This window comes from Lactuca sativa, chromosome 9 (assembly GCF_002870075.4).
Source record: "Lactuca sativa cultivar Salinas chromosome 9, Lsat_Salinas_v11, whole genome shotgun sequence".
Taxonomy (NCBI): Eukaryota; Viridiplantae; Streptophyta; class Magnoliopsida; order Asterales; family Asteraceae; genus Lactuca; species Lactuca sativa.
Window position 1 is genome coordinate 65978162 of NC_056631.2, and position 144179 is coordinate 66122340.

The window sequence follows — 144179 nt, forward strand, 5'->3', positions numbered from 1 at the left end:
AAGCTTAGAGTCACAAATGTCACTCCTCTAATGGTTCACAAACACCAAGAGCAAGAGGATGAGGAGGAGAGAGGATGGAGGCTGCCCAAAACGTGTTCTAACCCTAGAAGAGAAGTCCCCCCCCCCCCCCCCCCAGTTTTTGAGTCTTAAGGGTTCTATATATAGTGAGGCTATTAGGGTTATCTAACAAGGAAACCCTAATTTGGATGCTTAATCCCTAAACAACCCATGGACTCCTTTAATTAAGGCCTTGGACGATTTCTAATGGGTTTCCCCATAGAATTCGTCCACTCCTTAATATAAGGCAATCTATAGCCCAATTGCAATTATCTTATAATTACAATTCCAGTCCCTTAAGTTTAATTAATCTCTTTTAGTCACAAAACTAATTACCAATTAATTATTGACTAATATTAATTAAACAATATGATTTCTTCTTTAATATATTATTCTCATAATATATTAATAAATCATATTTAATCCTTTCTCTCCATAATTCATCCTATCAAGTTGCTTTGGTGAAGGCATCCCAAAAGGACCATGCACTATCGGGTCAAGTACATACCAAAATAGTTATGGACTTAGACACTAATCCAACACCAGCAACGACAACACAACAACGCTACGACCGACGATCTTGTCTTCAATTTGGTGGTTGCACCCCCACCAGAAGAACGACCCCGAGGGCAATCGCTCCTGGCTTGGCTATTATTATCCGTCGGTATTCAGTATCCCGGACCATAGAGGGTGTCGTCGACACTCTTGGTTGGTTGGGATGGAAAGGATGGCGAACGGCAGCGGCTGGAGGGAGGTGGGGGAATTAGGTGGCAGTTGAATGTGTATCTTAGGGTCAAGGTTTTGCGTGGGATATCAAATAGTTAAATACCCGGCTCCATGCAAACTTATGGAGAAAATGACAAAACTGGTCCCTCCCATTCCAATCTCTTCAAACGAAGTCCAATAATTACCATTTAAACCCTGGCTCCTTAAAATTCTTTCAATTTTGATCCAATATTTTACCAAATGGCCCATCCATGACAATTTCTCTTCAGCTTAGGTCCAACACTTACTCTTTAGTCCCTGCTTCCACAAATCCTTACATATTAAATCCAAATAATACCAAACACCCCTTGCTTTACGTAAAACTTTACAAATTGAGTCCCAAAGTTACAATTTAACCCTTGGAGATTCAAATCTTGCCATTTGGTTTCCTGAAACCAACTCTCAGCTAGTTTTTATTTGATTTTTGGCTAAAATAACATATAATAATAATACAAATTGCTTCATGAGTTCCAAGTCTATTATTTAAATATTATATTTAAACGGGATGTTACAACACTCCCCCACTTAAACTTGATTTCATCCCCGAAATCGTTTCTTATCATTCCTTACACGCCAGCAACTTGAACTACAATCCCGAGCATAACCCTAGCCTTTTTCCAAGGCAACTGCAACCAACCCTCGCAGGGTTCTGAAACATGAAAATAAACGAATCCTTTGCAATATGATCACATTTTCTCGATCCGAAACCTGAAGTCTCGAGATGGTCTGGCTCCCTGACAGAACTCTCATACCAAATCATTATTGTTGAGTCCAACCCATTTGTCTTTCATCTAACTATTTATCTCCTGATATATGGGGGTTCCAACATCTAGATACATCTCATACACCTGAAAACCCAATTCATCAATACCGCCCTAAACACGAAAATTGTCTGAACACTGATCTTCCTAAAGCAGTATGCTGCCACATAGTTGCTTCCCCAAATCTACCGAGATCTCCCTGGTCTCAATTCGTTCACCAGTCATCATACATACTGGGTCCCGGCCCGGTCGCGGAACTAAAGGACTCACACATAGTTGCCTTACACGACTTACAGATGAAATCCTTCCCTAGAACTAGTTGCCACTAGTTATCATGTCACTGCGTCTCTAACAACCTCCAGATCCAACCGATCGGATCCCTGCGTCGAATCCCTTCGTTACCAAATCCAAGGCTAAAAGCGATTGTTACATGACCAATGGTAACCTTACAGCACAAACAACCTTAAGCAATCCATTGCTTCCTTGATCTCATAACTGTAGTGACGATCCTACAGGCTTATCACTGTCTCAACCAGATTTAATCCATCTAGGTAATTTCCGAAGCCCAATCCATGGATTTCCATATCCTCACTGTTGCACCTGAACTGGTGGGTACTATTGTCCCTTCCGCGTCCTAACAACGCGCTCATGCTATCCACCAACCTAGTGAATGTTGTAGCTACACCCACATACTTACATCACTCTAGCATTATTTGCTAACCTTGTAAATGCTATAGCTACACCCGCAGACTTACAACACTCCTCACACTATCTGATTGCTAGTGAATGCTACGGCTACCTCCCATAGTATTATATCACTCCCCATACCAGTTGAATACGAACTTGACCTAACACACAACTGAACTCAATTCTTGGCTAGAATCCCATCTTGATTTTCCCCAAGTTCTGTTATCAAGCACTGAGATGACGCGATTCACATGTTGGAGAGCTTTATCGAACTCCCAACTCACACAACACTCAAACCATGCAGCCACTAGGGTTTTCTTCATTCCTGAAAACGATGCGAAACTTATCCCGGTTTCAAAACCGATCCTGCTTCTACGTTCCAGGACGATTCTTGATATGGGCATATTTAGTTATAAAATTCATGCATGATCTTAATACTTTATGTTAATTTTATCTCAAATAATGAACCAAAGGTGCTTAATTAGCTTAAATATTTCATTTTCAGCACCAAAGACATGCTCGGATGGAAAAGGAAGCGGAACTAGCGATTGGAGGCTTGGAACTTGGATTTTGAAGAAAGAAGGATGTTGCTGGACAGCTTGACCCCTCGTCAGTGTTTTGGCCATATCTCATGAACCGTAACTCGATTGACGAGATTCAAAATGTTCTAAAAAGTAGACACAATTTCGGACGACTTTCGTGTTTCGAGAAAATGCTGATTTGAAACCTACTCGGTGAGTAGGGTCGATTACTCGGCGAGTTGTATCGAACTTTCGCGATTCTGGACGCACTGATTTGCCGTACACGGGTTTTAAGTGATGGACTCGCCGAGTAGGTCACTGGACTCACCGAGTAGCCCCTGTTTTGTGAAAATCTATATAAAGGGACTTTTAGATCGATACCCTAACATATAGATGAACCCTTGGAGGCCAATTGTCGACTAAAGGTGCTGTTGGAGCGTGGGAAGCAAGGGAATCAAGCCTACATTCAATTTTAAGGAGAATAAAGTCAAAATCAAGTTTACTCTTACCTAATCTCTTGTTTGAACTATGTTTTTACCAATTGATTTCGTTTTTGTGCTTATTTCTATTGTAATCATGAGCTAAAAACTCATAACTTATGTTTAGGTAGATGAATTTGTGAACATGGATTGATTATTTGATTAGGATTAATTTTAATTGGTGATTATGTTTTATTAAGCTTGTTAAAGAACCTTATGTGTTAACAATAACTATTCTTCTGTTAATAAATCAGTAATTAAGTTGTATGAACATCTCTTATGTAACGCCTGTGTTTCGGGCTTGCCATTTGTAGCAATGTAATAGTCTAGGTTAACCTCTGTAACCCGTTTTGAAATAATAAGATTGTATTATTTGAGTATTGTGTGTTTTGTGCTTAATTGCTTAATTATGTGGTTTGATTAATTAAGAATAAAAATAAGCGTCAAAATTTAAGTGTAAAATAAACTTAATATATTTGGTTAATGTTGTAGTAGTTGAAACGAGGTTTCCGAATATATATAGAACGCCCAAATCTGACTTCGTATGAGGAAGTTATGATTTATCGAAGTTCCGGCTTAGCGGTATACAGCCTGTTTTACTCGATTTGAGATCGAGCGGTTGTTAGCCGAAGCAATCTAAATGAGAATCGAAGATCTCATTGTTGGTATTGAAACGATAAAAAGTTAGGCGAGAACGGACGTCAAACGAAGAAGTTATGAATTTATAACGAAAGTTTCTGTCCCGGCCTATTAAAAATAATTAATAAAAATAAAGTCAAAATTAGCCGACGGAGTCTAAACGAAAGTCGTTGAGCGTGGTCTCACCTTTCCGTGGATATAAAGAACGTCGAAAACGGAGTTCGTATGAAGAAGTTATGAATTTCCGAAGTTTATTAATCATTTTATATTTATTTTTAAATCAAAATTGGAGGCATTATCCGAAGCCGAGTCACCCGTCTGATCCATGGTACGCCCCGCGTACGTGAGTACGCTATCGCGTACTCAGCTTAGTGTCGACACTTCGGATGACGCATGCAGTGACGATTTCGGACGCGTACGCGCTGCGTACGCCTGTACGCCCCGCGTACTCCGAGGCTCCAGCCTCTATAAAAGGAATCCGAAGGCAGCCGAGTCATTTGCTAATTTCCTCTCGTTTTTGTGCCGAAGCTCTGCGCGTAAACCCCCGAAGCTACCCCGAAGCCCCGGTATCATACTCTAGCCCCGAGGCAAGTCCCGAGATCCCGAAGATCCCGAGAAGCGCGGTTCCCGAGTCGAAGCTCTGCCCGCGAGAAGTTCGATTTTCGAGGAGATCTTCCAGATCTGCTGAGGAATACTACTTCTATAAGCCGTAGTGCTGTCCGATCATCTTCTGATCAAGTGAGTGTGTAGTTATTTCTTCTAATACAATAATACGAAGTATTTTATATAAAAATACGTGCTATGTGTATATATTTGGTTGTGTTATGTGTGAATGAGTATTCACTCTCTTCTATCTTATAGATCTGCTTATTTCTTTATGAGATATGTGTTATGTGTGTGTGTGCCTCATCTGTTATGTGATATATGTGTTGATTAAAGCATGCTATACAGGTTTTCTTTAAACTATGTATACAAATGTATATTTTTATCTACTAATATGTTGGGTAGAACATGGGTAGACAGTTGGTGTGTAATAAACAGATGAGAGGCCTCGTTGTTGGTTGATTGAGTCATCTAGCGGAGTTTAGATGACGACCACTGGCTATTCTAGACAGTCTTGTGGAAACATTAGCAGGTTCGCCACCTGTAGGTGTTAATGAACTTGGGTGTTCATTCGCTGTACTCCATCCCCCTCATGGTTGCCTTATTTGACTTATATTGCTGAGGTACCCCCGAAGCATGTGTTGTCGCCCCGATGAAATATTCTTAGACTAGGTCCCTTATGTTAGTTGTTTTAGGGACATTAAAGTGAGAATAACGGGAATGGGTAATTGGGTTATTGTTGGTTGGTGAAAATTAAATATGATATTTATTGTGGGTTGAAAACCCTATATGCTCACCAGGCTCCCAAGCCTGACCCACTCAGTTTTAAATTGTATTACAGGTAGTGGCGGAAGGGCATGAGATGGATGAACCATCAAGTTGTTTTGTTTACAAGTCTGCATATGTTTATATTTGTTATATGACTTGTAATGTATTCGTTTATGCTTATTGGTCTGTATCGGAACATGACACCCCGAGTTTTGATTATAATGAAAATACATTTCTTTTATGAAATGCTTCGGTAAACAATGTTATATCATGTTTTGTTTTTGGGAACAAATTCCGCAACTCTTTCAAATCAAAAGGATTTACTCTGAAAATATTTAAAAGCATAAATGAAAATCGGTCTTTTCTGGCCGAGATTTTGGGGATGTCACAGTTGGTATCAGAGCATTAGTTTAAGCGAACTAGGAATTTGTAGGATTTCTAGACTTAAACTTAGAATGCTAAGTGAAGTTTTGAGATGTGTGTCTGTTGTGATTTAGACACGAGCACTAGTTTATTTTAGGAAAGTTGCCTAAAATGCTTTATGTGCTAAATGTTATATGTTGCCATATATGATATTATTTGTTCGGATCTATGGTCTGTTGCCGACCGGATCTAGAAACCTTATGTGTGTAGGATTCTAAGCGTACGTCTACGATATTAGAACTAGCATGTAAACGTTTCGGAGTGATAAGGATGATTTGAATATCTATCATGATTGAGGATCTAATTTCACCTTATTTGGTGTAGATCAAAATGGTGAGAACAAGAAGTGGAGTTGGAAATGCTGACGAAAACAGGAATCAACCACCAGTGATTGAGCCAATACCTGTCGTAGCAGCAGCACCTGAGCCAATAACCATGGCTGGTGTGCAATTGATGATTCAGACGATGTTGGATCGTCAGATGGATGAAACTAGACGGTTGCTTCAACAAAATCGTGAAGAACTGTCGATTCGTGTGGAAGAGCCTGAACTGAATGAAGGGCACTCGGAAGGTGGAAACTTCAGTGGGTCTGTTGGTCCAGCCAACCCACCGATAGTTAGGCAAGATAACCATGATGGAAGGAATGATGGAATGGGATGCAAGTACAAGGACTTTTTGACTTGTAAACCATCGACCTTCAATGGAAAGGAGGATCCGATTGGGGTTATGGATTGGATCTCCGAAATGGAGTTAGCCTTTATGACATGTGGCTGTAGAGGCAAGTTGCAGACTATCTATGCCGTGCGACAATTCCGAGGTGGAGCCGTTCGTTGGTGGAACACTCTAGGGAAGACCTTAAGCCCTAGCGAGCCACTGCAATTGTCATGGGCAGAGTTCTTGGTGCAGTTTAAGCGTAAGTTCTGCTCGGCTCAAAATCTGTTGGAGTTGGAGAACAAGTTTCTGACATTGACGAAGGGTAGCATGTCAGTAGATGAATACACCAATAACTTCACCGATAAGATGGAGTTTGCCTTGCGTATCGTTCCAGATGAGCTGACAAAGGTGGATCGGTATGCGAAGGGACTTCCATGGGAGTATGAGGTGCCGGTACGTCAGGCACTTACTCTAGAGGCAGCTATCTGGGCTGCCAAGTCTGTGGAGAACATGATAAAGGGAAGAACCACCGACAAGGTTGAGGTTGGTGAGAAAAGGAAGTTTGAAGGAACATCTGGTTCCAGTAAGAAGAGTAAATTTTCGAAATTTGATTCGAAAAAGTTTGGAGGAAAAGGAGGCGAAGCGAAGTGGTGTGATAAGTGTAGGAAAAAGCACTTTGGGAAATGTAGCGAGGATGTAACCTGCTACAAGTGTGGAAAGGTTGGACATTTTGCCAATGAATGTCCGAACAACAAAAGGATGTGTTTTGGGTGTAATGAAGAGGGGCATATTTTGAAAGACTGTCCGAAGAAGAAGGAGGCAGCTAGGCCCAACATTCCACCAAAGCCGAAGGCGAGAGCCTTCCAGATGACACTTGAGGCTGCGAAAGATGAAGCTGATGTCGCTTCAGGTACCTTTCTCGTAAACGAATTACCTGCTCATATATTGTTTGATTCTGGAGCCAACTACTCCTTTATTTCGCATGAGTTTGGTAGAAAGCTAGCTTTGCCTGTTGATAGACTAAATAATGCTTTATTAGTCGAAGTAGCTAGTGGCAAGTTTGTACCTGTTAGCCATCGTATGAAAAACGTCTTGATCGACCTTAATGGGAATAAGTTTCTCGAGGAATTATTGCCTATCGAACTTAATGGTTTCGACATCGTCTTGGGAATGGATTGGCTTAGCGCCAATGATGCCGAAATTTTGTGCAAGAAGAAGATAGTTAAAGTAAACCCGCCTGGGAAAGATTCGTTTATGGTGTATGGGGACAAACGCAGAGTGAATTCTGGAATCATTTCCCTAATGAAAGCCAGAAAGTGTTTGACCAAGGGATGTACATCATATTTAGCATTCGTGATTGATGCTAAGAAGGAAAAGAAGGTGATGCAGAGCATTCCAGTGGTGTGTGATTATCCGGAAGTATTTCCCGAGGATCTTCCTGGATTACCACCTGATAGACAAGTGGAGTTCAGAATAGACTTGTTACCAGGAACCACGCCAATAGCAAAAGCACCTTATCGATTAGCACCGACGGAGATGAAGGAGCTGATGATGCAACTTCAGGAGTTATTGGACAAAGGTTTCATTAGACCTAGTTCATCGCCCTGGGGAGCTCCGGTGTTATTTGTAAAGAAGAAAGATGGAAGTATGAGAATGTGCATCGATTACAGAGAGCTGAACAAGGCAACAATAAAGAATAGATATCCGTTGCCGAGGATTGATGACCTGTTTGATCAATTGCAAGGTTCGAGCTATTTCTCGAAGATCGATCTTAGGTCAGGATATCATCAGCTGAAAGTAAGAGAGCAAGATATCGAGAAGACTGCATTCAGAACTAGATATGGACACTACGAGTTCTTGGTTATGTCGTTCGGACTAACCAATGCTCCAGCAGCGTTCATGGATTTGATGAATAGGGTTTGTAATCCTTTCCTTGATAAATCCGTGATAGTGTTCATAGACGACATTCTGATCTACTCGAAAAGCCAGGAGGAGCATGGCAGACACTTGCGAGAAGTGTTAGAAGTTTTGAAGAAGGAGAAGCTTTATGCGAAGTTCTCCAAATGTGATTTTTGGATTCGTGAGGTCCAATTCTTGGGTCACGTGGTCAACCAAGAAGGGATAATGGTTGATCCAGCGAAGATTGAAGCTGTGACGAAGTGGGAACAACCGAAAAGTCCCACGGAGATTCGAAGCTTTTTAGGATTAGCCGGATATTACCGAAGGTTTATCCAAGGCTTTTCTTCGATTGCTACTCCATTAACAGCTTTGACCCACAAAGGAGCTACTTATGCTTGGAGTGAGAAGCATAAAGAAGCATTCGAGAAGTTAAAGAAGAAGCTATGCGAGGCACCGATACTTTCTCTACCCGATGGATTCGAAGACTTCGCTGTTTATAGCGATGCGTCTGGTGTTGGATTGGGTTGTGTTTTGACCCAAAGAGAAAAGGTGATAGCATATGCGTCTCGACAGTTGAAAGAGCATGAAAAGAATTACCCGACTCATGATTTGGAGTTGGCAGCGGTAGTTTTCGCTCTGAAAATATGGAGGCATTACCTCTATGGCACGAAGTGCAAACTTTTCACTGATCATAAGAGTCTCCAATACCTCTTTAATCAGAAGGAATTGAATATGAGGCAACGACGCTGGCTAGAATTACTTAAAGACTACGACTGCGAGATACTTTACCACCCCGGTAAAGCTAATGTTGTTGCTGATGCTCTCAGTCGGAAAGTCAATCTTGAAAGGAAGAGGCCAAGAGCGTTGAAAATTGAAGTTGTCTCGACCATTGTGGAAAGTATAAAGAAAGCTCAAGAGGAAGCTTCTGAGAAAAATGACCGAAAGGAGGAACGTTTGGGTAAAACGTTGGTGTTTGGTACTAACGGTCATGGACTGAAGGTATTCCAAGATCGTATTTGGGTACCTAAGTCAGGAGGAATTAGGGATCTTCTGATGGAAGAAGCTCACAAGACCATGTACTCGATTCATCCGGGTAGCACTAAAATGTATAGGGACCTGAAACCCTACTACTGGTGGCCGACGATGAAGCTTGATGTTGCAAAGTATGTGGCCGAGTGTGTGACTTGTGCGAGAGTCAAGACACAACATCAGAAACCTTACGGGAGTTTAGAACCATTGCCTGTGCCTATGGGTAAGTGGGAAGACATTGCTATGGATTTTGTCACTAAACTGCCCAGAACAAAGAATGGTCACGACATGATTTGGGTGGTCGTTGATCGATTCACTAAGAGTGCGCATTTCATAGCGGCCAGGGAGAAATGGTCTATGGAGAAGCTTGCGAATTCTTACGTGAAGGAAATTGTGAGGCTTCACGGTGTTCCGTTAACGATTGTGTCGGATCGTGATAGCCGTTTCACATCGAGGTTTTGGAAAAGTCTACAAGAGGAATTGGGTACCAAGTTGTGTTTAAGTACAGCTTACCATCCGCAGACTGATGGTCAGAGCGAACGAACGATACAAACACTTGAAGATATGCTGAGAGCATGTACCTTGGAATTCCTAGGTAATTGGGATGAACATTTACCGTTGGTAGAGTTTTCCTATAATAATAGTTTTCACTCGAGCATTAAGATGGCACCTTACCAAGCTTTGTATGGACAGAAGTGTCGTACGCCGTCTTGTTGGCTTGAGGCTGGGGAAAAGCAGTTTATGGGACCGGAGTTGGTTCATCAAACTGCTGAAAAGTTGAAAATAATTAGGGAAAGAATGTTAGCAGCTCAAGATCGTCAAAAGAGCTATGCTGACAAGAAGCGAAGACCGATGACTTTTGAGGTTGGAGATTCGGTTTTGCTTAAAGTCTCGCCGTGGAAGGGACTTATAAGATTTGGTAAAAGGGGAAAGTTGAGTCCAAGGTTTATTGGACCGTTTAAAGTCCTTCAGAGGATTGGGAATCAAGCTTACAAGCTCGAATTACCCGAAGAACTGAATGGAATTCACAACACCTTTCATGTGTGTTATTTGAGGAAGTTCACGGGAGAAGTTCCCGATATAATTCCAATTTCTGAATTGAGAATTGATGAGAACAAAAGGTTGATTGAAGAACCAGAGGCAATTGTTGACCGAAAGACTAAGAAGTTGCGACGCAAAATGGTTGGGTTAGTGCTTGTCCGATGGAAACACACGAATGGGCCGAATCTCACCTGGGAGACGGAGAGTGACATGTTGAGTCGCTATCCGCATTTGTTTGTTGATGTGTGATTCCGGGGACGGAATCATTCTAAGGTGGAGAGAATTGTAACGCCTGTGTTTCGGGCTTGCCATTTGTAGCAATGTAATAGTCTAGGTTAACCTCTGTAACCCGTTTTGAAATAATAAGATTGTATTATTTGAGTATTGTGTGTTTTGTGCTTAATTGCTTAATTATGTGGTTTGATTAATTAAGAATAAAAATAAGCGTCAAAATTTAAGTGTAAAATAAACTTAATATATTTGGTTAATGTTGTAGTAGTTGAAACGAGGTTTCCGAATATATATAGAACGCCCAAATCTGACTTCGTATGAGGAAGTTATGATTTATCGAAGTTCCGGCTTAGCGGTATACAGCCTGTTTTACTCGATTTGAGATCGAGCGGTTGTTAGCCGAAGCAATCTAAATGAGAATCGAAGATCTCATTGTTGGTATTGAAACGATAAAAAGTTAGGCGAGAACGGACGTCAAACGAAGAAGTTATGAATTTATAACGAAAGTTTCTGTCCCGGCCTATTAAAAATAATTAATAAAAATAAAGTCAAAATTAGCCGACGGAGTCTAAACGAAAGTCGTTGAGCGTGGTCTCACCTTTCCGTGGATATAAAGAACGTCGAAAACGGAGTTCGTATGAAGAAGTTATGAATTTCCGAAGTTTATTAATCATTTTATATTTATTTTTAAATCAAAATTGGAGGCATTATCCGAAGCCGAGTCACCCGTCTGATCCATGGTACGCCCCGCGTACGTGAGTACGCTATCGCGTACTCAGCTTAGTGTCGACACTTCGGATGACGCATGCAGTGACGATTTCGGACGCGTACGCGCTGCGTACGCCTGTACGCCCCGCGTACTCCGAGGCTCCAGCCTCTATAAAAGGAATCCGAAGGCAGCCGAGTCATTTGCTAATTTCCTCTCGTTTTTGTGCCGAAGCTCTGCGCGTAAACCCCCGAAGCTACCCCGAAGCCCCGATATCATACTCTAGCCCCGAGGCAAGTCCCGAGATCCCGAAGATCCCGAGAAGCGCGGTTCCCGAGTCGAAGCTCTGCCCGCGAGAAGTTCGATTTTCGAGGAGATCTTCCAGATCTGCTGAGGAATACTACTTCTATAAGCCGTAGTGCTGTCCGATCATCTTCTGATCAAGTGAGTGTGTAGTTATTTCTTCTAATACAATAATACGAAGTATTTTATATAAAAATACGTGCTATGTGTATATATTTGGTTGTGTTATGTGTGAATGAGTATTCACTCTCTTCTATCTTATAGATCTGCTTATTTCTTTATGAGATATGTGTTATGTGTGTGTGTGCCTCATCTGTTATGTGATATATGTGTTGATTAAAGCATGCTATACAGGTTTTCTTTAAACTATGTATACAAATGTATATTTTTATCTACTAATATGTTGGGTAGAACATGGGTAGACAGTTGGTGTGTAATAAACAGATGAGAGGCCTCGTTGTTGGTTGATTGAGTCATCTAGCGGAGTTTAGATGACGACCACTGGCTATTCTAGACAGTCTTGTGGAAACATTAGCAGGTTCGCCACCTGTAGGTGTTAATGAACTTGGGTGTTCATTCGCTGTACTCCATCCCCCTCATGGTTGCCTTATTTGACTTATATTGCTGAGGTACCCCCGAAGCATGTGTTGTCGCCCCGATGAAATATTCTTAGACTAGGTCCCTTATGTTAGTTGTTTTAGGGACATTAAAGTGAGAATAACGGGAATGGGTAATTGGGTTATTGTTGGTTGGTGAAAATTAAATATGATATTTATTGTGGGTTGAAAACCCTATATGCTCACCAGGCTCCCAAGCCTGACCCACTCAGTTTTAAATTGTATTACAGGTAGTGGCGGAAGGGCATGAGATGGATGAACCATCAAGTTGTTTTGTTTACAAGTCTGCATATGTTTATATTTGTTATATGACTTGTAATGTATTCGTTTATGCTTATTGGTCTGTATCGGAACATGACACCCCGAGTTTTGATTATAATGAAAATACATTTCTTTTATGAAATGCTTCGGTAAACAATGTTATATCATGTTTTGTTTTTGGGAACAAATTCCGCAACTCTTTCAAATCAAAAGGATTTACTCTGAAAATATTTAAAAACATAAATGAAAATCGGTCTTTTCTGGCCGAGATTTTGGGGATGTCACATCTTAGTTGCTAATTTCATATGATTTACGTGACCACATAGTTGTATGTCTAGGAATAACGAATGTGAAACTAGAATTAACTTGAAGATAGGTAAGTTAATGTGAGAGCTTGTGTGATACACCATCAACAAGAGGTTAATTGAATCACCAATTTGATTAGCTAATTACAAGTCTTTCTAAACCCGAATCAACAAACTAGGAAATTCATTAATTTAGACAACTGGCCATTGCTTGAATTAATATGTTTTCTAAGGATTTGCTATAGCGAATGTGAATCTAATCACTTTAGTCGGTAACCAATGAAGAATTAATCCGATATATTTACCATAAAATCATCCATGGGAACAAATGATTTGAACCTAAACAGAAGGCCTTTTTAATCATTGAATTTAGTTGATCTTTGTTTTCTTAGCTATTAGTTGCTTAGTTTGCGTGGTAGTAAAGTATTTAACTTTCTAGTCTTGCAAAACTAGAGAAAACTCTTTTTTTTGTTTACTTGTTTTATTTAGATAATATTAGCATTTATTTTAATTGTTTACCGTTCCCTGTGTTCGATACCCTACTTGCTTGAACTATATTACTAATCGATAGGTACACTGCCTTTCGTGTGTTTATTTTGTGTCTAAGTTAGTAGGATTAAAACTAGTTCGTTTCACACACATCAAGTTTTTGGCGCCGTTGCCGGGGAATGGTTCAAATTGTTAATTTTATTTGCTAATTGTTATCATTTTTATTTTATTGATTAGTTTTTTTATTTTAATTTTAATTTTTATTTATTATGTATTTTCCAAATCTCGATGCTTTTGATGCTTTTCTTGAGGATGTAGTACAGGAAATTGAGCAAGAAGATGAGGAGTATGACTCAGATGAAGATTTGAAGAAATTTGGAAGATGGTTAGATAACATCTTGCCCAACACAGAAGGGACATCTGAGTTACAAGATGAAGAATTTAATCCAGAAAGGGACTTGGAGGAGCTGGAAAGATTGCTAGCAGAGAGGTCAGACGAAGAACATGAACAAGCTGAATTGCAGGAACCAAGCTGTGGTTTGACCATTACCACGACATGGCCCCCTGTATTTTCAGTTTGTGTTTCGAAGCGTGGGGTGATGACTCCAACTTTGGAGAAAGTTCTAAGGCACGATCCGTTTTTGATTAGTACCCAACCGGTTCCAACCGTTGTCAAGATTCTTGGGTTTTATGTATTCAAGCTTGTTTGGCCAATTTTAGAAGAAAAGAGCCAAATTTTACAAATTGGTCCAAAGAAAATATTCATTGCAACGGATGGATTGGCATTGAGTTTATTGGAAGTTTATTAAGTTGGGAGTCCAGCTAAAGACTTGCACAAAAAGAAGCGCTTGTGGGAGGCAACCCGTCATTAGAGTTTGCTTTTCTTTTTCTTTCTAAACTTCTAGTATTTAGGGATAATTTAGGATTTTTATTTTGATGTTTTTTTATTACTTGGTATTTGTTTTTGATCTTTTCAGTTTGAGTGTAAGGATGCACGCGAGAGTCTAGAGTCAAGGATAACCTAGGGAAAGAATCGAGTCTAGGCGAGAGAGAAAACAAAGTTTTGAGTCTAGTTACGAGTCCGGTGATGAAAGAGGTTATTAAGAGCTCATTTACTAAAGAAAAAAATGGGGAAAGTATCAATTTAATATTCCCCACACATATCAGAATCAGACCTGGAGCAGAAACATTTTCTTTATACAATGATGGACTCTGCGAGTGCACTTACCTACTCGACGAGTCCCAGTATAAAAACTCGACTTCTGCCAGTATTATGCTACAACTCGGCGAGCCACCCTATAGACTCGACGAGTTGATCCTTATTTTGTCTCTCAAGCTGATGATTTGATACGACAATTGGCTACACCTTTGAAGAACAGTTTCCGAGCGTTTCCGAGAGTTTTTTTCGTCTACATTTGGAGCTATACCACACGATACTTGACACCCAAGGCATGGAAGAGTTGTTCCTATGTCTAAAGTTAATTGAAGATGGAGCTTTACATGAAGAAGATTAACCTTGCGACTACTATCCCATGGGAGTTTGTTCCAATTCTCTCCTTATTTTTATTGTTCTTTATCATGCATGATATGCAATGGGGACATTGCATAAATTAAGTGTGGGGTAGGGGGTTGGTTATATTAGTTAAAATTTTAGTTAATTTTTGAAAATTTTGCATTAAAATTGCTAGGGCTAAATTAGAAAATTTTGGTAAAAGCAATTAGGGTTCATGCTAGTATTATATTTGATGATTCCACGAGGACCCAAATGTTTAGTTGAACCAATACATGTTATAATGCATTTGTGGCTTCCCTTATTCTAGTGAAATCATGGGAAAAAAACACAACCTCGCTTAGTTTGAGGATCGCTACATGTTTAGCATCGTGTACCAGAAATGTATCCAGGAAAGCTTAAGTAGTCATTGCACACTAGACTAATGCCTTTAACCAATAAAGGATGAAGTTAAATTCCATTGCTTAGCATATGTTTTTCTAGGTTTTTAGTTTTGAAAGGAAAAAGTGTGTTGAAAAAAAAAACAAAAAAAAAAGTTGAAAAAAGAGTGATGAAATGTTTGAATAAAGAATCTACAAAGCTATGAAGACAAAGAAGAATATCATGAAGAAAAGCTACAAAGTATAAAAGATTCAATCAAAAGTTGTATTTGTAATTTTCTTTTCTAGGTTATTTTATCGTATGTATGCTTGGGGATTTAACCAAAAATGACTTGAGGTTAAGAAAGTTTTTTGGGGATGGATTCGGAGGGATGCATAAAATGAGCGTTGTTCAAAAGAAGTGGGCGAGTGTTTATGAGGATTGTGAGTATTTAGAATTGATGGGAGTCCTTAGGAAAAATTTTAGACACAAATGCATGCATTGCGGTCTTGGCATAATGGCTGGGTTCTATTGGGATTGTCTTATGTAATATTAGTGTACTAAAATTCAGTTTTGCTTGGGGGCAAGCAAAAGTTAAGTGTGGGGTATTTTGATATGGGCATATTTAGTTATAAAATTCATGCATGATCTTAATACTTTATGTTAATTTTATCTCAAATAATGAACCAAAGGTGCTTAATTAGCTTATTTCATTTTCAGCACCAAAGACATGCTCGGATGGAAAAGGAAGCAGAACTAGCGATTGGAGGCTTGGAACTTGGATTTTGAAGAAAGAAGGATGTTGTTGGACAGCTTGACCCCTTGTCAGTGTTTTGGCCATATCTCATGAACTGTAACTCCGATTGACGAGATTCAAAATGTTCTAAAAAGTAGACACAACTTCGGACGACTTTCGTGTTTTGAGAAAATGCTGATTCGAAACGTACTCGGTGAGTAGGGTCGATTACTCAGCGAGCTGTATCGAACTTTCGCGATTCTGGACACGCTGACTTGCCGTACACGGGTTTTAAGTGATGGACTCGCCGAGTAGGTCACTGGACTCGCCGAGTAGCCCCTGTTTTGTGAAAATCTATATAAAGGGACTTTCAGATCGATACCCTAGCATATAGATGAACCCTTGGAGGCCAATTGTCGACTAAATGTGCTGCTGGAGCGTGGGAAGCAAGGGAATCAAGCCTACATTCATATTTAAGGAGAATCAAGTCAAAATCAAGTTTACTCTTACCTAATCTCTTGTTTGAACTATGTTTTTACCAATTAATTTCGTTTTTGTGCTTATTTCTGTTGTAATCATGAGCTAAAAACTCATAACTTCTGTTTAGGTAGATGAATTTGTGAACATGGATTGATTATTTGATTAGGATTAATTTTAATTGGTGATTATGTTTTATTAAGCTTGTTAAAGAACCTTATATGTTAACAATAACTATTCTTCTGTTAATAAATCAGTAATTAAGTTGTATGAACATCTCTTAGTTGCTAATTTCATATGATTTACGTGACCACATAGTTATATGTCTAGGAATAACAAATGTGAAACTAGAATTAACTTGAAGATAGGTAAGTTAATGTGTGAGCTTGTGTGATACACCATCAACAAGAGGTTAATTGAATCACCAATTTGATTAGCTAATTACAAGTCTTTCTAAACCCGAATCAACAAACTAGGAAATTCATTAATTTAGACAACTGGCCATTGCTTGAATTAATATGTTTTCTAAGGATTAGCTATAGCTAATGTGAATCTAATCACTTTAGTCGGTAACCAATGAAGAATTAATCCGATATATTTACCATATTCATCCATGGGAACAAATGATTCGAACCTAAACAGAAGGCCTTTTTAATCATTGAATTTAGTTGATCTTTGTTTTCTTAGCTATTAGTTGCTTAGTTTGCGTGTTAGAAAAGTATTTAAGTTTCTAGTCTTGCAAAACTAGAGAAAACTCTGTTTTTTTACTTGTTTTATTTAGATAATATTAGCATTTATTTTAATTGTTTACCGTTCCCTGTGTTCGATACCCTACTTGCTTGAACTATATTACTAATCGATAGGTACACTGCCTTTCGTGTGTTTATTTTGTGTCTAAGTTAGTAGGATTAAAACTAGTTTGTTTCACACACATCAATTCTCCCCCACTTAGATTTAACTAAGTCTTCACAATACATGGAAATTTGAGAATTCCCAATCCTTCTTACTTCCAACGATCGATATGATGACAATCAGACCTTTCCAATTAGTACTCCTTACTAGCCACCCCAAATGATGAAACGCTTCTAATAACTAAATGAACATTTCTTGAATCCCCAGGAAACCAATAGTCCATAAAGCTCGAATGATCCCACACACAAATATTGAAGTCCAAAAATATATGCTCCAACTAATGTCTCAACTACGAGCTACTTCCCTTGTTGCTTTCCCCCGCCAGTCAATAACGGTTACTAAAACCACTGAATCCTGATAATGTTGAATAACCATCCTGTGGGACCTTATCCGTAGACCTCCCATATAATAACCTTCTTCCCAAAGTGCTCTAACTAATCCTCCGCTCTCGGATGGAGAAATCATATCATTTAGGGTCTCGTTCCCTGACTCACTCACCAGCTCGATCATCCACAGCTGAACTGCAGTAGCTGAAACAACCTCTGCCCTAAACCGGCCACAAACTACTCCCAAGACATAGTGTCCAATCCCCATAAGTGCAATAGATTGCACAATCAATCCTTATAGTCAGATGCAAGAGATACAAGGTGAATCGGATCTTAGCTCTTATGGGTCGAAACGGTAATCGTGTACGCCTCACAAGATACTCATGCCACATAGACCCACCTGCGCTTACCAGCACTGAAATATTGTTGCCAACCCCTGCGACTAACTGACCCGAGCTGGAACACAACCTGATCCTGGGTCCCAAGTCTGCTTATTCCTTCGAGTTCGAAAACTGAAAGGGCATAATCCTTGCCCTATAAAACGACATTCCAATCCATCAATTAACCATTCTACTTCCAGCTGCAAAACTCCAGCTAGACATAATCATCATTCCTTTCCGTTGTCCCCGCGACTCGTATTTCGGCATCGAGCAAAACCCTCCAAGCCTCAATCTATAAACTATTGTGCTAGCATTTCCTGCTCAACCCGTGGAATGTATCGAGTACGGAACATCTTCCCGATCACAAATAACTGCAACCCTGTCCCTGTAACAAGTCCCGTTACTGGAAAGCTCACCCAGCTCCTCCCCCTATCGTTGTTACAGTTGTTATAGTTGCCGCGACAACCGTCTCGGCAATGGTTGCATAGCGCTTGTCGAAATACTCAACTATGGAGGTCTTAATAGACCCAAACATCTCCGGAAACTATCCCCGGACAACCCCGATCACCTCCTACCGGATGATCTCACTGACACGGTCCTCTGACTATACTGGCCTATCCTGGCTGCCAACTCCCGATCCTAACCTGGTTTCGGTCTCAAGATGTCTCGTAACCACCATTTTGGTAAGACACTAGAAAGATCTTTGATAATCGATATGATAACAGGGGACCTACTCCCAACCCAACCCTAGGGGTTGTGACTTTCTTGCTATGCATATGGGTCGTGTGCTTTCATTAGTACGGACCCATACTACCTTCGAAACTTACCCATATTTGTCTTAAGTATCACCACAACACCCTATCAATATAAATAAACATAGTGAACGCTCTATCCTCACCCCTGGAGGAATAAATATCTCATAATTGGCCTCCTGGCCTCTCACAACCCACCCATCCATGAAATTTCCACCAACCCTGTAGCCTTCGTGTATACTAACCGTACATAACGTTGGACCCTATAAACTTTCGGATACTCGGTCCGACTCTAAGTACCAGACAAGGAACAGGAAATAAAGCCAATCCAAACATTCTCAGGATATAAGATCTTAATTATGTACGGCTGTGATGCATACACTACGCAACTACAGTAATGATGTCAATTCCATATTATAAAAACCCTAGGCTATCAGGCATCATATAATTTTGCAATTCTATTATGCAATTCCCAAAGATCCCTAGCCTAGTAGTAGCATGTTGTTCTAACATATCACAATATCAAATAACCATATGGTATTTTGGGGTCTACTTACTGGCTTTGGCTTATCATACACCTTGCATCATCCTTTACTTATTTTGAAAGACATTTAGAAATCATTTTGAAAATCTTTCCTTGATTTGAGATTGGATTCACACGAGTGGTCCTCCAATTCACTCAAACAAAGGCTCTGATACCAACTTGTAACACCCATAAAATTCAAGCCAATTTAATACATTTAAAAACCATTAAGTTATTATAGTTTGGTTTCAAAATAGTTTAAACATCAGAGTATCCCCAGAATCAAATCATAAAACCCATGAAAATGAAGACTTTTATGATGACGCCTTCGCCATCCCGCGATCATCAGAAATACCTGAAACGGTAATCGATAAATGTAAGCTCGAATGCTTAGTGAGTTACCCCCACAATACCAATGACATACATATATAACCATATCATATAAACATATAAGCAACCAGCAAACAACATGCATAATGAGCCATCAGTCTAACTGGACCAAATTCCGATCCTCAGTCTATCTGGACTACTCTTCGAGCCCTCGGTACGTCTGAACCGCCCTCCTCGAGGACTTCAGCCTATCCGTACCACTCGCTGGGCCTTCGGTCTGACTTTGCCCGGACCGGACCTGCAGTCTATCTGGTCCACCCAGGGTGTCTTGGCCTACTGCACATAACAAGACCTGCCTCAACCCTTTCCCCATAACAACAACCATATGCACATAAATATCATATGCTAGCATGTAATAACAAATAGTCATACAAATCTAAAAGATTGCTAACATGAGAACCATCCTATAACCAGGATATCAATCTAACAGATTACTAGCATAACAACCATCCTAAACTAGGATGAAAGATCACATAGCAACCATCCTAAACCAGGATGTAATCTAACATAGCCACCATCCTAAACCAGGATGTAATCTAACATAGCCACCATCCTAAACCAGAATGTAATCTAACACAACAACAGTCCTGAACCAGGATGTAATCTAACATAACAACCATCCTGAACCAAGATGTAATCTAACATAGCAACCATCCTGAACCAGGATGTAAACATCAACATATCATGCAATAAACCCGGATGCAAATCTGATAAGGGTCGGCATTGGTGCCTTAGACCCGGTTGATATAGTGAGGATAACTCACCCGGCACTGCTGAAGTCCCGTAGCTAAAACTCCAATTGCTGGTTGACAGCTTCCCGAACTGTCAACATCAAACAATACCCAAATAATAATTGGTTCCAAGCCCAAAGTCCAACTCACACACCAAAGGCCCAAAAGTCAAATAATGGGCCAAAGCCCAACATATGGCCCAATTTTCCAAATTGGGCATAACCCTTCACATGGGCCTTACCTCAAGGCCCAACCACCTATTCTGGTCCAAATGCTTGGCATACCAATGGCCCAATATCTCATAATCATAAAGGCCTAAACTATGCCCCATCTATGGCCCAATTTTCCAAATTGGGCCCAAACCCCTTTCATGGGCCTTACCCTATGCCAAAAAAATTATTCTAGCCTAATTGTTTGTTCTTGGATGGCCCATTATTATCCCAATCATCAAAGCTCAAAAGAAAGGCCCAACTTAAGGCCCAAGTGAAATTAGGGTTTCACATAAAATGATGATTAGGGTTAAGTGTCCAAACTTAACCCATTAAGGACTTAATTCATTAAGTCCACTATTATCTTAAGTTAATTTTCCAATGATTATAGTTTAATAATTTAAGCTCGTTAAATAATTCTGATGTGTTCCCGATAAGTCCCAAATTAGGGTTTCATGGCATTAGGGTTTTCCAAACCCTAATTAGGGTTTCCAACTCATCTTAGCCGAATAGGCCCAAAACCAAGTTCTTAAGACCATTAGGGTTTCCTGGGCTCATTAGTGCTTCGTTGGGCCCATTAGGGTTTCAAGCATCCCAACTGAATCAAACATGACAAGGCAAAACACATCGCCACCGACACGGCGGCCGGTGGCGGCAGCCACCACCTAACGGTGGTGGTGACAAATTTTCTTTATTATCCCACTTTTGTTACAATTACAAAGTTGAAAACCAAAATAATGCACACACACTCACACACACCTAAATTCATAGCAAAAACACGCACACAGCCACTACCACGCGGCGGCTGGTGGTGGCAGAGAAATAAAGGTGGCGGTTACCACCATGGTTGGCAGCCATGGTGGTCTTCCTTGGTTTTGCGGCCAATCCAACACCATACACCACCTTGACTGGATCATACCCGAGGATATGCACATACACGTGCACGGAAACCAACACCAGCACCCACCAAGCGACTCACGACGGTGGCAGTGGCCGAGTTGGCGGCGGACGGAGCTGTAACGTCGCACCGGCGGAATGACGATGAAAGTGGCGATTTGTGAACGACAACAACGGCTCTAGCGACACAACGATGAATAGCAGCGGTGTTGAAGGCAACAACCACCATGGACGACTGCCTTGGTGGACCTTCACAGCTTTACCTGACGGAAAACCCACGCACACGAACGGACGTTGCCACCATCTAGTTGCCATGATCCAACAACGACAACACAACAACACTACGACCGACGATCTTGTCTTCAATGTGGTGGTTGCACCTCCACCAGAAGAATGACCCCGATGGCAATCGCTCCTTGCTTGGCTATTATTCTCCGTCGGTCTTCAGTATCCCCGACCATAGAGGGTGTTGTCGGCGGTCTTGGTTGGTCGGGATGGAAAGGGTGGCGGATGGCAGCAGCTGGAGGGAGGTGGGGGAATTAGGTGGCGGCTGAATGTGTATCTTATGGTTAGGGTTTTGCGTGGGATATCAAACAGTTAAATACCCGACTCCATGCAAACTTATGGAGAAAATGACAGAACTGGTCCCTCCCATTGCAATCTCTTTAAACGAAGTCCAATAATTACTATTTAAACCATGGCTCCTTAAAATCCTTTCAATTTTGATCCAATATTTTACCAATGGCCCCTCCATGACAATTTCTTTTCAGCTTAGGTACAACACTTACTCTTTAGTCCCTGCTTCCATAAATCCTTACATATTAAATCCAAATAATACCAAACACCCCTTGCCTTACGAAAATCTTTACAAATTGAGTCCCAAAGTTACACTTTAAACCCTGGAGATTCAAATCTTGCCATTTGGTTTCCCGAAACCAACTCTCAGCTAGTTGTTTTTGATTTTTGGCTAAAATAACATATAATAATAATAATACAAATTTCTTTGCGGGTTCCAAGCCTATTATTTAATTATTATATTTAAATGGGATGTTACATTAATACTTTAATCAATACTTGTAATAAAATCATGTTTTTCTTGCGACTAACTATTAGTCGGCCAATATTGTTTTTCTTGTATTATATAAGCGTTAAACAATTCTTTTCAACTACTATGTACACACAGGGGAAGACATTTTCCGACGTCCATTTTCTTTTGTCTTTTTATCATTGAACTCTTATTAACGAGATCTTCGATTCTCGTTTAGATTGTGTCGGCTAAAATTCGGTCGATCTAAAATTCGAACTCCGGGCTGCATATTGTTATGCCAAATCTTAAAAAAAATCATAACTTCCTCATACAAAGTCAGATTTGGACGTTCTTTTTATGCACGCTCTCGTTTTAACGTATACTATGACTTTATTTTAGATCCCTAAGGCTAAAAAGTAATTTATCAAAAATTCACAACACGGTGCCGTGCCGGTTTAGCCGTAAAACATCGACGGGTCATAACTTCTTCGTTATAATTTAGATTTCAACGTTCTTTATATGTACGGAACCCTTGAGACATATACTATAACTTGTTTAAGATTATTTATCCTAAATAATCTTCTACCAGAAAATAATTTTTAACGCTTATTGTCTCTTAATTGACCAGCCCGAATCTACGGGCGTTACAATTATCTCCCCCGTAGGATGATTACGTCCCGGAATCATCAACGAAACAGGCCTTGTATAATGATTCCATACGTTATCTCTTTATCCTAGGTAATAACCATTACTTCTATGTTCCTTCGAATGAGTATCTAACTCTTGGACTTCTTGACCGCAGGCGGTGCTCAATCATGCACCCGCTCTTTATCCTATGTTAGACTTTCAATTGTAACCTTCGAATTTGCAAAGTCGATACTTATTGGAGACTCATGATCCTTATTAAATAAACTTAATTTAAGATAATTTCTTTACTTAGATTATCATAACAGACCAATGGGTCATGTTCTAATAACCTCTCATCGTATGATGCAACTCTTAGATTCAGATCTTTTGAGTCATATTCCAGATTGGGACATACCTTCCTTCATGTTCTAATGTGTTATAATCATATTATAGCATGTAATACTTCTATCTACAAGCGTTTTACTTCCACGACAATCACGGTACTTCTATTGATCGCTTCGGTTATCTTTCACTTCAATCCTCTAGCTTAAGTCAGATGCTACATCGAACTCGGTTCTTTGAACCACGTAACATACTAATCTTAGTCAGACTCGAATTGATATGACCACTAGGGTCGGAATATCAATCATCTTCTTAGTCATTACCAAAATGATGGTAACGACAAAAATGAACAAAACAAAATCAATTACTAGCACCTTGGTAACCATGTGACTTTCATGATCCAAGTGTAAGTCTTGTGTTGTAACATCCATAAAAATCATGCGAAATTTAAACTTTTTAAAACATTTCAAAACCAATGTTTATTACAAAAGTTGTTTTCAAAATAGTATAATATCAGAGTATCCCAGAATCAAATCATAAAATCATGAATGATGAGCAGTTGTACGATCACGCATTCATCTTCCCGCGATCATCAAAAGTACCTGAAACAATAATCGATAAATGTAAGCTCGAAGGCTTAGTGAGTTACCCCCAAGATACCAACGCCATAAAACACATCAATAACATATAAGCAAACAACATGCATAATGAGCCATCAGCCTGACTGGACCGCCTCGTAGGCCTTCAGCCTATCTAGATCGCTCTCCGAGCCTTTGACATGTCTGGACCGCCTCGCAGGGCCTACAACCTATCTGGACTACTCGTTGGGCATTCAGTCTGACTAGCATGCCCTCCTGGGTCTGTAGCATACCCGGACCTCCCTAGGTATGTTGGCCTTCAACATAAAATAGGACCCCCTCAACCCAACCCCCAATCAAACAAACATGTACGCATAAATATCATACGTTAGCATATATAACAGTCAAACCGATCTAACAGATCATCAAACATAGAAACATCTTATGACCAGGATACAGACCTAACCGGTCACTAACATAACATCATCCTACATACCAGGATACCGACCTAACCAGGTCACTAAGCATGTAACCATCCCAACTACCAGGATCATAAGCATATCATTCAATAACCTGGATATAAATCCAAAAAAGGGCCAGCATTGGTGCCTTAGACCCGGTTGATATAGTGAGGAGAACTCACCTCACAAGTAGCTCAAAGTGATAAGGTCAAACTCCACCAAATGCAACTCCAAGTCCAACACCTACATCCACCGTTGATCCTTTTCCATAAATTCCCAATTTACCAAAATACCCCCAGAAGTCAAACTGGTCAACCCTTGGTCAAAATCAAAGTGAACGGTCAAAGTCGATAGTCCATGGTGACCTAACTCGTCGAGTGCAACTAGCAACTCGTCGAGTTCCTTAAGAACCGAGAAAGTCATAAAACCCTAACTGACTTGCTGAGTTTCCAACCAACTCATCGAGTCCATGCGTGTCCAGATATTGGGGAAAACCCTAACTGACTCGTCGAGTCCTCTTATTGACTCGCCGAGTTCATGCAAGGTCAAATACAACAAGCTTCGTCCGAATCGCCGATTCAGCTAAGTGACTCGTTGAGTTCATGCAGTCCTTTACTTAAACATATGTTTTTAAGCCACCCCAAAGCTCCATATTGCAGATCCAACCTCCTAGGGCATGGTTTCCATGTAAAGTTGCAAACTTTACGTACATGCATGGCCCTAAATGCGAAGACTAGACTAAGAGAAAGGTTAACTCAAATAGAAAGACCCAATCTTGCCAAATCTCACAACTTTATAGCTATAGGGACCAAGGGGAGTCCAGATCTGAAGTTACAACCTCAGATCTTGTTGTAATACTCGAAATGACTCCCAAATGTACTAATGATAGCCCTAAACCAAAATATGAAGAGATTTAGCTAAAGATAAGCCAAAGTATTGACTTGATACCTTCAAGCTGATGCCAAGCTAATTTAGAGTCAGATTCACAATCTCCTCTCTGCCCAAGTTTCTTATACTTCACACCTCCTTCACAAAACACACCAAAATCACTCTTTAAACCTCATACACACTCAAGAACACGGTAATATTGATTAGGGTTTCTCTTAGCCGTCGAGGGGGTGGTAAAGGACTGGAGGAAGGTACTTAAGGTCCTTTAAATTGGGTGTAAACCCTAAAAATTAGGGTTTCATCTCCCAGCTCCTACTCGTCGAGTCTGGGTCCTCCGACTCGTCGAGTAGGTCCAATAATCCAATGGGCTAACCCGCCTCTACACGAAGAGTTGGGGCAACCAACTCATCGAGTAGGTCCCTAAATATGTCATATAATTCTTAAAACTTGTACCTGGGAGTCAGGGTGTTATAAGTCTCCCCCACTTGAACTAGATTTTGTCCTCGAAGTATGTTGCGAAGAACAAGTCTGGGTAGTGCTCCCACATCTCTGCCTCCGGCTCCCATGTCCACTCAGATCCCCTCTTGTGATCCCATTATACCTTTACCAAAGGTACCTCCTTGTTCCGTAGGACCTTCATCTTCCTCTCTAGAACGGCCACTGGCCTCTCCACGTAATTCAGGTGCCCATCGACCTGTATATCGTCTAATGATACCACTGCCCCCTCATCTGCTATGCACTTTCGCAACTACGACACATGGAAAGTGTTGTGGACCTGAGATCTAGTCTATACGCCACCTTGCCAACCCTGGCAGTAATCCTGAATGGCCCAATATATCGAGGACCCAATTTTCCTCTCTTCCTGAAGCGAATCATACCCTTCCGGTGTGATACCTTCAGGAGTACCATGTCACCGACCTGAAACTCCAACTCAGATCGGCGTCAGTCGGCGTAGCTCTTTTGCCAATTCTATGCAGTCTGTAGTCTCTGTCTAATTTGCTAAATCATCTCGGTAGTTTGCAGGACTACCTCAGTGTAACCCATCACTCTGTGACCAACCTCGCCCCAACAGACTGGGGTGCAACATCTCCATCCATACAACAACTCATAAGGCAGAGCACCAATGCTAGAGTGAATGTTGTTGTTATAGGAGAAATCTACAAGGGGTAGGTAGGAGTCTCAACTATTGGATAAGGTGTCTAAATCCATAACTATTTCTGGTATGTACTTGACCCGGTTTGGCATGGTCCATTTGGGTTGCATGGCATCATGCATTTGGATAGACTAAATGATAGAAATAACACTTGTGGTTTATTAATATATTATAAGTTCTAATATATTAATATAATTATTTAATTAGTATTGATCAAGAATTAATTTAGAATTAATTAAGTGATCAAAAGATGACTAATTAAATATATGGGTTGATTATGTAAATCATCCATAACTTGTATAGTGGGCTAAAGGCTTCATGGATTATCAAGATGGGCTAAGACCCATAGGATGCTCCATGGAGGTTTAAACCAATGGGTCATGGAAATGAAGAGCCATGTTACATTAGGGTTTACATGGTGTAACGCTAAGTGTAACACACTATATAAAGAACATGACATCCACCAAAGTCGGCTAGATGAAGTTACAAGAGGGCTAGGCCGATTTTACAAGTGTTTTATATTCTTTCAAAGTCATTCCAAAGCACTTGGTGTTGTGTGAAACATTTGAGGCATCACACTTGGGGTGTTAGGCTCTCAAGGTTTTCAAGGAATCAAATCAACTACAAGGTATGTAAATCTAGCCATCTTTTATGTTAAAAGTTCCCCATGTATGCTAGATAGGATTATGAACGTTGGAAATCAAATTTTGCATGTATTTTATACAAACATAGATCCAAGGTTTTCTAGGGTTGCATGTAGACTTAGGAGTGTTAGAATGCTCATAACCCATCAGTGGTATCAGAGCCTAGGCTTGTTTGTTGATACTTGATGCAAAATAGTGTAAAAATCGAAATTTTAAGTTGTCTGCATAGGGGACTCGCTGAGTCCATGGGGGGACTCGACAAGTCCAAGCAAAACTTCAGTCAACTCGACGAGTCAGTTCTTGCAATCAATGACTTGGTCATGCAGAGTGCAGTTTTTCGATTTTTGCTGCTAGAAATGGACTAGAAACATTACCCTAAACTGTTTTGGTGTTTTAAAACTTGTTTTAGATGGTGTAATGGTTGTTCTAATCCATTTACAATGGCTAATATCAAAATTACATGATTATATGTGTTCATATGTTCTTGAAATTTTGATATAAATATTCATGTTCTTATGAGTTCTTGATAGATCATAGGAATTACTTGTTTAATGCTTAATTCATGATCTTTATGTGTTTTAATGGAGTCTATAACTTGTCCTCGAGTTATGGATAACCAAAAGTCACTTTATATTAAATCCATTAAAAGAATACATAAGTTACAAAAATGAAGAGTCTTCATTTTTATAACTCATAAATTATGAATTGAAGAGTTTTGTAAAATTACAAAACTTGCCCTCAAGTTTTGGAACATGTAAAGTTATCTTAATAAACTTTAATTCCAACCCCTAGATTTTTAAAAGTTAAAAATCAACCCTTATACTTTATAATATTATAAGTTAATAATATATATATATATATATATATATATATATATATATATATATATATATATATATATATGTATGTATAAGATCAAGTCGTCTTACCGTTAGTAGGTCTCATTCACGAAGCCGGCCTGCAAGGGGGTATAAGGTTGTTGCCTATAAAATGGCAGCTTAATGGGTGTCCACTCTCACCCACCGCTTCCTTGGTCGGTGGAGGGTCGTTTGTCGAATGGGTTGGACAAGGACTTATAAAATTCCCATTATAAGTATAATGATTATTATAAAGTAACTAAATGTTTTATTAAACTCCCAATCTTAGTTACTTTAGGAAAATGTGAATAAGGTGCTAATCCATGAAATTACACTTTACACTATTTTTAAGTCGTTAGTGGAGCGTGTGTGGTAAACCGGTACACTAACTTGGACTTAACAAGGTAGGTAAAGGGTGAGTTAAGGTTTATTATAGGTCGGTGGAGCGCATGTGGTTAACCGGCACATCGATTGAGTGATAAACATTAAGGGTACCAAGTAATTTGCATGGTTACTTCACATCTCGTTTTGTGATCCTCGACATCCCAGTCACAAAACTTGGAGGGCACCCTCGAGATTGAAACATGCCTTTGAACAGTTCATTAAATCTCAAAAGAATCTAGGAATTTCTAAAAAGCAATTAAAACCTAATATTTATATTTCGTTTTTTCATGGTGGAAATTGGTAAATCATCATTCACCTACCTTTCAAATATTTTATAGCTTAGATTACGACATCCCTCTTCTAAGTTATGATATATTGTGATTGGAACCTAGCCTTAATATTACATTTGGGTGTTTTATTAAGGACAATATTTATATCTAAACTAAAATTGTTCTCTTCTTTTTCAGATGTCTTCCAACAACACTGATTCTGGCTCAAACCCTACTGGCTCTTTTTCCCTCATGAACCTATGTGGGAGGGTCATCTTCGATGGTTCTAACTTTATGGATTGGATCCGGAACATCAGGATGGTGACTCGTTATGAGGACAAGGAATATGTTCTCGATAAGGAGATAAAGGAGATCGATGAGTCCACTGCTACTCCCTAGGAGATCGCTGACTTCCAGACTCATGAAAGAGATGCCACCAAAGTGGCATGCATCATGATGGCCACCATGACAGTTGAAATCCAGAAGTCCTATGAGGACTACTACCCTTTTGAGATGCACCAAGATATGATGGAAAGATACCATCAGAGTGCTCGTCAAGAGCGGTATGAAATAATCTCCTCCATGATAACTGTTGGATTAGTGTCTAAGTCCATAACTATTTTGGTATGTACTTGACCCGATTATGAGCATGGTCCTTTTGGGTTGCCTTCACCATAGCAATATGTAGGATGAATTAAGGAGAGAGAGGTTTAAATATGATTTATTAATATATTATGAGGATAATATATTAAAGGAGAAATCATATTGTTTAATTAATATTAGTCAAAAATTAATTGATAATTAATTTTGTGGCTAAAAGAGATTAATTAAACTTAGGGGACTGAAGTTGTAATTATAAGATAATTATAATTGGGCTATGGATCACCTAATAATATATAGGTTGGACGAATTCTATGGGAAGCCCATTAGAAATCGTCCAAGGGATATGTTTAAGGAGTCCATGGGCTGCTTAGGGCCTAAGCAGTCAAATTAGGGTTTCCTAGTTGTAAACCCTAATAGCCTACATGTATATAAAGGGCCCCTATGCCCCAAAAACGTGGACAAGTCTTCCATTAGGGTTTCCAGCCGTTTTTGGTGCCTCCCCTTTCTTCTCCTCTTCATCCAAGTTGTATATGGTGTTTGTGACTCCATTAGAGGTGCAACACTTGAGGCACTAAGCTTTCTAAGGCCAATTCAAGCAAGGAATTGATTGTTATTGCTATATAACAATCAAAGGTAATTCTCTAAACCCTAATTCAGTTCATAATATGTTAGATCTAAGTTTATTAGTCTTGGATTCAAAGCATGCACAATAGAGAAACCTAGATCCAAGCATTAGGGTTTGTATGAGCACATAGGATTGTTCTTATGCTTAAAACCCATCAGTGGTATCAGAGCCTTGATTGGTTTCGGTTGTATGTGATGCTTAACTGTTTTGTTTGCTTAAAATCGAGTTTTTTTTTTGCCTCTGCCCGACACAACTCGGCGAGTTAGTATCTGGACTCGGCGAGTTGGCCCTACTCGGCGAGTCCAGGTCTGACTCGGCGAGTCAGTGCGTCAGGCAGAGGGTATTTCGGGATTTAGCTGCGGTTTTGACTTGGATTTGATACCTAATTCGTTTTTTGAAGTTAAAATCCGATTTTTATCTTAAATTAGTGATTATCCTTGCCAAAACAATAGATAATTTCAAATCTTTTAAATATTGGTTGTTTATATGATAAATATGGATTATTTCAAATTATTTGGTAATTATCTAATGACTAAAATAAGATTAGGTCAAATATAGATAATGAATAAATTAATTGTTTAACTTATATTATTTGTTATTTGATCCTTGTGATGTGAAAAAGTCTCAATTGCACCCTTTAGGTTTTATAGTTTAAATTTGAACTTAAAAGTTTCGTTTATGAAATTTAAATAAGTTAAACCCTAATGTTTTGAAATGTTTCAAAACTTGCCCTCAAGTTTTGGAATTTTAAATTTGATTAAAAGTTTAATTTTGAAATGCTAAATTCTAAAACCCTAGTAATTTGAAAAGTTCAAATCACACCCTTATGGTTTTTATTAATTAATTAAAGTGTATAGTTAAAAGTGATTTAATAAACCCATAAAGTTTTTGGTTTACATTTAATTAAATTAAAAGTATAATTTACTAAATTAAACCACCTAGTATTTTAAAAATGTAAAATACACCCTATACTATATATAACATTAAAAGTCTAATAGTATATATATGTATGAGTAAACAGTCAGTCTTACCGTTAGTAGGCCTCATTCACGAAGCTGGTCTATAAGAGGTGTTTAAGGAAATTGCCTATAAAATGGCGATTGAATGGGTATCCACTCTTACCCACCGCACTCTTGACTAGTGGAGGGTCGTTAGCCGAACGGGTAGGATAGGACAGAAACCTTCCATTATAAGTATAATGAAGTACAAAGTAACTAAATGCTTTTACAAATTCCCAAATCATAGTTACTTTAGAAAAAAATGTGAAATTGTATGCTAACCCATGGAATTACACTTCGTACCCTTGTCAAACGTTAGTGGAGCGTGTGTGGTTAACCGGCACACTAATTTGGGGATGACATTGGTGGCGAAGGGTGGCTCGATGCTTATCATAGATCAATGGAGCGTGTGTGGCTAACCGGCACATTAATTAGGTGATTGTGACATTGGGTGCACCACGTGATTCGTATGGTTATTCACACCTTATTTGTGATCCTCGGCATCCCAGTCACAAATAGTAGGGCATAATCGAGATTAAACATGCCATTGAAAAGTTCAATGAATCTCAAAAGATCTAGGAGTTTCAATTCATTTAAAACTTAATCTTCCTTTTCGTTTTTCATGGTGGAAATTGGTAAATCGTCATTTACCTACCTTCAAATATTCTGCAACTAGATTACGGCATCCCTCTTCTAGGTTGTAGAGTATTGTGTTGGATCCTAGCTTGATGTTTCATTTGGGTGTTACATCAAGAATTCTAATCAACATAACTTGAATTTTCTCCCGTTTTGTAGATGACTACATCTTACAATGGTCTTCCCAAATCCTTTGGAACAAGCTTTCCAAATGAAGATGATGTTCCGAGATACGATCAAGGAAATGAGAGTCGTGCTTCACTTCCTCCACCTCCTCCAATTGTTCTCCCTGAACCACAAGTTCAAAGGCTTGAAAAGTTCAAGCTCACTCAAGCCCTTTTGGCAAGTAAACACGAAGATGGGAAACCCGTGTGTGCGCACATCTTAGAGATGAAGTCACACATTGATAGGTTAAACATGTTGGGTGTCAAGATTTCAAGTGAGTTGGCTGTTGACTTGGTTCTTCAGTCACTTCCTGAATCATATAGTGAGTTCGTTAGAGAGTACTATATGATGGACCACGACGTGACCCTAATTGATCTCACCTATTTGCTTATAGTTGCTGAATCCGCAATGATTTGGCGTGCTGGTCAAGCAAATTTGTCTGGTGAATCAAACTCCCAAACTTCAATGGACACTGGCAACATTGGAAGTCCAGAAAGAACTAAGTCTGTGATTGTCCGATGTGCTGTGCCAAAGGAGTCCATTTGCTTTTATTGCCAAGAGAAGGGGCATTGGAGATGAAGCTGCCCTAACTACCTGAAAGATCTAAGAGATGGGAGAGTCAAGATGTATGGCTCTACTCCAGGTAAAATCCATTACCTAACTCTTTTGAGTTCCTATTCTAGATTCTTAATACATGATGTGATAAGATTACATTTTGATGTTTTGTAGGATCGAAGAAAAGAGAGGAAGCTTGAGAAAAGAAGTGAGCTGAATCTAATCATGAAGAAATGGATTTCGATCGCATTACTTGAAGAATGGATTCTTGAGCTACTACTGGAGTTAGAATAGATTGTTAAGAAATATGTAATAACATAGTTTTCAATTGAATTGCATTGTAAGGACAAAATTTTTTCCGCAATAAAATGAATTTTGATTTGATCTTATTTATCCTTGCGATGGCATGTATGAAAAATTGATGTTTGAATGTTTCTATTATTAGCAATAATGGATTTGATTCTTAATTGTATTATTTGTGGAAATATTAAAAGTTTACCAAATAGGGAGAGTTTCTCATCGCCCAAGTTTCAATTGGACAGAAACTTGGAATCATGCAATGTGTATTGTATGATGAATGAAAAACTTTCACATTTGGGAAACTTAGACTAATTCTTTGACAAAGTGTCAATTGAAGAACTAGGAGATCGAGTACACTAGGTCGTACGTTGATCAAGTCTACCACAAGAGTGACAAAGATATTCGTCATGATTTACTAAAGTTTAGTAAATATGGTTATACTTATAAGATTGAGTATAATTCTGAGTTAACTGAAATAGTTTCAATCAATAGCAGAACGAATAAGAAGAATCAAGAAGGCAGAAAGATAAAAGTTTCTCCATTCTAAGAAGAAGGGAGAGTACCTTTTGTTGTGTTTTATGATGAAGTCTTAATGATTAAGAACCATATCTCAATTGATCCTCTAAGTGAGTCTTAGTGCATTTGCATGTCTAAGAAGAGGAATCAAGTATTGTAGAAATGGTTAAATCAATAAGTCAATCATACTTCGTTCCAATATCAAGTCTTAGAGTCAAGATTGTGACATTAAGTGAAAAGTCTTAAGTAGGTTTATAACACTCATCAAATGTGGAATTTGGAAAAAGTTTTCTTATTCTTGCACATTTGAAATTGGTAAGTTGTGCTGTCTTGGATAACACAAAGACCAACTAGGACCAATTGTGTGAAGTGTTTTGTCTTGATAAGAACTACACTAACTCTTGAATATTTGCTTTGTCAAGAAATGTTTCTTGACAAGAGAATCTTATATATCAAGGAGTCAGTGGGAGTCTTAATGGTCTTGAATGGTTTCAAGAACAAATCAAGAATAAACCTTATCGATCATCACTAGCACACGACTTGAGGTTTACAACCTATCGTGCTGACATTATTTTGTTTCTGTGCCATTCCAATTGAGTTAATTGTGTATATGAGTTCTATGAGTTCTCACTTGAATGCATACTAAAGCCTTAGTCGATGGAAAGTACATTGATATGTAAGGACAAGTTACTAAACTACTTGGAAGACATGGTGGGCACTCGTGTTACCATAAGGCAAGAAATCAAGATTAAGAAAGTTCAGTCCATATGAGTTTGGATTTGTCGCAAACCTTGGTTTTGGCAAATTCACATGGATAGGAATTCATACACCATAAAATCTAAGTGTCATAAGATTCCCTCCTTCATGAAAATGACTGTGAGGAAATGCTTTCACTAAGAGAGGTTTTAAGAAGATAGTGATTGTGAAAATTGTATTCTCAAATTCGATTATGGTTACGACATCCCTTTCCATAGTTCGAATTGTGAGATTTGGCAATTAGTTTGAACATTTGGAACTTAGTAACATAAATTCTAAATTGTTTAAACACACATATGAGATATTTAAGGCAAAGGTGTATAAGTTTAAGAAGCTTAGATAAAGGCTTATCGAAGTGTCTGGTATTAGAAATATGAATTTCAGAAATTCAATAGGCATTGTTTTCTAGAAGTTCATTTGTTTTCTGAATACATGTCAAAGCTAGTGGGAGCATAAGTATTATGCTTATATAATAATCATCATGATAGTGGGAGCATAAATGTTATGCTTGTATGATTATTATGGCGAGTATTGCAAGTTAGCAACATTAATTATAGAAAACAAGATTCAATTTGCAAAGTTGCATGGGTTGAAAGGTTGTTTTGCTATAATTAAGGGAGAGAATATTATACTTCATTTCAATATCTAAAGCTTAGATTGAGAAATTTTAATATTTTCAGTCAAAGGATACATTGTGTGTTCTCAAATTTCGATTATGATTACGGCATCCCTATTCATAGTTCGAATTGTGAGAATGTGACACATAAAATATTATGGCAGAAGATTGATAAAGTATCATATCTTTATGTAAGACATTATGCATCATGTCCCATACGCTTCGGGTATAGGATCGACTGCAAATGCTATGATATTTTACCATTCTAAAATTTTTCCAAATGTCTAGTGCATTAAGAGGGAAAAAGGACTAGAATTGGTTTTGACTAAAATAATTAAACAACTTTCAAAGGACGATCCAAAGTTCGCTGAGGATTGGTCGCTTGTGAGTAGTTGGAAGTATGGTATTGGATGGACCATATCGACATTATTATGAATAGATAAGATCCTATTAAGAAAGAGTTGTAATATGGCAAATGTGGAAATGTTTCCATATTGGGAGTTGGATATTGAGAGTCTATGCCTAGATTAGAAACTTTTATGCAAGAAGGATATTCAAAGGAATGTACTTTGAATGTGAGACTTCACGTCTAAGGAATTGTCTTGTAACAATTTCTGATAGAGTACTTTGTAGTTTCATTAGCCAAGTCCTAGTGACTTTTGTGTTATGACTTTACGAAAGGATCGTTGCGTAAAATGTTAGAATCTAGCATATTCTAGTAGTGGCGAGAACCTTGTGTTCTTACACTAACAATGGGGATTAAGGAATTGTGAAATGAGAATCATTGAAAAAGTTTTTCAATTGATCTATTTCACAAAGCATGGACCATAGGAAACAAAGTGTGCATGCTTAGAGCATGGGACAATTGTTGTTGTAATTCAAGTAATGAGTTGATTATCCAAAACATTAAATGATAAATAATGAATAATCAATATGGTGGATAAATAGAAGTGTTTTATTTACTCTCACAAGTTTGGGGCCATATAGGATTAAGTTTTATTGTTATGTTTCAATTTGCGTGTTTTGACTTCCAGAATAACTAGGTTATTCAAACATCCACAGTCGGTCATACGTTGGAAGTAAGTATTAAGGAAGATTGTCATGAAGAGTCTGTAGATTGTCTGAAAAGTTTAGACATAGCACAAGTTTGCTGCAGAGTTCATGAGTGCTTTGATAAGATTAGAGTATTGGATTAAACCCACGCTCACTTGGATCACTTCATAGTTTTATCACAAGTGATTAGTGAGACGATAATATTATATATTCTTGAAATCGAGACATGTGAGTTGTTATTTGTTGGTCGGTTGCACATTGATAATAAGTAAACGCACCAGTAACTTGGTGTTATAAAACTTATTGTTGTGTGTGATTTGATCAGTAAATGCAAGCGAGCATATGAGTCGAAGTTTATCCATTCCTTTTACCCAAAGTAGGATAAAAGTGATATCTGTGGGCCTCTCGATGATTTAGTGATGACACCTAAGCGCTTGGCCAAGCCGGGACTAAGTTGATGTGTTCAATTGTAGTCTATTGTCAGTCGTCATAAATCGGAAGTCGGGAAACAGTATAGAGAGAATGATTGAAATTCATGTCTTTTGTCTATACGATATCTTGAGAATGGAGGAATATATAATCCCTTATCTAGAGGACGCGCTATCTGATAAGATCAGAGTTGACAGCGGCTTTTGAAAGCTACGATTGCTGATCAGGTTCTGAAGTCATACGGAAAATAGTTATTAGACTTATCCAAGTGGGAGACTGTTGGATTAGTGTCTAAGTCCATAACTATTTTGGTATGTACTTGACCCGATTATGAGCATGGTCCTTTTGGGTTGCCTTCACCATAGCAATATGTAGGATGAATTAAGGAGAGAGAGGTTTAAATATGATTTATTAATATATTATGAGGATAATATATTAAAGGAGAAATCATATTGTTTAATTAATATTAGTCAAAAATTAATTGATAATTAATTTTGTGGCTAAAAGAGATTAATTAAACTTAGGGGACTGAAGTTGTAATTATAAGATAATTATAATTGGGCTATGGATCACCTAATAATATATAGGTTGGACGAATTCTATGGGAAGCCCATTAGAAATCGTCCAAGGGATATGTTTAAGGAGTCCATGGGCTGCTTAGGGCCTAAGCAGTCAAATTAGGGTTTCCTAGTTGTAAACCCTAATAGCCTACATGTATATAAAGGGCCCCTATGCCCCAAAAACGTGGACAAGTCTTCCATTAGGGTTTCCAGCCGTTTTTGGTGCCTCCCCTTTCTTCTCCTCTTCATCCAAGTTGTATACGGTGTTTGTGACTCCATTAGAGGTGCAGCACTTGAGGCACTAAGCTTTCTAAGGCCAATCCAAGCAAGGAATTGATTGTTATTGCTATATAACAATCAAAGGTAATTCTCTAAACCCTAATTCAGTTCATAATATGTTAGATCTAAGTTTATTAGTCTTGGATTCAAAGCATGTACAATAGAGAAACCTAGATCCAAGCATTAGGGTTTGTATGAGCACATAGGATTGTTCTTATGCTTAAAACCCATCAATAACAACCAGGATGAAGGATGGAGAATCCGTCACGGGCCACATGCAGAAAATGCAAAGGTATGTTGACCGTTTGCTGAAGCTTAATGTGAACTTCCCCGAGGAGCTAGCAATAGATATCATTTTGCACTCCTTACTCTCGTGTTATGATCAATTCCGCATGACATACCAAATGAATAAGGAAGAAGTCACACTCAACAAACTTCAAGGACTCATAAAGACCGCAGAAACATGTCTTAAAGGTAAGTCGGTTGTTAGCACTCCTACTCTTACTCCAAAATCCGCCCCTGTCCTGGCAATCGGGAAAGGTAGAGGGAAAAAGATGAAGAACCCTTCGAAGGGTACCAAGGGTAAGACCCTTGATGGATCCTCTTCAAGTGGAACCAAGAAAGGCTTCGTCACTCCTTCTTTTGATCCAAAATAGGTTGAATGCTTCTATTGCCATGAAAAGTCGCACTGGAAGCGGAACTACCCAAAGTACCAACAAGATGTGAAGGATGGGAAAGTCAAACCCAACCATGCAGGTATTTACATTATCTTATGTAATAACTCACCATATTCTATACCGGTTGTGGTATTCATATATGTTCTGATTTGCAGGGACTAAGAAGAAGTGAGAATGTGGAGCATGGAAAGATAAACTTGATATTGGGAATAGGAAAGCTTCACCTGTCACCAAGATTAGAGTTTATTCTTTGTTGCTAAGTAGTGGGTTTACATTAGATTTGAATAAATGTTGTTATTCACCTGAAATGGCAAGAAACATTATTTCCTTTCATGCTTTGTATAAACAAGGGGTTACCTTTTCTCTTGATAATGAAATTGGTGGAATAAATGCTTTCTTTAATAATGTTCTTTATTTAAAGCATTACCTTGTGATGGTGTGTATGAAGCTGTGTCTATTGTAGATAACCTAGGAAATAATGAGTTGTGTATTGATTCTTCTGATAATAATAACTTGCATAAAACATAATTATGGCATTGTCGTCTTAGACATGTGATCAAGAAACACATAGGCCAGCTCCAAAAGCATGGAGTCTTGGAGTCATTTGACCTAAAGTCAGATGATAGTTGTGAATTATGCTTACTTGAAAAAATAACAAAGTCACCTTTCACCGGTTCTTGTGCTAGGGGTGAAGGTTTGTTAGATTTGGTACACACAGATGTGTGTGGACCCTTGAAATCCGCCACAAGGGATGCTAATCGTTATTATTTGACTTTTACTGATGATTACAGTAGATATGGATATGTCTATTTAATCAAGCATAAGTCAGAGACTTTGGAAAGGTATAAAGGGTTTAAACAAGAAGTCTAGAATCAATTGGGCAGGAACATTAAGATGCTTCGATTCGATCGTGGTGGGGAGTATCTTAGTATAGATTTCCTCGACTATCTTAAGGAATGTGGGATTATATCACAATTGAAACCTCCCAGGACACCACAGTTGAATGGTGTGGCTGAGAGGCGTAATCGAACCTTATTGGATATGGTTCGTTCCATCATGAGTCGAGCTTCGCTACCAATCTTATTTTGGGGGTATGCCTTAGAGACTGCCGCCCATATCCTTAATTTGGTCCCTACAAAGAAAGTTTCCAAAACTCCTCATGAGATGTGGATTGGTAAAGTTCCTAAACTAGACCACATCAAGATTTGGGGTTGCGAGGCTTTCGTGAGGCGTGAGACTCATGATAAGCTCGAACCTCGAAGTGAGAGGTGTATTTTCATCAGCTACCCACAGAAATCCTTTGGTTACCTCTTCTATATACCTAGTGAGAATGTGGTCTTTATAGCAAGGAAAGGTGTCTTTCGAGAGAGAGAGTTCATAAGCCAAGGAAACAGTGGGAGGAAAATTGACCTTGAAGAAATTTAAGAGTCAAGTGGTGAAGGAACTTCAAACCCTAGCACTCAACATGAGGAGGAAACTCCTGTTGAGCCAATTGATGAGTCTATACCTATGAGGCGTTCCGCAAGAGTTTGGAATCCACCTAATCATTATTATGGCTTCCATATTACTACAGAAGGTGATACACTTACAAGTGATGAGACATTGGAAAGTCTGGATGAAACTAACAGCTATGTGGAAGCCATGGCAGGCCCCCAAGTTTGCTAAATGGCAAGAGGCAATGGACATCAAGATACAGTCCATGCATGACAATCAAGTTTGCAACTTGGTTGACAATGTACCATGTCGTAATACAGTTGGGTGCAAATGGATCTTCAAGAAGAAGACCGACATGGATGGTAATGTACACACTTATAAGGTGCAACTGGTTGCAAAGGGATTTTCTCAAACTCTGGGAGTTGATTATGATAAGACCTTTTCACCAGTAGCAAATATTAAGTCCGTTAGGGTCCTGTTAGCCATTGCTGCATTTCATGATTATGAAATATGGAAAATGGATGTCAAAACTACCTTCCTTAATGGAAGTTTGGCTGACGATGTTTACATGAGTCAGCCAGAGGGTTTTGTCAGTACAAAATACCCTAATAGACTGTGTAAGCTTGAGAAATCCATCTATGGATTGAAACAAGCACCTCGCATATGGAATATTCGTTTCAATGAGAAAGTCAAAGAGTTTGGATTTTCGAGGAGTGAAGATGAATCTTGTGTATATGTCAAGGCTAGTGGGAGTATAGTTAGCTTCTTGGTAATGTATGTGGATGACATACTACTCATAGGAAATGACATCCCAACCTTGCAGGAAGTGAAGTCCTGGCTTGGGAAGTGTTTCTCTATGAAAGACCTAGGAGAAGCTGCCTATATTCTAGGGATAAGGATTCTGAGAGATCGGAGTGAAAGACTAATTGGACTTAGTCAGAGTACCTACTTGGATAAGGTGCTGAAAAGGTTCAACATGCAGGACTCCAAGAAAGGAGAGTTACCAATTCAGAGTAACGCCAGATTGAGTAAAACCCAAAGCTCGAGTACAGAGACAGAGATAGCAGAAATGAGTCGAGTACCTTATGCTTCCACTGTAGGATCGATCATGTATGCTACGACTTGTACTCGTCCTGATGTAGCCTTTGCTTTGAGCATGGTTAGCATATATCAGGGGAACCCTAGAAAGGCTCAATGGACTGCGGTAAAGAATATCCTCAAGTACCTGCGGAGGACTAAGGACTGGGTCCCAACCCTCGGTGGGAGTGATGACTTGAGAGTTGTAGGCTATAATGATGCTAGCTTTCAGACTGATAGGGATAATTTCCGCTCTCAGTCAGGTTGGGTCTTTACCTTAAACAGAGGAGCAATTACTTGGAAGAGTTCCAAGTATGAGATAGTGGCTGATTCAACTTGCGAATCAGAGTATATAGCAGTAAGCGAGGCAGCAAAGGAGGCGATATGGCTGAAGAACTTCATTGGAGACCTTGGAGTAGTACCAACTATAAAGGAGCCTATGGAAATATTCTGTGATAGTGAAGTGTAGTTGCCTTAGCCAAGGAACCAAAGGATCACGGGAGATCCAGACACATTGAACGAAAATATCATTTCATCAGACATCGCATAGAAGAAGGACTCCTTGTGGAAAAGAGGGTATCATCGGATGAGAACCCAGCAGATCCCCTCGCGAAGAGACTGAGTCGGGTTAAGCATCTCTAGCATGCTCGGAGCATATGGCTGAAGGATGATATTAGTTTTAGTAGTTAGATAATTTTGAAATTTGTAAAGTGTAATTGACATTTGATGATGAATAAAAGTTGTGTTTATTTATGAGTAAAGTGTTGCTATCTTTTGTCAATCGTTTACTATATTTCTTTTGCATGTTTTGACTTCCAGAATAATTATGTTTGGTATATCATATTATTCGAATTCTCCACAGTCGGTCATATGTTGGAAGTAGGTATGTATCAAGACTGTCATGAGTTGGTTGCATATGTCTAAGTTGTTGGACATGGCTACAACACTCATGAGTGCTCATAAGTTCTGAGTATTGGATTCAACCCATGCTCACTGGTATCACTTCATGGAATTTATATCGAGTGATCGTGAGACGGTAATATCATATAAGTCTTCAAACCTAGAGATATGACTTGTTTCCTATGAGTTGGTTATACATTGATTGTACGAAAACGCATTGGTAACTCGATGTTATAAAACCTGCTTTTGTGTGTGATTCAACAAGTAGTAGAACAAGCATATGAGTCAAAGTTTATCTGTTCCTTCTTGGATTAGAAATGATATATGGGCCCCTCGATGATTTTGTTTTGACCTATGTTCCGGGCCCGATCAGAACTATGTTGATGTGTTCAAATAAGTTCTTTGTCAAACAAATCAGAAATCGAGAAACAAACTGCTGGACAATAAGTAAGACATTGTTCCCTGTATTTTTCTGGATGATATCTAGAACGTAGGATTATATGATCACTTATTTTAAATGGCATATCATCATCTTCTTAGTTCCGAGAGACCTTGAAAGAGCTACGATTGCTGATCAGTTCCTGAAGTCATACTTGCAGTTATAGTTATTAGACTTATCCAAGTAGGAGACTGTTGGATAATGTGTCTAAGTCCATAACTATTTCTGGTATGTACTTGACCCAGTTTGGCATGGTCCATTTGGGTTGCATGGCATCATGCATTTGGATAGACTAAATGATAGAAATAACACTTGTGGTTTATTAATATATTATAAGTTCTAATATATTAATATAATTATTTAATTAGTATTGATCAAGAATTAATTTAGAATTAATTAAGTGATCAAAAGATGACTAATTAAATATATGGGTTGATTATATAAATCATCCATAACTTGTATAGTGGGCTAAAGGCTTCATGGGTTATCAAGATAGGCTAAGACCCATAGGATGCTCCATGGAGGTTTAAACCCATGGGTCATGGAAATGAAGAGCCATGTTACATTAGGGTTTACATGGTGTAACCCTAAGTTTAACACACTATATAAAGAACATGACATCCACCAAAGTCGGCTAGATGAAGTTACAAGAGTGCTAGGGCGATTTTACAAGTGTTCTATATTCTCTCAAAGTCATTCCAAAGCACTTGGTGTTGTGTGAAACATTTGAGGCATCACACTTGGGGTGCTAGAATCTCAAGGTTTTCAAGGAATCAAATCAACTACAAGGTATGTAATTCTAGCCATCTTTTATGTTAAAAGTTCCTCATGTATGCTGGATAGGATTATGAACCTTGGAAATCAAATTTTGCATGTATTTTAGACAAACATAGATCCAAGGTTTTCTAAGGTTGCATGTACACTTAGGAGTGTTAGAATTCTCATAACCCATCACCAACTCCCAACAAAGTCAATAACGCAGGCTCTTAGCATATCCTCGAGAGTCTGTATGGTCCGCTCACTCTGGTCGTCTATCTGCAGATGGTAGGCTGTACTGAAATGCAGTCGCGTGCCCAGTTCCTCGTGGAACTTCTACCAGAAACGGGAGGTAAACCGAACATGACAGTCTGAAATGATAGAGATCGACACCTCATGGCGAGCAACGATCTCGCGAATATATACCTCGGCCAACTTGTCGGCTGATGAACCCTCCCGTATCACTAGAAAGTGAGCGGTCTTGTTTAGTCGATCCACGGTGACCCAAATAGCGTTTTAGCCCTTCGCCGTCTTCGGCAGTTTGGTGATAAAATCTATCATGATCTACTCCCATTTCCGCATGGGAACCTCGAGAGGCCGCAACTTGCCATGCGGCCTCTAGTTCTCGGCCTTGACCATCCTGCAGGTCAGGCACCTCTCCACGTACCAAGCGATTTCTCGCTTCATGCACGGCCACTAATAGCTCAATCGCAAGTCCCGATACATCTTGGTGGCCCTGGGGTGAATAGAGAAGCGATACTTATGAGCCTCCTCCAGAACAATTTGTATGACCCCACTAGACATCTGAACCCAGACCTGACCGCAACAAGTCAATAATCCTCGACTATCCTGCACAAACCGGGTGTTCTCACCCCTAATCCTCTCAAGCTTCCAGTTCTCTTGACGCATAACCTCTGCCTGAGCTTCCCTGATCAAGCTCACAAGTGGGGAATCCACTGATATCCTCATACATGTCACTAGGGTAGAAGATCCAGCTGACTTGCGGCTCAGAGCGTTCGTAACCGTGTTCACTTTACCAAGGTGGTAAAGGATCACACAGTCGTAGTCCTTGACTACATCCAGCCACCTGTGCTGTCTCATGTTTAGGTTCGGCTGATCCATGATGTGTCTCAGGCTCTTGTGGTTTGTGTATATGGTACAACAGACCCCATAGAGGTGATGTCTCCAAATCTTGAGAGCGAATACCATCGCCCCCAACTCCATATCATGATTAAGGTATCTCGTCTCGTGCGGCTTCAGCTACCGAGACACGTAGGCTATCACCCGTCCTCTCTGCATGCGGACCGCTCCCAGTCTAGTGATGGATGCATCACAAAACACAACAAAATCGTCAACTCCCTCCAGAAGAGTCAAGACTGGAGCCTCGTACAGTTGTTGTCTGAGGGTCTCAAACGCCCTCTGCTGCTCGGGGCCCCACTTGAAATCCACCCCTTCCTTATTAGACGAGTGAGGGGTACTACAATCTTGGAGAAATCATGTATGAACCTCCGGTAGTACCCTACCAATCCCAAGAAGCTCTTGATGTCTGAGGGAGATTTCGGAACCTCCCACTGCATAACCGCCTCAATTTTGGCTGGATCGACCAAAATCCCCGCCTAGTTAATGAGGTGTCCAAGGAATTGAACCTCTCGTAACCAAAACTTGCACTTCGAGAACTTAGCATACAGTCGCTCTCGCCTCAAAAATCCCAATAGCTCCCGAAGATGCTCCTTATGCTGCTCTCGGGTCTTGGAGTACACCAAGATATCATTCATGAACACGATGGCTGAACGATCGAGCATCGTTCTGCAGACTCAATTCATCAGGTCCATAAATACTGTTGGCGTGTTGGTGATCCTAAGCGGCATCACCATGAACTGATAGTGTCCATAATGAATCCGGAACACAGTCTTCTCTAGATCCTCCTCCCTAATTCTGACATGATGGTACTCAGACCTCAGGTCTATCTTGGAGAACCAAGATGCTCCATGAAACCGATTGAGAAGATCATCTATCCTTAGGAGTGGATAATGATTCTTCACCGTCAACTTGTTAAACTCCCAGTAATCAATGCACATCCGGTGTGAACCATCCTTCTTCCTGACGAAGAGAATCGACTCTCCCCATGGAGAACTGCTCAGACAAATGAACTGCTTACCCAGCAGTTCCTGTAACTGTGACGACAACTCCTGCATCTCTGGTTGTGCCAACCGGTGTGACAACTTGGTGATAGGGGCCGCACCTGGCACTAGGTTGATCCTAAACTCGACCTGTTTCTCTGGAGACACTCCGGGTAACTCCTCCGGAAACACGTCAGCAAACTCTCTGACCACTGGAACCTCTGATATTGAACCCTAATCCCTGACCTACGTATCCACCACGTACACTAGATAACCCGCACACCCATGTTGAATGTATTGTAGAGCCTTGGCAGCCAAAGAAATCCTTGATCCCAATCTGGTGCCCTCTCCGTAGACAATCAGTTCTCCCCCACTTCAGGTTCGAACCACCACCCGCTAACCCTCACAGTCGATCATGGAACCGAAGCAACTAAGCCAATCCATCCCCATAATCACACATACGTCACCCATGGGAATCAGGATCAGGTCTATCGGAAAAGATACCCCAAAGATCTCCAATATGCAACCCCGATAGACCGAAGAAGCGGAAACCCCGTGTTCGTTGGTGATAGAGACTATCAACGGACACACTAGCTCTCCTACTGGCAACCCGAAGTCCCTACTGAATGACTGAGAAACAAATGACCGACTCGTCCCCGAGTCAAATAATACCAAGGCAGGTAATGAGTTCAGTAAAAACGTACCTAATCACAGGCACAAACAGATAAGCGTAAAACCGATATAATCAATAAGATAAGGGATAGAAACATACTGGAAACCACTTCTGGTGCTGCCATGGCCTCCTCTGTTGTAACCTAGAAGGCATGTCGCTGAGCCCTCAAGGGAGTTGATCGACCTTGACTCCCATCAGTAATCATCAGTGTAGCCGGTGCTGGAGCCTACGCCAACCTAGCCGCAAGCTATGGATAGTTGGTCTTCATGTGACCAACCTGATGACAGTGGTAGCAGATCCTCATATGCTGAACTGGGGCTGTTTGGCGACAATCCTTCGCATAATGCCCCTCCTTGCCGCATTTGCGGCACGCACTGCTGAATATGCATGCTGTCCCCCAGACTTTGAATCAACGGTCTTAGACCGCTTTGGAGTCGGCTTTGACTGTGTCGGGGCTTGCCGCTGCTCCCTCACCTGTAGCTCAATCTCCAACTCACGCCGTCTAGCGGCCTCATGTAACTCCAGAAGCGTATCACAACGCAGATTCGCCACGAATTGTCAAATGTCCGTCTTGAGCATTCTCAGATAACGTGTCATCTGAGCCTACCCCGAAGGAAATTCCAGGCAAAACATCGCTCTCTCTATGGACATACGGGTGATCTTCGTCACCGTCTCACCATCCTGTCTCAAATCCAAAAACTCCTGAGCTAGCCCCTCTCGCTCGACCCATGGAATGTAGCGAGCGCGGAACATATCCTGGAACTTCTCTTAAGTAACTGCAGCTCTCTAGTTGTCAGAATATGATCCACTCATCAGTCTATACCGGTCCTTTGCCCCAAACCTCAGCAGGTTCAACGCATATCTAACCTTCTACTCAGTAGGGCATGAACACGTGAAGAAACACCCTTCCACGTCAGATAACCACCTCATGGCTTTGTTGGGGTTTTGAGTCCCATCAAAAGTAGGGGGCTTCATGTTGTCGAAGTCCAATACTGAAAAGCTCGACTGGCTCCTACTCCTGCTGTCGTTACAGTCGTTGTAGCTACTATAGAAGCCGCCTTAGTGAGAGCTACATAGCGATCATCGAAATACTCCACCATGGCGGTTTTGAAAGACCCAAACATCTCCAGTAACTGAGCCCGGAACATTGCAGCCACCTCATCATGCATGATCTCCCAGATCCTATCGTCCATCTCGTATGGCCCCATCTGGCCGATAGTCTCGGGCGTTGTGGGTGCCTCTTGTCCGCTATCTCCTGATCCTGACTTGGATCCAGTCACAAATCGTCGAGTAACCACCATGCTGAAAAATATACCAGGAAGATATTAGATATTCCATATAACAAACCGGGAACCAACTCCCAACAAAACCCTAGGGGTTGGGACTTCTTTGCTACGCGTATAGGTCTTGTGCTTTTAGTAGTACAGGCCCATACTATCTTCCACACCTACCCATATTTGTCTCAAGTATCATCACAACGCCCTAAAACTATATGTAAGCATGGCATGCACTCAATCCTCACTTGTAGAGGAGGACTAAATATCTCATAACTGGAGGACTCATCCCAATAACCCATCCATGAAACTTCCACCAACCCTGCAACACTCGTGTATGCTAACCATACGTAACGCTGGACCCTATAGACTTTCGAATACCTGATCCTACCCTAAGAACTTCATCAAACAAGAACATGAAATAAGGCCAAACCAAACATTCTCAGGCTATAAGATCTTAATTATGTACGACCATGATGAATACACTAAGCAACTACAATAATGATGTCAATTTCATATACGGAAAATCCCTAGGCTATCAGGCATCATATAATCAGGAAATTCTATCATGTAATTCCTGAAGATCCCTAGCCTAATGCAAGCATGTTTTTCTAACATATCACCTAAATCAAATATTCTGTAAGGTATTTTGGGGTCTATCCGCGAGCTCGGCTGATCGTACACTTGCATCCCCCTTTATTATTTTGAAAACATTTTAAGAAAATCGTTTTAAAATCTTGTCCTCAGTTTGAGACTGGAGATACACGAGTTCTTCCTCCAATTCACTCAAACCAAGGCTCTGATACCAACTTGTAACATCCATAAAAATCATGCAAAATTAAAACTTTTTAAAACATTTCAAAACCAATGTTTATTACAAAGCTTGTTTTCAAAATAGTATAATATCTGAGTATCCCAGAATCAAATCATAAAATCATGAAAGATGAGCAGTTGTACGATCACGCCTTCGTCTTCCCGCAATCATTAGAAGTACCTGAAACAATAATCAATAACTATAAGCTCGAAGGCTTAGTGAGTTACCCCCAAAATACCAACGCCATAAAACACATCAATAACATATAAGCAAACAACATGCATAATGAGCCTTCATCCTGACTGGACCGCCTCGTAGGCCTTCAGCCTATCTGGACCGCTCTTCGAGCCTTCGGCACGTCTAGACCGCCTCACAGGGCCTACAACCTATTCGGACCGCTCGTCGGGCCTTCGATCTGACTAGCATCCCCTCCTGGGCCTATAGACTATCCGGACTGCCCTGGGTATGTTGGTCTTCAGCACAAAGCAGAACCGCCTCAACCCAACCCCCAATCAAACAAACATGTGCAACATAAATATCATACACTAGCATATATAACAATCAAACCGTTCTAACAAATCATCTAACATAGCAACATCCTATAACCAGGATACAGACCTAATCGGTCACTAACATAGCATCATCCTACATACCAGGATACCGACCTACTCAGGTCACTAAGCATGTCACCATCCCAACTACCAGGATGTAAATCAATAAGCATATAATGCAATAACCCGGATACAAATCCGAAAAGGGACGAAATTGGTTCCTTAGACCCAGTTGATATAGCGAGGAGAACTCACCTCACAAGTAGCTCGAAGTGATAAGGTCAAACTCCACCAAATGCAACTCCAAGTACAGCACCAACATCCAACGATGATCCTTTTCCATAAATTCCCAATTTATCAAAATACCCTAGAAGTCAAACAGGTCAACTCTTGGTCAAAATCAAAGTCAACGTTCAAAGTCAATAGTCCATGTTGACCCAACTCGTCGAGTGCAGCTAGCAAGTCGTTGAGTTCCTTAAGAACCCAGAAAGTCATAAAACCCCAACTGACTCATCGAGTTTCCAACCAACTCATCAAGTCCATACATGTCAAGATATCGGGGAAAACCCTAACTGACTCGTCGAGTCCTCTTACTGTCTCGCCGAGTTCATGCAGAGTCAAATACGGCAACCGTCATCCGACTCAAGCGACTCATCAAGTTCATGCAGCCCTTTACTTAAACATATGTTTTAAGCCACCCTAAAGCTCCATATTGCAGATCCAACCTCCTAGGGCATGGTTTCCATGTAAAGTTGGAAACTTTACATACATGCATGGCCCTAAATGCCAACACTAAACTAAGGGAAAGGTTAACTCATAGGGAAAGACCCAAGCTTGCCAAATCTCACAACTTTAAAGCTATAGGGACAAAGGGGGGTCCAGATCTGAAGTTACAACCTCAGATCTTTCCCCAATACCCGAAATGACTCCCAAATGTACGAAAGATATCCCTAAACCCAAATATGAAGAGATTTAGCTATAGATAAGACAAGGTCTTGACTTGATACCTTCAAAATGCTTCCAAGCTGAAGTAGAGTCAGATCCACATGCTCTTCTCTACCCCAAGCTTCTTATACTTCACACATTCACAAAACACACCAAAATACTCTTTAAACCTCTCAAACACTCAAGAATAAGGCAATATCGATTAGAGTTTCTCTCAGCCGTTAAGGGGGTGGTAAAGTACTGGAGGAAGGGACTTAAGGTCCTTTAAATAAGGTGTAAACCTAAACATTAGGATTTCATTTCCCAGCTCCTACTTGTCGAGTCCAGGTCCTTCGAATTGTCGAGTAGGTCCAATAATCCACGCGGGCTAACGCGCCTATGCACGACGAGTTGGGGCAACCAACTCGTCAAGTAGCTACATAAATATGTCATATAATGCTTAAAACTTGTATCTGGGAGTCGAGGTGTTACATGTGCTTCCGGTTGTATGAGCCTCTACTACCATTCGGCTCTCACCAGACCCTTTTCCCATATCTGGGTCTCTACATCCTTGGTTTCCCAGACAACGACTTTCAAGGTGGTCTCTTGCGTAACCATCAGACCAAAGTCTGTTGGCAATCCATTAGCAAACTTGTTGACCTTGGAGAGTTCATTTGGAACTAAATAAGGAACAAGCTTCATCGTCTCCGTAAAACTTGCAACATGCTCGGTGACGCTCATTCTTCCCTTCTTTAGGTTCTGAAATTCGTTGTTGATCTCCAGTAGATCTTGCTCAGAGCAATATTGCATTTTCAGTTGCACCAAAAAGTATTCCCAAGACATCTTACTTGCTTATCCCTTGGGCATAGTACCAAGGAGTAGCTTCCACCAGCTTAATACCCCCGACTTCAACAGTGTAACCACAAGGGTGGTCTTCAGTTTGTTACTGCAATCATAACTCTCAAACATCATCTCCATCTCGCAGATCCAATCAATGACTTCCACCGGTGTCGGGCTTCCAAAAAGACTTGGTGGTTTGGCGTCTAAGCCCAGAAAGACTTATCCAAGTGGGAGACTGTTGGATTAGTCGTCTAAGCCCATAACTATAATTGGTATGTACTTGATCTGATAGTAGCATGGTCGTTTTGGGTTACCTTCTCTATAACAACTTGACATGATGACTTTTGGAGGAAGAGATTATTAAATGATTTATTAATACATTATATGAATAATATATTAATTGAGAAATCATATTATTTAATTAGTATTAATCATAAATTAATTTGGAATTAATTTTGGGATTAAAGGAACTGATTAAAAGTAAGGGGACTGCTTGTGCAAATCACTGATAATTGGAATATTGGGCTGATGGACTCCTTAAGGAAGGAGTAGACGAAATCTATGGGAAGCCCATAGAGATTTCGTCCAAGGCCTTCTAAAAGGTATCCATGGACTGCTTAAGGCTTAAGCAATCAGATTAGGGTTTCCACCTTGAAACCCTAGCAGCCACAAGTATATAAAGACCCCTCTACATGTTGAAATCGTGCATATGCTTCTAAGAGAAACCCTATATGATTTTTGATGCCTTACCTCCACATTCTCCTTCATCCTTTGCTAGTGGTTTTTTTAGTCCATTAGAGGTGCAACGCTTGGGGCATTAAGCTTTCAGAAGTCAAGATCAAGCAAGGAATATTTGTTATTACTAGATAACAAGAAAGGTAATTCTTAAACCCTAGTTTTCATATAGATCTCGATTTTGTATGCTAGTATTAGGGTTGTTTCTTTGGAAATTATTGTTTGCATGTATAACTAGAGAAAAACTTAGATCCAAAGCATTAGGGTTGCATGATCACATAGGAATGTAGTTATGCTCAAAACCCATTAGTGGTATCAGAGCCTAGGATGTTTTTCTGTTATATTTGATGTAATAATGATTTGTTCAAAGCTGAAGAAAACCAGAATTCGTAATCTGTTTGACCAAATCGACGAGTTCACTGATGAACTCGAAGAGTTGCGTGAACTCAACGAGTCCAAGCCTGACTCGACGAGTTGACTCGTCTGACAGCTCATTTTTTGATTTCCTTATCTTGTTTGGTTTGGGATAATTACCATAGTTCGCTTTTATCACCATATATTGAATATTTTGAATGGTAGTCTGATTTCCTTACGAAATAAGATGGATTAGGTCAAATTTTAAGATAATGAAAAAATTATGTGATTAATTTAATTATTTAAACTTTGATCTAATAATTTTTGAAAAAGTTTCAAAATTTTACCCTTGAGTTTTGGAATTTAAAATTTAATTAAAAGTTTAATTTTGAAATATCAAATTCTAAAATCCTAGTATTTTAAAAGTGTAAAGTAAACCCTTATACTATGATAATATTAAAAGTTTAATTTGTATATATGTATGAGATGAGTTAGTCTTACCGTTAGTAGGCCTCATTCACGAAGTCGATCTATAGGGGGGTATAAGGAAACTGCCTATAAAATGGCGGTTGAATGGGTGTCCACTCTCACCCACCACTCCCTTGATTTGTGGAGGGTCGTTAGCCGAACGGGTATGATAAGATATTAATTCTCTTTTTAATAAGTATAATGATAATTATAAAGTAACTAAATCTTTTATAAATTCCCAATCTTAGTTACTTTAGGAAAATGTGAAAATGATGCTAGTCCATGAAATTGCACTTTGCACCTTGCCAAGTCGTTAGTGGAACGTGTGTGGTTAACCGACACACTAACTTGGACTAACAAGGGTGGCAAAGGGTTGCTCTTAAATTATCATAGATCAATGGAGCGTGTGTGGTTAACCAACACACTTATTAGGTGGTAAATGACATCGAGAGTGCCAACCTAATTTGCATGGTTATTCACACCTTGTTTGTCATCCTCGGTATCCCAATCACAACTTGAAGGGAATAATCAAGCTTAAAAAGTCCATTGAAATGTTCAATGAATCTCAAAGATCTAGGAATTTCATTTAATAAAACTTAATTTATTTTTTGTTTTTCATGGTGGAATTGGTAAATTGTCATTTACCTACCTTCAAATAATTTACAATTAGATTACGGCATCCCTCTTCTGAATTGTGAATTATTGTGTTGGGTCATAGCCTTAATATTTCATTTGAGTGTTATATTAAGTATTTCATTTCTTTCATTTCAAATCGAAAAGTTATCTTTCTTCTTTTCAGATGTCTAGCTCAAACAACGCTTCAGGCTCAAACTCCTCCTCCAACAACAACAACAACTCCTCAAACCCACTCTCTCTCTTGGGCATTTGTGGGAGGGTCACTTTCGATTGATCTAATTTCAATGATTGGATTCACAACATTCGAATGGACCTACGATACGAGGAAAAGGAAGAAATTCTCGACAAGGAACTCATCGATATTGATGAAACTACTGCTACTCCCGAAGAAATATTCGAGTATACGACAAGTGCAAGGAAGCGACAAAGGTTTTGTGCATTATGTGTAAAGCCGAAAATTTCAAAACAATTTTTCATTTAAAATAATCGTTTAATTCTTAAAAACACTTTGTTTAAAATCTCATTCATAATCGAATTACAAAACATAACTCCATTTCCACTTGTATGATAAACCAGGATCCTCAAAACATGACTCTTTCTCTGGTGTGTACAATCGAGTCGGTGCCTTCCCGTGATACTGTAATAACCTGAAACACACAACACAAAACACTGTAAGCACGAAACTTAGTGAGTTCCCCAAAATACCACATACAACACACATTAGCCACTCGAGGCTATAACTCTGTTTGACCCTCTGGTCAATGTGTCTCAATGGGACCCTCCAGTCCCTCAACTCTGTGGACCCTCTGGTCCTAAGCTCGTTGGACCCTCCGGTCCGGTCTGCTTGTGCCTTCCGGCTCATGAATCGTTGGACCCTCCGGTCCGGTCTGTAAACTCCGCATAGCATAAATCACAAAGACATAATGCATAGCATGTCACATACAATAGGATAACATAATACTCAATGTAAGCACATACGACCTTCCGGTCACACATAACGTATAGTGAGAAGACTCACCTCACGTATCTCGATAACTCGCAAATCCCGGAAATCACTTGCGCTCGATCCTTCGAGCTATAATCGTCCTATAACACCATAGATCTCTAATTAATACTTTCTCAACTAAGGTTGACTACCCCTATCAAGTCAACACTGGTCAACGGTTGACCCGACTCGCCGAGTCTGGCGTGGACTCGCCGAGTCCCTACGGGAACCCGATCCCTCTGAATCTCTTCCGAATCACCGAGTCACTCACCCGACTCGGTTACTCCACCCCTGGTTCGTAATCACTGAACAACCCGCACCAACTCGCCGAGTCTGGGAATGGACTCGGCGAGTGCATTCCATGCACAACCCCAAAACGACCTTCTGAGGTCAGATCCGCTTCACTAACTTATAGATCCAGTCTCCTTAAGCTTATTGACCACGTAAAGGTCAAGTCTTGATGCTCATCAAGCATTGAATAGCTCATGAATGGTGTTTTAGCCTCAAATACATTGATCCCAAGCCAATACCTCCCTGGATGCATATAAAGCTTTGGTAAAGAGGTGCTCTGGACCTCTATGGGTCCAGATCCAGGACCTTAACTCGCTAAGGGACCATGAGGACACTAGATCTAGCCACAAATGGGTTCAAAAGCCCTAAATCTTCATGAACATCACAATAACAGAGAATGATTCAAGATTGTACCTCATTTGTGATGTTCTGGACCTCAAATCTTCAAGAATCCACCCCTCTCTTGCTTCCTCTTGGCTAGATCTCCTCTTTCCTTGCTAGACAACAACTCCAAGATCAATAATGGCTCCTTCCCTCACTTGAATCACTCATTTGCTCTAGGGTTTCACTCTGGGGACTGATGAGTGCAAATGACGGCCATAAGGCCCTTTAAATATGCCTCAAACCCGAGAAATTAGGGTTTCATTAAACAGCATGGACTCGCCGAGTCCGGACGCGAACCCGCGCCTAAATCGCGATCATACTCGGCGAGTCTGAGCTCCAACTCGCCGAGTCCCCTCACAAATCACCAAAAATTATAAGAATAGCTAATACCTGGGAATCCGCGTTGTTACAATTCTCCCCCACTAGAACTAGACTTTGCCCTCGAAGTCTCGCTCTGCAAATAACTCCGGATGTTGCTCGCGCATCTCTCGCTCCGGCTCCCAAGTCATCTCGGACCCCTTACGATGCCGCTACTGAACCAAAACCCAGGGTATCTCCTTTTTCCTCAGAACCTTGATTTTCCGATCTCTGATTGCCACTGGTCTCTTAGCATAATTCAGGCTCGCATCCACCTGAATATCCTCTAATGGAACCACTTGCCGACTCATCGGCTATACATTTCCTCAGTTGCGACACATGAAAAGTGTCGTGAATCTGCCCCAATTCTGCTGGCAAATCCAAACGATAGGCCACCCGACCTACCCTCGCGATCACTCAGAATGTACCAATATATCGGGGCCCCAACTTGCCCCTCTTCCTGAATCGAATCACTCCTTTCCAGGGAGAGACCTTCAGGAGTACAAGGCCACGACCAAAAATTCGAGCTCGGACTGGCGCCTGTCCGCATAACTCTTTTGGCGACTCTGAGCGGTCAACAACCTCTGCCTGACCTGCTGTATCTGCTCTGACGTCTGAAGCACAATCTCTGTACTTCCCATCACACGTTGCTCTACCTCTCCCCAGCAAATGGGGTCCAATACCCCCTTCTCTACAACAGCTCAAAGGGCGGCATACTGATGCACTAATGATGGTTGTTGTTGTAGGAAACTCTGCCAAGGGCAATTACGGGCCACAATTTCCCCCTGAAATCTAATACATATGCCCAAAACATACCCTCGAGCGTCTGAGTCGCTCGCTCTCTCTGAAGTGTCCACATACATCACTATGGTAAACTCTAGCTCGTTTCTCATATTCATCTTCGATACCGAGCACCAGGTCAGCTTTTGGCCCCACAGCTGAATCCCCAAAGGTCACACATAACATGATCCAAAACATCTCACTAACTTCCTCCCCGTGACCACTATCACGGCCCAGTGACACGGAAGTCACGAAATTCCCTATTCCTCATGAAGAAATACAATCCAATCAAAGATCGACTCAGCTCTAACCTCTGGCGTCTGCTGCGCATATTCTCCCACGCGCCTCGCTGACCCTCCCGATAGAGACAGAGACCCCAGTCTCGCCCCGGTTTTAACCACCATGCTCCAAAAACTCGACACTAGGGCTACTCAAGCCTAAAACTCTTCTGCATCATGCACTTACCGGAGAACACTCCATCATCACACTCTCTTGCCATCTAGTGGGTACTATGGCTTCCCACACACTACAACAGCCTCTGACTAGTGAGTACTACGGCTCCCCGTAGTATCACCACGCCAACTAACTCGTGAGTACTACGGCTCCCCGTAGTACCACGACTCCCTCCCTCTGACTTGTGAGTACTACGGCTCCCCGTAGCATCACAACACCCTCTGACTGGTGAATACTACGGCTCCCCGTAGCATCACGACTCTCTCTCTCTCTCTGACTTGTGAGTACTACGGCTCCCCGTAGCATCACAGCACCTCTGACTGGTGAATACTACGACTCCCCATAGTCTTCACCCTATACTCTCATTCTCATTACAACGCCACACTATGTTCACTAACTCATGCACCGAAGACTATCATAGATAGCTACACACACACTTGCCCCAATATGCATTACGGACTCTGGCGGCAACCGCCATAACACAGAACCTCCCTCTGCGGAGATCCACTTCCTTAAATAATCCCTCTTGATGACAATACACGAAGGGCTCCCACTGGAACCGCGGATACATGATACATCACTGGTCATCTTAAGCCCAAGACTCTAAATAACTCTGAAATCGGGACGCTATACGTGGAAACCACAGAACACCCTAACAGAGCATCACGATGTCCTGTCTCTACCACTGATTCCCTTACTCCCAGCACCATACACATACAACAATACATTTCCTCTAAATCCCATAACAATTTCCTATATCACTCGATGCGCAACTTCAGTGCATCCAAACACTCAATTGGAATACAAGGAAGGCGCTAACCCTTCAGAACACACTGATGATCTTCCGAAACCCTTTCCACTACTGCTCAAAATCCAAGCAAGAATACACATCCCAACCCGGGAGTTAGCTACTCGACAATCTTCTACCCATTTTTCAACCCAGAAGTTCTCAACTGCCCATACCATCATTACGAGCCTTCCACTTGAGACGACTCTTACCACCACCAGATTCCTGATCATTGACCACCCGCCGTGGAGACACCCATCCTTCTCTCAGACATATACCACATGCATTATCTCTCCATGCACCTTTCCTTGATCACCAATGACCCTGATCTCATGAATTCAAGCCGCTGGTTTCTGCATCCAACCCCTAACCGCTCTTGCACAAATCTTCGGGTCTCTCAATAAACCACCCGGTTCTCCCCCACTTAGGGTTCGAACCATCACTATCTGACACATCAACAACCTCACGAACTATTTTCACCAGCAACAACGCACCTGCCCCTGGAAAGTGCTATGCAACGCCCGATAATCCCCTTTAAGGAAATCAATCGATCTCATAACTCTAAACCTCAAGTGAAATCCTCAAGAACTTCTCGTCACAACTGCCTCTAGTCGTTCCAAGTCTCGTACCAATCCAATACCAAGCAACTCAACTATCCAATAACATCACTAACTCATAAACTGGACCACAAAATCATCATATTCCCCCACCTCGACTCATCAACTGACGTTCCAACACATGGATCATCCCAAGAACAGGGACCCACTCCCATATTCAATACCCAACATAAATAGGAAAACCACTGCACTGATTAACTCGACTGGACTCCCCCATTGATACCTCTACAATACGCCTTACTATACTCAAATAGGTGTAACGTGGTCCTCGACTATCTCAGTCCCATCTGACTATCTGCTCATGGTAAATCACTGTCTCGCAGCACACATGCTACCTGATACTCTGATGGAAAACCATCATCAATGACAACCTGCAGGGTTTTACCCCCAAACCCGAAACTTAAACATCAGGCCTCTCATGTTTCGCACACGAACATAAACAGCACCACTCAGGTCATAGAAGGTGACATCTCCTCTATCGACTGATTGCTCAACTCAGACTGAAATTCGCCCCTCCCTCTAACTCCTTACCAAAAATACTCTGATAGGCTCTCGACCACCCTCTCAAGGGACGCCTCTTCAAACTCAATCATGGCCTACATGCCTAAAACCCATAGTGTCCAATCTCCACCTCATCAATCGTGACCGGATAACCGGAGAACCATAAGCATCATTCACTACGAACCATGGTACTCATCCCATCACATCTCTTCTCAATATGCTCCGGTGTATGGTACTCGAATCATAACATCAATCCTCCATCTGTTCCGATGCATGGTACTCGAACCATAACATCATTCCTTCATCCGCTCCGATTTAGGGTACTCGAACCATAACTTCACTCCTCAATCCGCTCCGATATATGGTACTCGAACCATAACATCACTCCTCAATCCGCTCCGATGTATGGTACTCGATCCATAACATCACTCCTCAACCTGCTCCGATGTATGGTACTCGAACCATAACATCACTTCTCAGTACACTCCGATTTATGGTACTCGAACCATAACATCACTCCTCAATACGCTCCGATGTATGGTATTCGAACCATAACATCACTCCTCAACCTGCTCCGATGTATGGTACTCGAACCTAACATCACTTCTCAATACGCTCCGATGTATGGTACTCGAACCATAACATCACTCCTCAATCCGCTCATTAGAACCTTCAGAATACTCCCTGTATTAAGTATGCGTCCTCTGCTTTCAGTAGTACGGGCCCATACTACCTGCCACATCTACCCATACTTTCCACACGGACTATCCCGGAGCTCCTAAGTAGCTGCTCGACCTTCTCGTTCACCAATTCCGTCGCGCGCTCGCTCCCCAGTGAAATTCTCTACTCTGCCAGCGCACTCATCTGGCTAAGGTTACTCCCTAGGCTCTTCCTAGATTCCCACACTTCTCTGCCATCAGCTGCTGAAGAGCTCCTAATGATGCCAGCCATCTACCTCCTGAATATCGTCATATTCTCTTGGTAGCTGACTCCCATCATCGAGAGTTCCACAAAGCACGAAGCAAGCAGCATTCGAGCATCGAAGAATATATATGACTCACTCTGGGTGATAACTCCGCTTGCTCTGCTCATCCTCGAAAGTACCACCGAACTCTGCAACTCTTCCCCTCGCGGGTTCTAACTATTCTTTCTCTAAGTACCATGGTACTTATCTAGGTATCTCCCCTAGATTACTCCTCTACTCAAAACCCCTAAAGGATTCCAACTAAATATTCTCACTCATCACATACTCAAAAGCACATCGCATATAACAGCAATCCCTAGGCTAAGGCATCACAAATCAGGCCACTCTAGTCCTAAGATATGAAATACCTAGCCTGTCTCTAGCATGCAATAATATCTCATAAAGTGCATCATAAATATCTCATGACACAAAAGTAAGGGTATTTTGGGAAATCACCGTTCGGGCTCTGGCTGATTGTACACACTGCTCTTTCTCGCTTTCTCTTTGAACTCTTATTCGCTTTAGAAAATTATTTCTTTGAAAAAATTTCTTACTTCCTCAGTTTGAGTCCAGATTTACCCGATGGCGCATCCGAATCCATCAAACCAAGGCTTTGATACCAACTTGTAACACCGAAAATTTCAAAACAAATTTTCATTTAAAATAATCGTTTAATTCTTAAAAACACTTTGTTTAAAATCTCATTCATAATCGAATTACAAAACATAACTCCATTTCCACTTGTATGATAAACCAGGATCCTCAAAACATGACTCTTTCTCTGGTGTGTACAATCGAGCCAGTGCCTTCCCGTGATACTGTAATAACCTGAAACACACAACACAAAACACTGTAAGCATGAAGCTTAGTGAGTTCCCCAAAATACCACATACAACACACATTAGCCACTCGAGGCTATAACTCTGTTTGACCCTCTGGTCAATGTGTCTCAATGGGACCCTCCAGTCCCTCAACTCTGTGGACCCTCTGGTCCTAAGCTCGTTGGACCCTCCGGTCCAGTCTGCTTGTACCTTCCGGCTCATGAATCGTTGGACCCTCCGGTCCGGTCTGTAAACTCCGCATAGCATAAATCATAAAGACATAATGCATAGCATGTCACATACAATAGGATAACATAATACTCAATGTAAGCACATACGACCTTCCGGTCACACATAACGTATAGTGAGAAGACTCACCTCGCGTATCTCGATAACTCGCAAATCCCGGAAATCACTCGCGCTCGATCCTCCGAGCTATAATCCTCCTATAACACCATAGATCTCTAATTAACACTTTCTCAACTAAGGTTGACTACCCCTATCAAGTCAACACTGGTCAACTCTGGTCAACGGTCAACGATTGACCCGACTCGCTGAGTCTGGCGTGGACTCGCCGAGTCCCTACGGGAACCTGATCCCTCTGAATCTCTTTCGACTCATCGAGTCACTCACCCGACTCGGTTACTCCACCCCTGGTTCGTAATCGCTGAACAACCCGCACCAACTCGCCGAGTCTGGGAATGGACTCGGCGAGCGCATTCCATGCACAACCCCAAACGACCTTCTGAGGTCAGATCCGCTTCACTAACTTATAGATCCAGTCTCCTTAAGCTTATTGACCACGTAAAGTTCAAGTCTTGATGCTCATCAAGCATTGAATAGCTCATGAATGGTGTTTTAGCCTCAAATACATTGATCCCAAGCCAATACCTCCATGGATGCATATAAAGCTTTGGTAAATAGGTGCTCTGGACCTTAACTCGCTAAGGGACCATGAGGACACTAGATCTAGCCACAAATGGGTTCAAAAGCCCTAAATCTTCATGAACATCACAATAATAGAGAATGATTCGAGATTATACCTCATTTGTGATGTTCTGGACCTCACATCTTCAAGAATCCACCCCTCTCTTGCTTCCTCTTGGCTACATCTCCTCTTTCCTTGCTAGACAACAACTCCAAGATCAATAATGGCTCCTTCCCTCACTTGAATCACTCATTTGCTCTAGGGTTTCACTCTGGGGACTGATGAGTGCAAATGACGGCCATAAGGCCCTTTAAATATGCCTTAAACCCAAGAAATTAGGGTTTCATTAAACAGCGTGGACTCGCCGAGTCCACTCTTGGACTCGCCGAGTCCGGACGTGAACTCACGCCCAAATCGCGATCATACTCGGCGAGTCTGAGCTCCAACTCGCCGAGTCCCCTCACAAATCACCAAAAATTATAAGAATAGCTAATACCTGGGAATCCGGGCTGTTACATTATGTTGGCCACTATGACTCCCAACTGCAATGGTTCTATGTGGACTTATGGCCTTACGAGATGTGCCATGAATTGATGGAAAAGTACCATCAAAGAGCACGTCAATAGAGGTACGGGATTTGCACCTCATTCATTACTACCAAGATGAAGGATGGAGAGTCCATCACAATCCACTTGCAAAGGATGCAAAGGTATGTGGATCGTCTGCTCAAGTTGAATGTCAGCTTTGATGAGAAGCGGCCTATAGATATAGTCTTGCACTCCTTACCTCCCTGCTATGATCAGTTCAAGATGACTTATCATCTGAGCAAGGAGGAAGTCTCATTGAGCAAGCTTCAAGGGCTACTGAGAACTGTTGAAAGTGGAATGAAAGGCAAAGCTGTTGAATCCACTCCTGCTGCTGCCCCAATCTTGGCCATTGGACATGGGAAAGGACAGAAGAGGAAAGCTCCCTCTAATAACCATAAGGGAAAGTCACATGATGGATCTTCTTCGAGTGGATCCAAAGTAAAAACCGGTTCTGCCACTCCCTCTTCCGATCCGAAAGAAGCAATGTGCTTCTACTGCCATGAGAAAGAGCACTGGAAACGAAGCTTCCCGAAATACTTGCAGGACATCAAGGATGGGAAGATAAAACCCACCTTCGTAGGTATTTATACTATTCTATCTAATAACTCATCACATGCTAGTTCTTGGGTCCTTGATACAGGATGTGGTTTTCACATTTGTTCTGATTTGCAGGGGCTAAGAATAAGTAGGTATGCGGAGCATGAGAAGATGAACTTGATAATGAGGAATAGGATATCATCGCTTGTCACCAAGATCGGAGTTTATTCTTTAGTTCTTAGTAAAGTGTTAGGGCTAGATTTGAATGATTGTTGCTACTCTTTAGAAATGATGAGGAATATTATTTCTTTTCATGGTTTGTATAGACAAGGTTTTAGATATTCATTCAATAATGAAAATGGTTCTATTAATGCTTATTATAATGGTACTTTTTATTTTGAAGCATTGCCTTGTAATGGTATATATGAAACTCTGATGGTTGTAGACAGCTTAGGAAATAGTATGTTGCATATTCATTCATCTAATGGTTTAGACAAGGAATGCTTGTGGCATTTTTGTCTTGGACATGTTAACAAGAAGCGCATAGCCCAACTCCAAAAGGATGGAGTGTTGGAGTGATTTGACCTAAAGTCAGATGATATGTGCGAGTCTTGTTTACATGGAAAGATGATTGAATCACCCCTCACTGGTTCTTGTGAAAAAGGTGAAAGTTTGTTGGATCTCATACACACAAATGTGTGCGGGCCCTTTAGATCCACCACAAGGGATGCAAATCGCTTCTATGTGAATTTTACTGATGATTATAGCAGATATGGATATATCTACTTAATCAAGCATAAGTTAGAAACCTATGAAAGTTCAAAGAGTTTAAACAAGAAGTGGAGAATCAATTGGGCAGAAAGATAAAGATGCTTAGATCTGATAGAGGTGGTGAGTATCTTAGTATTGAGTTCTACGAATATCTTAAGGAATGTGGAATTGTTTCACAGTTGACGCCACCTAGGACACCACAACTTAATGGTGTGGCTGAGAGGCGTAATAGGACCTTATTGGACATGATTAGTTCCAAGATGAGTCAAGCTTCGTTACCTATCTCATTCTGGGGGTATGCCTTAGATATTGCCGCCCATATCCTTAATCTAGTCCCAACAAAGAAGGTTGCCAAAACACCTCATGAGATGTGGACAGGGAAGGTTCCTGCGTTGGCACAAATCATGGTTTGGGGTTGTGAATCTTTCGTAAGATGAGAGACTCACGACAAGCTTGAATGTCATAGTGAGAGATGTATTTTCGTCAGCTACCCACATAAATTCTTTGGATATTTTTTCTATAGACCTAGTGAGAACGTGGTCTTTGTAGCATGGAGATGAGTCTTTCATGAGAGAGAGCTCATATGCCAAGAGGATAGTGGGAAGAAAATTGATCTTGAATAGCTTCAAGAATCAAGCAGTGAAGGAACCTCAAACACTAGCACTCAACCTGAGGAAGAGACTCCTGTTGAACCAGTTGATGAGTCGTTACCTCTTAGGTGTTCCAGTAGAGTTACCGTTCCACCTGTATTATATGGTTTCCATATAACTGCACAAGGTGATACATTTATCAGGGATAGTACACTGATGAATTTGGATGAACCTGTTAACTATAAGGAAGCCATGGCGGGCCCTGAGCCTTCCAAGTGGAAAGAGGCAATGGACAGCGAGATCCAGTCCATGTATGACAAACAAGTTTGGAACTTGGTTGACAATGTAGCAGGTCCTTAGACGGTCGGGTGCAAGTGGATCTTCAAGAATAAGACACACGTGGATGGAAAGGTGCACACGTTTAAGGAACGTCTGTTTGCGAAGGGCTTTACTCAAACCCCAAGGGTTGACTATGATGAGACCTTCTTACCAGTGGCCAAGATCAAGTCTATTAGGGTTATGTTAGCTATCATTGCGTTTCATGATTATGAAATCTGGCAGATGGATGTCAAAACCTCTTTCCTTAATGGGAAGCTGGCTGAAGATGTTTACATGTGTCAGCCAGAGGGTTTTGAGGATTCTAAATACCCCAATAAAGTGTGCAAGCTTGAGAAATCCATATATGGATTGAAGCAAGGGTCTCGCAGATGGAATCTTTGCTTCGATGAAATGTCAAAGAGTTTGGTTTCTCTAGGAGTGAGGATGAGTCTTGTGTGTATGTCAAAGGTAGTGGGAGTATAGTTAGCTTTCTAGTTTTGTATGTCGATGACATACTACTCATAGGAAACGACGTTCCAACCTTACAGGAGGTTAAGTCCTGGCTTGGGAAGTATTTTGCTATGAAGGATCTAGGAGAATTTGCTTATATTCTAGGGATAATGATATTGAGAAATAGAAGTAGAAGACTAATAAGACTTAGTTAAAGTACTTACTTGGACAAGGTGTTGAAACACTTCAGCATGAAGAATTCCAAGAAAGGGGAGTTACCCATCCAGAGCAATACCAAACTGAGTAACACTCAGAGTCCAAGTACTGATGTAAAGATAGCAGAAATGAGTTGAGTGCCATACGCTTCCGTCATTGGCTCGATCATGTACGCTATGACATGTACTCACCTTGATGTGGCTTTTGCATTGAGCATGGTAAGTCGATATCAAGGGAACCCTGGTAGAGCTCACTAGATAGCAGTTAAGAACATTCTTAAGTATCTACAAAGGACTAAGGACTGGGTCCTTGTACTTGGTCGAAGTGATGACTTAAGAGTGACAGGGTATAGTAATGCCAACTTTCAGACCGACATAGATAAGTTCCGCTCTCATTCGGGCTGGGTATTTACCCTAAATAGAGGATCAGTGACTTGGAAAAGTTCCAAGCAGGAGACTGTGGCTGATTCAATGTGAGAATCAGAGTATATAGAAGTGAGCGAAGCGTCGAAGGGGGAAATATAGTTGAAGAACTTCATCGGAGACCTTGGAGTTGTACCATCCATAAAGGAGCCCATGAAAATTTTCTATGATAACGAAGGAGCGGTTGCCTTAAGCAAGGAACCAAGGGATCATGGTAGATCCAGACACATCGATAGAAAATACCACATCATTAGACATCAGGTAGAATGACTCCTCTTCGTCAAAAGGGAATCGTCAGAGGAGAATCCTGCAGATCCCCTCACAAAGGGTCTGAGTAGGATTAAGCACATTCAGCATGCGAGGAGCATTGGCCTGAAGGACGATATTAGTTTTAGTGATTAGATAGTTAGTTAGAAACTTGTAACATTATAAATGTAATTGACATTTGATGATTAAGTAATGGAATATTTATTTATGAGTCATGTTTACTATCTTTTGTCAGTTGTTTATTTTGTGTTTCATTTTGCATGTTTTACTTCCTGAATAATAGGATTATTCGAATAATCTATAGTCGATCATACTTTGGAAGTAAGTAATGAATGAAGATTGTCATGAATTGGTTTGTAGATTATCTAAGCATTTATACATAACAAAAGTTTGTTGCAACGTTCATGAGTGCTCCTGAAATAAGATTTGAGTATTGGATTGAACCCATGCTCACATGAATCACTTCATGGCATTTATCACGAGTGATTGTGAGACGTTAATATCGTATAATCTTTAAACTGAGATATATGAGTTGTTGTTTACGATTTGGTTGTGCATTGATAATGTGTAAATGCATCAGTAACTTTGCAACATCCAAAAATACGACCCAAATTTTTTTGTTTTAATAATACTAAAAATCACACCATCGATGACATACCAACAAAAACTGTGGAACAAGTATCCCAAAGATCATAACAAATTTAACATAACAATTGTATCAAAACATATCACAGTTTCTAATGAAAACTCCCAGGATAAGAAAACTGAAGCTGTGGTGTGTATAATGCTATCATCCCGAGCTCTTCCCCTTACTAGCGGAAGTACCTAAAACCAAAAACTGAAACTGTAAGCACGAAGCTTAGTGAGCTCCCCCAAACAACCACATACCATACAATAACACATAAACAACTATTGGGCCTTGCCCACTGCATCAGACCGAAGTCCAGAAACTGCATCGAACCGAAGTCCGGAACTAACAAGGGCCTTGCCCTCTGCTTCATACCGAAGTCCGGAAACTGCATCGGACCGAAGTCCGGAACTAACTGGGACCCCATCCCCTGCATCAGACCGAACTCCGGAACTAACTGCATCGGATCGAAGTCCGGAACTGTCTGGGACCCCGTCCCCTGTATTGGACTGAAGTCCGGAAACTAGCTAAACATAGCATAGCATAAACATATCAACTAGCATAAGCACATATACTACATACTGCATCGGAAAGAAGTCGGGAACACATAGCACAAAAACATGCTTGAATCACAAAGACATCAAGCACACTAAACTACTGCATCGGACCAAAGTTCGGATCTACTGCTAACTGGACAGGTTGGCATTGTGGCTGTAGACCTGTTCCTACTAGAAGGAAACTCAACTCGTAACTCTAACTGCTGAAATGCTCAATCCAAAGCTGGATGACTGCTGCTCCGGAATTCTTCGACTAAAATTTCCATAAACACTCAATCAGATACCGATAACTGAACTGAGGGTATAATGACCATTTTACCCCTGATCAAAGTCAAAGTCCTTAGTCAAGGCCAACAGTCCATGTTGACCTTAACTCGCTGAGTACCCGAGGCTACTCGCCAAGTTCTTTGAAACTCCTTCCCACTTGCCGAGTCACTGGGGTGACTCGCTGAGTTCTCATGATTCTCGATCAAAACCTTAAGGCTACTCGTCGGGTTTCCCTCTAGCAACACGATGGATACACACGCATTCATAACTTGGGGAAAACTCATCGGACTCGTCGAGTTGTTCATACAACTCGTCGAGTCTATGGCAATCTTCATCAGACTCGCCGAGTTGCTCATCCTACTCGTCGAGTCCACGACTATCTTCATATGACTCGCCGAGTCCAATCAGTCCTTTTTCTATACATACTTGATTTGAGCCATGCAGCAGCTCCAAATCACAGATCCAAGCTTCTAGGGCATACTTTTCATGTAAAGTTGCAAACTTTATGTGCATGCATAGCTATTAAGGCTCTAAATGCCTATTTTAAGTTCTTCATGGAGCTTCATGCTCAAGAGGGACCTCAATCAAGACCAAGACTGCAACTTTATGCTTCTAGAACCCAAGGAGGGTCCTGATCTAAAGTTACAACTTCAGATATAGCCCATAGATCATCTTACCAACTTAACATCTCATAAAGAAACCCTAGCACTCAACCAATAGAAGAGATCTACAAGGAAATGGCGATTTAGGTACCTCTAGAAGATGATAGCTGAGGTAAATGTTGATTCCCACACTCTACTTGCTCCAATCTCCTTCTCCTCCAAGCCTTCTCCCTCCAAAGATCCTCTTTTCAAGATTCAACACACAAAGGATCAGACACACACATTGATTAGGGTCTTACAGAGCTCTCTAAGAATGTAAAGAGGCACAAAGGGGGCTGAGGTTCCTTTAAATAGGGTGTAAAACCCCCAGATTTAGGGTTTCATCTTGTTGAAATTAAAATACTAACTTTTAATCTATAAAGATCGATTAGATCGTGAACAGGTATATGAATATAAAACTGCAAGAACACAATATAAATAACAATGCAGAACACAATAAAAGGAACAAACAGCTTGAATCAAACGTGTTGAATGATTAAACAAAATCCTTAGAAGAGCTCGATTAAGAACATCAACTGTAAAGGATTGGAAGATTACAAGAGAACAAAATCGTTAACTCTGAAACGCTCAAACAGAAATCTTGAATCTAAAAAATTAACCTAATATGCATGCAAGCGATAACATATATACTGTACATAAAATGCTCTCGGTTGGACAGGCCCAAACCGGAGAATACTAGGCTAATCTACGAGCCCAAAAGACGCAATACAAAATAGAACTTCAGCCCAACAATCTCCCCCTTTGCGTCAATTTGGAGCGAGACCATTACTTCGTACTTGGGCCAGCAGTTGAAGCTGGTACCTTCTTCTTCACGGTACTAAACAGACACTTGGTTATTGAAAGGATGGTCTGTCTAAACCGGATGTACCAGTTGATCATATCTTCAAAATATTTGATGTCATCAGCCGAATTATCCTTACACCGCTTGACGATAGATAGAACGTGTTCCAAGCAGGGAGTGGTGTAGAGGTGCTTGTCTGCTAACGCGAACAGACATTTCTGTCCTTCGGCTCTGGTGAACATCACAGAGTTTCGCCTCGAATCAATCTTGCCCATTTTCATCGTGTTTAGATCACTGGCCGATCCCACAGGCTTGACTTTCGGTTTCTTCTTAAACACTGTGGCAACCTCCTGATCCATTAGGGCCACCTCCATGATGTAGCATGCCAGCATCCTTTTGACATGGTCTAAGATGGGACCATATTCAGCTTCGTTTGTCAGCAAGATGTTGTACAAGACTATCCAATCATGAGGATTCAGATTGGGCAGATCCGCCAGAGAGATCATGTGGGCAGTTCTTGCAGATCCTCGGATTAGCTTGAACTTGACGTTGGTGAATCTCCCCACGGCAAACGGTTTCATCACCCGAACACTGACAATCTTCTGGGCGCTCCATGTAAGGAATTGAGGGCGAGCGGCCTCCAGATAAAAGTCAATGAGCTCCCTGTCAAGCTCATCGTTCGGATGCGGGACTTCAAAAATGTTGGAGAAGGCGTGGAAGATGAACGCCTTTCGAGTCAGCGGCATATCAAATTGCGAATCGACCGAGTTGATGCAGTCGAATGATATCACCGGCTCGAGCCATAGTATACTAGGGGTCTCTATGGCCTCCTTTATCAGTCGATCCCTGGTCCAGGCAGGGAAGAGCAGCTTTCGGCTCTCAAGGAGATCGTTGGCTTCTTTTTGTTTACGTTCGGCTTCTTCAGCTTCACGTGCCACACGACTGACATCGTCATCAGTATTGCGACTGTTTTTCCTCTTTAACATGTCCGCAATAGTCTCCTTGTCTTCATCTTCATCTTCATCTCCACCCTCTGCAATGTTTTTGCCCTTGTCCTTCACACCCGAACCCGAGGCATGACCAGTTGGGGTTGGTTCGGTTGTGTGAGTTGCATTTGAGGAAGGAGGTGGTTTCGATCCTTTCTTCTCATCTCCCCCTTGTTTCGGAATGGACACGAAACTGGGTAGGCCTTCAATCTTACTCAATAGAGCCATAGCCGGAGAGAGTTTCTCAGCAAGGGTACGTCTTACCGAGTGGTTCAGAATGGGATCATGTGCTTCCAGGATGTTTGACAGAGCAGCGTGGACATCCGAAACACATGTCTTGATTATTTCCCTTTCGGATCGAAGAGCCTCCAATTGTTGTTCGGAGTTGGAAAGTTGGGTGCTCTTGACCTTGAGGGCAGTAGTCTTACTCGCCAGGACGTCCATCAATTTATTTTCAGCCGCAAGATCCTCTTGTAGCTTTGCCAAGCGGGCTTCAATGGAGGCACGGAGTGCCGAGTTGTCGTCGCTAATGTTTTGTCTGAGGGTAGCGAACGAGGATAACTCCGTCTTCACAAACTGGGCCAATTGATTAACAAGTGGTTCCAGTGTTGTTTTGGTTGCGTTGGCGCTTTCCTGCATGGACTGCAGCAGGATAGCAGCGTCATGGAATAGTTTATCGACTTTTTCGGTCGCTGCCTCACAAGCTCGGGTCGAGGCGTCTATTGCAGCAGTAGCAGAGGCCACTGAGTCATGTTGAGCCCTAGAGAAGGCATCAACTATCCTCTGAAGGGCAGCTTCAGATAAGGATGACTGCTGATTGGAAGAGGAGGCGAGAAGTTGATCAACCTTCTCGTTCAGCTCGCGGAGATGCTTTTTGGTTACTGGGGCATCATCCTCCTCGTCACTTTGAACTTGAAACGGACTATAGTAGACCGAATCAAAGTTCAGGTGGTCACCACCAAGATATTGATCATCGCCATCGGAGGCGGCTTCTGGAGATGGAGGTGGTGGTGAAACCGGGGGTGTTAAGGGTTTGGTTGGTTCAGGTTGAGTAGGTGGGGGGTTAGTTTCGGGTGGTGGTTGTGTATGAGTTTTGGTTTGTGGAGGTTCGGTTACGGGAGGGGTTTCGGTTACAGGTGGTGTTTCGGTTGAGGTGGTGAATATGGGTGGTGGTATAGGGAAGGAGGTTGGTGGTATAGTAGGGGTTATGGTGGGAATGGAAATAGGGATTGTGGGTGGAGGGGAAGGAATTGGGGATTGGTGAAGTTCCATCTCCGGGGTTGGGGACCGAGGGGGTGTGTTGCCTCTTTGTGGAGATTCGTCTCCTTGTGACTCCTCAGAGTCCGAACTCCTACCTTCGGATTCACTGGAGGATGACGAAACGACGAGCTTCCGTTTCGGTTGGGTTTTCCTCCTTTTTGGTTTTGGAGAGGAAGCAGCCTTCGGTTGTTTACGTTTCTTGGGAGTGGGTTTTGGGGCTTTTGATGGTTTCTTCCCCTTGTCTGCTTTCTTTCCCCTTGCCACCAGTTTGTCAGCATCATGAATTGATCGCAGCATGTCCGGTGTCAGTTCCTTCGGACCAGATGGCCCTAACTCCTTGATCGCCTTGATGAAACTGCTCTCTGATGGCACACTACCATACATCGACTCCGGGATAGAGCCAATGAAGGAGAATTTTGATGCAGCAGATACGATGATCTTGGTGGTGTGGAACGTACCAACCGAAGACATCGGTGCACCGTCAGCAGTTTGGACGTCAAATCTGTCCATGGCCCATCTTGTGATCAAGATCCAGAACCGGGCCAGCGACACTTCAGAGTGTCGAGAAGTGGAAGAGAGGCTCTGAATCAGCTGTTGCCAAAGGACAAACCCGTAGTCGAGGTTGATCCCGTTGTAGACCCCATACATGATTGACAGGAAAAGACGACTGGCCCCGTCTGATCCTGAGCTTCGTTCTGACAGTCCCTTGAAGAGAACTGTGAATAATCCATTCCATTGGGGCGGTAGGCCTGACTTCTTGAATCTGGCAACGGAGGTGAGAACTTCCGTGTAGCCCATGTTGTAGAACATGCTGTAGAGCATACCAACCGGAATTGTTTCCGGGTGAACACGCGATGGGTCAGCAGCAAACCCAAGCATGTTGCAGAAGCGGGAACGAGAAATTGACGTCTTGTGTTCCGCCACTTCGAAAAAGATCCTGTCGACGCCCTTGTCGTAGTAGGCCGTGGCATAGACCTGAGAAAGAGCCACCATTGGCACCGTTTTAATCTTGGACAATGCCGGAGCAAGTTGGGAGTACTTGAGGCATTCAATAATCGGCGACATGTAGGGATCATAGGCTTCTGGGTTCAGATCAATGACAAGGCATTGTTGAGGTCTGATGGGGAGAATCTGAGAAGTAGCATGGACGGAAGAGGATTCAACCATTGTTGCAGGTGTGGAGAAGAAGATGACCGGGAGAGAGTTTGGAATGTTTTTGCTTTGGAAATTATGGGGGCAGTAAAGAGGTAAAAGGTGGTCTGGATGGGTTTTTTATAGTAGGTGATAGGAGAGAGAAAGATCGATTCAAATCTTTTATGGGAATATGGACGGGTATTTGAGTGACTGATTGGTGACAGTTGGGACGTGCGATGATCACGTAGGAGAGAGAGTGTCAGATTCCTAGGATCACGCCGCCCAATAAGCGCCGGTTTAGAGAGATGAACCGTTTCCATTTCCACACGCGCCATTAATGCCTGATGGATGACGCTTCAGTATTGTACACGCGTCCAATAGTGTCAGAAAAAGCGCGGCCTCTTCAAATTCACGCGCCCGTCTTTTTACCGTCGTTTGAATTTCTATCCTTTGAACTTCCGCCGCGTCAGCATCTTTTGTCTTTTCCCCTTTTTATCCTGCTGTCTTTTGAATAGAACGCCCACGTGGATTATTGGTAACCACAACTTCATTAAGAACCATCCATTATTTATCCAGCCTGTAAAATGATTAGTAACAGAATTTTTGAAAATCAAGGATTTTCGTGCTAAGAGTGTAAAAGATAAGGAAATAAAGCAACTCTTTTTGGAATAATCTGTGATGTCAATTATGACACGAAACTGATGATCCCGGGCACGAATCTCTTCCTTCAAGATCAAGAGAGACCTCAAAGTGCTAGTGTGGAATCCCGTTGAATTACGATCAAACATTTATTAATAAATGTTGAAAGGCTTCTTTTAATAAGATAAAATAAGGGTGGTTTCGCTTTGAGTCAACAATTCAATTCTTGATATAAGAACGAATGGGAACAAAGTACTTGTGAGACCAGTGTAGCCTGTTGAACAAGTAGGTTGGAATTGTTTATTAAGTGACTTGGATAAGTATAAAATCTCAGATAAAAAATTAAAACTGGATCCCTTGGGAAGAAATGTTATGGTGTATAACAATTTCATTGGAACCACGTAAAAAGAAAAGAAACTGAGATGTCATGAAGGTACATTCGTCAATTCATTGGTAAAAAACTTGATCAAAGTAATTTGTCACCGTCAATTCTTTGGTGTTGAATTTTGGGTTTCACTCAGCTCGTAGTTGCACGAAACTAAGATCATAAACACAGATGTTGCATAACCATAAACCTCAGTGGTAGTTTCTGAGAGTCTCTAGGGTTACAGTGATGAAACGAATGTTATGGAGAAGAGTAATGGGGATGGTGAAAGAAGACATAGTACCTCTGCTGTGAAAGAAAGGACCAAGCAGGAGACTCTTAACTCATGTGAGAAGAGTGTGAGGTAGCTCACGATTAGAATAAATAAGTTAGCCTTATTGGGAAGACAGGGTTTGTGTATACCAAGTCGTGAAGGCAATTATTCAAAATCTTATGAGGCTTGGGACACATACAGCAGCATGCTTCTAGGGACACTTAAGTAATTCAGCAAATATATCCCCATAAGTAAACGAACATAAAAAAAACATATTTTGTAGTGTTTGAAATTTATATAAGAAAATAAAATTAAAAAAATAGAAAAGATTTAAAATAAGACAAGAAAGAAAAAAAAACTTAAAAAAACTTTTGATAAGAAAACCGAACCCGAACCTTCGTTTGGTTTCGGTTCTTGAAAATTTTGAAAAACCGAACCCGAACCTTCTGGAGGTTTCGGTTTTTGGAAAAATTTAAGAAAACAAATTTTGCACAAGAAATTTACAACTTAGAAAAACTACCTTTGAATTAATGAGCGAGTGAAATGGTTGAACCGAACCCGAACGTTCGGTTGGTTTCGCTCCTTACGTTTGAGATTGAGAGGTAGTGTGAGGTACTGACTCTGATTCCATCATACCTAGTCCTTGCAAGATTTTATTGAATGAGGCTTCTGGAAGAGCTTTGGTGAAGACGTCAGCCAGTTGATCAGTGGTTCTTACGAAGTGAACTTCGACATTTCCATCTTCCACATGATCTTTGATGAAGTGATACCTCAGTGCTATGTGTTTGGTTTTAGAGTGTTGCACCGGGTTATGACAGATCCTAATTGCACTTTCAGAGTCGCAATATAGAGGGATCTTCTTCATATTGAGTCCATAGTCTCGAAGTTGACTCTGGATCCAAATCACTTGTGATGTGCAGGATGCAGCGGCAATGTATTCCGCTTCAGCAGTAGACAGCGACACACATGTTTGTTTCTTGGATTGCCAACTGACCAACTACCCATCTAGAAATTGACAGCCACCGGTTGTACTTTTGCGGTCGAGTCCACATCCTCCAAGGTCTGCATCAGAATAGGCTTGAACGAAGAAGCCAGAGTTGGATGGATACCATAGACCCAAGGAGGCGGTTCGCTTGAGATAGCGTAGGATGTTCTTCACTGCCAGAATGTGAGGTTCGCGTGGGTTAGCCTGAAATCGAGCACAATAACATACTGAAAACATGATATCAGGCCTGCTAGCAGTTAGATACATCAGTGAGCCTATCATTTGACGATAGAGCGTGATGTCAATAGCCGGTTTATCCAGTGAAGAGGTAAGTTTGGTGCCGAATGCCATAGGGACTTTGACTTTTGAGTCTCCCATCATGCCAAACTTTGCTAGGAGAGTCTTTGTGTAAGCTTCCTGATTGATAAAGATGCCTTCGGGTCCCTGTCTTATATTTAAACCAAGGAAAAAATTAATAGGACCCATTGAGCTCATTTCAAACTTAGTCTCCATCAACTTTCTGAATTCAGCTGTTAAGCTGGGATTCGTAGAGCCAAAGATGATGTCATCGACATAAATTTGAACGATCATAAGGTGGTTACCTTCCTTTTTGCGAAAGAAGGTTGGGTCAACCGAACCTTGTTTGAATTTGGACATCTTTAAAAATTTTGTAAGCGTTTCATACCAGGCTCTCGGAGCTTGTTTGAGGCCGTACACAGCTTTATCCAGAATGTAGCAATGATTTGGATATTTTTCATTCACGAACCCAGGAGGTTGCTCCACATACACCGTTTCTTCAAGTTCTCCATTGAGAAATGCGCACTTGACGTCCATTTGGAAGACCTCAAAGTTTTTGTGAGCAGCATAGGCCAGAAATATTCTAACCGATTCTAGCCTAGCTACTGGAGCGAACGTCTCTTCGTAATCTATCCCTTCCTCCTGACAGTATCCCTTGACAACCAGGCGAGCCTTGTTCCTTACGACATTACCTTCCTTGTCCATTTTGTTTCTGAAGACCCATTTAAGACCAACAACCGAAGCATCTGGAGGAGTTGGAATGAGGCGCCAGACTTTGTTCCTTTCAAACTCATTCAGTTCGTCTTGCATCGCTTGAACCCAATCAGAGTGATCGAGTGCAGTGTTCACTGTCTTCGGTTCAACTTTTGATACAAATGAGTTAAACATACAGAACTCAACTTTTGAGAATAAGGATGTCTGTTTTGCCTTCAGTTGAGATCGGGTCAAAACCTTTTCAGATACATCACCAACTACTTGAGAGATAGGATGATCTCTGGTCCATTTTGTAAGAGGAGGGTAATTTGGATCAAAGGATGGATCTAGTTCAGCGTTGATCATCTCTTCAGGTTCAGATTGGCTATCAAAATCAAGCGTCATATCATCATGCTCCCCCTCAATTGATGAGTCTTGAGAAACATGAGGTTCAGGGGTTTCTTGCGGTGCTGGACTTTCAGGCATTGAAGCATCTTCGTTTGGAGGGGCACCTTCGGTTGGTGAAGGACCTTCGGTTGAAGTAGTAGAGCTTGGCTCCCCCTGGACTTGTGAGCTAGGCTCCCCCTCGACAAGAGAATTTGGCTCCCCCTCGACTGAAGCATTGTTGGTTGGAGATTCATCAGTAGGCGATTCTCCTTCATGCATTCTTCTTGCAGCATCTTCGACAATCTGCTTCATATGATCTATTTTGTTGTCGGCTGCCCCTGCTTCTGAGAGAGAAGCTTTTTCCGGTTCATCAAAGAGTTCCAGAAAATTCTCGTACAAATTGGCGATGGAGACTGTGACTTGGCCAGTTTGAGGAAATATTTCCACGGCAGTGTCATCTATGGCCTGTAGCTTCTTGACATAGTTATCGTCGAAGGTCACATAGTATGTCTCTTCAATCCTTCTTGAGCGTTTGTTCAGGACCCTGTACGCCTTGGATGTGAGTGAGTAACCCAGAAAGATTCCCTCGTCAGCTTTGACATCAAACTTGTTGCGGTGTTCTTTAGAATTAAAGATGAAACACCTTGAGCCAAACACATGGAAAAATTTCACGTTGGGTTTTCTGTTATTTATTATCTCATATGGTGTGAGCTTGAATCGCTTATTGAGATAGGATCTGTTCTGTGTATAACAAGCAGCAGAAATAGCGTCAGCCCAAAAATAAAGAGGTAAGGAAGCGAAACTTAACATAGTTCGGGCAGCTTCACATAAGGATCGGTTTCGTCTTTCGACTATTCCGTTCTGTTGTGGTGTGTAGGGAGCTGAGAAATTGTGACTAATTCCCTTTTCTGCAAGAAACTCTTCAAACTCTTTGTTTTTGAATTCGAGACCATTGTCGCTCCTGATGTTTCGAACGACCTTCTTGAGCTGGACTTCAATCTGCTTGATAAACACTTTTAGCTTTTGAGTCGCTTCTGATTTGAGCTTTAGAAAGAACACCCATGTAAATCTAGAGAAGTCATCAACGACAACAAGAATGTACTTGCTACTACCGATGCTTTCAATAGATGAAGGACCACATAAATCGATATGAAGCAATTCGAGTGGTTCAACAACTTTTGTGTTAACAATGGATGGGTGACTTTGACGACTCTGCTTTCCCATTTCACATGCAGCACATAAATGCTCTCTGTCAAACTTGAGCAATGGAAGACCCCTAACATGACCTCCAGTGACAAGTCGATTAATATCTTTGAAATTGAGATGAGAGAGTCTTCTGTGCCACAACCAGCTTTCGTCGGATTGAGCTTTTGATAGCAGACATATAGCTGGGTTTCCTTTGATGGGTTTCATGTTTAAAGGAAACATTTCACCCTTTCGCTCTGACTTCAGAATCACTTTCTTTGTTGTTTTCTCTATGATTTCAGAACCTTCATCATCGAATGAAACTTTGAGACCTGTACCTCCAACAAGCTGAGACACACTGATGAGGTTGTGCTGAAGTCCTTCCACATAAGCTACTTTTCTTATGGTAAAGTCACCATTCGTTATCATCCCATATCCTTTTATGGTGCCGAAAGAGTTATTTCCAAACTTAACGTTGCCACCATTTGCAAGAGATCTGTATTCCCTGAGTTCCTCCTTCCTCCCTGTCATGTGACGCGAGCAGCCACTGTCAATGTACCATTCTTCGTCAAACTGCTCGTCACTTATAACCTGCAAAGATTAAGCAGATTTAGGAACCCAAAGTTTCTTGGGTCCATGTGAGGTTTTCATGGGAACAGGAATAGTTAGAGAGATATCAACAAGATATGTTCTTTTAATTAAAGTTGTTTCATCTTTCTTTTTAATGGTGAAGACTTTTATTTTGTTAGGATTGGTTGTGTTCGCTTTAGATTCAGGTTTGAATTTACCGACTTTCTGCTTGTCCTTCTTTTCAGCATATGGACGTGGTTTTTGAGAACCCATGGAATTAGAGTTAGAACAAGAAGGAGATGAACAAGAAGAATTAGGAAGAGAGGATTTGGATTTGGATGGAGGTGTCTTCCTTGCTGATGACTCTAGGTGACCCTTTTGCTTTTGATCGTGGGTGGATTTAACCTTTGAGTCTTGTTCTCTTCTGACTTCAGAACCGAACCTCTGCGTTCGGTTGGAGTTGTTCTTGGAACCGAACCTTTGGTTTCGGTTGAACTCCTTTTCAGAACCGAACCTTGGCTTTCGGTTGTTGGAATTATCATTATTTTCAAACCTCAGATTCTTGTCCTTGTGTGAATAGTATGCATTTTGGGCGTGCCAGAATTGTTTCCTTTCAGAAAGGTTTTTCCTGTATCTTAGGTTCCTTTCTATCTTTTTATCCCTCATCTGTTTAGGTTGATGATGAACGTTCGCTTTCGCTTTTGATGTAACCTTTGCTGATTCCTTTTGAACTTTAGGAGATTTTCTTTGAATCGAGGGAGCAGAGGGAATATCTGAAGAAGATTCAGTTTGTCCTGAGGAAGTGGAAGGAGTATCTGATGAAGTTTCACTTCGAGCTGTTGGCGTTGAAGGAATGTCTTCTTTTACTGAATGATCAACCTCTTGAGGAGTGTCTTTGGTACCACTTATGCTTGGTTCACTGAAATTATCAGGCTTGTTCAAGGGTTCAGGTATGTATCTCCCTTTCTTCATCCAAGAGGTTCTTTCAGATAGGCCAACTGTTTCGTTTCCATTGTCAATAGGAGCTTCCCAGAAGAACTCATCACAGCCATCAGCATTGTCTTCGTTAACAATAGCCGTGAGTTCAGCTGTCTGATGTTCGGTCACTCCTGTCACTCTGTATACCTGATTCGGAGTGGTTCTGACCTTTTGATAGACAACAGCCTTTTCTACTAATTTCGGGGACTTTTGTTGGGACAATCTAGCGAATTCCACAGAATTTTCAGAAATAAGATTTTTGTGGTTTTCAGTTTCGCTTTTCACAAATTCTGAGCAGTCAACCGTATCCTCTACAGAAATTTCACTCAAGTTTTCATCCTCGTTAAGCTCAGATGCGTTTTCAACATCAATTTTATTTTCTGAGCTTACTTTGGCATTTAGAGAGTCAAATTTTTGTATGGTTTCGGTTCTCAGTTTAAGTCTATCATTTTCGTCCAACAGATTTTTGAGCATGTCTTTATGGTCTTTGGATTTAATGAAGGACTCAATTTTGTCCAGTCCGATTTGATAAGTTGGGTTGACATCATCAGACGAAATCACACTCTCACAATTGTAAGCTTCGGCATCGATTTCATCCTCCTTAAATTCTAGGAATGGTAAAATCATACGGTGAATCTTTTTGCCTATCTCACAGTCCAAATGCAGTTGAGTAATATTGGAATATAAACGTTTAGCTATTAAACAAAAAACATTTCGTTGTTTTAACAATTTCAAATTGTCTCTCTGCAAATAAATGTTTTCGTCTTTGACTTTAATTAATTCCGACTCTTTTAACTCAATCCACATACGCCGCTCCTCACTCTTCGACGCCACCCTGCTTAATTGATCAGTCAGGTTAGAATTGGTGACTCTAGTTTGAGTTAAGCTACTATCTAAATGAGAAATTCTTGTGTTAACGTTTTTTAGATCTTTCTCATATGAGGATGATGGTACTTTAGATGAAATAAAAACAGATTGTACCTTCTTTATCAGTTCATCAAGCTCATTGAATTGTTGGCTGAGTGGTTTGGCTGTGAAGCACATATCTTCTTGCGCTTTCGGTCCATTGCTTCCTCCATCGGTATTATATCCCCTCATTTGGGATGCGCTTGACACCATGAAGCACTTTCCACCACTGCTTTCCTCCTTAGCCAAATAAGCCTTTCCATGAGTAGGCTTCCTCACTTCTTCGTCTTCTAAGTCAGTAGACCAAACTTCGGTGCTACCGAACTCATCATTATTAACCGAACCCTGCACAATAAGAGCATTAATAGAAGGGTTAGCGGTAGACTTTTTCTTCCTCAACTCATCCAATCTCTTCTGCAGCACAGCTTCCTCATCCTTTCCATCGTCTTTTTCAGCCATCTTCTTAAGAACACAGTCCTTTGCATAGTGGTTCTTGCCACCACAGTAGAAGCAGCTTACTCCGGAATCGCCATCTGCCTTCGGTTCCTTCTTGGACTCCTCAGCCTTCGGTTCATTATTTGCCTTTTCAGAGCTATAACTCCCCTGCCAGTTTCGGTTTTTGTTGCTGGGGAATCTCTTCTTTATGAACCTCTTAGGATTGGATACCATCATGGCATAATCCTCAGTTGTGAGGTCATATTCTTCCAAGTTGAGCTCTTCATCCTCCATCACAGCTTTACTTTTAGAGAGGAGAGCCAACGAACCAAGATTGGACACCACATTCTTCTCTTGAACAACAATCTTCTCTTGGGACTTTAGAATACCCACCAGTTTCGCCAAAGAGTATGATTTAAACTGTTCATGGGCTTTGACTGTAGACACCACTGCTCTCCATTCCGATCTCAGTCCGTTCAAGAAAGTAACCTTTTGTTCGATGAGCTTCCTTTCAATATCGTGTTTGATCATCTTGCTGAGAAGATGATTGAAGCGATCAAACGTCTGGGTCACGGTTTCTTCGGCCCCTTGCCTGAATTCTCCAAACTCAGATAGAAGCAAGGTTTGGATGGAGTGTTCAAGATCTTCGTCTGTTGAATACAGTTCGCGAAGTCTATCCCACACTTCCTTCGCCGTAGTGCATGAGCTGACTAGTCTGAATGTGTCGGACTGAAGGGCGAATCGGATCAACCTTAGTGCCTTAATATTGCACTGGAATTTATCTTTCTCATCCTGCGCAATATTCGTCACGTCCTTGAGCAAATCGTTGTAATCTTTTTGCGTCTTAATAACTCTGGATGTCGCGGAATGAGAAAACGGCCCATTGATAATGGCTTCCCATATGAGAAAACCATTGTCCTCCGATCCAATCACGTAATCTTCAAAATGATGTGCCCATACTTCATAGTCATGGGTGTATAAGATTGGAATCTTTGTCGTCGAACCAATGCTGTTGGAGATGTTAATGGGGTTTGATTGCGTTGCGTCCATAATGATCGAAATAACCTGTTCAAAGATCAGACTTGTAATAAAGCAGATTAGGGCAAAACAATAAATACTAAGATACGTCAATTAAGATGACGGCTCAATAAATATCGATGATTGCGGAAAACCCTAATGATAATCTTTTTCACAGAAAAGAAGTGTATAGATTACACAGCCTCCTGCTCTGATACCAATTGTTGAAATTAAAATACTAACTTTTAATCTATAAAGATCGATTAGATCGTGAACAGGTATATGAATATAAAACTGCAAGAACACAATATAAATAACAATGCAGAACACAATAAAAGGAACAAACAGCTTGAATCAAACGTGTTGAATGATTAAACAAAATCCTTAGAAGAGCTCGATTAAGAACATCAACTGTAAAGGATTGGAAGATTACAAGAGAACAAAATCGTTAACTCTGAAACGCTCAAACAGAAATCTTGAATCTAAAAAATTAACCTAATATGCATGCAAGCGATAACATATATACTGTACATAAAATGCTCTCGGTTGGACAGGCCCAAACCGGAGAATACTAGGCTAATCTACGAGCCCAAAAGACGCAATACAAAATAGAACTTCAGCCCAACACATCTGCCAGCTCCTACTCGCCGAATCCTAATATGGACTCGTCGAGTAAGTCACTTATCACGCGATCCTACCCCGATGTTACTCGACGAGTAGGGCAACCAACTCATTGAGTAGGCCTTAACCCAAGAAATCTTATTTAAACCATACTTGAGGATCGGGGCGTTACAACTCTCCCCCACTTAACTTAGACTTCGTTCTCGAAGTTTGCTGCTGCTGAAAATGAAAACAACTCTGGATAGTGCTCCCTCATCTCTTCTTCAGTCTCCCACGTCCACTCGGAACCCTTCTGGTGCTGCCACTGGACCTTCACTAACTGAACCACCTTGTTCCTCAAGCTCTTCGCCTTCCGATCTAAGATCGCAACTGTCCTCTCAATATAATTCAGGCTACTATCAACCTGAATATCCTCTAAGGGTACAACTGCTGACTCGTCCACTAAACACTTCCTCAACTGAGAAACATGGAAAGTGTTGTGGATCTGGCTAAGCGCTGTCGGAAGATCGAACCGATACGTAACCCGACCCACCCGGGCCAAAACCCTAAAAGGACCAATGAACCTGGGGCCCAGTTTGCCCCTCTTCCGGAACCTGATAACACCCTTCCTGGGTGATACCTTCAGGAGGACCGTATCGCCCACCTAAAACTCCAAGTTTGAATGCCTCCTGTCGGCGTAACTCTTTTTTCGACTCCGCACCGTCTGCAGTCTGCTACGAACCTGTTGGATCAACTCTGTGGTCTTGAGCACCACCTCAGTGCTCCCGATGACTTGTTGACCGACCTCGCCCCAACAAATCGGGGTCCTACACTTTCTCCCGTAGAGCATATCGAAAGGAGGGCGGTCAATACTAGCGTGGTAACTGTTGTTATACGAAAATTCCGCTAACGGAAGATACATATCCCAACTGCCCCCGAAATCTAAAACACATGCCCAAAGCATGTCCGCGAGAGTCTGAATCGTCTGCTCACTTTGTCCATCCGTCTGAGGGTGGAAAGCGGTGCTAAAATGAAGACGAGTCCCCATCTCTTCATGAAACTGCTTCCAAAACCTGGAAGTGAACCGGACGTCTCGATCTGACACTACTGATACTGGCACTCCATTCCGTGCTACTACCTCGCGCACATAGATATCGGCTAGCTTCTCAGCCGATATGCTCTCTTGGATCAGTATAAAATGGGCACTCTTTGTCAACCAATCCACAATAACCCAAATCGAATCCACCCCACATGTAGTCCTGGGAAGCTTAGTGATAAAATCCATAGTGATGTCCTCCCATTTCCATATGGGAATGTCTAACGGCTGCATCTTGCCGTGGGGTCTCTGGTGCTCTGCCTAGACGTTCCTGCAGGTCAGGCATCTCTCCACATACTAGGAAACATCCCGCTTCATGCAGGGCCACCCATAGTCGGGTCGAAGATCTCTATACATCTTCGTCGCCCCTGGGTGGATGGAAAATCAAGACTTATGGGCCTCGTCCATCAACACCTGTCGTACTCTACCCCAATACAGTACCCAAACTCTCCCATAAAGAGTCAACAATCCCCGTCTGTCATAATCAAAGGAAGCTACTCGGTCCACGATCCTCTCACACTTTTGTCTCTCCTCCTTGAGGCCCTCGACCTATGCCTCCCTGATCTGCTCCAACAATGGAGTAATCATTGTCATTTGGATGCATATATCCCTGATCGGGGTCGTTGCCGCCTTGCGGCTCAGAGCATCGGCCACTACGTTGGCCTTCCCTGGGTGATAAAGGACCTCACACTCGTAGTCCTTCACCACGTCTAACCACCGCCGCTGCCTCATGTTCAGATTCGGCTGGTCCATGAGGTACCTCAGACCCTTGTGATCCGTGTAAATGGTACAACGGATCCCATAGAGGTAACGTCTCCAAATCTTGAGGGCAAACACCACTTCCCCTAGCTCTAAATCGTGCGTCGGATAGTTAGCCTTGTGAAGCTTCAACTGTCTAGAGGCATAAGCTATCACATGCCCCCGCTACATCAACACTGCTCTCATCCCTGTGATTGAAGCATCACAATAGACTACAAAGTCATCCACTCCTTCTGGCAGGGTAAGAATGGGTGCCTCGCACAATCGCTGTCTGAGGGTCTCAAATGTTGTCTGCTGCTCAGGCCCCCAGCGAAATACCACTGACTTCCTAGTCAGTCGGGTAAGTGGAACTGCTATCTTGGAGAAGTTCTGGATGAATCTACTGTAGTACCCTGCCAACCCTAGGAAGCTCCAAATCTCAGATGGAGACTTCGGGACCTCCCACTGCATCACGGCCTCTATCTTGGCCGGGTCCACCAATATCCCCTTCTGGTTGACGAGGTGTCCAAGGAACTGCACCCCGCGCAACCAGAACTTGCACTTGGAGAACTTCACGAAAAGTCTCTCCCTCCTCAAAGTCTCTAGCACCTCCCTCAAGTGCTCCTCATGCTGCTCCTGAGTCTTGGAATAAACCAAGATATCGTCAATGAACACTATCACAAACCGATCCAACATCGGCCTACATACGCGGTTCATGAGGTCCATGAACATGGCTGGAGCATTGGTGAGCCCAAACGGCATCACGGCAAACTCATAATGACCATAACAGGTCCTAAAAGTTGTCTTCTAAACATCCTCACCTCTGACCCGCATCTGATGATAACTGGAGCGCAGATCAATCTTGGAAAACCAAGATGCTCCCTGAAGCTGATCGAACAAGTCATCAATCCTCGGGAGTGGGTAACGGTTCTTCACCGTTACCTTATTCAACTCCCAGTAATCGATGCACATACGGTGCGACCCATCCTTCTTCTTCACAAACAGGATCGGGGCTCCCCATGGTGAACTACTCGGTCTGATGAAGCCCTTGTCTAGCAGCTCCTGCAGCTACATAGACAACTCCTGCATCTCTGGAGGAGCCAATCGATACGGTGCCTTGGCTATCGGAGCCGCACCAGGAACCAGGTCAATCCAAAACTCAACCTGTCTCTCCGGAGGTATCCCAGGCAAATCCTCCAGGAATACATCCGGGTAGTCTCGCACTACCAGTACATCATCAACAGTCGCCTTGCCCTTCTCCCAGGCATCCAAAACGTAGGTGATGTACCCCACACAACCCTGATGGAAGTAGCGTCGAGCTCTCGCTGCTGAGCAAAGAATCGGTCCGCGTTGTGGCCTCTCACCCTGAATCACTAACTCTCCCCCACCATGGGTGCGGACCCTCACTAACTGAAGCTCACAATCAATCACTTCCCCATTGGGGCTCAACCAATCCATACCTACTATAACCTTATTCCCTCGCAGGGGAATGGGAACCAAGTCCACTGAAAACTGCTCATCAAATAACTGCAACGAACAAGCCCTATGTACTCTCGCGACCCTGACGGTCCTGTCATCAGCTATCTCAACCTCAAGTGGACAATCCAGCTCCCTCGGAGCTCTGCTGAACCTGTTGCTAAGCGCAAGTGAAACAAAAGATTGGGAAGCCCCCGAATCAAACAATATTGTAGCTGATATGTCGTTCACTAAGAACGACCCTATATAAAAACATATAACCATAAGAAACAATCAAAATTAATAAAGAGATGAAGGGAAGATACATACCCGTCACCACCTCAGGAATCGCTCGCGCCTCCTTTGCTGTCATCTGAAAAGCTCTACTCTTCGCCACTGGCGGCTCACTTCGGCCCTGATGGCCGTCTGTAATCCTCAATGTTGCAGGGGCAGGTGCTGCCACCTTCCCTGCCGTTGTTGCTGCTGGCAAACTTGGACACTGGGACTTTTTATGTCCCCTCTGATTGCAATGGAAGCAAATCATATCAGATGTTGCGGTAACAGTGGGAGTAGCTGTCAAATCTATGTTCATATGCCCGGTCTGGCCGCACTTGTAGCAACCGGGACTCCCCGCCTTGCACGCCCCATCGTGCAATCTCCCATACTTGCCACACCGACTGTGGCTCTACTTTCCTCTAGATCTGTGATCTGATACATTGGGCTTTTTGCCCGAACTCCCTGTGCCAGATATTGTCTCTGGCTTCCTCTTCTTCTCCATCTCTAAATCAATCTCTCTCTCACGAGCCCTAGGAATCATGTCATCCAGTGTTTTATAGCTGGACCGGATCACAAACTGGCGGATATCACTCCGCAACATCTCATGATAACGAGCTTTCGTCATTTCCTCGTTAGCTGCATACTGAGGGATAAGAAGAGCTCTCTCCCTGAACTTGGCGGTAATCTCCGCCACTATCTCTGTAGTCTGAGTAAGATCCTAAAACTCCCTGGCTAACTGTTGCACCTCAATAACCGGTGCAAACTCGGCTCTGAACCTGGTAGTAAAATCAGCCCAAGTCATCGCATCAAGTGTTGTGTCATCCCCGATGACATGCCCGATCTCCTCCCACCAATCTCGTGCCCTGTCCTTCAGAAGACAGGATGCTAGTCTAACCTTGTCCCCCTCGGAACATCTGCTGGTGCGGAAAGCATTTGCGACATCCGCCAACCACTTGGTGCTCGCTATGGGGTCCCGCGCCCCATGGTAGTTAGGAGCTCCACAGGCTCTGAACTCCCTGAAAGTGAGTGTGCATGACCCCATCATGGTCGCCACCTCAGCACGAAAGGTGCTCAACCTCTCATCCATCAGCTCCAAAATACCCTCCTTGATCGAACCAAAGATCACAGGAGTCTGCTCGAGTATGATGCGAGTAATCTCTGAAGAGAGAAACTCCCTAGTCTGATCATCCAAATGCTCGGCTCCCGAGCCTGGTCCTGATCCCTCACTGGTACCTGAACTGCCGGCTGCTGGTCTCGGGCGCAAAACCACCATTCTGAAACACATAACGACCACGTCAGAAATACTGATATATCTCAAGGGATCACTATTACTACAAGTTTCCTGGTTTCGCCTTGGCCTTCCCTGATTCAAGTACAGATCCTCTGCTTTCAGTAGTATGGGCCCCTACTACCTTCCACATCTATCTGTACCTTCCTCAAGAACTGCCTCGACTCCACCAAGTCCCTTCTACTACCACTGCTGATCTCATGCTAATCTCGATGACATACCAACAAAAACTGTGGAACAAGTATCCCAAAGATCATAACAAATGTAACATAACAACTGTATCAAAACATATCACAGTTTCTAATGAAAACTCCCAGGATAAGAAAATTGAAGCTGTGGTGTGTGCGATGCTATCATCCCAAGCTCTTCCCCTTACTAGCGGAAGTACCTGAAACCAAAAACTGAAACTGTAAGCACAAAACTTAGTGAGCTCCCCCAAACTACCATATACCATACAATAACACATAAACAACTATTGGGCCTTGACCACTACATCAGACCAAAGTCCGGAAACTGCATCGGACCGAAGTCCGAACTAACCTGGCCTTGCCCTCTGCTTCGGACCGAAGTCCGGAACTGACTGGGACCCCGTCCCCTGCATCGGACCGAAGTTTGGAACTAACTACATCGGACCGAAGTCCACAACTGACTAGGACCCCGTCCCCTGCATCGGACCGAAGTCTAGAAACTGGCTGAACATAGCATAGCATAAGCATATCAACTAGCATAAGCACATATACTACATACTGCATCGGACCGAAGTCCGGAACACATAGCACAAAAACATGCTTGAATCACAAAGACATCAAGCACACTGAACTAGTGCATCGGACCAAAGTCCAGATCTACTGCTAACTGGACGGGTCGGCATTGTGGCCGTAGACCCGTTCCTACTGGAAGGAAACTCACCTCGTAACTCTAACTGCTGAGATGCTAAATCCGAAGATGGATGACTGTTGCTCCGGAATTCTCCGGCTACAATTTTCATAAACACTCAATTAGATACCGGTAACTGAACTGAGGGCATAATGACCAGTTTACCCCTGATCAAAGTCAAAGTCCTTAGTCAACGTCAACAGTCCATGTTGACCTTAACTCGCCGAGTACCCAAGGCTACTCGCCGATTTCCTTGAAACTCCTTCCCACTCGCCGAGTCACCGGGGTGACTCGCCGAGTTCTCACGATTCTCGATCAAAACCATAAGGCTACTCACCGGGTTTCCCTCTAGCAACACGAAGGATACACACGCATTCATAACTTGGGGAAAACTCATCCGACTCGCCGAGTTGTTCATACAACTCGTCGAGTCTATGGCAATTTTCATCGGACTCGCCGAGTTGCTCATCCTACTCGTCGAGTCCACGACTATTTTCATATGACTCGCCGAGTCAACCTTGCGACTCATCGAGTCCAATCAGTCCTTTTTCTATACAGACTTCATTTGAGCCATGCAATGGCTCCAAATTACAGATCCAAGCTTCTAAGGCATACTTTTCACGTAAAGTTGCAAACTGTACCTGCATGCATAGCTATTAAGGCTCTAAATGCCTATTTTAAGTTCTTCATGGAGCTTCATGCTCAAGAGGAACCTCAATCAAGACCAAGACTGCAACTTTATGCTTCTAGAACCCAAGGAGGGTCCAGATCTGAAGTTACAACTTCAGATCTAGCCCATAGCTCATCTTACCAACTTAACATCTCATAAGGAAACCCAAGAACTCAACCAATAGAAGAGATCCACAAGGAAATGGCGGTTTGGGTACCTCTAGAATATGATAGCTGAGGTAAATGTTGATTCCTACACTCTACTTGCCCTAATATCCTTCTCCTCGAAGCCTTCTCCCTCTAAAGATCCTCTTTTCAAGCTTCAACACACAAAGGAGCACACACACACACACACAGAGATTTGGGTCTCACAGAGCTCTCTAGGACTGTAAAGAGGCACAAAGGGGGCTGAGGTTCCTTTAAATAGGGTGTAAAATCCTGAGATTTAGGGTTTCATCTGCCAGCTCCTACTCACCGAGTCCCAATATGGACTCCTCGAGTAAGTCACTTATCACGCGATCCCACCCCGATGCTACTCGACGAGTAGGGCAACCAACTTGTCGAGTAGGCCTTAACCCAAGAAATATTATTTAAACCATACCTGAGGATCGGGGCGTTACAAACATGGTGTTATAAAGCGTATTGTTGTGTACGATTTGATAAATAAATAGTACAAGCATACTAGTCAAAGTTTATCTGTTCATTTTACCTTAAGGAGTAAAAGCAATATATTGGGCCCCTCGATGATTTTGTGTTGACTTATATGCCAGGCTTGGTCATGAATGAATCTATGTGTTCAATTAAGCTCATTGTCAAACAAATCAGAAATCGGGAAATAAACTATTAGGCACTGAGAATGATTATGTTCCATGTCTTTGTCCACATTATATCTTGTAGAATGAAGGATTATATGATCCTGTTGGATTAATGTCTAAGTCCATAACTGTAATTAGTAAGACTTGACCCGACCCGACATGGTCCATTTGGGTTGCATCGCATCGAGACAATTGGATTGACAAGATGAGGAAAAAGGATACTAGTGATTTATATTAATATATTATAAGTTCTAATATATTAATATATAATCATATTATTTAATTAGTATTGATACGGAATTAATTTATAATTAATTAAGTGATCAAAAGGAACTGATTAAGTATGGACTCTTAGATATATATGTGTGGTGGGCCAAGTTCATTTAGGTTGGGCTAAGCTTCATGGATAGTCCATGGAGTGTTTAACCCATGGATCATATGAAATTAAAGGTCATGGGTTTAAACCTAATCTCCACACTATATAAAGATGTCCTTGGTTGGTGAAATTGGCACTGGTGTGTGTACACAAAAGGGTAATGCCGATTTCACTAGAGAGAACCAAAGCATCCTTATTGTCATGGTTAATCCAAGTGTTCATGATGTTGTGTGAACCATTTGAGGTGTCACACTTAGGTCACTAGGCTCTCAAGCTTCATGAAGACAAGTTACATAAAAAAAATGGTATGTATTCTATCTATTTTATTACCCAAGTATATGATATTTGTATGCTAGTATAGGGTAATATCTTGGAAACTTCATATTTGCATGTATAATAGAGAAAACATAGATCCAAGGTATTTAGGGTTGTATGTGCACCATAGGATGTTGTAGTATACTAAAACCCAACAGTGGTATCAGAGCCATGGGTTGTTTTCTGTTATATTGATGCAAATGTTTTATTTTTAAAGTTGAAAAAAAAAACATGACGTTTGTCAAATTTTAAGATAATTACTTGTTTTTTGTGAAAAACTAATTATTTGTAAAATTTGAATCATTTGCTATATGAGTTAAATTAGGTCAAATTTAGTAAAAGATAAAATGATATGATTATTTTATTAGTTTTAAAAGTTTGATCTAAAGAGTTTTTTGAAACCTCCATAAGTTATGGATATGAAAAGGTTTAAAAAAAATTTGATTCAAAGTTTTTTTATGGAGTTACAAAAATTGGTGTTAATGTTTTAAAGAATTCCATAACTTGTTCTTAAGTTATGGAACATGAAAGGTTTCATCATTAAACAAACACATTAAACTCTATAAGTTATGGAATCCAAAAGTTTTTTTTTGAATTATCTTGATCTTATGAGTTGATTTAGATTAATAGAAAATTATGTGATAATATGTTTTCAATCCATTTTAATCTAAGAGTTGATTCTAAAATGTGTTTTTGTAACTTGTCCTTAAGTTACATGAAAAGTCACATTTAAGTTTCTTACAACTCATAAAAGTTGTCATAGGTTACAAAATGAAGAGTCTTGTCCTCATTAAATGGTTTTATGACTCCATAACTTGTCCTCAAGTTATGGAGGTTCAAGAGTCTCTTCAATAAATAATAAAAAATTGTGTAACCTTAATTAAATCCATAAGTTATGAATAAGAAAGAGTCACATTCTTTAATGGTTAAAGTCTTCCATAACTTGTCCTCAAGTTATGGAACTTGAAGAGTTTTTTAGTTAAAACTACTTTAAACACATAAGTTATGGAATTAAATAGTTTTGAATAGTTTCAAAACTTTCCCTCAAGTTTTGGAATTTGTAAAGTTTTCCCATGAATACTTCAATTCCAAGTTAAGCCCTTAGAATTTTAAAATTTAAAATCCAACCCTTATACTTTATAATATTATAAGTTAATAATATTTATATATATATATATATATATATATGTGTATATATATATGTATGTATGTATAAGAGTAAAGTTAATCTTACTGTTAGTAGGCCTCATTCACGAAGCTGGTCTATAAAGGGGTATAAGGTTACTGCCTATAAAATGGCAGTTTAATAGGTGTCCACTCTCACCCACCGCTTCCTTGACCGGTGGAGGGTCGTTAGCCGAACGGGTAGGACAAGGACTAGAATTCTCCCTTCATTAAAAGTATTAATGATAAATACTAAGTAACTAAACTCTTAATAATACCCAATCTTAGATACTTAGGAAAATGTGAATAAGGTGCTAATCCATGAAATTACACTTTGCACTTTGTTTAAGTCGTTAGTGGAGCGTGTGTGGTTAACCGACACACTAACCTGGACTTAACAAGGAAGGAAAAGGTTAACTTAATATTTATCATAGTATCGGTGGAGCGTGTGTGGTTAACCGGCACATCGATTAAGGGGTAAATATTAAGGGTACCAAGTATATTTGTATGGTTACTTCACACCTTGTTTTGTGATCCTCGGCATCCCAGTCACAAAACCTGAAGGGCACACTCGAGATTGAAACATGCCATTGAACAGTTCAATGAATCTCAAAAGAATCTAGGAGTTTCAAAACCTATTAAAAACTAATAATACATTTCGTTTATCTTGGTGGAAATTGGTGAATCGTCATTCACCTACCTTCAAATATTTTATAGCTTGGATTACGGTATCCCTCTTCCGAGTTATAAAATAGTTTGTAGGGTCCTAGACTTAATATCTCATATTGGGTGTTATATTAAGGACTTTTAATCAACTATCTTGAATATCTCCCAAAATATGTCTAGTTCAGACATCTATGATCCTCCCAAATCTCTTGGAACTTCACTTCCTCCACCTCCTCCAATTATTCTCCTTATCCCACAAGTTCAAGGTCACTCAAGCCCTATTGGCAAGCAAAGGTCTAGGTGTGCTCACATCTTGGAGATGAAGTCAAATATTGACAAGCCGGGAGAGTTGGGTGTCAAAGACTTGAGAAAGTTGGTGGTTCAATCACTTTCTAAGTCACATAGTGAGTTCCTTTGGGACTCCTATGAACTTCCTAAAACTTCCTAAAACTTTATGGACATTGACAATGAAGACACTGGAAATCCAGAAAAATCATTCTCTTCCCAATGGAAAGGGATCGACCATAGTCAACTCGGTTGACCAAATGGTAGAGAGAAAAGCTAAGTCTGTGATAGTATCGGTACCATTACCAAAGGGTCCATATGTTTATATTGCCAAAGGAAGGGGCATTAGTTGCGAAGCTGCCAAATTTACCTAAGGATGTTAAAGTCAATAAGTTTGACCATACTTCAAGTAAAATCCAATATCTAACTCTGCTAAGTTTCTATACTAAGATTCTTGATACATGATGTGACTGGGTCACATATTGATGTTTGTAAAAATCAAAGAAAAGTGAAGAAACTTAAAGAAAGAATATGTTGAATCTGATCGCGTAGATAGATTTCTATCGCATAGTTTGAAGATTGGATTCTTGAGCTACTTCTTAGGAGTTATGGTATATTGCTTAGGAATAGATAACAACAAAGTTTTCATGCTCTTTTGCATTGTAAGGATAGTTTTTCCGCAAAGTTTTTAAAATAAAAGGAAATGATGATTTTATTTATTTTAAAATATACTTACAATGGCATTTGAGGAAAAAAAATTGTTGCTTATATGATTCCATTAATAGCAAGAGTGGAAATATGAAATTGATTCTTTCATTTGTGGTAATGTCTAAATTTACCAAATAAGGAAAGATCCTCATCACCCAAGTTTCAATTGGACTGAAACTTGGAATCATGCAAGTTGTATAGCATGATGAATAAGAATTTTTCATCTTTGGAAAATTAAGACTAGTTCCTTGTTCACATGTATATGTGAGTCAAGTGAAGGACTAAGGGATCGAGTACACATTCTTGTGCACTGACCAAAGTCCACCACAAAAGATCGATAAGATTATTCTTCATAATTTACTAAAGCTCAGTAAATATGGTTATACTTACAAGCCTAAGTGTAATTCTGAGACATTGGAAAAGGTTCCAATGTATGGCAGAGCGAATAAGAAGAATCAAATTAGGCAGAAGGATAAAAGTTTCTCAAATTTGAAAAGATGGGAGAGTACTTTAGTATCATGTCATATGATCATCTTAATGATTAAGAGACCTTATCGCAATTCATCCTCTAAGTGCATTCTAATAGCTAAGAAGAGGAGCTATGAATTGTTGAAGTGGTTAAATCAAGAAGATGAGTCATATTTCATTCCAAAACAATTCTTAGATTCATACTCCGAGAGTGTAACTTGAGTGACATGTAACGTCCCAAAATTCAAGACTAAAAATTTCATTTATTAAAACATTACGTTAAGCAAATTCATCGTTTTTAAACATAAACAAAGTGTTAGTTTCCAAAATACATATTCGTTATCAGAGTAAACATTCCCAGGCTGTCTAAGCTATGGTGTGTGCCATACGATCATCCTGAGCTCCTTCATCCGCTACCGGAGGTACCTGAAACCAAAACTGAAAACTGTAAGCACGAAGTTTAGTGAGTTCCCCACCCTACCACATACCATGCATAACCACATACTGCACATACTGGGCCGTGCCCGCTATCCTGGGCCTCGCCCCCTACCTCGGGCCTTGCCCTCTACAACGGCCCCGCCGCTCCAGGCCCCGCCTGGCTTCGAGCCCCGCTCGGATACAGATATGTTTCACGTAGGCCTCGCCTGTCACAAGGCCTCGCCCACTAACATATAATAACACATAAACATCTCACATAAGCTAAACACATACTAACGGATCTTGTCCTAAGGCCTCGCCTATCTCTGGGCCCCGCCCCTGACCTGCTACTGATGAGTCACGGAACCCCATCCATGCTCCTACTGGTAGTGAGATACAGGCCCAGCCCACACTCACTCCTTTCCTGACTTGGGCCTCTCCCCTGCTTTGCTGCTACTAAGATGTGGAACACCATCCACACTCTGCTATTGGTGAGATACGGGACCTCGCCCACACTCACCTCCCTACTAGGCACATACAAGTATCACACAGACAACAAGTATAAACTATCACATAAACCATTCCTTGGGCACCCGCCCGCTAACATTGGACCTCGTCCTGAACAACATACTAGCATACGATGCCTAGGGCTAACCCCCGGGTCTTCTACTCATGTCTACATGGGCCGGCATTGTGGCCGTAGACCCATTCACACAAAGGGAAACTCACCTAATACTGCTGAACTGCTGCTGCTAATCCCTTTGACCGCTACCTGACCACTGACTCCGAACTGCTGCTCCACTAGCTCCCCGAGCTACCAATATCAACATAACACTTAGTCTAACTGACCTTCAAAGGTCAACCAAGTCAACTCTTGCCAAAGTCAAAGTCCTGGTCAAAGTCAACCTTCCAGGTCAACCTTACTCGCCGAGTCCACTTACTGACTCGCCGAGTCCCTATGCTCAAAGTCCTTCCAATCACGACTTGACTCGCCGAGTCTACAGATTCCCGAATCCTGTCCTGTCCAACTCACTAAGTCCTTGCTCGACTCCCTGACTCGAGTCTTAACTCGAAGGGTTTGGGACTACGCGACCTGACTCGCCGAGTCTAAGAACAAACTCGCCGAGCACAAGGCAATCTTCATCCAACTCGCCGAGTTCATGCCCATCTTCATCAGACTCGACGAGCTGTTCATCCCACTCGTCGAGTTCCTCCTTATCTTCATGCTACTCGCCGAGTCCACTCGAAGGACTCGCCGAGTCCATTCAGATCTACATACATGCAGAGGACTTTCGAGTCATGCATGGACTCCAAACTGTAGATCTACCCTTCCCAAGCCTATCCCCCACGTAAAGTTGCAAACTTTACGTGTAGAGAGGGAGATCTAGACAAAAAGCACCATAAACTAAGGTTTTAGGCCAAGGGGCTTAAAAATCGACTCAAGAGCTGATACTTTATGCTTCTCCAGTCCATAACACACTTGGATCTGAAGTAGCAACTCCAGATCCGGCTCCTAACTCAAAATAATATCATTATGGCTAAAGAGCCCCAACAACCACACATAAATCTAGATGCAAAAAGGGTCCAGGAACTAGTTTATACCTCCCAAAAGCTCAGAAATGTCTTCCCAATCCCGGATCTACAGCCCCCTTCTTGCACTCTCAAGATTCTTCTTCTTTCTCCAAGCTTAATGCACTCTTGAAGGCAATAAATGGCTCAAATAGAGGATATGGCGGCTAGGGTTTGATATCCAGGGCTTAAGAGGCAGTAAGGAATCCTAGGAAGAATATTAAGACGTTTATATAGGCTCCAAGTCCCAAATTTAGGGTTTTCCACGCACAGACCAGACTCGCCGAGTCACCTTGGCCGACTCGCCGAGTCGGTCACTTACTCCTCGACTCGGATCCCCCTCGGACTCGTCGAGTCCCTCCTTGGACTCGCCGAGTCGACCCCTAAACTTAGGGTTTTCTTTCCTTTCTTGGCCTTCAAAACTTTGGGTGTTACAACTCTCCCCCACTTAAATTAAACTTCGTCCTCGAAGTTTGCCATGGCCCACCGCCTGCGATCCGCCTCTAATACCCACCAATTATCCCAACACCAGCCACCTACCTGCGCTGGTCTTCCACCTGGTCATTCTGACTAACATAAACCTTGCGGTTAAACCTCGGGTCAAACCTGACCCTGAACAACTTAGAAACAGAACTTACTCAACCGACAATCCTTCTGGTACTCACCGAGTACTGCACTGAACCCATAGGGGTTCTCCACTTCCTTCCTTGTGCGATTTCCTTGCCTCCCCAAGGCAATGCTCCATAACCAACTATTCCCTTTGCCACTACGAAGACCCTGTCTTCACCGATTTTATTAGTCCCGCTACTTCCACTATGGGTCATTATCGCCAATATCCACTGGGCATTTCTTTCTACTACAATTTAGTGTCGAGAACCACATGATCAACTAACTGAATTCCACCATATGCTGCATACTCACACTGCCACTCACTGGCAATTCTGTTATTCCTCGTCTGACTTCCTGATGAACTGAGACCACCTTGGTCCCTACCAACCTATCAATGACTGGATTACCGGCTCCCACCGGTAGCTAGTCCCAACACCACCACTAGTCGCTCCCAGCGACTTCCAAAGAACTTCGATCACCTATAACTGCTCAATCTACTCTGCCATTCAGGCACTACAAACCTGGGATTCTCAATCCCCTAACTTGACACTAAGGTCCCTACCAGGTCCCACCTGTGCTGCTAAAACTCACGGGCCTCGCCCACGGGTCCCACCCGCATCTATCCTTCTATTCCCACTAGTCTAATCACTCTCGCTCGGGCCTCGCCCACGGGTCTCACCCAACCATACTATTGAGCAACCCTGCTCCCAGGTCTCATCTACACTGCTAATCTCATACGGGCCTTGCCCACGGGTCTCACCCAACTATATCCTGGAGCGGCCTCTCCCAAGGTCTCACCTCTCTAGGGCTATACAGGCAAACTCCATATCATTCTCGTCCACTACCCATTCCTGATCCCTATCTGATCACTAGGAGATAAGGGCCTCGCCCCAACTCCGCTAACAAAACTACTAAGGAATGCTACGGCTTACTCGTAGTCTTACATCACCATCCATTGCTGACTGCTAGAACGAAGGCACCCATGTGCCATTAGCCCTCAAGATCCTCATTCCGACTCCCCCGAGTCCTACGGGCGATCCACAACCTGAATTCTCAACCATAACTAACCATTACCGACACACGCACTAGCTGATGGGGAGTTTCTCAAACTCCCAACCCTGAAATCCTCAATCCATCAAACGTTGAACTACTTCTCTTCCTTCTCGGAGGTTACGTACTCATTCTGGGTCTGCGTGCTCCTCTCTGGGCACACCCGGAGGATTCTCCCCCACTTTGATCTTGTTTACCCCTTGCTGCACAATACTCAAAAGAGATACCGATCTTTGCTACCATCCCATAACCCATCTACTGAGGAACCCAAGCCCGCCATAGCTAGGGATTTAGCCAATCCATCACAATCGCTGTACCACTCCGAACTTAGCGAGACGTACCAAATCTCTCCCAAGCATGCTATAGTTACTGCATCCTTCGAAACCTTCTTCAATAGAGCACATCCCCTGACTACCATACAAATATCCAAGGTATGCAGATGGCATATAACTCGATCACAATCAACCACCCAAAATAAAATACTTTTACCGATAATGATGCAGAACCATAACAATAAAATCATGCACAAATAAAAGAACTGAAAATGGGAAATTGCATACCTGCAACATCCGGCGTTGCTCGCGTCTCCAAGGTCATCATCTGAAAAGCCCTGATCCCTGCCGCAGGTGCCTCTACTCGGCCCTGACGGCCATCTGTGATCCTCAAAGTTGCAAGGGCGGGTGCCATTACCCTTCCTGCAGAAAAAAAACTGGGACACTGGGCCTTCTTGTGGCCCCGTTGGTTGCAATGAAAACATAACAGGTCTGATCCCTGAGAGGTGGTAACAGTACAATCCCTGCTGAAATGACCAGTCCGACCGCACTTGAAACAGCCAGACTCACCACCGCTACCACTCCTGCACGCACCCCCGTGCGCCCTGCCACACTTCTCGCACCGACTGCGGTCCTGATAATCCCTCGATCTCGAATCCGATCCCTTGGGCCTTTTGCCCGAACCCGCAGCTACCTAAACCTCATCCGGCTTCCTCTTCCAGATTTGCTCCAAATCAATTTCCCTTTCTCTAGCCCGAGAAATCATATCTTCCAGCGTCTTACAGCTGGATCTGCTCACGAACTCCCTGATGTCATCCCTCAACATCGCATGGTACCGAGCCTTCTTCATCTCCTCAACTGCGACATACTGCGGCACAAGAAGAGCCCTCTCCCTGAACTTGGCGGTGATCTCCGCCACAGTCTCAGTAGTCTGCGTTAAATCCTGAAACTCTCGTGCCAGCTGCTGCACCTCAATAATCGGCGAAAACTCCGCCCTGAACCTGGCCGAGAAATCGCTCCAAGTCATCGCGTCCAACGCGGCATCATCCCCCAAAGCATGACCAATCTCCTCCCACCAATCCCTCGCTCTGTCCTTCAGAAGACAGGAGGCAAGCCTAACCTTGTCCCCCTCGGGACACTTGCTCGTACGAAAAGAGTTGGCAACATCAGCCAACCATTTGCTGCTAGCAATGGGGTCCCTAGCCCCATGATAATCTGGTGCCCCGCAAGCCCTGAACTCTCGAAATATCAAGGTACGCGCTCCCAACAACGCCATCATCTCGGTACGGAAGGCTCCCAGCCTCTCATCCAAGATCTCCAGTATACCCTCCTTGACCGTGCCAAAGATCACAGGAGTCTGAGCTAGGATACTGCACGTAACCTTAGCTGATATCAACTCTCTCATCCGCTCCTCGAGCTGCTCGGCCCCTGAACCCGAGCCTGATCCCTCTCCGGCGCTTGATCCGCCCGCTGGTCTCTCTCGCAACGTCACCATGCTGAAACATATAACACAACCACTATCAGAAAACTCATCACTGCTGCGAGACCAAACACACCCCCTACTAGGTTCCCGGTCTTGTCTTGGCCCTTCCCGAATCAAGTACGGATCCTCTGCTTTCAGTAGTATGTGCCCATACTACCTTCCACATCTATCCGTACTTTCCTCAGGAATTGCTTTGACTCCACCAGGTCCCTTATCCACTACTATTGCTCCCAGCACTATCTCTTCCTAGGCTTACCCTAGGGAAACCTCTGACTCAACTCAAACAGTCCTCAGCTACTGAAGGTCTCCTTGTGATGCCAATTAGCCATCACCTGGATACCATCACATGTGACGAGGCTCAGATAATCCTTCAAGTAAAAGACTCGTCCCTACAACGGTTGGACTCAAACAAGAGCTGCGCAATAGGGCCAAATCCAGCACTCTGAGATTATTCAACCCTGATCACATGTGATGTGACGTATCCACCTAATGGCTAACTCCCATCACTCAAAATCCCACAATGCACAAAGCAAGCAGCATTCGGACAAGGGGAAAATCTAACCACAACATACTTAAGCAATCATATCCAAACAACAAGAATCTGAACTAACATGCAACACAAACTCATAAACTCAGGCATAACCTAAACAGGCTATCCTACTACTGTCTAATCAGCACTATCATGCAGCTCAAACACATATAATAGGCACATAAGGCATCATTCCTAGATCCTTAGTCCTAATCTAGCATACTGTTCTATCAACCGATAATCCTAACATAAACTGGTATGGGTATTTTGGGGTACTTACTTGAGCTCGGCTGATTGCATGCACCACACCCTTTTCTCTTTTCAAAGTTCTTTTCTTTCTGAATTATTTTTTTGCCTTTCTAAAACTGTTTTGTTTCCCAAAACTCTCTTTTTACAAAACTGTCTTTTCATTTTGAAAACTTCTATACCAATCCCTCAGTTTAAGTTCAGACACGCTCGAGAGCATGTCCGAATCCCTCAAACCAAGGCTCTGATACCAACTTGTAACGTCCCAAAATTCAAGACTAAAAATTTCATTTAATAAAACATTACGTTAAGCAAATTCATCGTTTTTAAACATAAACAAAGTGTTAGTTTCCAAAATACATATTCGTTATCAGAGTAAACATTCCCAGGCTGTCTAAGCTATGGTGTGTGCCATGCGATCATCCCGAGCTCCATCATCCGCTACCGGAGGTACCTGAAACCAAAACTGAAAACCATAAGCACGAAGCTTAGTGAGTTCCCCACCCTACCACATACCATGCATAACCATATACTGCACATATTGGACCGCGCCCGCTATCCTGGGCCTCGCCCGCTACAACGGCCCCGCCTGGCTTCGAGCCCCGCTCGGATACAGATCTGTTTCACGTAGGCCTCGCCTGTCACAGGGCCTCGCCCACTAACATATAATAGCACATAAACATCTCACATAAGCTAAACACATACTAACGGATCTTGTCCTAAGGCCTCGCCTATCTGTGGGCCCCGCCCCTGACCTGCTACTGATGAGTCACGGAACCCCGTCCATGCTCCTACTGGTAGTGACTCACTCCTTTCTTGACTTGGGCCTCGCCCCTGCTTTGCTGCTACTGAGATGTGGAACACCATCCACACTCTGCTATTGGTGAGATACGGGACCTCGCCCACACTCACCTCCCTACCAGGCACATACAAGTATCACACAGACAACAAGTATAAACTATCACATAAACCATTCCTTGGGCACCCGCCCGCAAACATTGGACCTCGTCCTAAACAACATACTAGCATACGATGCCTAGGGCTAACCCCCAGGTCTTCTACTCATGTCTACATGGGCCGACATTGTGGCCGTAGACCCATTCACACAAAGGGAAACTCACCTGATACTGCTGAACTACTGCTGCTAATCCCTTTGACCGCTACCTGACCACTGACTCCGAACTGCTGCTCCACTAGCTCCCCGAGCTACCAATATCAACATAACACTTAGTCTAACTGACCTTCAAAGGTCAACCAAGTCAACTCTTGCCAAAGTCAAAGTCCTGGTCAAAGTCAACCTTCCAGGTCAACCCTACTCGCCGAGTCCACTTACTGACTCGTTGAGTCCCTATGCTCAAAGTCCTTCCAATCACGACTTGTCTCGCCGAGTCAGTCCTCGACTCGCCGAGTCTACTAATTCCCGAATCCTGTCCTGTCCAACTCACTGAGTCCTTGCTCGACTCGCTGACTCGAGTCTTAACTCGAAGGGTTTGGGACTACGCGACCTGACTCGCCGAGTCTAAGAATAGACTCGCCGAGCACAAGGCAATCTTCATCCAACTCGCCGAGTTGTTCATCCAACTCGCCGAGTTCATGCCCATCTTCATCAGACTCGACGAGCTGTTCATCCCACTCGTCGAGTTCCTCCTTATCTTCATGCTACTCGCCGAGTCCACTCGAAGGACTCGCCGAGTCCATTCAGATCTACATACATGCAGAGGACTTTCGAGTCATGCATGGACTCCAAACTGTAGATCTACCCTTCCCAAGCCTATCCCCCACGTAAAGTTGCAAACTTTACGTGTAGAGAGGGAGATCTAGACAAAAAGCACCATAAACTAGGGTTTTAGGCCAAGGGGCTTAAAAATCGACTCAAGGGCTGATACTTTATGCTTCTCCAGTCCATAACACACTTGGATCTGAAGTAGCAACTCCAAATCCGGCTCCTAACTCAAAATAATATCATTATGGCTAAAGAGCCCCAACAACCACACATAAATCTAGATGCAAAAAGGGTCCAGGAACTAGTTTATACCTCCCAAAAGCTCAAAAATGTCTTCCCAATCCCGGATCTACAGCCCCCTTCTTACACTCTCAAGATTCTTCTTCTTTCTCCAAGCTTAATGCACTCTTGAAGGCAATAAATGGCTCAAATAGAGGATATGGCGGCTAGGGTTTGATATCCAGGGCTTAAGAGGCAGTAAGGAACCCTAGGAAGAAGATTAAGACGTTTATATAGGCTCCAAGTCCCGAATTTAGGGTTTTCCACGCACAGACCAGACTCGCCGAGTCACCTTGGCCGACTTGCCGAGTCGGTCACTTACTCCTCGACTCGGATCCCGCTCGGACTCGCCGAGTCCCTCCTTGGACTCGTCGAGTCGACCCTTAAACTTAGGGTTTTCTTTCCTTTCTTGGCCTTCAAAACTTTGGGTGTTACATGACATGTCTTAAAGAAGGTTTAAAACACTTGTCAAATGTAAGAATAAAAGTTTTCTACTCTTGTACATTTGAAATTGGTAAGTTGTGATGTTTTGGACAAAACAAAGGCCAACTAAGGTTAATTGTGTGAATTGTTTGTCTTGATTAGAATCTGCACTATCTCTTGAATATCTGACAAGAAAGTCTTATATGTCAAGAGGAAAGTGGGAGTCTTAAAGGTCTTGAAAGTCTCAAGAACTAATCAAGAATAAAACCTGAAGTTCTTCACTAGCACACAACTTGAGGTTTATAACCTATCATGTTGACATATTTTGTGCCCATTCCAATTAAAGTTGGCTTTTCATATGAGTTCTTAGAGTTATCAATTGGTTGCACAACAACTTGGAAGCAATGGCAGGCCCTTGAGCTGCCAGATGGCAAGAAATGAAGATTAAGTTCAGTCCATATGAGTTTGGATTTGTCATTATCCTTGTCTTGTGACTATGGTTTTGAAAATTCATATGGATAAGAACACATACACCATTAAATATAAGTTTCATAAGGTTTCTCTCCGATTCATGAAAATGATGGTGAGGAAACACTTTCACTAAGTAGATTTTAACTAGATAGAAATTGTGATATTTACATTCTCAAAGTCGTTAGTGGAACGTGTGTGGTTAACCGGCACACTAACCTGGACTTGTGAGAAGTGGCAAAGGTCTAAACAATTGAGACTATGATTACGGCATCCCTTTTCATAGTTCTTAAATTGTTTAGACACACCTGTGAGCTATCTAATGAAAGGTGTATGATTTTGATAAAGTCTTATCAAAGCAATCTAGTATCAGAAATCTGAACTTTGGTAAGAATGTCAACAAAGTATTTATTTCTAGAAGTCCAGCTGATTTCTGAGTACATGTCAAAGCTAGTGGGAGCAGAAGTGTTATGCTAATAATCATCATGTTAGTGGGAGCATGATAATTATGATAAGTATTGCAAGTTATCAATGTTAATTATAGAAAACAAAAGTTTCAATTCGTTGAAAAAAGGTGTTTTGCTATAATTAAGGGAGAGGAAATTATACTTCATTTCAGTTCTAAAAGCTTAGATTGAGATTTAATCAAATTTAGTCAAGAATATATATGAATTTCATAAGGAAATTCTATATATGGGTTCATTATTTGCGTTCTAAAATTCGATTATGATTATGGCATCCCTTTTCATAATCTGAATTATGAGAACTTGGCAAATAGAAATGGAAATATTATAGCAAAAGATTGGTTTAGTCTTTATGTGAGACATCATGAATCGTGTCCCATATGCTTCGGATATAGGATCGATTACATGTGCTATATTCATCCTTTCTAAAATTTTCCAAATGCCTGGGGCATTAAGAAGGGAAAAGGTCTAGAACTAGATATGACTAAAACAATTAAGCAATTGTTGAGGACAATCTAAGGTTTACCAAAGATTGGTTGCTCAGGGACAGTTGGAAGTATAGTGTTAAACAAGAGGACCATATTGACATAGTTTAAAAAGAGGCAACACTTGTTCAGAAGTAGTAGTCAAAATGGGAATACGGAGTTGTCTTTATAGGTGGAAGTTATCTGTGTGAGATTAGAAAAACTTAATGCAAGAAGCATGTTCAAATCTATGTACTTTGAATATGAGAGTTAATTTCCATGAAGTTGATCTTCATTGGAATGCCCTCTAATGTTTGTTGTCAAGTCTTTGTGACTTTGTGCATAATCATTACAAGAGAATCATTGAATATAAGTTTAGAATCTAACAAATTTCGGTAAAATGGCATGAATTTTGAATTCCTACATTTGCCATAAGAATTCGGGAGTGTGAAATTAGAATCATTGAAAGTTTGGTCAATTGGTTTATTTCACAAAGTAAGGATCATAGACAAACATAGAGTGCATACTTGGTGTATGGCAAAGCTATTGTTTAGAAAAACATAGTGTACATGCTTGGAGCATGGGACAACTTTTGTTTTAATTCAAGAATAAAGTTGATGGTTGAAACAGTATGCAATGAATAATGTGTAATCATATGTTGATAAATAAAAGGTGTTTTATTTATGATCATAGGTTTTGATACCATATTAGATTCAATTATTCTTGTGTTTCATTTTGCATGTTTTGACCTCCAGAATAAACTAGGTTATTCTTCCGGAATGACTAAGTTATTCAAACTATCCACAGTCGGTCATATGTTGGAAGTAGATATGAATCAAGACTGTCATGGGTTGGCTTGTAGAGGTCCAATTTGGTGGACAAAGTTGTGCTACAACACTCATGAGTGCTCATAAGTTCTGAGTATTGGATTCAACCCGCGCTCATTGGAATCACTTCATGGATTTTATCACGAGTGATCATGAGACGATAATATCTTATATTCTTCAAACCTAGAGATATGAGTTGTTACTATGAGTTGGTTGTACATTGATTGCACAAGAACGCATTCGGTAACTCGATGTTATAAAACGTGCATTTGTGTATGATTCAACAAGTAGTAGAACAATCCATATGAGTCGAAGTTTATCCATTCCTTTTACCTTCGGGATAAAAGTGATATCTGTGGGCCCCTCGATGATTTAGCGATGACACATGTGAGTGCTTGGCCAAGCCAAGACTGATTTGATTTGTTCAATTAGTCAGTCATCATAAATAGAAAATCAGGAAACAATAAATGGACAGAGAGAATGATTATAATCCATGTCTCAGTCCATATGATATCTAGAATGGAGGAATATATGATCCCTTATCTAATGGATAAGTCATTGACAAAGGTCAAAGTTCATCGACAAGGTCAGAGTTCGACAGAAGCTCTTGAGAGCTACGATTGCCAGTCGGTTCTTGAAGTCATACACGATAATAGTTTTAGACTTATCCAAGTGGGAGACTGTTGGATTAATGTCTAAGTCCATAACTGTAATTAGTAAGACTTGACCCGACCCGACATGGTCCATTTGGGTTGCATGGCATCGGGACAATTGGATTGACAAGATGAGGAAAAAGGATACTAGTGATTTATATTAATATATTATAAGTTCTAATATATTAATATATAATCATATTATTTAATAAGTATTGATCAAGAATTAATTTATAATTAATTAAGTGCTCAAAAGGAACTAATTAAGTATGGACTCTTAGATATATATGTGTGGTGGGCCAAGTTCATTTAGGTTGGGCTAAGCTTCATGGATAGTCCATGGAGTGCTTAACCCATGGATCATATGAAATGAAAGGTCATGGGTTTAAACCTAATCTCCACACTATATAAAGATGTCCTTGGTTGGTGAAATTGGCACTAGTGTGTGTACACAAAAGGGCAATGCCGATTTCACTAGAGAGAACCAAAGTATCCTTATTGTCATGGTTATTCCAACTGTTCATGATGTTGTGTGAACCATTTGAGGTGTCACACTTGGGGCACTAGGCTCTCAAGCTTCATGAAGAGAAGTTACATAAAAAAAAGGTATGTATTCTATCTATTTTATTACCCAAGTATATGATATTTGTATGCTAGTATAGGGTAATATCTTGGAAACTTCATATTTGCATGTATAATAGAGAAAACATAGATCCAAGGTATTTAGGGTTGTATGTGCACCATAGGATGTTGTAGTATACTAAAACCCAACAAATCCCTTATCTAAAGGATGCGTCATTGACCAGGTCAGAGTTCGACATCGGATTTTGAAAGCTATGATTGCTCATCAGATTTTGAAGTCATACTTGCAATTTTAGTTATTAGACTTATCCAAGTGGGAGACTGTTGGATTAGGCGTCTAAGACCATAACTATAATTGGTCAGTACTTGATCTAATAGTAGCATGGTCGTTTTGGGTAGCCTTCACCATAACAACTTGACGTGATGACTTTTGGAGGAAGAGGTTATTAAATGATATATTAATATATTATATGAATAATATATTAATTGAGAAATCATATTATTTAATTAGTATTAATCATAAGTTAATATGGAATTATTTTGGGATTAAAGGAACTGATTAAAAGTAAGGGGACTGATTGTGCAAATCACTGGTAGTTGCAATATTGGGCTGATGGACTCCTTAAGGAAAGAGTGGACGAAATCTATGGGAAGCCCATAGAGATTTTGTCAAAGTCTTTCTAGAAGGTATCCATGGACCGCTTAAGGCTTAAACAATTAGATTAGGGTTTCCACCTTGAAACCCAAGCAACCACAAGTATATAAAGACCCCTCTACATGTTGAAATCGTCCCTATGCTTCTAAGATAAACCCTGGACGATTTCCGGTGCCTTACCTCCTTCTCCTTCATCCTTTTCTAGTGGTGTATGTGACTCCATTAGAGGTGCAACGCTTGGGGCACTATGATTTCAGAAGTCAAGATCAAGCAAGGAATACTTGTTATTACTAGATAACAAGAAAGGTAATTACTAAACCCTATTTTTCATATAGATCTCAATTTTGTATGCTAGTATTAGGGTTGTTGCTTTGGAAATTCTTGTTTGCATGTATAATTAGAGAAAAACTCATATCCAAAGCATTAGGGTTGCATGATCACATAGGAATGTAGTTATGTTCAAAATCCATCAGTTTGGATGCCATGAAATGTCCATCATTTCCTCCATTGGGTTGGTTTCTTCTAACCACACGTGGCTCAGCTTGACTAACAGTACGACTGTAATTCACCTATCTGACAACACTTCATTCAGTTCGGGCTACACAACAGGCACTGTAGGTTCATCCATATTATCGAGCAACATTTGTCTCATCTCTTCCTTCTGTTCGGCCGTCACAGCCCGAATCATCGCTTGGACTCATACCATCGTGATTGGCTCAGGTGCAGCCGCTGCCTCTGGTGCACGCTCAATCACTCGTGCTGTTGGTTTCTATTAGCACTTCCCAATCCGCTTCGAGTTCTCACCATGTTGATCTATACACCAAATTAGACGTTCAGTGTGTAGTGACGAGAATTAAGATAAGAAAGCTTTTATAGGTTTGTACATCTCTTTTTTCTTTACTCTGAAAAGTTACATGCCATATCTAATACCATAATTAAACGTTTAGAAATCTGAACACATAAAATTTCCAAATCCGGTTGGCAATAGGCTATAGATCCGATCAAACGATATCATCATAAAGCATATAAGATAGCTTATAGAATAAATCATTTAGAACATAAAATAAATTCCGGCATCTTCCTAAATAAACTAGTGCTCGTGTCTATTCAGGCATACATCCTAAATATAGCAGACATACACCTCACAATCATTGCTTAGCATTCTTAGTATAAGTCTAGAAATCCTCAAATATTCCTAGTTCGCTTAAACTAATGCTCTAATACCAACTGTGACATCCCCAAATTCACGGTCATTTTAAAAATTATATTTATGCTTATTTAAAAATAAGAGTATCCATTTTAAAGAATGATATTGCGGAATTTGTTCTCAGAAAAATGATAAAGATATTATCAAAGCATTTCCGAAGAAATGTATTTATATTAAAACTTTGGGATGTCATCATCGATACAGAAACATAAACATAAACAGACCTTATATTTATTTATACTAGTGATTTACATATCCTTTAATCTCTCAGTGTAATGTACCTTCGTATCGATACCTGTGATACAAATAAACTGAGTGGGTCAGGTTGGGAATCCTGGTGAGTACATAGGGATTTCAATCCTCCAATGTTATATCATATATATATATATATATATATATATATATATATATATATATTAGAACTCACAATATATACAATTTCACCACATATAAACAATTTTACCCCACCCCATTGATCCTCACAACGACACGATCCATACTCTCCGATCTAAAATTAATAGCTTTACCTAATCCATACTCACAGATCAGAAATGAACGGCTTTACCTAATCAATACTCCCGGATCAAAAAAGAACGACTATGTCTAATCCATAATCTCGAATCAATGATAAATGTCTGTTCCCAATCCATAATCTCAGACCAGGGACGAATGAATATGTCTAATCCATGCTCTCATATTAATGGCAATTTTGGATTTCTACCCTCCGTTTATATCTCACTCGTACTCATAATAAGATGCTACCCGATATTCATCTCAATTGATTTAGGTTTACTTTGTATCCTAAACCATCATATATTATCGTATTTGCTCTTTACACGTATTTCAGGCAATAACAAATATTTCACACACAAACATATATTTAATATTTAATCAATACTTGTATTAAAATCATGTTCATGAAATGGACTGTGCACTCACTTGTTCAAGTGATGAATCCAAACTCGGACAACGCTTTGCTTCTAACAATTTTATTTTCCTTCGACGAAACCTAATATCATTATTACTTGATTTTAGTCTAATATTTATTGTGACTAACTATTAGTCGATCAGTATTGTTTTTCTTGTATTATATAAGCGTTAAACAATGATTTTCAACTACTATGTACAGACAGGGCCAGACATGAAACACCGGAGGGCAGGACCATTTTGATATTATAGCACTTCTGAAATCCAACAACCAAGGCGGCCCTTCAAACCGGATTCTCTGTACCGCGAGTAGTTAAAAGATATTATAATAACACTTTTTATATCATATTTTATAATATATATTATTTGTAAGTTCCTAATAATGATTATAAATTTAAACATAAGCTATACTTGAAGTAGGGTAAGCATATCTCACTTACCGAGGGGTTTGCTAGAAACTGGGCTCTGCAGGGGCAGAAATTCCGAGTCGAAAATCTCTTCTTTTCGAAGCCTTCTGGCGCTCCGGGGATTTCCTCTAGCACTTAGAAGTTACTAGGTCTTTGGGAGAGGTTTAGAGAGAGGTTAAAGAGAGAGAGAGAGAAGGGTTATGGTGTGAAGAATGAAGGAAACCCTCGCATGCTATTTATAGAGGGGTTGGTCCTCGGTGCGCAGGGGGTTCCTCGGATGTACATTTTGCGTACCAGTACACTGTGCGTACAAGGTCTACGCCCCGTGTACGAGGGGAAACCTGTCTTCATCTGAAGTGCTGACCGTAAGGAGCAAGCAAAGGTCCAGATCATGCCACGTCACCCATCCTCGCACCAGCCCATCTCGTCTCCTAAATTTCATAACTTTCGCATAAAAGTTCCGTTTTAGACATTCTTTATATCCACGCGTAGGGGTGACGTACTCTACAACTTTCGTTTACTCTTCGTCGGCTAGTTTTTGACTTAATTTTTAAAGTTATATTTTAACAGGTCTGAATAGATAAAGTCCGTTAAAAATTCATAACTTTGTTATCTAACATCCGTTTTCGTCTGTCTTTTTATCTTTGAACTCTTGTTAACGAGATCTTCGATTATCATTTAGATTGTGTCAGCTAAAAGTCGGTCAATCTAAAATTCGAACTCCGGCTTGCATACTGTTATGCCAAATCTTAGAAAAATCATAACTTCCTCATATGAAGTCAGATTTGGACGTTCTTTTTATGCACGCTCTCGGTTTAACTTATACTACGACTTTAGCTAGTTTAGACCCCTAAGGCTAAAAAGTAGTTTATCAAAATTTCACTTTTTACGTTAGCCGGTGCCGTGCCGGTTTAGCCGTAAAACTTCGACGAGTCATAACATCTTCGTTATAACTCAGATTTCAGCGTTCTTTATATGTATGAAACCCTTGCGACATATACTATAACTTGGTTAATAATATTTATGCTAAATAATCTTCTATAAAAAAAAGCCATTTTTAACGCTTATTGTCTCTAAATTGACTAGCCCGAATCTGCGGGTGTTACATCCTTTGACTAGGTGTGAAGGACTAGTGGAGCCTGCTGACCGGTTCCTATACTCCTGATCAGAGGACTACTATTACATGGGAGTGGTTCTCGGAGATGTTCTACACAAGGTATGTTCCCTTGGTGGAGGGGGAGAGATTGGCTCAGGAGTACCTGGATTTGAGACAGACGACGGAGACAGTGATAAAGATCACCAAGATGTTCACCGATAGGGATTTATTCTGTCCCAAGTTTGTTGCTTCTAAGCATGCCTAGATGACTTGATACTTAAGCATTCTTAATACTGATATTCGATAGTTTATGCCTACCTAGTACTACAGTACCCTCTCCGAGCTTCCAGATGTCGTGCGGAAATGGGAGATTGAGATCGAGACTTCACCGAGGGAGCGGAGGCAGGATCTGGTTTTGTCATATCCTGCAGCAAAGCGATTCAATCCCACTGATTCACGATCTGGGGGATAGAGGGGTCGTACTTGTGGCAAGTGTAACACCTTGTTTCGAGTCGTTTCATAATTCAGGGTCGTGACTCAAATATCAAGTATCATAAGGCTTCGGGCTTTGGGAAAGAGAGGTTTAGACCCATTCGGATGTGGGTAATGTAGATTATGTGATCCAAGAGTTTGGTTTATGCTTTGGAGTCAAAGGGTAAAATGGTAAAAGTAGTGTTTCAGACTTCATTTATGAATTATGGATTTTAGTTCGATGTGTTTTAAGTAAAAAGTATATAGATAAGGTTGTAGAGCTCCTCAATACTTTTTCGTTGATATAAATATCATCGAAATCAGAGTTAACGAAGAAGTTATGATCGTTTGAAGTTAGGACGGTTACGGGGTTAAGCCGCATACGCTAGGCGTACGGGGAAGTACGTTGGGCATACTAGGGTATCACTGAGTATGCTAGGTGTACCAAGAGTAAGATGGGCATATGCGATCAGTTCCTAAACCCTATTTTCATGGTTTAAGCCCTATTTAAGCTCCTTAACTTCCCCAAACCCATTCCATTCTCAACCTCCACCTCTCCAACAGCCTCCCATGAAAACCCTAACCCTAGTTTGAGCCTTTTGAGCAAAAGAATGTGATCTTGAGTGCTTTGGCGTGTTCTTAGTGCATCTTGGAGAAGAATGAGCTCTTTGGAGAAGTGTTGGTTGCATTGGAGCTTGTAGATCCAGACTTTGTTCACCTTGATCTTTCTTCTAGAGATTCGCGGGGTCAAGCAGTGTAGAAAAGGGGTCATATCGTAGTGTTTTGGAGTTCTTTGTTTCAAGTGAGTTTCCTCCATCTTACTCATAGGTCGAAGGCACCAATTTCAAACCACTAAATGATGTTAATAGAACGATAGTTGTCTCTGTGATAATTCCATGTTATGTATGTTTATGTTTGTTGTCTTCATGATTTTTGCTGATATGATTGTATGCTTAGTGGTAGGGGTAGAATAGACCTAATACAGGTTGAAAGATACCGAAGGGGGTGAAATAGACTCAGTACCGGTTGAAAGATACCGAAGGTGGTGAAATAGACCAAGTACCAGTTGAAAGATACCGCGGGGGGTGAAATAGACCCAGTACCGGTTGAAAGATACCGAAGGGGGTGAAATAGACCCGATACCGGTTGAAAAATACTAAAGGGGGTGAAATAGACCCAGTAATGTTTTGACTATTATGTATGTATGGTGTGTGGTATTGTGAGGGAGATCACTAATCTTAGTGCTTACAGTTTTTAGTTTATGTTTCATGTACTTCCAGCTCGAAAGGGAAGGACCGGAATTGATTGCACCGCATCCACTCATGTTTTCCGCATTATGTGATTTTTGGAATTGTAATTGTAACATTCAGAAAATTTTTGAAAATTTTAAACTTTTTAAAACAACCACGGCCATCATTCATTACATTTTATTTTCAAAATAAGTTTCACATCAGATTTTTCCCAAAAATCATAACACAAAACACGATGTAACGCCCGCAGATTCGGGCTAGTCAATTTAGAGACAATAAGCATAAAAAAATGAGTTTTTGATGGAAGATTATTTAGAAGGATTAATCTTAACCAATTTGTATTATATGTTACAAGGGTTCCGTACATATAAAGAACGCCGGAATCCGAGTTATAACGAAGAAGTTATGGCCCGTCGAAGTTTCGCGGCAAAACCGACACAACACTTAGGAGCGTAAAAAGTGAATTTACAATAGATCAATTTTTATCCTTAGCAATATAAACGAAAGTCGTATAATATGTTAAACCAAGAGCTTCCATAAAAAGAACGCCCAAATCTGACTTCGTATGAGGAAGTTATGAATTTTCTAAGATTTGTCTTAACAGTGCACAACCCGAAATTCGAACTTTAGATCGAGCGGTTTTTGGCCAACGCGACCTAAATGAGAATTGAATATCTCATTAATAGGAACTCAAAGACAAAAAGATAGACAAAAATGGAGTCCGTATGTAGAAGTTATGAATTTTACGCCATCATTTAACAGTATAATAACCTCATACTGTTAAATTTAAAATCAGTCGAGAATTAGCCGACGGAGTAAAAATAAAACTTGTATATCTTGTTTTTACCTACACGTGGATATATAGAACATCGAAAACGGAGCTCTTATGCGAAAGATATGGACGAGGATGAAGCTTAGTCTTTACTTTTCGAGCGTGGCGAATTCGATACAGTTTTATAAATCCGAGATAAAATGAGAATTAGCCAACGAGGTCTAAATGAAAGTTGTAGTACTCGTAAATACCAACACGTGGATATAAATAACATCGAAAATGGAGCTCGTATGCAAAAGATATGGACGAAGCTTAGTCTCTACTCTTCGAGCGCGATAAATACGATACAGTTTTTGTAAATCTGAGATAGAATGAGAATTAGCCGACAGGGTCTAAATGAAAGTTGTAGTACTCGTAAATACCAATGTGTGGATATAAAGAATGTGGAAAACGGAGCTCGTACGCGGAAGATACGGATGAAACTTAGGGACTACTCTATGATAAAACTCCTATAAATAAGAGATAAACTCTTCATAATTTCTTCACACCATAAGCCTTTCTTTCTCTCTCTAACTTCTCTCTAGCCTCCATAATCACATACCAAGTCTAGGGAACCTCCCTAGCACGAGAAGGAAGCCCCGGAGCGCCCGAAAGCTCCGAGAAGAAAAGCTTTCGACTCGGAAACGCTGCTCCAACGAAGCCCGGTTTTTTAATAAAAGTCTGTTGTAAGTGAGCTACGCCTACACTATTTCTAATATACATTTTATTTAAATATACTAATGTTATCAGGACCTTATAATAGTTATTTGGGCTATTATTATGAGTTATATAAGTGTCGTTATAATATATCTTTAACCACTCGTGATACGGGGAATCTGGTTTAAAGGGTTGCATAAGGTTGTTGGATTTCAGAAGTGCTATATGCCAAAATGGTCCTGCCCTCTGGTGTTTTATGTCTGGCCCTGTCTGTACATAGTCGGTGAAGAGTATTGTTTAACGCTTATATAATAGTAATAATAGCTAGACTATTAATTAGTCTCGGTGAATATTAGACTAAACCCTAGTGGTAATAATACTACGTTTTGTCGAAGGAAATTGTTTTAAGAGTAACAAAGCGCTGTCTGAGTTCGGAATCACCACCTTACCAGGTGAGTGCATAGTTACTTTCATCTTACACATAGATATGAAGTACTTTATATAAAATATGTACTATGTTCGCATATTATCTGCATACTTGCTATCTATGTTGGATGAATGATGTTATACATGTTTTAAATGATTTAAATTGTATATGTATTTTATATCTACAAAATGTGTTGGGTAAAACATGGGTAAATGTAATAGTTGTTGTGTGATAAAATAAAATAATGAGAGGCCTCGATGTTATTGATGATCCAGTCATCTAGCGGAGTATAGATGGCGACCACGGACTATTCTAGACAGTCTAGTGGAACGCTAACAGGCTCGCAACATGTAGGTGTTTATTTGAACTGTGTGCTCACTAGCACTACTCCATCCCCCACATGGTTACCATATTTGACATGAATTGTTGAGGAACCCCCAAAGCATGTGTTTTCGCCTCAATGAAAATCCTTAGGCTAGGTCCCTTGTGTTAGATGTTTTAGGGACGTAAAGTGAGGATAACGAGAACGGGTAATCGGGTTTGTTTGGTTGATGAAAATAATAAACTTATTTATTGTGGGTTGAAAACCCTATATGCTCACCAGGCTCCCAAGCCTGACCCACTCAGTTTCTTGTATTATAGGTAGTGACGTACGGGCATAGATATGATGTTTGGGATGAGAGATTACGGATATAGGCCTGTAGATATGAATAAATGTAGTAAGGCTTATATTGTACTGTTTATGCTTTTGATCTGTATCGAACATGGCATCCCGAGGTTTTTAATGAAATACATTTCTTTAGAAATGCTTTGATAAATCTTTATCATATTTTATTTTGGGAACAAATTTCGCAACAGTTTTATTTAAAATGTTACTCTGATTTTCAAAAAAATCATAAACAAAATCGGTCTTTTATGGCCATGAAAAATGGGGATGTCACACACGAGGAAGTGCACGATCAAGCTTTCGCCTTCCCACGATCATATGAGGTACCTGAAACATAATCAAAACTGTAAGCCAACAACTTAGTGAGTCTTCCCCAAAATACCACCACAATAGATGATCATAACTATCACATAACAACATGCATACATAACTTTCAGGATGTCTGGACCGCCTCACTAGGCCTTCAGCCTGTCTGGACCGTTCTTCAGGCCTTCGGCCTGACTGGTCCACCTCGCATGCCTTTAGTCTATTGGGGCCGCCCTGGGTCTGTTGGCCTTCAGCACAAAGAAGGACCGCCTCAACCTAACCACAAACATGTCGACATATACATAACTATAAACATATAATCAATCAACAAGCAAGCACAAATCATACAAATCAATAAACATAACATCATCCTGATCTACCAGGACACAGATCTAATAGGTCACTACAATACTCAATCATACGACAATCAGAATAACAATCCAAAGGGTCGGCCTTGGTTCCTTAGACCCTTGAGTACAGTGAGGAAAACTCACCTCACAAGTAGTGCAGAACTGATAAGGTCTAACTCCAAATCTCAGCTCCTGAATCAATTCCTACAACCATCATGATCAAAACCCATAAAAATCCAAAAATACCCAAAATGCCCTCAAAAGTCCAACTTGGTCAACCATGGTCAAAGTCAAAGTCAACGGTTAAGGTCAACAATCCATGTTGACCCAACTTGTCGAGTGCACCTCTTGGACTCGTCTAGTTCTACAGTACTCAGAAAGTCAGGGAAAACCTTAGCCAACTCGCCGAGTTGGCTGGAAGACACACCGACTTTTCCCCAGTTTAACACATTTGGGTGATTCTTCGATTTTAGGGACTCTAAGGCTCAGATCTACACTCCAAATGAGTCTTAAAGGATAAAGTTGGACTACTCCATAAGCTCAAAAACCCTTCCATAAGGCTTAAAAACCCAAAGGCTTAACCATTAAGCATAAAATCCTTGAGATCTGGAACCCAACCCTGCCAGAAGAGTTTCTAGTCTCAAAAACGTCCCCAGAGGTTGGTGCTTTATAGACATGCATGTCCACATGGTACCAAAACTTGGCAAGGGACTAGATCTAATCCACTCTAAGGTCATCTTGACCTAGAGATTCATAAAGTTGCAAACTTTATGAAGTCCATCCATTGCAACACCCAAGAATAAGGAGAAAAAGGGACAAAACTCAAGATCTAGCCACATAGATAGATAAAAATCGGATCTTGAACACTTATAATAGTCCAAAAGAGTGTCAAACTGAAGATAAGAGCTTTGCTTGCTAGATCCTTGCCACATTCTCTCAAACTTCTCCTTCTTTTGCTCCAAAATGCCACACTAACTCAAAATATGAGATGGAATGAAGATTAGGGTTCACAAGGCCGATCTTTAGGGTTTGGAGGCTGATAAAAGATCAGCCTCAAGGACTTAAGGAGGTTATATAGGGTGCAAACCCTAAAACTTAGGGTTTCACAAACAGCCTCCAACTCGTCGAGTGTCCCCCCTCTAACTTGTCGATTTGGTCCGAAAGATACACGACCCAAAGCTTTTCAACACGTCGAGTTGAGGCCATCAACTCGACGAGTTCCAAGGGAATTTCATCTTTGAACAAAATCCCATACATAGGAATCGAGATGTTACAGTACAATTATATTATTTCACTATTGTACACTATTGGTTGTTTTTACATAATTATTAGATGTTTTGGAATGAATTAAAAATGAATTTTTTGTCTAAATTTTTTGGGTGTTACAAGTTGGTATTAGAGACTTGGTTTGAGGTATTCGGGCATACCCTCGGATGTGTCTGAACTCAAACTGAGAATTTGGTAATTTTTTCATAAAAAGAAATGGTTTTCTAAAAAGTTTTCTAATAAACTAAAGGGTTGTGATGCTTGAACCCGAAACATTAGTTTTTTTTCTTCTATCGTAGTTTGGGGTTTGATTGTCGGAATACATTTTTTTGAAGAAAGTAGAGATAAATTAATAGAAGGAGGTGTGAGTTTGAAGGTTAAATTGTGTGGGTATTTATAGATATGGTAATATATATATATATATATATATATATATATATATATATATATATATATATATATATATATATATATATATATATATATATATATATATATATATTCTAGCCTTTGAGTAAAAAAATGATTTTTCAATTTATTACTATTTTTTAACGGTTACAAGGGACAAAAAATAGGAAAAAAAATCGTTGGCCAATAAGACAAAGAGAGAGACTGTCGCAACACCTTCCTTCACCTCCTCCTCACACCACCGTTCCCGCAGTCCAGGTGCGATGTTCCGGTGGGCGGGAATGGCTCCCGCACTTAGTTCCTTCAGCACATCGTCCGGTCTAACTATATTCCATTTAAACGTCTAGCCCGAATTCAAAAGTGTTACGATGTTGGATACGTTGTAGGAGCTAGCCGACTTCCTGATTTCTTGTCTCTGTTTTGTACTCCGATGCACACATATGTCTTTACTTCTGGATTTTCACCACCATCCTGATTCTTGAAGGTTGTGTCTTTTCATCTCCTAAAGCCTATCGTTGCAAGAATAAATACATGATTACCCATAGTGGTGGATCCATAGTCAAAGTAAAAGGATATCATAAACCAATGGATCCGGTTTCTCGGTTTTTCAGTTTTCCAAACTCGATTTTGTGTTCAAACTCAAACTTATTTGAAGGTTTAACTTGTTTAGAATTGAGAAACTTGTGTTGCTTATATAATAGATGTATAGGAGGTTTAACATACTGAGAATTGAGAAACATGTGTTGCTTATATAATAGATGTATAAGAGTTATGTCTTTATGATATGGCCGAAATAGGACAATTTTAGATTTATAAGAAATAAGAAACATGTTGAAGGGATATACGATGAAAACTCAAACAAAAAAAAGAAAATACATCAATGTCAAGGCCTAGATTCAAACTCGCAGCCTTCAATAAAACACCCTATTGTCATAACTGGAAAATTTTATATATGAAATTTTTTTGAGGGCCATCTCAAATAACTCGGGATTGAATGTAGATCCACCCATGATTACCCATATTTGAGTATTTGACCTTATCCTTATTTTGTTCTTGCTAAAGACTTAATACGGTGTAGATTACCTTTTTAAAAGACGTGCATGCGTGGATGGTTACATAAACGGTCATATTCAACGACGAGGGAATCTAGTACCTTTATAGACCAGAATTTGGAATTTAATTCCGTTGCAAGGGACAAAACTATACCTTTTACAAGTAAAATAGTCACAAAAAATTACCAAAACGTTTAATATTTCCTAGAATAATAGAGTAACTACACGTCTATTTAAATTAAAGTAATATAATGTTCTTTTCAAGACCCATTCCACACTAGATAACAAATGTGGCGGTATTTGATCACATTTATTTAATAATCTTTGAATGTTAGATTTTTTTTTAAATAAAAGTCTTTTTATTAAACGAAGACCGAGAAATGGGAGTCCACCAATAATAAACAAATAAATCGAATATCAACTTTAAGGTTAATTAATCTCTTAATTTATCATGTCAAGAATCTACAATAGATTGTGTAAGACATGGTTAGATTGTTGATATGTATATAATAATTAAATGTATGGTGGATTCGCATATCTTTAAGCACGGGCATTGTTTGATTATTGCTATCTTTTATAATAATATATATACAATTTTGACATATTCCTTTTCTTGATTGGTTAAAAGGTATAAGTGATATGGTCATATTAAACTCATAATCTTGTCTATAAAAGGGAGAAAGGTCCATCATTAGAAATCATCGAAAACCACTTATCCATTATAGATGAGAAGCTCGACATCAAAGTCCCATAACACAGAAATAGACACGACGTGGTATTGGTACGGTTCATCAACTTTAACTACTTTGTATGTCACGAAGTATATCACTTGAGGTGAGCCGAACCAATATCACTCTTGTGTGTTTCTTTGAAGAAAGTGTACTTGGTTCTTTAAGTATATAGTATAAAGAAGGATCATGATTCATGAAGTTCTTTACGAAATATTTTATCATGTTTTCAGTAATAACAAACATGTATATGTACCTTCGTCGTTTTCTTGTATATCACGAGTAGTATAGAGTTTGCTTTTCACACCTCAGAAGAGTTTACAACAACTAAATTCGGGTAAGTATACATACGAGTCAAAAGTGTCTCCAGTTTTAGAAATATATTATGGGTTCAACAAGTTTCTTGTTTATATAAGTATATAGGAATGATAACATATTGAGAGTTATAATGCTTAGTTTCAAATCGAATAAATATAAGATAACAAAACTAAGGCATAGTCGGTCTCAGGGAACTTTTGAATCCATTATAGATTCTAGATGATGTTGGTACATAACAAAAATGTATTTTTTAACCGAAAAACCGAACCAGAACTAGAACCGGTTGGAATCGACTAATGATATTGGTACTTTTTCCTCAATTTATCATCTTCAGTTTTCGATTCTTTCAATTTCGGCACCGAACACCTTCTTAGATAGCATACCTCATAGTAAAACCGAATAGAAACTAGAACCGGCTAGAACCTATTAATGGGATTTGACCAGGTTCTCAGTTTCCCGTTCATTTCTAATAAGCTTGTGATTCTTTCAATTCCAAACCGATTTACATTGCTAGTACATAACGATATAAGCACTCTAGACGAGGTCAGCATTTAGCTTTTAGCAATTTGTGAAAGTTACAAGGTGTATGAGAATTTTTTTTCTAAGTTGGTTTTTTCTTACTTTCCTTTTCTTTACAAAAAAGATAAGAAATAGCCACATTTCACTACTTTTCAATACATTTTATTTTTTAAAAAAAATATATATTTTATGCATATATTATGTTCATTCTGGAATTAAATACATGAATTTTGATATATTTTATATAATTTTTTAATAGATGTATAATTTAATAAATATTACAAAAAGTAAATAAAAAAAAAAACCCTAACCAATCATACGAGAAGAGAAAGTAAGGGTTAGGCTCCTCTTACTATTTTCTCACTCATATTCCCTATACTGTTGGAGGGTGAGAGAAATGTTTCCTTGTTCCTTTCCCACTTCATACCCACCAACTTTAAAAAAAACCAACAAATTAAAAATAATGTTTATCATAACAAAATAACATTTTTAAAAGGATTTCTCCGTGCTACTAATAAAGAGTTTTCAAAAAAGACTCCCTCCTAAACTCTTAGAAACGTTTTATAATTTTTGGAGATAAACAATTATACAACCCTTAATGAACCTTATATTCTATTTTCCTTCAATTTTCTTTTTTCATCCTTTTTATGATCATTTTACAATAATGAATACTTTTGCCAAACATTAAAAAAATTGGCTTTAACGTATAGCTTTCTCTCATGATCCAAGCAGTTTTTTCAGGAAAATTTAATTTGAAAAATAAGCAACTGATGAAAATATTATACATGAAAGAGAGTTAGAACTGTTTTTTTGGTTTATGCCACAAAAGTCATTACATATAAATATTGTTATATTTTAGCCTTAATTTTGTTTTTTTTTCCTTATTTGCTATTATATTTTAGAAAACGTTACATTTTCAGACTCTTGCCGGTCACCAATAGATTATGACGTGTCGGTTTGATATATATTTTTTTTCAGTTTGTATTTATCCGAACATTTACGTATGAGTTTGCATTTAGTACAATATTTTTTCTATTTCCCATTTTCCAATTTCCATTATTTTTTAGAAAACTTTTTGTTTTAGTCATTGTTCAGTCACAGATAGATATTTTAAAACGTAATAACTTAAAATGAAAAATAAAAAGACGAAGACAATAGTCAAAACTGCAACTTCTTTTTGAGGGGCGTGGTTGTGTTAGCTAGTAAGTCTTTTTTTTTGTATTATCAATATTTATTGTATTTACTGTACACATATAATTTTAAAATGAAGGAAAAATACTTAATGTAAGTCTTGAGTCGGTGACATCTAATAAATAATATGATATACTAATCTTTGAATCAATCAAAACTATTAAATGGTTTGTAACTCATCTAAGAAACAATTTGTTATTTTTAATTACATATTTGTTGAGAAACCGGATATTTCTAATAACATATTTGTTGAGAAACCAAAGAAATGACAATTTTAATTGGCTTAAAAATTATCATGTCATATCGTTTATTAGATGTTTCGGACTCAAGACTTATACTAAATTTTTTTTTCTTCATTTTAAAAATACATATGTACATTAAATACAACAAATATTGATAATACAAAAAATAGAATCATTCACTTGCTAGCTAACATATCCCGCTCTTAAGAAGAAGTCGCAATTTAAACTCTTGCCTTTATTTTTTTTCTTTTTCATTTTAAATTATTACATTTTAAAATATCTATTCATGACTAACCAATGACTAAAATGAAAAATTTTCTATAAAATAATGGCAAACGGGGAACAAAAAAATGTCGGGACTAAATACAAACTCATACGTAAATGTTGAGGCTAAATGCAAACCGAGAAAAATGTCAAATAGACACGTCATCATGACATGTCGGTGACCGGCCAAGGGCTCAAAAGTGAAACGTTTCTAAAATGTAATGACAAATAAGGAACAAAAAATAATGTTGGTGCTAAAATAGAACAAAATTGTATATATAATGATTTTTGTAGCATAAACTCTTGTTTTTTGAACCATAAACTGAAAAAATAAGGAATTTTGAATTTTGTACCGATTTCCAAAAAGATTAAAATACTTCAAAATTACATTTTTATATGTTCAATATATATCTATACCTATCTATAATGTATAACATATTCTATATTATATAAAAAAACATCCAAAATGACGTGATTAGAGATAGAGGTGCAAACGAGCCAAACTGCTCGTAAGCTACTTGGGGACCGACTCGTTAAAAGATTGACGTGAGACCGATTTAAATGAACATGAGCCGAGCTCGGGCCTAATTTTAGGGTCGTTTATAAAATGAGCTCAAGCTCAAGCCTATATCACTAAGCTCGATTAGACTTACTATCCTTAATGAACAATTTGTTATTATTTTTATATGTTAAAATAAAAACATATTTCAGGAATTAGGGATTAAGGGTACTTAGTCAATGAGCTTCTTAACGAGCTCAAACCAAACTTAAGCTTATTTAGACTCTCCATACAAAAATCAGGCTGAACTTAAGCCAAACTCAAGCTTGTATGATTCTTCTTGAGCTTGAGTCAAGCTGTTTACTATAAAGCTCGAATCAAGCTTGGCTCAAGCTGGAGCCTCTTATAACTTAAACGAGCCAAACTGAGCTTCGCTAGGCTCGACTCGTTTGCACCTATATATATATATATATATATATATATATATATATATATATATATATATATATATATATATATATATATATATATATATATAAGGCTGGGTTATAATACGGATGGACAATTATTGTGCGGACGTGTAGACAGTGTTATTCTATAAGACATATTAAGAGAAAAAGTTTTTTAGTAATGTGAATACGTTTAACCTCACACAAATATCGTCATTTTCATGCATTCTCACTAATTCTTATTCATTTTTGTTCTCACACATCGTTTTTCACTCATTTTCATTTTTACAGAATACGACTCAATAAATATTCTGACAGAATGAGAATAATAATTAAAAGTCTATAATAACCTTCTCGACAATTTGATTGGTGAAAATATATAATAATGACAATAGTTATGTAAGATTGAACGTATTCATATTATCAAACAACATATTTTCTTTGTCATTCTCACATAATAGTATTGTCCACACGTCCGCGCAATAGATGTCAATCCACATTTGAACCTAGTTTAATATATATATATATATATATATATATATATATATATACACACACACACACACACACTAGGCGAATGCCCACGCGTTGCACAGAAACACCTATATAGTTGAAAATTTTACAAATATATATTTTTTAAATATAACAATAACGTAGTTGTTAAATTTGATATAATAATTTGTATACTAAATTGATATAATATATTGATTATTTTGAATTATATGATAATATATATATATATATATATATATATATATATATATATATATTATAACTGTATAATCTCAACCGTTTGAATAACTTCTACCCGCGAGTTACTCATAAATAAAATTAAATATAATATATGGCTTAATTGTCACACCCCAAAACCAGAATGGCGGAAACGTTCTGGGGTGGAGGACGTCATGTATAGCATCACAACCAATGTATAATAGCAATCATAACAACGCAACCATTACAATGAATACTTAAATAAAAATGTTTACATCAATTTGGAAATTGTCTGAAACTTGTTTGGATTTCATCATACAACATATATGTAGAATATAAACATTAAACTATTATTGCTCCAACTCCTCAAAAACCCAGCAGGTACATGTCTACTAATTTCCTGATAATACAAGCAGTTTAAAAATATCAGCATAACATTGGTGAGTTCATAAGCAGTAGTTTGTAATGAAACTTGTTGATGAGCTAGCAAAAATGTTTGTATAGTTTTAAGAAAATCCGATATTTTCTTTAATGAAAATGTAGTGTTATCAGTTCTGTAGTACACCATGAATATCTGTATGTTTCCAAGAAAATCCGATATTTTCTTTAGTGAAAATCTAGCGTTATCAATTCCGTATAAAACCATGAATGTTCGTTACTGAAAACTGTAGTGATATGCGAAAATACTACCTCATGTGACTAGCCTAAGCCAATCATGAAGTATAAGTATTTTGTACGTGAAGCCATTGTATAATTGGTTCTGTTTGAAAACCCTGGATTTGGCCAGTATACGTAGTGTGTTTTAGTTTTATTTAGTATAAATAAAACAATTGAAGAGTGTCGGGTTGTAAACTAAAGATGATGTATACATAATGTGAGTCATATAACCATACTTGATATGACTAGAGACCTTCCCAATGTTCTTCAGGCGTCGAGTTAAATGACATTTGTCACCCTGGGCATGCCTGCCCAACTGTAGCTAGCAGTTCGGATGTGGGATTGTCAGTCCCGAATAGATCTATTAACAAATCTCACGCTCTCCCTCCAGGAGACTCTGGTTATACTATGATAGGATTTATCCCTGTACACCTAAGGGTACAGTAGTGAAGTAGCGCCTCACAGTATCGTACAATCTAGTTTACATGTAGTGTAGTAGCGTTCTACCGTAGTAAAAATCCAAATGTATACCGTTCGTAGAGATAATTACAGTTATGAAAAACGTGATAGAGTAGTGGTGCAAACTGTAAACTATTCTCGTTCTTAGTGCATACGTTTAGTAGTGAAAATATCTATACTCGTTATGTTTAGAAAAATACCAAACTATACCGATTAGAGTTTACATGAGTAACGCAGTGAATAGCGAATCCGGAAAACTATGAAATTTCAGTGAAAAACGACCCTTATGCTCAACACAGTACAAAAGGGTTAAAGTATGAGAATTTCATGAGTTTTGAAAACATTTATGTTTAGCTTGTATCCCCCCCCCCCCTCTGAAAACATTACGAATATGGAAAAATGTAGGGGTATGAACTCACCTTGGGTAAGTGGTTTGATTGAAGGATCGATACGAAGAGCCGGGTGTTCAAGTGAAGCCTTGAACACGATTTGATCCTAATTAACATGCAATGGCATATAAACGAGTCAAATGAAGGTATTTCACTACTAAATACCATTGGAATTCACTATAGGGACTTGTAATTACTTGCACTAAGCGATAGGACCTTGTAGAATTGAGTATAGGGGGTGTATGGACACTTGTAGTGTGTGTGTGGCCATGGGTGTGCGGCCGTACACTCATGAAATGCGGTGTCTTTGAAGTGCTCTCAAGGTCCATACTTACATCCACAAAGTGTTCAAGGTCTATACTCAATTGTAGTGCAAGATAATGGTCCTAGAAGTGGGTTTATGGTTCTAAAATGAGTGTATGGTCGCACACAAGAGTGTGTGGTCCAACACTTGGGTGTGCTACCGCACAAGGGTGTGGGCGGCTGTACACAAGTGTGTGCGGTCGTACACCCCTCAAAATGATGCCCAAAATGTCCATTCCAAGGTGCAACAAGGCTAGGGCATGTCTACATCGATTATGGAAGTTAAACTCTCACTTTGGAGGGTGTTTTAAGGGTGTGCGGCCACCCTAAGAGGGTGTGAGGCCGCACTCACTTCCAAGCATGAAGAACATGATGTTTTTGCACCCTTAGAGCTTGGATAGAGTGGTCTTTCATGGATTGCAAGATAGAGAATGAAGTACTCACGTTCTAGAAGCTTTGGAAGGTTCAAAGTTGGAGAAACTTGAGAGGAAATGATGTTGTGTGCTGCCAAGGTGCTAAAGGAATGAAAGGAAGGGGGCTACTCTTTATATAGGAGTGTGAGTGCTGTCAAAAGTGAGTGTGCTGCCAAGGGAGTGGGTGTACGACCGCACACCCGTGTGTACGGCCGTACACTCCTCCAAGAGGTGTGTATCGCCCAATTTTCTCACCATTCAACACTCCGACTCACTCCTAAACTCAACCTTGGTTATATATACAAGCTTAGAACACTTAAATGACCCCTTGAATAGCACTAGAAATCGAAAAAACCAGTTGAATATTGATTGAATTGATTAATTGTACAAGATTGAAATTCTGGGTTGTCACATCATCCCCTCGTTAGAGGTAATTTCGTCCCGAAATTCAAGGATAAAGTACAATCATGAACTTGGAAAGAGATGGGGGTACTTCTGCTTTATTGAATCCTCACGCTGCCAAGTGAATTCAGGACCCCGCTTGGCATTCCAGCGGACCTTCGCTATCGGGATGCGACTCTGTTTTGTACGCTTGACTTCCCGATCCATGATTTCGACAGGTTCTTCCACGAAGTGTAGACCCTTGTCTAATTCGATCTCGTCGAGAGGAATCACAAGTATCTCATCGGACAGACACTTCTTTAGGTTTGAAACGTGGAAGACAGGATGGATGTTGTTGAGCTCTTGAGGTAACTGGAGTTTGTATGCTACGGGACCGATCCTAGCAAGGATCTCGAATGGTCCAATGTACCTTGGGTTTAGCTTTCCACGTTTTCCGAAGCGTATCATGCCTTTCCAGGGCGAGACCTTCAGAAGGAAGCGGTCACCGACCTAGAATTCCAAGGGTTTTTGTCTCTTATCGGCGTAGCTCTTTTGTCTATCCCGAGATGCTTTCAGTCGCTCTCTGATTTGTACGATCTTTTCTGTTGTCTCTCGGATGATTTCAGGACCCGTGAGAGTGTTGTCAAGGACTTGACCCTTGACTAACTGTGTGTCACCCACTTCAGCCCAACACAGAAGGGATCTGCACTTATGGCCGTAGAGGGCTTCAAACGACGCAGCCTTGATGCTAGTATGGTAGCTGTTGTTGTAGGAAAATTCGACCAAAGGAAGATGAGTGTCCCACGACGCGCCAAGTCGATGACACAGGCTCTCAACATATCTTCCAATGTCTGAATTGTTCTCTCACTTTGTCCATCAGTCTGAGGATGATAAGTTGTGCTCATATCCAACTTAGTTCCAAGTGCCTTCTGAAGCGATTACAAAAACCTTGAGGTGAACCTGCTATCTCGATTAGAGATAATGGATACAGGTACCCCATGAAGGCGAACTATTTCTTGAATGTAGATCCGTGTAAGTCTCTCCATCTTGAAGTTTTATTTGACTGGCAGGAAGTGGGCGGATTTAGTCAACCAATCGACAATCTCCTAGATGGAGTCGTGCCCACTTGGGGATCTAGGTAACTTGGTGATAAAATCCATTGCCATCATTTCCCACTTCCACTTAGGTATTTCTGGCTGCTGAAGTAAACTTGAGGGCTTCTGATATTCCACCTTCACCTTGGCGCAAGTCAAGCACTTGCCCACGAAGGTTGCAATCTCCGCTTTCATGTTTGGCCACTAATAGAGCTGTTTGAGATCCAGATACATCTTATCTGAACCAGGGTGAACGGAGTATTTTGTCTTGTGAGCCTCATTCATGACAACCTCTCTGTACCCCCGAACTTTGGGGTCCAGATTCGGTTCATGAAATAGTACATTCCGTTTCCCTTAACCTCTAAGTTCTTGTCCATTCCCCTCAATGCTTCATCCGCCACTTTCTCTGGTTTCAAGGCTTCCTGCTGAGCCTCCCTGATTTGTGCGGATAGATGGGAATGAACGGTCATTGTCAATGCCTTCACCTTTAGCCCGGAGTATTCTTTTCAGCTGAGGGCATCTACTACCACATTGGCCTTGTCGGGATGGTAGCGAATTTCGCACTCATAGTCACTGAGTAGCTCTACCCATCGTCGCTGTCTCATGTTTAACTCTTTCTAATCAAGGATGTGCTGCAAGCTCTTATGGTCGGTGAAGATAGTGCACTTGGTTCCATAGCGATAGTGTCTCCAGATTTTCAATGCAAAGACAACTGCTCCCAACTTTGGATCGTGAGTTGTGTAATTGACCTCGTGTGTCTTCAACTGCCTCGAGGCATACGCGATGACCGTTCCTCGCTGCATGAGCACACAGCCTAGGCCCTGATTGGATGCATCGCAATAGACCACGAAGTCTTCTGTCCCTTCGGGCAGGGACAAGATAGGTGCGCTACACAGGGCCTGCTTCAATGTTTGATATACATTATCTTGCTTGACTCCCCAACCAATGGTTACACCTTTCTGTGCCAGGGTAGTTAAGGGCTTAGCGATTCTGGAGAAGTACTAGATGAACCTGCAATAATAGCCCGTGAGGCCCAAGAATTGCCGAATTTCTGTGGGTGTTTTAGGTGCAGACCAATTTTCTATCGCTTTGATCTTGGAAGGGTCTACGTGAATACCTTCCTTGCTAACCATGTGCCCAAGGAAATTTACCTTCCTGATCCAAAACTCGCACTTCGAAAATTTCGCGTATAGCTTTTCCGCCTTTAATGTTTCCAACACCTGTCTCAAGTGGTGTTTATGATCACTCTCACTCTACGAATAGACAAGTATGTCATCAATGAACACGATCACGAACTAGTCTAGGAAGGATCAGCACACTCGATTCATCAGGTCCATGAATACTGCCAGTGCATTGGTCAGACCAAAGGGCATTACTACAAATTCGTAGTGTCCATAGCGAGTTCAGAATGCTATCTTAGGCACATCATTCTCGTGGACTCGCAACTGGTGGTACCCTGATCTTAGATCTATCTTTGAGAAATAAATGGCCCCTAAAGTTGGTCAAAGAGATCGTCGATTATGGGTAAGGGATATCGGTTCTTGATGGTCAGCTTATTCAGCTCTCGGTAGTCAATGCACATCCGAAAGGATCCATCTTTCTTTTTCACGAATAAGATCGGAGCACCCTAGGGTGAGGAACTCGACCTTATGAATCCTTTGTTGATCAGCTCATTGAGCTAGCTGGATAATTCTTGCATCTCCGCTAGCGCTAAACGGTAGGGAGACTTAGCTACAGGGGTAGCTCCGGGGATTAAGTCGATACGAAACTCGACTTGACGTTCGGGAGGAATTCCTGGGAGATCTTCAGGAAAGACATCAGGAAAGTTGCAGACTTCGGGGATGCTCTTGAGGTCTTTAACTCTTTGCATCCCATCAACAACATGAGCTAGAAACGCATAGCATTCCTTCCGTAGGTACTTATGAGCTTTGATGCACGAGATGATACGAAGGTTCGAACTAAGTTTGTCACCATAAATCATGAGGGCTCCGCCAGAGGGAAGGCTGAGGCGAATAGATTTTTTGAAACAAAGGATATCAGCACGATTAGGGCTCAACCAATCCATACCGATAATGACATCGAAACTCTTGATAGATACAAGCATAAGATCGATAGGAAAGGAATGATTGCCTAAGGTAAGAGTACATCCTATGAATATGTCGTTCGCGCTCTCTTTCTCTCCGTTAGCCATCTCGACGGTGAACGTTTCTGTTAAAGTTTGGGATTTACATTTGATTAGGTGTTTGAATGCATGACTAACAAAACTCCTTTCCGCATGAGAATCGAAAAGAATGCATGCATGAGAGTTGTCAAGGAGGAACGTACCCGTAACAACGGTAGGATCAGCGACCGCTTCATTCTGGCCCATTGCCAAACCTCTCCCTGTATTGCCACCAATCGTTGCCTTGGGGAAATTTCTCTTGAAATGCCCAACCTCTCCACATCCATAACAAGCTTGACCAGCACCTGCTACCGTGGTCTGGTTGGTGGGTTGGGTGGGCACCTTGCAGTATCGAACTGTGTGACCCTTCTTCCCAAAACTGTTGCAACTCAACTCACGGCAGGGTCCGTGATGATGGAAGTTACACTTGTTGCAAAAAGGTAGTTTCCCAGCATAAACACCGGTAGGAGTTTGGGTGGTTGGAACAGCAGCTGGGGCAGCAGCAGGAGCAGTAACAACATGAACTACCACTGTTTGTTGTTTCTTGGAGGGCTCCTACAAAGACTGACTCTTGCGTTTGTTCCATGATTTCTTCTTCTTCCCACCACTTTCCTTATGTGGCTTAGAAATAGCTGTCTCTTCATCTAGATCAACCCCATTATTGATCAGAAATTATGCCAGATCCTTGGCGCTCTCAAATGTAGTCGGTCTAGCAGCCAAGACATTTCCCTTGGTGGGTTGTGTCGGCCCCTAGATCTACCTCTCGATTTTCTTGCTTTCCGAGGTGACCATTCCCGGACAGAGAAGTGCCAGATCATAGAATCTAGCAGTGTAAGCAGCAATTTCAGAACCCTTCATCTTCAACTTCCAAAGTCCGTGCTCCAACTTTTGCACCTCGCCCCTCGGGTAGTATTTAGCCAGCATGAGTTCCTTCAGTCTTTCCCAACCCATGGCATTAGCTGCTGGTAGGGTTAGGGTTTTGACTCGACCATTCCACCAGGTCAAAGCTCTGTCAGTGAAGGTGCAGGCAGCGAACTTCACCTTGTTGGCTTCGGAACACGCACAAATTTCGAAGATGGATTCGATCTTCTCAAACCATCGAGTCAGAGGGATGACTCCTCCGTTTCCGTCGAAGGAATTGGGTTTCGCAGTCATGAAGTCTTTGTAGGAACATTCCTTTTGTTGTCCCTGACTTCCGTCTTGTCTTTGTGGGTCGGTTCCACCTCCAGCCCCACCAAAGTTCACTTGTGTCATTGCTACAGTCACGGTGGCTGTAACTGCTGCCTGAAACATGACAGGGTCGAACTGAGGGGGTGGTGGTGGTGGTAGTGTGTTGTCGTTTCTTCTGATGGGTCTTGGTCGAGGAGGCATCTTTCTATAGAAACAATTAGGAAGAAGAGGATGGTAAGTCCTCAAGATATATAAAAATAATATATATCTCATCCTGATAATGATAGTGTTCTACACCGAGATAAGCACAGAAAGTTTACTAATGTAACTAAGTTATCGCTACGAAATAGATAGGTAGTAACACTAAGAATGAATCTCCTCACTGAATTTGGTTCTTGTGAAATACTCCTATAGTATTTTCTTGTGAATGTTTTTGGTAAGTTTTAGGCCTGCTGTAACACCACCGTCACTCCCAAGCACATGTTGGTCATGTTTTGATTGAATATAGTTAATCAGGCTATATTCACCCGAAACGTGATTACATCACTGCCCAAGTTTGACCGTAGTGTCCCAACATCCAAATACTTTTTGTGTTGTTCCACCAATGAAACGAATTCTGTTAGGTATGCATGTTCGTATACTTTTATAAAAATACTTATATTTTTGAAAGTATATTTTTAGTGTAGATCACTTAGGCCCCTTTAGTGTTTATAGTTGTATACCATGTAAGGTTTGGTATACTAGTTCGCTATAAACAAGGGCTCTGATACCAATCTGTCACACCCCAAAACCAGAATGGCGGAAACGTTCTGGGGTGAAGGACATCATGTATAGCATCACAACCAATGTATAATAGCAATCATAGCAACGCAACCATTACATTGAATACTTAAATAAAAATGTTTACATCAATTTGGAAATTGTCTGAAACTTGTTTGGATTTCATCATACAACATATATGTAGAATATAAACATTAAACTCTTATTGCTCCAACTCCTCAAAAACCCAACAGGTACCTGTCTACTGATTTCCTGAGAATACAAACAGTTTAAAAATATCAGCATAAAGCTGGTGAGTTCATAAGCAGTAGTTTGTAATGAAACTTGTTGATGAGCTAGCAAAAATGTTTGTATAGTTTTAAGAAAATCCGATATTTTCTTTAATGAAAATGTAGTGTTATCAGTTCTGTAGTACACCATGAATATCTGTATGTTTCCAAGAAAATCCGATATTTTCTTTAGTGAAAATCTAGCGTTATCAATTCCGTATAAAACCATGAATGTTCGTTACTGAAAACTGTAGTGATATGCGAAAATACTACCTCATGTGACTAGCCTAAGCCAATCATGAAGTATAAGTATTTTGTATGTGAAGCCATTGCATAATTGGTTCTGTTTGAAAACCCTGGCTTTGGCCAGTATACGTAGTGTGCTTTAGTTTTATTTAGTATAAATAAAACAGTTGAAGAGTGTCGGGTTGTAAACTAAAGATGATGTATACATAATGTGAGTCATATAACCATACTTGATATGACTAGAGACCTTTCCAATGTTCTTCAGGCGTCGAGTTAAATGACATTTGTCACCCTGGGCATGCCTGCCCAACTGTAGCTAGCAGTTCGGGTGTGGGATTGCCAGTCCCGAATAGATCTATTAACAAATCTCACGCTCTCCCTCCAGGAGACTCTGGTTATACTATGATAGGATTTATCCCTGTACACCTAAGGGTACAGTAGTGAAGTAGCGCCTCACAGTATCGTACAATCTAGTTTACATGTAGTGTAGTAGCGTTCTACCGTAGTAAAAATCCGAATGTATACCGTTCGTAGAGATAATTACAGTTATAAAAAACGTGATAGAGTAGTGGTACAAACTGTAAACTATTCCTATTCTTAGTGCATACGTTTAGTAGTGAAAATCTCTATACTCGTTATGTTTAGAAAAATACCAAACTATACCGATTAGAGTTTGCATGAGTAACGTAGTGAATAGCGAATCCGGAAAACTATGAAATATCAGTGAAAAATGACCCTTAATGTCAACACAGTACAAAAGGGTTAAAGTATGAGAATTTTATGAGTTTTGAAAACATTTATGTTTAGCTTGTATCCCCTCTGAAGACATTAAAAATACAGAAAAATGTAGGGGTATGAACTCACCTTGGGTAAGTGGTTTTATTGAAGGATCGATACGAAGAGTCGGGTGTTTAAGTGAAGCCTTGAACCGGATTCGATCCTAATTAACACGCAATGACACATAAATGAGTCAAATGAAGGTATTTCACTACTAGATACCATTGGAATTCACTCTAGGGACTTGAAATTACTTGCACCAAGCGATAGGACCTTGTAGGATTGAGTATAGGGGTGTATGGCCACTTGTAGTGTGTGTGCGGCTATGGGTGTAACATCCCAAAATTTAGGGCTAAAAATTTCATTTTTAAATAAGGTATTACATGAAACCATCAGTACAAAAACATTCATTATAATATCTCATGACAAACCAAGGTGTCAGTAATCAAAACATATTATCATAAAACCATATCAGAGTGTAATCCCAAAGATCTCATGTGCTGAAAACATAGTGTGATGCGCTGCGATCGAGCCGACTCCTTTCCTTGAAAGCAAAATACCTGAAACCAAAACTGAAAACCATAAGCACGAAGCTTAGTTTGTTCCCCAGATACCACATACCATACAAACCAACTGATCCATACATGCCATACGTAGCCAAGAACCATACATAACCAACATATCCATAATCAAGTAAGGTGCTATGTGCCAAACATAGTCTTGCTAAGGTGCTATGTGCCAAACATAGTCTTGCCATTATGCCACGGGCCGCACGTGGTCTTCCTGGTCAAGCTTGGGGCCACTCCCTGGGTCTTAAAGACAAGTGCCAAGGGCCACCCCCTGGTCTTTCATGAAAATATCACGAAGACAACTATACATACTACTCTATTAGGCTAATCAACATATAGTGTCCCAGGAGCCACCTCCTGGTCTTTCATGTATAATAGCATACAGTGCGCCAAGAGCCACCTCCTGGTCTTTCATACATATTGCCTAGGGCTAACCCCCGAGTCTTCCTACCACACATAATAACATACTGTGTGCCAGGAGCCGCCTCCTGGTCTTTCATGCATAATGCCTAGGGCTAACCCCCGGGTCTTCTTATCATACATAAACTAAATGGGCCGGCATTCGTGCCTTAGTCCCATATAAACAGTGAGGAGACTCACCTCACACTGCTGAACTTTGCTGATGATCCTCTGGCTGCTGACCGACAACTCTCTGAGCCGCTGCTCCACTAGCTCCCCGAGCTATCAATATCAATAACATATAACACTTAGTCCCAAACAGAACTCTTAGAAGCCGTCTAAGTCCACTCTTGCAAAAGTCAAATTCTTGGTCAAAGTCAACCTTCTTGACTGACTCTACTCGCCGAGTCACCCCAAGACTCGTCGAGTCCATGCATTCAAAAACTCCCATAAAACGACTCAACTCGCCGAGTCACCCCAAGACTCGTCGAGTTCCACAATCTCTGAGTCCCATCCTGGCCAACTTACTGAGTCACCATTCTACTCACCAATCTAAGTCTTAACCATAATAGGTTGATGCTTCGCGACCAGACTCGCCGAGTCCAAGACAATTTTCAACAGACTCGCCGAGTTGTTCTTCCAACTCGTCGAGTCCATGCCCATCTTCATCCAACTCGCCGAGTTCACCCATGTGACTCGCCAAGTCACTCCAGTTCTTAATCCATATAGTGGCTTTTCGAGCCATGCAAGGGCTCCAACTCATAGATCCACTCTTCCCAAGTCTATTCCTCACATAAAGTTGCAAACTTTACGTGAAACCAAAGAGTTATGGACTTAAAACACTCTAGGGCTAGGGTTTGTGACAAAGGGGCTTCATCAACAACTTATTGACTTCAACTTTAAGCCATTCTGGACCATCACAACCCTAGATCTGAAGTAGCAACCTCAGATCTAAGTCCCAAACCCGGAATAGATCTCAATCTTACCAAAATATCCCCAAAATCTCATCCAATAATAGATCTAATTGTAATAATGCCAAAGCAATAACTTAATACCTCAAGGATGACCTCCCACAGAAGAATAATCCAACTCTCTACAAATCCTCTTGCTCCAAGCTTCTTGATCTTCAATCTCCCTTCACAAAATCCCTTATCTAAGCTCCAATTTGCTCCCAAGGACTCTCACTCACGATTAGGGTTTCTGGATCTCAAAAGGGGAGTATAGAGGCTAGGGAAGGGATGTGATGTTCTTTAAATAGGGCATAACCCCCAGGATTAGGGTTTTCCTCAACCAGACCAGACTCGCCGAGTTGGTCACTTACTCCTCGACCCGGATCCCGCTTGGACTCGTCGAGTTCCACCCTGTACTCGACGAGTTGACCCCTTTGACTTAGGGTTTTTCCTTTCCTTTCTTATTCTTTCTGATTACGGGTGTTACAATGGGTGTGCGACCCAATGGGTGTGCTGTAACGACGTAAATTTCAAAACAAATTTTCACATTACTTTCATTCATAATTGTTATAAAAATGTCATTGTATCACATAATAACTCATAACATCACATCCCAAGATCATAATAGGTAAAACTCCTCATGTGTGTGTACTGATCAAGCCAGCGCCTTCCCGCGATCGTCACTGGTACCTGAAACATATAACACAACACTGTAAGCATAAATGCTTAGTGAGTTCCCCAATATACCACATACAACACATACGCCTTTCCAGGCCATAACTCTGTGGAACCTTCTGGTCCAAGTGTCTCAGGGGACATCGGTCCCGAATCCCGGTAGACCTTCTGGTCCTACCCGCATCGACGTTCCGGTCCGTAACCTCCTGACCTTCCGGTCCATGTCATCTTGACCTTCCGGTCCATATCATCTTGACCTTTCGGTCCTTATCATACATAGCATTCATAACACATACATATCACATATCAGCATGTAGCATATATATCTCATAGCATATAAGACCTTCCGGTCACACATAGGTACCCTTCCAGGTACAGTATAGTGTGAAGACTCACGTCGGTATCTCGGATAGTCTCGCACTCGAACGCACTGGTCTAGCCCCCGCCTAAACACATAACAATACTCACAAATAAATAACGGCTCTCAAAGGCTAGATTAAATCCACTCTACAATTTCCATAGAAGGGTAAAAGATCATTTTACCCCTCCCTGACCCAAAAGTCCAAATGTTGACCAAAACCCTAAAAGTCAACGAAAGTCAACAGGAGGCTGTACGCGGCGTGTACCTTCTCTGTATGCGGGGCATACGCCGGCAAACCACAATCGGGGTCTCAACCCCTTACGCTGCGCGTACTGAGAGTTACGCCCAACGTAAGTCTCAGTTTCAGCCATTCCATGGATTTTGGTCTTAAACGGTTAAGACACTCCTTTAACTTCCAGATCTGACTCTCCTTAAGCCTCTTATCCTATAAAGTCGGAACCTTTAAGCCTTTGCATGGCTGTAAAGGTCCCTACATCCTCTACTACCTTTCCTTTCTCCTCCAAAGGTCTAAATCTCATGCATGGCTCAATATTTACGTCCAAGATTGCATTTTTATGAACATACAACTCATATAGTCCTAAAATATGATAGATCTAGACCAATGGAGACCATTTGCTCATAAAGTCTCCATCTTGGGACCAAAAACCGTAGAAATTGGTCCAAACAGCACACAACACAAAAGACAAGGCAAGCTTTGAGCCTTTTACCTCAGGAAGAAGCTCCAACCTCTAAAAATCTCGAATCTACTCTTTCCTACAAACTTCTAGCTTCCAAAATGGCCTATTCTTCTCTTCCACCACCTTGAAATGACACTTAGAAGCTTAGAACACCAACACACTAGCTAGAAACGAAGGAGGACTCTCTATTAGGGTTTCACTCTCTGGAATTTAGGCTGAGGTCAAGGCCATAGCATTCCTTTTATAGTGCACAAGACCCAAAATAGGGTTTACACCTGGGATTGCTACGCCTAGCGTAACCCTGGGTACGCCCAGCGTGCCCAGGCGAGTCCGCGTCCAAATTAAGCGCGCGAGTACGCGCAGCGTATTCACAAGCCTAACAGTTACTTAACCAACTTAACTTGACAACTTGGGAAAAGGAGAAGGGTTAAACAGCTTTACCTGAATTTCGGGATGTTACATGTGCGGCCGTACACTCATGAAATGTGGTGTCTTTGAAGTGCTCTCAAGGTCCATACTTACATCCACGAAGTGTTCAAGGTCTATACTCAATTGTAGTGCAAGATAATGGTCCTAGACGTGGGTTTATGGTTCTAAAATGAGTGTATGGTCGCACACTTGGTGTGCTGCCGCACAAGGGTGTGTGCGGCCGTACACAGGTGTGTGCGGTCGTACACCCCTCAAAATGATGCCCAAAATGTCCATTCCAAGGTGCAACAAGGCTAGGGCATGTCTACATCAATTATGGAAGTTAAACTCTCACTTTGGAGGGTGTTTTAAGGGTGTACGGCCACCCTAAGAAGGTGTGTGGCCGCACTCACTTCCAAGCATGAAGAACATGACATTTTTGCACCCTTAGAGCTTGGATAGAGTGGTCTTTCATGGATTGCAAGATAGAGAATGAAGTACTCACGTTCTAGAAGCTTTGGAAGGTTCAAAGTTGGAGAAACTTAAGAGGAAATGATGTTGTGTGCTGCCAAGGTGCTAAAGGAATGAAAGGAAGGGGGCTACCCTTTAGATAGGAGTGTGAGTGTTGTCAAAAGTGAGTGTGCTACCAAGGGAGTGGGTGTGCGGCCGCACACCCATGTGTACGGCCGTACACTCTTCCAAGAGGTGTGTATGGCCCAATTTTCTCACTATTCAACATTCCGACTCACTCCTAAACTCAACCTTGGTTATATATATAAGCTTACAACACTTAAATGACCCCTTGAATAGCACTAGAAATCGACAAAACCAGTTGAATATTGATTGAATTGATTAATTGTACAAGATTGAAATTTCGGGTTGTCACATTAATGTTATTTATAGTTTTTGGTATTGTTAATTAGTTTTTTAAAGTTTATTTTTTTTACGTTTTAATTTCTATCATTATAATTATTTAAAACATCAGACAATTTTTTTGTTATTTTAAAGATAACAATATAATCATTTATATAAAGATTATTTTTAACTATTGTTATTATAAGTTATTTTAAGCTACTTATTTGAAAACTTTTAACGATTATACACATATCTTTAGGAAATATTTTAGTTAAATTGATATTATAATTTAGTTTTTGCATTTAGCACTACAATTTATCACTTTTAACTATTCACAAAATATTTATTGGGTTTGTTAAGTGGAACTAAAATTTATATTTAAGTTGACACCGTAATGTTATATTTAAATTAACAATTTAAATATTTTGTTCAAACTGTTCCAAAGTTGTAGCTTTAAATTGATAATGGTTTACATACAACAACATAATAAATCTAATAAAGTAAGTATAATATGTTAAAAGTTAAAGATATAACTTTATAAGTAGAAGTAAATATATTATTTTAATATTAAAATTTAGTTTATTTATGATTACACTTTAGGTTTGATATTTATTTAAAATTATTAACCAAATTATAATCATTATTAAAAAGTCACTATAATTTATCACTTTTAACTATTTACAAAATATTATTTGAGTTGTTTAAGTTAAAGTAAAATTTATATTTAACTTTGTCCTGTAATGTTATATTTAAGTTTATAATTTAAATATTTTATATAAATTGTTCAAAAGCTGTAGCTTTAAAATGATAATGGTTTGCATCCCACAATATATTAAAACTAATAAATCAAGTATAATACGTAAAAAGTTAAAAAAAAAAACATAACTTTATAAGTAGAAGTAAAGATATTCTTTTAACATTGAAATTTAGTTTATATATATAATTACACTTTAGGTTTGATATTTATTTAGTCTTATTAACCAACTTATAATCATTATTAGAAAGAAATTAAAAAGTCATGGGAGTTTCAAATGAATGTGGGAAAGAAAAAAATGCATGGGAGTTTCAAATGAATGTGGTGAAAGAAAAAATGTTTCCTTTATAATAAGTATGATATTAATATGCATAGTTCGTAAGAATAATATACTTTTGTTCCTTAAGACTTTTGCCAAAAAATTTATTAATTTTTGACAAATTTCGTCCCTCTTTAGTAATTTTTTTACAATTTCTACCTTCTGTTGGCCTCTTTAGTATGACATTATATGACTTTATTCTAAAGGTGTTTAGTCATCACTCAACGTTAGGGATATTCACGGTCTAGTTTTTTCGGTTTTTATATCAAACCGAAGCGAAACCGTTAGTAATGGTTTGGTTTGGTCCGATTTAATTTTCAATGTTTTGGCTTCAGTCCGATCCGACTTTATATGGTTTCAAAATTTTGAAACTGTAGGCCAAACCGTTCATTACGATTTTGAAAGTTTGAAACCATAAGCCAAACTGTATAGAAAAATACAAACCATGAAACCAAACCACTCAACGTTAGGGATGTTCACGGTCTGGTTTTTTCGGTGTTTATATCAAACCGAAGCGAAACCACTAGTAATGGTTTGGTTTGGTCCGGTTTAATTTTCAATGTTTTGGCTTCGTTCCGATCCGATTTTATATGGTTTCAAAATTTTGAAACTGTAGGCCAAACCGTTCATTACGATTTTGAAAGTTTGAAACCATAAGCCAAACCATATAGAAAAATACAAACCATGAAACCAAACCAATGCCGGGTTTGGCTGGTTTCACGGTTTCAAACCGAATCATGAACACCATTACTCAACATGTCACACATGCTCGGCTCACCACCGATACCTCCAATAGTTCCTTAAAATTTTGATTCCCACCCAAGAAGCTTCTACGCCCTCATTGTTTCATCAAAGAACATGTTTCTCTCCCTCGATAGATTCCATCATTCTCTATTCAGTTAGGTGTAACAACCCGTTATTTTTCAAGTCAATAAAAGTCAAACCCTTTAAATAAAAACTCGAATTTTATTGATTTTGTTGATTTGGTTAGGAACATAATGGTTAAATATGTTTTAAATTATATAAATGATGTTTTTTTTGTATAAGTATTTGGAATAAAATACACTAAAAAATCAACATTTTTCCCTTTGGAACCGAGAACCCTCAGACCGAAAACCCCTTTTCGGCTGAGAACCCTCGTACCGCAAACCCTTCAGACCTAAAACGTTTTTCCGGTCGAAAACCCAACCGATATATATATATATATATATATATATATATATATATATATATATATATATATATATATATATATATATATATATATTATCCCCGAAAAATAAGTCATTTTCTCACATTTTCACTCGAAACGCTCCCATTTTGCTCTCAAGTATCATACAAGAACCTTCAAACCTTCAAGAAAAATCCTTCAAATTTTCATAATTTTCACAAGTTCACCAAGAACACTAAGAACATCTTCAAATCTTCAAGCTGACCAAAAACACCTTAGACCGAGAACACGTTTCCGATCAAAAACACCATAAGACCGAGAACCTGGTTCTTGGTTGAGGTTTTAAGACCGAAATCAAGGATTTCGGTGAAAGCTAGACCGAAAACCCTCATCAACACTCCAAATAGTTCTCGGTAATTATTCCTTACATAAAATAAGTGTTGTCTAACACGTTAATTAATTATTTCGCTAATTTAAATACGACTACATGTTTAAATAATATTAGGATACCATTCTTTCCACATATGCTAGCCCGAGGACTATTTCTACAGTTCCGCTATCCAGACCCGAACACGCACTAGAGGTGAGTTCATACCCCGACATTTTCATTATTTTCAAAGTTTTAAGGAGAATACAAGCTAAAGACAAGGACTCTTGTGTTAACAATCAAACGGTTTTTAACTATTTGCAAATTGTTCCAACCCGATTTATCACTGCATTTACCAAAATATATTTTTAACCCTTTTGTAGCATGTCGAGCAAAAGGGTAATTTTTCATAAATCTCTTACTACCGTTTATTACACGCGATAAATTGCAAATGCTTCAGTTCATTACAGAGTATACATTTAAACTATAGTTAGTATAGTTTATGAATCACTACACTATTTTGCTAAGTTCAATAAACAATACAAGAACATACATTCAAACTATAATATGTATAGGCTGGGAGACACTACACTATTTTACAAGCTCAAAGTACACTATTCAAAAACAAAAAGATACATTTAAACTATAATAGGTATAGTTTATGGAACACTACTCTATTTCACTAATTCAAGGATACACTGCTAAATAATTATCTAAGTATAATTATTTTATACTATAAAGTACACTACTACAAGGTAATACATACAGTTTGAAGTACAAGATAACACTACTACACTACACGTAAACTAGTTAAATACATGATTGTGAGGCACTACTTCGGGGTACCCATCAGGGTACCGGTTCAAGTCCTATAAGTTATAACCAGAGTCTCCTGGAGGGAGAGCGTGAATTTGTGTATAGATCTATACGGGAATAACAATCCCACACTTGAGTTGCTTGCAACAACTAAGCCGGCAGGCTTGGGGTGACAAATGTCATAACATTCCTACGCCTGAAGCACGTCGTAGAGGCCACTAGGTCATATCAAGCATGGTTATATGAAAATCACAACAGTATCAACTAAAACATTTGTTTATGGGATTAACACTACTTCAAATGGTTTTATTTTAAGTAATGAAACTACAGTACACTGCTTTACACTACAGCTGGTGGATTCCAAGCTCTCATACAAACAGTTTTATTTTAAATAATGAAACTACAGTACACTATTATACACTACAACTGGTGGATTCCAAGAACTCATACAATAAGGTTTTCATACAAACACTAGTACGAGCACTACTACAGTACACTACTTTTCTAGTACATAGTACACTAGTTCAACATACAATTTCAAGAAACATTCATGACATAGTTTTATCTATTAATAAGACTACAATTCATTATATCAAAGTACAGTTCACTATTTCAAAACACAATAATCAAGAGTACGCATTTCATCCCAATTTCAGAGAGCATATCTGCTGAGAAGCTAACTGATATTTATGTCCGGGAGGTGGTGGTTCGGGGTGGGGTGCCAGTTTTGGTGATCTCGTACTGAGATGTTCGTTTCACCTCCGGGCTTTGGAGGAAGTTTCATGAGAAGTTAGGTACTCAATTGCATTTCAATACAACATACCACCCTCAGACCGATGGCCAGACTGAGTGGATGATCCTAACACTCGAAAATATACTTCAGGCTTGTGTGTTGGATTTTAGGGGGAGTTGGGATACTTACCTTCCACTGGCCGAGTTTTCCTACAAAAACAGTTATCATGCTAGTATTGACCGACCACTATTTGAGATGTTATATGGAAGGAGGTGCAGGACCTCGGTTTGTTAGGGTGAGGTTGGTCATCGGGTCATAGGAATCACCGATGTGGTGCTTAAGACCACAAAGTTGATTCAACAGGTGTGTGACAGGTTGCGGGTCGTGTAGAGGCGACAGAAGAGATATGTGTGATCAGCTCCATTCGAACCTTGAGTTTCAAGTTGGAGACTTGGTGCTGCTGAAGGTGTCACCTTAGAAGGGTGTCATCCGGTTTCGGAAGCGGGGCAAGTTGGGCCCCCGGTTTATTGGTCCTTTCAAAATTACTGCCCGAGTGGGCAGGGTTGCATACCGGTTGGATCTGCCTGATGAGCTGAGTCAGATCCATAAAACTTTCCACGTGTCTCAATTATGGAAGTGTGTAGCCGATGATTCAATAGTGGTTTCATTGGACGACATTTAGGTGGATGAGCTCCTGAATTATGTGGAAAGGCAGGTTGTGATTCTCAACAGGAAAACTAAGTCTCTACGCAATAAGGTGGTGAATATGCTGAAGGTGCAATGACAGCACCAGAGGACGAGATGAGGGAGCACTACCCATATTTGTTTGTATCAACGGACTTCGAGGACGAATTCTCATTCAAGCGAGGGAGATTTGTAATATCCGATTCGAGGTATATTCTTGATTGGTCCTTTAAGTTTAAATTTTTTGCGAAAACGATCCCCTCATACGTTGGGCGTACGTTTGGTACACTTAGAGTACATGCGCGCATGGGATCGGGGATCTTAACCACATATGCTGGGCGTACGTGGTGTACGCAGGGCGTACGGAAGCCAAGACCAAACCCTAATTTTTAGGGCATAAGCTTTATTTAAGCAACATTACGGCCTTTGGACACTCACCCGCATCATCCTCCACTGTTCAATACGTCCCATTTAACCCTAGTTAATCATTTTGAGTGTTCTTGAGCTTAGAAGTGACTTTTGTGGCATTTTGGTGTGTTTTCAAGAATAAGAACTTGGAGACCAAGCATTTGTTGAGGTTGAGCTTCTAGATCCAGAGTCTTCATCAACAAAGGACTTTTTTTTGTGTTTTCCCTAAAAAAATAACAAAAACATATTTTTTTTCCTTTTCTCCACAACTAAACTTGTTAAATTAATTATTTTAGAGTAAATTATACGAATTATCCCTATGATTTATGATAGCCTGCGTATTTAGTCCTCGGTCCTTAACTTATTTTAACTCGGACGATCCCAATGACTTTAAAAAGATTATTTTGTCTTCATCCATCCCAACACTTTCGTCTTCAGAAGAAATGCATCCAATCACCGTTAATAATTAGTTTCACTTTGTCCTCCTACGTCCTCGACGTTTTGTTCTCATTTTGATATCTAGAACATTAATGCCATGTTGATTATTTCCTTATATCTACTTTAGATTTATATATCTCAAAGGAAATATCATATAAGAATCACTTACTATAGAATTCAAAGGATCGAGCCCCCTGATTCAAGCTCCTGAAGAAAACGTAGACTTGTTTGTGTTTTCAGTTGATTCACACGTACAAAGATATTATCCGCTTTGGGTCACCCAAAGTGAAACTAATTTTTCCATAGTGAGAAGGTGTATTTCTACCGACGACAAGAGCGATGTGGTCGATAAAAGTAAATGTGACATCCCTAATTTCACGGCCAGAAAAGACCGATTTGTTTATGCTTTGTTTTTAAAATTAGAGTAATCTTTTAAAGAAAACGGTTGTGGAATTTGTTCCCAAAACAAGATATGATAACAACTTATCAAAACATTTCTCAAAAAGAATGTATTTTCATTTAATAATAAAACCTCGGGATGTCATGTTCTGATACAGACATATAAGCATAAACAGAACCTACATTCAATTACACTAATGATTTATATCTCCTTTAAATCTCTCTGAGAAATAAGTCTTTGTATCGATACCTTTGATACAAAGAAAACTGAGTGGGTCAGGCTTGGGAGCCTGGTGAGCATATAAGGTTTTCATCCCACAATGTTATATCATATATTTATAAATATAGAACATTCAAACTTGTACAATTTCACCATATAAAGGCAACTCTTATCCCACCCCATCAATCCTCATAACGATACGATCTAAACTCTCGTATCTAAAATTTTCCTCTTTACCTGATCCCTACTCACGGATCTAAAACTAACCTTTTCACCTGATCCTTACTCACGGATCTAAAACTACCTAATCCATACTCACGGATCTAAAACTAACCTCCTGATCTGATACATACTCTCGGATCAATAATTGTACCCAATCCATACTCCCGAAATAGGGACAATTAACTCTACCTTAATCCTGATCTGATCCATACTCTCGGATCAATAATTGTGCCCAATCCATACTCCCGGACTAGGGATAATTAACTTAGTCTTAATCCATACTCGCGGACTAATAACAAGTTTTATCACTTTACCTGATCCATACTCCCGGATCTAAAACTAACCTCTTGGTCTAATCCATACTCACGGATCTAAAACTAGCCTCTTGATCTGATCCCTACTCACGGATCTAAAACTAACCTCTTGATCTGATCCATACTCACTGATCTCATCTACCCATGTACTACCCAACATATTTGTAGTTATAAAATACATATACAGTTTAACTCATTAAAACCTATATAGTTCATCCATTCCACCAACATCTCAAATAAACAACAATATATAAACACATAGCATGTATTTCTTAGCAAATACTTCATACTTATGTGTTAGAAGAAAGTAACTATACACTCACTTGATTAGAAGATGATTGGACAGCGCTACGGCACTTCAAATAATCTTTCGCGACGAAACCGGGATGTTTTCCTCCAAAACCAGGCTTCATGCGGGCAGAGCTTCGGCTCGGGAATCTTTCTTCTCGGGATCTTCGAGGCTTCGGGACTTACTTCAGGTATCGGGAATGATACCGGGGCTTTGGTATATTTCTTGCACGAAAATCGAGGCAAAACGGGAGAGAGATAAGAGAAAATGAGCCAAGAAATAAGGCAACCTCGCATTCTATTTATAGGGTGCTGAATCTGGGATTACACTGGGCGTAAATCTTGGTACGCTGGGCGTACTAAGCCTTACGTTGGGCGTACGCGACTTCATTGCATGCGTATGTACTTGAGTGACGTCATTGCATGCGTAGCTGAGGCGGTTCCGAGTACGCTGGGCGTACTCCAAAATTACGCTGGGCGTACTCGATTAAGCAGACTTCAAACTTGCGTAACTTTTGGATACGAGCTCCGTTTTGACGTTCTTTATATCCACACGTAGGTGAGACTAAGCTCTACAACTTTCATTTAGACTCCGTCGGCTAATTTTGACTTTATTTTTATTATTATATTTTTAACAGACCAGGACAGGAAATGTCCGTTAAAAATTCATAACTTCTTCCTCCGACGTCCGTTGTTGTCTGTCTTTTCAACATTGCACTACTAATAACGAGATCTTAGATTCTTGTTTAGATTGCTTCGGCTAGAATTCACTCGATCTCATAATCAAACTTCGGGCTGCATACTGCTAAGCTAAAACTTAGAAAAATCATAACTTCCTCGTACGAAGTCGGATTTGGGCATTCTTTTTATGCACGCTTTCGGTTTAACGAACTCTACGAATTTCGTTTAGATCACTAAGGCTAAATATCGCTCTAATGTAAATTCACTTTTTACGTCATTCAGCGTCGTGCCGGTTCTGTCGCGAAACTTCGACAGGTCATAACTTCTTTGTTATAACTCGGATTTCAACGTTCTTTATATGTACAGAATCCTTGTAACATATACAAAAATTTAGTTAAGATTATTCATTCTAAATAATCTTCTATCAAAAAGTCATTTTTGACGCTTATCGTCTCTAAATTGACTAGCCCTAATCTACGGGCGTTACAATTATCTCCCCCTTAGGATTATTACGTCCCGGAATAATCAACGAAATAGGACTTGCATAATGATTCCACACGTTATTTCTTCATCCTAGGTAATAACAGTAACTTTTATGTTTCCTCGAAAGAGTATTTAACTCTATGGCTTTCTTGACTGCAGACGATGCCCAATCTTGCATCTGCTTTTCGTACTATGCCGTACTTTCAATCATGACTTCCGAGTTACCAAATAAGTCATTATTGTGGAGCCCTTATTCTTCTTAGGATAGATACTTTCCTTTATCTATTATAACAGACTAATGGGTTGTGCTCTACTGACCACTCATCGCACGATGAGACGCTTAGACTCGGTCTTTTTAAAGTTAAATTCCAGAATGGAATATACCTTCCTTCGTATTCTAATGTGATATAATCACATTTCAGCATGTAGCACTTCTACCTGCAAACTTCTTTTAACAACGAGCGTGATACTATCGATCGTATTAATTTCAACCTTATGACTTAAGTCAGATGTTACATATAACTTGGTCCTCTAGACCACGTAACATACTCCTCACAGTCGAACTCAAACTTATATGACCACTAGGGTCGGAATAACAACCATCTCACTAGTCATTACCGAAACAAGGGTAATGACATAACTGAATAAAATGGAATCACTTACTAGCTTCTTGGTAACCTTGTGACTTTTCCTGATCCAAGTGCGAGTCCTGTGCTTCCGGTAGTATATGCATCTACTAACTTTCACACCTACTCGTACTCGTCCCAAGTATTGTCCTGCAGTCGACCAAGTCACCATACAAGAAAATCATACAATCATTCAACACACCAGATAACAAAACTAGGGTTTATATTATTTCCTTGAAACTATTACACAAAAGTTCAAGTTCACCCTATACTATGCCTCTAATAGGCTACACCATAAGTTACTATTCACACTGCTACTTCATACCCTGATCTTTGGATATAAAATCCTCATCCTTGATTCCTCGCGTTGTCATCTACTTCATCAAGGATCATTTGAAATGCTCTTGCCTTTGGCTTTGGCAGCAAATTTGGCTTTGTAATCTCTTCCCTTCCTGGGCAGTTTTGTTTGAAGTGTCCTTCTTCGCCACACTTAAAGCAGGCTTCTCTTTTGTTTGTGCATTTGCTGGCATAATGACCAGTCTTCCCGCATTTGAAGCAGTTCATTTCTTTAGTGCATCTCCCAATGTGCTTCCTCTTGCACTTATCACACCATTGTGCTTCTTCTTCGAACTTTTTCGAACCAGACTTCAAAAACTTTCTTTTCTCATTAGAACCTGAAGTTCCTTCTAACTTTCTCTTCTCGCCAACTTCAACATTGTTGGCGGTCCTCCCCTTGATCATATTCCCAACAGACTTGGTAGCCCAAATAGCTGCCTCTAGAGTAGGTGCCTGACGCACTGGCACCACATACTCCCATGGGAGTCCCTTTGCGTACCGGTCAACTTTTGTCAGCTCGTCTGGGACGATGCGCAAAGCAAACTCTATCTTGTGTGTGAAGGCATTAGTGTATTCATCCACTGACATGCTGTCTTTCTTTAATATCATAAATTTGTTCTCCAACTCCAGCAGGTTTTAGGCCGAGCAGAACTTGCGCTTGAATTGCACCAAGAACTCTACCCAAGACAGTTGCAGTGGCTCGTTAGGGCTTAGGGTTTTCCCCAGAGTGTTCCACCAGCGAACAATGCCACCTATGAACTGACGCACTGCAAATATGGTTTGCAACTTGCCCTTGCAACCACATGTCATAAAGGCTAATTCCATTTTCGAAATCCAATCCATGACTCCAATCGGATCCTCCTTCCCGGTGAAGGTCGATGGTTTGCAAGTCAAAAAGTCTTTGTACTTGCATCCAAGTCCATCAATTCCACCCTCCTGATGGTTTTGTCTAACTAACGGTGGGTTAGCTTGACCAATAGTCCCACTGAAGTTACCTCCCTCCGAATGCCCTCCATTCACTTCGGGCTCTTCCATTTGAATTGACAGTTCTTCACGATTCTACCTAAGCAGACGTCTCGTTTCTTCTATCTGACGATCCAACATTGTTTGAATCATCATTTGTACACCGGCCATTGTTATTGGCTCAGGTGCTGCTGCTACAACAACCACTCGCTCAATCACAGATGGTTGATTCCTGTTTTCATTTGCGTTTCCAACTCCACTTCTGGTTCTTTCCATTTTTGATCTATACCGAATAAGGTGAATTTAGATCCTCATTCACGGTAGATATTTGAATCATCCTTATCACTCCGAAACATTTACATGCTAGTTCTAATATTGTAATCATACGCTTAAAATCCTAAACACATAAGGTTTCCAAATCCGGTCGGCAACAGACCATGGATCCGAACAAATAATAGCATCGATATAGCTATCACACAAAACATTTAGCACATAAAAACATTTTAGGCATCATTCCTAAAATAAACTAGTGCTTGTGTCAATTTAAGTGTACTACCTAACATATTTTAGACACACTCCTCACGATCATTACTTAGCATTCTAAGTTTAAGTCTAGAAATTTCCTACAAATTCCTAGTTCGCTTAAACTAATGCTCTGATACCAACTGTGACATCCCCAATTTTACGGCCAGAAAAGACCGATTTATTTATGCTTTGTTTTTAAAATTAGAGTAATCTTTTAAAGAA